Genomic DNA, 144,179 nt, shown 5'->3' with positions numbered 1-144,179 from the left:
ACCATACTTACGCGTTTAGACATGCTGCATGACGAACACTTTGTAAAGATCCATTTTGAGGGTTATATTAGCTGTGTAAACTTTGTTTATGCTGTTTAAGGCAAGTGCGAGCTCTGTGGGTGGGGAGCGTGAGCATTTAAAGGGGCTGCAGCCTAAATCGGCATATATTTTAATGATGCCCCAAAATAGGCAGTTAAAAAAAGTAATAAAAAAAAATCTATGGGGTATTTTGAGCTGAAACTTCACAGACACATTCAGGGGACACCTTAGACTTATATTACATATTTTAAAAAGACGTTCTACGGCCAGAGGTGGGTAGTAACGAAGTACATTTACTTCGTTACATGAGTAGTTTTTTGGAAAATTTGTACTTTTTAGAGTAGATTAAAATGTGGGTACTTTTACTTTAACTTGAGTACATTTGTAATGAAAAATCTGTAGTTTTACTTCGCTACAATGGGCAACGTTCCTCACGTTACTTTATTTTAATTCAATACTGTAAATGTTAAGAAATGCGTAGTTTATTCCATGCGCGCTGTCTCTTTTTTCATGAACGATGCCCCATTCACAAATGAATCACTCTTTTGAGTCGATTCTGTTCAAAAACTTGATCAAACAAGTTTGTAAAGCTGTCTAAATTGATTCGCGAATCAGTTTGAATGATTTGTTCAGTTCCTGCACGCGCTGAATCGTCTGAAGCGGTTTCTCACTCGGAGCGGATGAAGTGGCAGTGGACCTACAGTCAATTAAAAGCAAATCTGCAAATGCATACAGTTGTCTGCCAGCGATGAAGACCTTTATTAGTTGAGCTGCGTATGCTGTCTGTGAACAATTCCACAGGTAACGTTAGGCCTATCGATTTCATTTGATTTTACTTCATGATACAGCCAATAGCCGACATTTTACAACCAAACAGATTATTACGTCACTATAACAAAAGTATATTTCTTTACCGTTTTTATGGGCATATATCTTAATTTATACATTAATTTATACATAAACTATTGCGCAATGGCAGCGCCAGCGACCTGTTCGTCTTGAAAATGAATGCTTTGCGTTGACACAGTTAAGCAGTTTACACGCGCCTGCTGATATATACATTTGATTACATTTTGGAGAACAGACCGAAGAAGATCCGTCAATGTGTATTTGATCATTGTTTGTGTCAAGTTCAGATATGAGCGCGAGCACATGTAAAGAGTTTTCTCTCTTCTTTAAAATGTAACGTCAGCTGTATACGTTAGTAATATAGTAATGATACATTCGGGTTACAGATGCTAGAAATAATGCTTGTCTCTTCTATGTTTGTTTGTTGCAAAGATATCTTATTATAATAATACATTAAATATCTATTTAAATAATAAACATTAAATAATAACATGCTATTGTGTGTGTGTGTGTATATATATATATATATATATATATATATATATATATATATATATATATAACACAAGTAACTAGTAACGAGCTACTTGAGTAAGATTTTTATTGGATACTTTTTTACTCTTACTCAAGTAACTATTAGGATTATTACTTTCACTTTTACTTTGAGTAAATATTTCTATAAGTACTTGTACTTTTACTTGAGTACAGTTTTTGGATACTCTACCCACCTCTGTCTACGGCACCTTTAACCTTTAAATAATTGGGTAGCATTTGCTGTGGCAGTGCACTTTCATAAAGCCTCCACCTTCCCCAGCTCCACCTGTATAGATCTGCTATGGGTAATTCACGTACAGCAGCAGCATGTCTTACTTGCTCACAGCAGCATGTCGTGTATGTATTGGCAGTAGCAAGTCCTGTCCTGATCTATTCTGCCAAGACCAAACATTTCAAATCATATCCATTACATGCCAAACACTCCAAGAGTTGTCACGACAGAAATGGCTTTGTAATCTATAGCTCAGTGAAAGTGCAAACTCTTAACTTTGACTCTCTCTTTTATTTCTGCATAGGCTGTTGAACTCAAACACATTCTCTCTGATTTCTGATGATGCTTTTGCTGGTCTTGGACACCTGCAGTACCTGTAAGTATGCTTGATGGATGGATGGATGGATGGATGGATGGATGGATGAATGGATGACTTAATTGATGGTTGACTCTGAAGATAGATGAGTGGGTTGGGTGGATTGATCACTTGTCCAAAAGATGGACAGATTAGATGTTTCAGGAAATTTTCTGCTGTGTTTAAGTGTGATTTATTCTGATATTTTCACTGGCTTTTGCTCACATAAATGCAAGAAAGAGCTAAACTTATGGTTTCCGTTAAAAAGTAGAATTCATTTCCTCTTAAGATCCTTAAGATCATCTTCCAGAGCGTCTTCCTCAGGGTTTTGAAAGGTTTTGCTCATTATAAGCCAGACATTGAAATGTAATGTTCACACAAAACGTTTCTCATATGGCGCAATAGCTTTCCCAACAACAAAAAGCTATATGGAATAAAACACTTCTCTGGAACTGTGATAAGTACCTTTTGTTTTCTTCCAGTCATCATTTCTATCTGGCTCTCTTTCTTTCTCCACAATTTAATAACCTTTTTTGTTTTGCATTTCACAATGCTGAATCAACAGATAAGGCTCCTGTTGGAGGGTGTGCCAAGTTCATATCGATTCACCAAAGATTGTGTGGTCATTTCTATAAATGAAAAAGCTGAAAAGTCCTTTACAGGTCATTTGGTAGATGCCAAAAAGTACTTTTCTTCCTTAACGGCCATTCAAATGTACAAGTGAATATATATATTTTTTTAAAGCAACATATAAATAAAACAAAAACGGAGTGTTTACCTGTGACACCTTTTAAAAGACGGAAACTTTATATAACATACTTCTTGACAACCACTGAGATAAATGGGAAATGTTTGTGTACATGTCTCCATCTCTCATCTTCATGCAAGTTGTGCTGTTTCCTGTGAATCCTTCTTAAGATTCAGGTAGCGTTGTCTTTCAGACGAAAGCTCTGGCAGCTCAATGACTGCAGAAAGAGAGTGAATGAGATAAAAGAGAGAGAGAGAGAGAGAAGGAAGAACTTGCTATTGCAGAAAGCTTTTAGCATTAATGAAAACGCCCACAACCTCGGTGTCATTACGCTAAAAGCTTTAAACAAAGCAAATGCGGCAAGGTTTGCAGAGGGAGGCAGGCGTCTTCTTCCTGAACGCTGTGACTCTTGAATCCATCAGGGAACAGGCAGCATGCATCCTTACTGTTTATTACAATAAATTGGGAGCGAGAGACGCTGCCATTTGATTAATATCCCTGTCCTGATCTTTTATCTTTCTATCCTAAATGGCACACAGCACCTAAATCTTTTTAACGACTTTACCTGCAGATATCTTATCTGCAAATATGGCTGTCTGACAAATGAGTTCATTTACGTGCTTTAAATGCTTAATTTAATTCCTATATTCTTTTCTCACGCTACTTGCTTACAGATTTATTGAGAACAACGACATCCAAGCCCTGTCAAAGCACACATTCAGAGGACTGAAGTCTTTGACACATCTGTATGTATTGCTTCTATGAGTCAATTATCAGTGTATTCATTAAAAAATACATTTATAAATAAATTGAATATTCAAAGAGCAATTGTAATTCATACACTGCTTCTTCTATGATGAGCCCAATGTGTACCTTCTAGATTAGATTGAATAGAGGTATGAATCTGCAGTCCAACAATAACTAGGTCATGTTGTTTCTCTGATTTGAATCTAACGTCTCTCCTGCTTTTGCTGTGTCAGGTCTCTATCCAACAACAACCTGCAGGTTCTTCCCAGAGAGCTCTTCAAACACCTGGATATCCTCACAGACCTGTATGTACCATATATCCAAATATGATAATTCCCCTGCGAGGGTCTTACTAATACACACTTTCATGGGCCTTTTATACTGTGTGTGAAAAATAGTAAGCGTCATATTATAAAGACAAAATGTTTCCAAAATAAAACGAGTAGCTTTTAATTGCCATTGATTGTACAAAATCTAAAACTACTTATTTTGAAATAAACATATATGCATGCATATTCTCTCAAACTTTCTAAAGTTTGAAAACCCATTACAATACCTCACACATCAGAGTTATTCTTTAAACAGGTAAATATATGTATATCTTTTTATTCTTCTCTCCACTCTCGGCAGAGACCTGCGAGGGAACTCGTTCCGTTGTGACTGTAAGATCAAGTGGTTGGTTGACTGGATGGAGAAGACCAACACCTCCGTTCCAGCCATATACTGCGCCAGCCCTTTTGAGTTCCAGGGTCGACGGATACATGACCTCACACCACGTGACTTCAATTGTATAAGTGCAGGTAAGGCCACTCAGCCACTCTTAGCACATGGTATTTGAGATCTGCAACTGATATATGCAATTCTGTAAAATATATGTACTCTACATGGTCAAAAGTATGTGGACACCCCCTTCAAATTCCAGGCTCCTTAATTGAACTGAAAACACCATATATTTATACAACAGAGTACCGCAGGGATGGTGTAGGCCAATATAGAGCCAATATAGCCAATATAGAATTTTTCCATTGGCTTTTAGATTATTGCAGAAAGTAAGCAACAAAACCAACAAAAATGTATGACCAGGTGTGAATGCTACTGCTCCGGTCAGGCCAGTGGTTTAAACTTTTACATGCCCTACCAAAATTTTCAATGGCCCCACCACAAAAAAGTAAGAAATAAATTAAAAAAGTTGTTGTTTCCATTGTCAAAGTCAAATTTCACAATTCTCGATTCCAATTTTGATACCACAACAAAAACTACTAGACTAATTAATATAAATTTCAAATAAATTAATATAGATTAATCTTTATTAAAGTTACAAAAGTTTTTCAGTCAAGAGAAAAGAGTGATTTTTTCCTTGTCTTTTGTTGTTTAACATAACACAGAAAGCAGCAGGAATATTAGGCTGCTGTCACTTTAAGAGCTAATGCACGGATCCAATATACTGATACACATGCGTTTTCTTTCTCAATTGTTTACATTCACTTAAGCCATGACTGACTATGTTTACTAGGATACTCACCAAGACACGCATTTTGACATAATTTTGTGTGAATTTGACTGTTCAAGTGCAAGATGTAAACTTGATGCAATATTTGCACGCTGTCTGAGACGCGGCTTTCTGAGCGTACTTAGTACAGAGGTGTAAAGATTACCTAAAAACCATATCTGAGTAAAAGTACTGATACCTTACATTGAAAATGACTCCACTACAAGTTACAAGTCACCAATTTCAATACGACTTGAGTAAAAGTCTTAAAGTGTCTGATTTTAACAGTACTTAAGTATTTTACTCATGCTGAATGTAGGCTCAGAGATGCACTAGTCCTGAGAGACATGCCAGTGAAAATAAGAAACAATTGATTTGTAAGATGAGAAATCAAGTTTATTTTCTAAAATCAAAATAAAACACCTCAATAGTGCAATAAATCAAGGTCGACACAACAACCTTTTAAACATCTACAAACTCTCAAGTCTCAGTTAAGCTCAAGTGCACAAAAAAGGTCATAAGTAAATCAATATCCTTCAAAAAGGTCTTGTCAATAGCGGATAAATAATACAATGTTAAGTAAAATTAAATAGTCAAAGTCTACTGTATGTGCTGGTTTGAGCCTCATCACCAGCTGCAGTCTTTTCCTCACCTGCGATCAGCAATTACCTTCTAATGCACTCACATTCACGTAAAATAACCTTGTTGACAAGTTTGGGTGAGTAAAAGCAAAATGCACAAGACATAGTACCTTCAATGCCCTTAGATGGCGATATCACTTCTTTATATGAAAAACAGACTGCTGCAGAAAAAGTTGGGTGCCATGCAAAATGTAATTTGTAATTGCATTACTCATCACAAATGTAGTGGAGTAAAAAGTACATTTACTTGTTCAAAAATGTAGTCAAGTAGAGAGTAAAAGTTGCCAATATCTTTGATACTCAGTACAACTACAAAGTAGCCAAAAAGATACTTAAGTACAGTAACTAATTACATTTACTCAAATACAGTACTTTACACCTCTGGCTTAGGATGTGCGCACACATAAAAAACTTCTGAGTTCTCGTTTGCGTCTCCTTGCACTTGAACTGTCAAGACTTAAAAACATGTGTAAATGATAGACTTTCGTGATGATGCAGCACTGGCCCGAGTGTCATTCTTGCTGGTCCCGAGCCATCGAGCAGTCCTTATTGTTGAGCCCTGATAACTCTAACATGTTTTGTTCATCAGGATATTCTTTTTGAATTTGAAACTTCTATGAATTTTTCAACTTTCTCGCAACATGGATGCAGACCCTCCTGCATTCATGTTTCAACATCTTGAAGGTCTTGATTTTGAAAATAAATGTCCAAATTCCTTTGGCCATGTAGTGTATCTGGGTGGTTGACATGAAATTTCAAACAGTTTCTGCATTGTTCTGTGTTGTGACATGCTAAAATACACCTAAAATTATTTAACAAAACGTTTCCAATTTTTATATAATTATTATACATTATCATATGAAAAAAATACATAGTAATTGAAAGACTACATGGAATTTTTGAAGAAAAAAAAAATTTCACACCTCAGGACCATTTAAAATAAGGTGGATTAAATGGGTTAAAATGGTGAAAAATGTACTAGAAATGGCAGTTACAATATACACTGACTAATATGAAATGTTCTTCTAATCCAGATTTTGCAGTATATGAGATATACTCATTCCAGTCTCTGTCTGTGGAGTCATACGAGTTTAACAATGACCAGTACATAGTTTTCGCTCAGCCCAACACTGGAATCTGCACCGTGTTCATTTGGGATCATGTGAACATGCTTTTCAAGACACATTACAACATCACATGTAAGTCAAAAGTCAGCTGTACTTAGTTTGTTATTTGTAATTTGATTTAATAGATAGAACCAATTCAAAAAATAAGAAAAACACAAAATCTTGTTTCACGAGAGTGACATCTCAATGTAATCTTTTCAGTCTTTATGGTAAACTAAAATATTCTTTAATGTCATTTGTTTTGAAACTTGAATGTCATGTGTTTAAATATATTTGTAATTGCACATTTGTAATGATTAAATTGCAATTTAGTACACATAAAATATATTAACTTTAAACGTAATATCGCACACTATGGTTAAAATCATAATTAAAAAGTACTTTACATGTTCTTTAGTATGCAAGTCAACACATCAAAATAAGTGTACTTCTTCAAAGAATGACAAGATTATCAAAACATGATGATTTAAATGTACTTTATGTGCATTCCAGCTCGTTCTGCGGTCTACTGTAAGCCTGTGGTTATCAACAACACTCTCTACATGGTTGTGGCTCAGCTCTTTGGAGGATCCCACATCTACAAGTATGTCTATGTGCATGTTTTTTTATGGACTCTATTGTAGTGATGGGCAACACTGAAACACTGCTTCATGAATCGTATCTTTTGTTTGGAATCAGTGGTTCAGACATCTCTCAGACAGAAACCATCTAAGACCGCGCGCAAATAGCTAAATGAGTTCTCTTTAGCTGCTTATTGCGCTTCAATTTTTAAAAATCACTTGTTTTTAAACCACAATGCTTTAAAACGCATGCAAACTATAAGCTTTTGTGACCGTTCAGCATAGCAACATCACATAAGCGTAACTGCGATAGAGATGATAGTCCAAAATCTCTACTGGTAGACAAATTTCCACCTGTCCATCGTGTTTACCGGTATATCGGCCACCCCTACGCTTACACCTTTTTGACCAGCAGGTGCTGCCAGCCTGAAGTGTTTTGAGCGCATTGAAATCTTCATCTCCCATCACTACTCCATTGTGGACACTCAAATATTGTCTGAATATACTTTGTCTGTTATCAGATTTTACCCTAAAGAAATAACATTGCAATTTTCTTTCTTTTTTTTTTTTTTTACTAACTATAAAGGTGCAATCAGTAGTTCTTTAGCTAGTGTCACCATCACTGTTCTTCAATACTTTAAGTACCGATACCACAGTGGTTCATTCTCCTACCTATCCAACAAAAAGTATATTCCGTTGTCTAATTTTTGCTCTTTACATCACTACACTCTACAGAGGTGGCAGACAAACAATGAATTCAACTGCATACTACTCTTACTATTTCCGTCATAGAAATATATGGTAAAAGTAGCAAGACTAGTATGCTAGTATGTGGTTCCAAATTCAGCCGATGAGTGTGAGGATTCTCTCCGACGTTTATTGAAACACACAGGTCGCTTCATTTTCAACATGTGACCCACACTTTTTTTTAGGGCTGCAACTAACCATTATTTTGATAATCGATTAATCTGTTGATTTTTTTCTTTTTTTTTTCTTTTTTCTCGATTAATCGGATGGAAAAATAAAAAAATTACTATACATTAAAAAAAAAATTATTATCTATTATTTCAAACAATGTTATTCCACATCCTGTTTGACACGCATGTGCCCACCGCCACATGTTTATTGACTCGACGATTGTTGTCAGAATATGATAAATGGAAATACTCGTGGGACTTTCTAACATTTACAAATAAGGATATAACCATAATATGTAAGTTATGCGCTGAGAAAACATGTGTCAGGGGCATTAAACAGCCGTTTGAAGCGCAGCAAGTGTTGTTTTTGGACAACTTGGATCATGTACCTTTCCCGGAGCAGCTCGACTAATCAATAATCAAATTTGTTGTCGGTTATTTCCATTGTTGATAATAATCAATTTTATCGATTAGTTGTTGCAGCCCTACTTTTTTTTAATAGAAAACTTTTAAATACAGACTTCATCTCATGTGAGTTCACACCATTTAGATGACTTTTTACAAAATCACAATCACTGCATCTGAAATCACATACTTCCCTACTATATAGTATGTAAAAAACAGTACGCCAGAAGAGTAGTATGTCCAAATACACAGTACTCGTAAAACAGTAGCGCATCTGAGCAGTAGCCCCTCACTACAGAACACTCGAGATCCAGGGGGAGGAGTTGGGTATGTTTAGGGATATGTAAAGTGGGAGGAGTTGGATCCAGATCCAGGGGCTGGAGATGGGTAGGTTTAGATCCAGGGGGGCGGAGTCGGGTAGGTTTAGGGATATGTAAAGTGGGAGGAGTTGGATCCAGATCTAGGGGGTGGAGATGGATAGGTTTAGATCCAGGGGGCGGAGTCGGGTAGGTTTAGGGATATGTAAAGTGGGAGGAGTTGGATCCAGATCTAGGGGGTGGAGATGGATAGGTTTAGATCCAGGGGGCGGAGTCGGGTAGGTTTAGGGATATGTAAAGTGGGAGGAGTTGGATCCAGATCCAGGGGGTGGAGATGGATAGGTTTAGATCCAGGGGGCGGAGTTGGGTAGGTTTAGGGATATGTAAAGTGGGAGGAGTTAGATCCAGATCTAGGGGGTGGAGATGGATAGGTTTAGATCCAGGGGCGGAGTCGGGTAGGTTTAGGGATATGTAAAATGGGAGGAGTTGGATCCAGATCCAGGGGCTGGAGATGGGTAGGTTTAGATCCAGGGGGGCGGAGTTGGGTAGGTTTAGGGATATGTAAAGTGGGAGGAGTTGGATCCAGATCTAGGGGGTGGAGATGGATAGGTTTAGATCCAGGGGCGGAGTCGGGTAGGTTTAGGGATATGTAAAGTGGGAGGAGTTGGATCCAGATCCAGGGGGTGGAGATGGATAGGTTTAGATCCAGGGGGCGGAGTTGGGTAGGTTTAGGGATATGTAAAGTGGGAGGAGTTGGATCCAGATCCAGGGGGTGGAGATGGATAGGTTTAGATCCAGGGGGCGGAGTCGGGTAGGTTTAGGGATATGTAAAGTGGGAGGAGTTGGATCCAACCCCCCTGGATCTTGTGTTCTGCAGTGAGGACCATCTCACTGTAGGTCAGATGACAATGAAAACATGGCGGATGTAGTATGTACGAATTTCATTCATACTATACAGAACATACTTTTTTAACAGTCATGAAGTAAGCTTTGCGATTTCGGATGCAGCAAATTTATTTATTAATGCATAAAACATTTTAAACTACTGAATGCACCTTTAATTAGTAAATTATTTTAATGAGTTAGATGTATATAATAAATTCATGTAAATATTTCATCATCGTCGATTACTGTAACATCCTGTTGTTGTTGTCAGATGGGAGGAAGGACCATTGCGTTTCGTCAAAATCCAGGACATCGACACCACTCGTGTCCGTAAACCCAACTTCATAGAGACTTTCCAGATTGAAGGGGACTGGTACTTTGCTGTAGTCGACAGCTCCAAAGCCGGATCCACCAGCCTGTACCGCTGGAACAGTAACGGCTTTTACTCGCACCAGTCTCTCCATCCCTGGCACAGAGACACTCACATCGACTTCCTCGAGGTGGACGGCAAACCTCGTCTCATACTCTCAAGCAACTCGCAGCCCCCGGTGGTGTATCAGTGGAACCGCAGCCAACGCCAATTCGTCTACCACTCGCAGATCACTGATTCAGGCGATGTACAGATGGTGAAGCACTTCTGGATACGAAAAGTGCTGTATCTCTGCCTCACGCGCTTCATAGGAGACTCGAAGATCCTGCGCTGGGACAACCAGCGCTTTGTGGAGATTCAAACGCTGCCGTCACGTGGCTCAATGGCCGTGTATCCGTTCAGCGTTGGAGTGAGGCAGTACCTTCTGCTGGGGAGTGATTATTCGTTCTCTCGGATTTATCTGTGGGACGACCTCACTCAAAGGTTCCAGCCCTTTCAGGAACTGAACATGCTTGCGCCTCGAGGATTCAGCCTGGTCTCCGTTGACAATAAGGATATTCTGTTAGCGGCCAGTTTTAAAGGAAAGACCATGGCGTACCAACATCTCGTGGTGGACCTCAGTGCCAAATAGGCTCCTGGAGACGTTTTACTGGGGATTGCAAGTGCTTAAAGTGCCCCTATTATGCAATTTGAAAGGTTCCTAATGATGTTTTAGAGGTCTCCTACAACAGGTTTGCATGCATCAAAGGTCAAAAAACACTAATTTTCTCATAATACACATGGCACATCACCACATTTTTCAATGTCTCTAAATCCTTCCAAATGCCCTTTACAGAACTGACTCAGCTCCGAAAGCTTCCTAAAATTCAGCGATTGTACACACTGTAAAGACAGTAACGATGGGGTCGATTTTACCATACCAATCCAAGCACGAGTCCAATGATGAAACATTGGAAGAACTAGTTATTCAACCCGAACCTCCATCACAAGAACGACTTGAGCAGGGGTGCGTTTCCCAAACAACGATGTAACTCGCTGCTAAACTACCATAGTATGATGCATAGTTGAACAAATCAACTAGCTAGTCACGACCGTTTCCCGAAACCGAATTGTCGCAAACCTGTCGTTCAACCACGTTGGTGAATGACGTCATGCAGGTGGTGAGTAATAACTTCTTTAATAGAATCCGTTTAAGATCGAATTAATGCTAGAATTTCTGCTATAAATTATGGACATGGCATTAGAGGACTAATTCTCATTTTCCTCAGTTATTTTACTTTATTTCCAGATTAAATCAAATGCTTGTTCTGACTTACTAAAGCATGTACGCACATACACACTCATCAAAAACGGTGCTTTAAATCTCTTGACAAACTAAAATATATAAATGACATTTGTATAGACCACTTTGGAGCAGACGTCACAATTACGTCACTTGCAGCTGCGCGCGCATAGTGGTTGCAGAAAAATAGCGGTAGCAATTGGAGGAAAATGTGCAAAATCCACAGAATAAGAGAAAAACGTTTTGTTGTGCCTCTGGATGTTGGAATCCGAATGCAAAAAAAATATAGTCTTCATTTTTAAAGAAAACCATCTTTTAAAACGTCCTTTGAAGCTAAACGGAGACGTTTCACAGACTGGACTGATGATACCTGCAAGGATTAGTCTACTATTAAAGTTGGAATTTGATGCAAACAGTAAGTCTACATAATATTCACATATGCAGTTCAGAGGACATATATACATAGCAGTTACAGCATGAAATAATATTTAAACCTATAACATTTTACAAAGATAACTTTTAAACATAGTCTATCAAATTTTTATTTCACAATTCTGACTTTTTTCCTGCATTTGTGTGTTTATTACTCCCAGTTCGGACTTTATAACTCGCAATTGTGAGTTTATTTCACAATTCTGAGGGGAAAAAAGTCAGAATTGCGGGATAAATTGCAATTCAGAAAAGACAGAATAACGAGTATATCTCACACTTCTGTTTTTCTTTGTAAGAAATGTGAGATATAAACTCAGATTTGTGAGAAATAAAAGTCAGAATTGTGAGATATAAACTCGAAATGAACTTTTTTTATTCTTTTATTTCGTGGCTTCCATAGACTGCCACTGCTCAACTGTCATTTTCTGCAACCAGGTAGGCTCCGCCCATAAAAACGTCATCGCTGTTTGCAAACACCAAATTGGTCTATATATTCTAAATAAAAGATATACATTGTACTTAATGCCAGCTTGCTTATTTTGCTCAAGGTAAGGATTTATTAAGTCAGGAAACAGGAAACTGTGCTTCTAACTACAGCTCTAGAGCTGTCTTCCAACCACGCAAGTTTGTGATGCAGTTTGCGAATGTTCGTTTGAACGATGGTTTCGGGAAACACCAAATCGTTGAACTATGTAAGTAACGACGGATGTTAGTTGGCTAACGATGTTTTTGGGAAACTCACCCCGGGAAATTTCTCAGTGATACACTACTCAGTATGACATATGAGATGTTGCAACTGTAATTCCTCACCTTCAGCATTAACAAGTGTATGTCCATCAACAAACCAATGTGTATATTTCTAATTTATTGCGGTACATATAAGGGGTTGCACCGACTAATCGACTAGTCGGCTTTAACGCTCTGCCGTGACGCTTTAAGCATGATGTCGACTAGTTGCTGGTCATGGCCTATAGAGGGCGCAACAGGATAAAAAATCTTTGATGTCCACCTTTACGCTCAGATAATGACAAATAAATGCATACTCCGAGAGCGCTCCACAACGTATGTTTGATTATAACGTATTGTACAGGTGCATTAATCGCCGTTCTAAACTGCGCTGCTGCTACACACGCACACATCATGTGCAGAAAAATCGCAAGCATACAGAATCATTCATTTGCACAGAAATGTATTGTCAACACTGTTCTGTGTTTGTTTATCAATAAAACAGCTTAGAAACTGAAACGTTCTAGCATATATTTCTTAGTAACTAAAACACACAGCTTCGTTATTAGTAGAGAGATGCTGCCAGGTAGAATAGTATAAATGTAATATTTATTGTGCTACTTTTATCTGTATCTGCTTTAGAACAAGCAGTGTGGGAAATATAACGACCCAAAGACAAAAGAACTGATGAAAAATAAACTTATGTAGAAGCAATGGGCTTGTGGGCAGCGCTGTGTCATATGCCATAGCTGTACACAAGGCAACCCGGACTCGTTCACACAAAACACATTTTTTGGATTCAAGTTTTCGGGGGATGTCCATGCAGAATATAGGTGGGCATTATGCAAATTCGTTAACTTGTGATGTGTGAACTTCACGGAAATGGATTTCGAATTACAAACGACTCGTTTACGTGGTTCAGAGTCGACTCTTTCTTTTGAGAGACAATTACTTTATTTATGATTCACAACTTTGCAGACTGTTTACATTCACATACAGCTACATTACACACTGCATGAAAGGTAATTTTCAAAAAATCCATAATAGGGGCACTTTAAATGTCAAGAACTGCAACATTTCCACATTTTTTCTACATCTGCTTTCACACATGAATTGATTCTGTCATTGCTAAATACACTCACACATCAGTTACTGTAAGTGTAAGCCGTCATCAACTCAATAAACATGTTAAGACTGATGACCTATTTAGGTCTTCAAAGCTAAATAAACATTTACCATCTGCATTGCAATGATTACATGTTGTATGTTACTCTAATAGGATGTACATTGTTCAGCAGTTTCATATAAAATTATATTTTTAGACAGATGTTACTCCCTGATCCATATATCATCATAACATGAAAATGTCTGTAGCTACTTTTAAAATATTATGTGTTAGTATGTACGTTTTCATTACTCAGTTGAGCTTGACTGTTAAGGCTTTGCCTTTCTATGCAGATTATTATTCTCTGAAAATATTGAATTATTGTACTTGGGAACAATATACCGAATTACTAATTATAAAACATCTGCTGTCATCAGCATGTATTGCAATAAATGAGTGTGTTAGAAATTATTTATGATGTGTCAAAATAAAGTTGAAATATCTGTTTGTCTTGCACATGAATTACTTCTTTTTCAGCTTGCAGTGATTAATATACAGTCCAGTCCAAAAGTTTGGAACCACTAAGATTTTTAATGTTTTTAAAAGAAGTTTCGTCTGCTCACCAAGGCTACATTTATTTAATTAAAAATACAGTAAAAAACAGTAATATTGTGAAATATTATTACAATTTAAAATAACTGTTTTCTATTTGAATATATTTCACAAAGTAATTTATTCCTGTGATGCAAAGCTGAATTTTCAGCATCATTACTCCAGTCTTCAGTGTCACATGATCCTTCAGAAATCATTCTAATATGCTGATCTGCTGCTCAAGAAACATTTAATGTGTACAATTGTACAAAATATTTGTGTACAATATTTTTTTTCAGGATTATTTGATGAATAGAAAGTTCAAAAGAACAGTGTTTATCTGAAATCTAATCTTTTGTAACATTATAAATGTCTTTACTGCCACTTTTGATTGATTTAATGCATCCTTGCTGAATAAAAGTATTCATTTCTTTCATTTCTTTTCAAAAAAATAAAAATAAACATTCTTACTGACCCCAAACTTTTGAACGGTAGTGTATAATGCTACAGAAGCTTTGTATTTCAGATAAATGCTGTTCTTTTGAACTTTCTATTCATCAAGGAATCCTGAAAAAAAAAGTGCACAACTGTTTTCAACATTGAAAATAATCATAAATGTTTCTTGAGCAGCAGATCAGCATATTAGAATGATTTCTGAAGGATCATGTGACACTGAAGACTGGAGTAACGATGCTGAAAATTCAGCTTTGCATCACAGGAATAAATTACTTTGTCAAATATATTCAAATAGTACACAGTTATTTTAAATTGTAATAATATTTCACAATATTACTGTTTTTTACTGTATTTTTAATTAAATAAATGTAGTCTTGGTGAGCAGACGAAACTTCTTTTAAAAACATAAAAAATCTTAGTGGTCCCAAACTTTTGGACTGTACTGTAATTATTATTAAAAGCAGACTCTCTGGTTGGGGTGGTGTAGCCTTTACGAGGCAGCAGAACCACACTGACTGTCTGATTATAAGTGTGCTGTGATGCGGTAAATAAATGTGTTAATATACACTCGAAAAACAATCAAAATGAAATGTAATAGCGAAAAATACAAACTTCAAATAACAGCAAATCTCTGACTCTGACCTTGTTTCCATCCTTTCACACTCTCTCAGTCTTTTTCTGTCCACATAGCCTCCACGTCCTCCGCCCTCACGCCAAAGATGAAGAATATGGCAAGCCGTTTTGACTTTTATTCATTCACAGGATGAATTCTTGATATTAACAATTCAGTTTTTACTAGTTAAAATGCTAATTCTTGATATCAGAAATTGGATTCTACTAGTAACAATGGGGATTTCTGATATCAGGAATTTAATTTCCACTAGTAAAAATGTGAATTCTTGATATCAACAATGACGTAATCACTCGCAGAAATACAAGTTCCTGATATCAAGAATTGAATTTCAACTAGTAAAAATTAGCATTTCAACTAGTGACAGTTGAATTCTTGATATCAGGAATTTATATTTTTACTAGTAACCATGTAATTACTGATATCAAAAATAAAGGTTTTTACTAGTAAGAATTGTATTTTTTGATATGTGAAATTGAAATTTCCACTAGCAAGAAATCAGTTCTTGATATCAACAATTCAACAATTGAATTTGAATGGCAGCCTATGGTGACATTTCACTAGTGAAAATACAATTACAGATATCAAGAATTACAGTTTTTACTAGTCGAAATGTAATTCTTGATATCAAAAACTAAAAAAAAAAGGTTCTATATAGTACTAAAAGTGGTTCTTTGGCTCGTAATCATAGGGGAACCATTTTAGGTTCTGTATAGCATCAAATCCTGGTGCTTCAGTGGTTCTTCAGCGGTTTTCCACAGGCTCTTTGGGATGACTGAGGTAGCACCACTATACAGAACCTGTTAAGCCCCTGTATGTTCTTCAGTGGTTCTTCACTGGTTCTTTGGGGGGTTAGGGTGCTATATAGTGCCACTGCCATACAAAGAACCTGTTACACCCCTTTAAAGTTATTTACGAGCCAAAGAACCACTGTTGGTGCTGTTTAGCACCATTTGTGTTGAAGAAATAAAATGCGATATGGCACCTCTTATGGGCTCATAGCACCATTTGACAAAGGTGCTGTAAAGATATGGTACTACATAGCACCAAAAGTGGTTTCCCTATGATTACGAGCCAAGAACCACTTTTAGTGCTACATAGCACTTTTTTTAGAGCGTACTATTAGAAATCTAATTCTGATATCCAGAATTAGCATTTTAACTAGTGAAACTGAATCGCTGATATCAAGAATTCATATCCTGCGAATGAATAAAAGTCAAAACGAGGTTTTCCATTCCTGCTTCCTCATCTATCTCTATAGCACCATCCATGGTGCCAACAGAGACTGATCATCTTCGCCGTGATAGTCAGCTGACGCCTGCAGGGGGCAGTGTGGGATTTAAATATAAATATAATAATTGAGTAAACTCTTAACTCTGTTCAAAAGTCCAAATCTGATGACAGTCAGCTATCATACCAGTAGCCTATTTATTCGGAAAGTCTTTCTTGATAGAAAGATAAGCATATATTAGTACAGATTGTATAAATTGTTGAAAATTGTTGAAAATACTCCTAAATTAAACAAAAAAGAAACCATGCGTCAGTGATTTTGTACCGCGATTCTATCAAACTGACAGAGTTCTAAAATGTCCATACTTAAATATGCATGAATTTGTGTGAATGGAGCTTCATTGTCTCTGTATGAAGTATAGGCATATTGTAGCCTAACTAATTGTTTATGATTATATTTGCATCTAACGATTTTGTTACATTAAAAAAAAAAAAAAAAAAAATTTCCAATTGTGTAGCCTATATAAGTGAAGACAAACCTTTTTGTGGTTTCTGTTTATTGGCCTTTTTGGACAACAGACAATCAAAAAACTGGCTATTTGTATAGGCTGATTGATTGGTATAGGTTCCTTGATACATGCACTTATAGGCCTTTAAACCTAATTACAACATATTGCAAAACAGCCTATTACAAAAGAGACTATTAGGAACTGTTTCGTTTATTATCATTATCATCATCAAATTTTAAATGTTTCTGACAACAACAACAACAACAACAACAACAACCTAATTATAGCTAGGCTACTAACCTACTACTAATAATAGTAATAGTGAGGATAATAATAATAATAATAATAATAATAGTTTTAGCGAGCTTATTTGACATTTTCTGAGAATGCCGATTTGGTCCGATATTCCGTTTTTTTTTTGTTTTTTTTTTTGCGTTTCAAAACATTAACCTTATAGCGCTCCATTCAACGTTATGTATCAAACCATTTTAGTAATGTGTGTTCAAAAGTATAATTTTGTCCTAGACGTGTTGTTTACTTTTAAAGATTAGCTACAATGTCGGTTTGTTTGTTTTTTAACAAGCGCGCGCTCGGAATGTTTGACGTCTGATGCGATGACGCCATAACAGCACACGGTTGTGTATAATCTAGCCATTCATGGCAGACTTTAGATCGTGATTGTTCGCTTGCTGTTTCTTCGCGGACTTTGCTCGCGATTCGCGATGACACTTACCAAACTGCGGGACATAAATAAGAGGTCCGATGTCAGAAAGCAGCGGATACGCCCGCACAAAATAACCTGGCCCGTTGCTCCTGACGGCTATATCCCCAACTCTGTCGTCAGGAGTTTGGCCCCGTATCCAAAGTTCAGTAGGTCTCATTCTTGTGCCAGCAAGGGGCTCCAAGTAAAGACACAAGTAGAGGAAGACAAAACTCTCATCTTGACAGAAAAGTTTAACTATTTGCTTAGGAAGCATTTTCGTTCCACGGAAGGGCAACAGAACAAAAGTGATGACAAAGGCGGTTTGGAAGTTGGCATACAAAGTGTGCCTGAGGAGACTAACATAAGAACGAGCCCAAAACCATTTCAAAGTGATGTGTCTGGGGAGAAAAAGACTGGGGCCAAGTTTACACCACTTCGAAGAGGTGTACCCCAGAGACAATACTTGCTTCAGACTAAGTTCCTACAGCAAAACGCTAATTCTGTAGAGGATCTCCAGACAAATACTTCTTCAACAGAGGAACTCCAGACAAATGCTGCTTCAGTAGAGGATGTCCAGACAAATGCTGCTTCTGTAGAGGAGCTAAAGAACAAGGAAGATGGTGAAAAAGACTTTATTCATCCTCCAAAAATTGTGCCTCAGAGCCTCAGTGAGAAGAGCAATGAATATCCCACAAAGCAGGCAGAGAACGTGAAGAAAGGTCAGAAGGCCAGCTTTAAAATCCCAGAAGGTGTGTCTGTGAGCCCCAGGATGCTGCAGAAAGATGAGCTGCTGCAGAAGAAAGATGAGTTGCAGCAGGAGATAGAAAAAGAAAAGCAAAAGAAAAGCTTTCAAGACAGTATAAACAAAAATGGACATGTGCCAAAAATTGGGGATCCGAACCAGAACATGCGGAAGAAGACTAATTTCTCCTTGAAGAAACTGAAATCATTTGTGCCACCCGTTCTTCCAATGGGTGACAGAAGGCCTAATTCTGTCCTCATGTACCTTTATAAAAGATCAAAAGCAGAATCCTCATCTTCTGATGTGGTGAAGTGGGCTCCAAAAGAGGCTTGGACCACAATTAGATACTACAAAAACTGAAATAAATGAATGCATAAAAAAATATAATTATTATTATTTATTATATTTATGTAATTCATGCTGATGAGAGCATGGTTAATGAACTCAGAATTCAGTGTATTTTTCTCCAAATACAATAATTCAACATTTCCAGAGAATGGTTTCAGTCAGTTTATTTTATTGGTTTCAGTTAGTTCTAATTTTGTTTTCAGAAAGAGAATAAACATGTTTCATTTAACTCAAAATAATTTTAGATTCGAAACAAGCCAGATTTCTGCTTCAAATAAACAAATAAATAAAAATAGTTTTAAAACAAATCTGTAACAACCCAGCATTTTTTAGAGTGTGTGTGTATATATATACACTGTATGATTTAATATAATTTAATTTTGTATTTAATCATTTATAAGTGATATATAATTGTTCATGAAGATTGGAAATGAAAAACACCTTATATTTAGGTGTGCATAATTATTAGGCAGCTTTTCTTTTACAGGCAAAATGAGCCAAAAAAGATATTTAACTATTTAGACTCAAAAATTATTAAATGCACTCGAGAAGGATGCAATTCTAATGCAATACTAGAAATTGCAAAGTTAAGTCATGACCAATGGACAGTGAAACGCTCATTGGGTCAGCAGAGTCAGACAAAAACAGGTGGAAAACAAAAGACGTTAGATTGAGAGTGAGTCTTGAAGGACCAGCACCACATCCTCTTGTACCACTGCTTGAAGAATTCATCTTCCAGAATCTGGCCGTAAGGTGTGGGAGTTCATTTTCATTCCATCTCTGAAAAACAGACTTTTCAGGATAGGAGATGAACTAAAAATGATCTTCCAAAACTTACTGCCATATTCTGGAAGATGAATTCTTCAAGCAGTGGTACAAGAGGATGTGGTGCTGGTCCTTCAAGAGTCACTCTCAATCGTCTATAAAGCCTATAAAAAAAATACAGTATTCGTGTATTTTATGACACTTCAGCTTGTGATTCTTATTAAGTGGGGGTCATTTTTTCAGGATTCTGTACCATAGCAATGTCTCTGAGATCCTGACACCTTACACTTCTGGAGACTCCAGGTAGGTTGCGGTTCTGGAAAATGGTGGCCTTGGAGACTAAAGGGTTCCTGATGGTTTCACGCTTAATTCTTCACCTTAAATCTTAATTCTTTTGCAGTTAACATGTCTTTTCTTCTCCACCTGTTTTTGGCTGACCCAATGAACTCTGCAGAAAGACTGTCCATTGGCCATGCTTTAACTTTCTCAATTTCTGTTATTGCATTATTGCATCCTTCTCATGAGCATTTAATAGTTTTTGACTTTTTTTGAGTTAAATCTCTTCTTTTTTTTTTTTTGCCCATTTTGTATCTAAAAGAAAACCTGCCTAATAATTATGCACACCTGAATATAAGGCATTTTTCACCTCCAGCCTTCATAAACAATTATATATCACTTATGAATGATTAAATACAAAATTAATAGTTAAGACTGATGTGGTTTGGAGTTGGTAAAATGTGCCTGAAAAAAAATATCATCTTGCGTAATATGCATGCACTGTATAGGCTACATTATTAAAGCCTATTACATTACAGCACTGTCGGCATCACATGGGGACCACCTCGCAATATGTAGAAAATGAACGTGTCTTTATAATAATGAACAATAATTTATTAATATCTAATCTTTCTTGAAACACTTCTGACTCACTGTATTAAGAATGACCGAGAGTGTTACTTTTAACTTAATTTAAATCTAAGAAACGTAATTTACACGTTTTAACTCAGTTTATGATCACAAGAAGGTGAATATTCAGATAAAGAATTGGAGAAAACAAACTTTAGGAAATCGTTGCAATTTAACATATTAATTGTGCATATTATATTCCTAACGAATACGCATTAATACAGAGACAAAAACACCATATAACCCATCAAATGAATGAATAAACCGAAAAAAAGACAGAACATTTTGTCCGTTTCCGGTTCATTTGGTTCCGAAAAGACATGGTGGCCTAGTTTGATAGTTTATGATGTACGTTTTTTGAGTTCTATTCTTTACCACGTGTAGGCTAAATGTTAGGCCGAGCCTATGTTTAAAATAGCGATGGCATGCTATTTTATTCCATACAATAGCTACAGACAAATAGCCTATATTTGAAACTGTTTTGTGAGACTGCATATTTTAAGCACCATCGCGACACCATCACGTTTTCAAAAGATGACTTTTAAGAACGGATTGTTTTTATTGTGCTATTATTATTAGTATTATTATTATTATTATTAAGCTATATTAGATTTCAATGTTGTAATTTGGTGTAACGTCTGTTACCTTTGTAAATATTAGGCTATTTTAAGACTGTCGCATCACAGTTGCTTTTGACACAAGAATTTTAATGTTACGCCCAAACTCGCGCGTTCAAAAGTGTAGTAACGTGACGTGTTGTTTACTTTTAAAGATTATGCTAGCAGATGCTCGGACTAATGCCGTCACAACAGTACATTTTGAATGTTTGACTGCTCGCTGTCCCTTGCCGACTTTATCGTGATTCATGGTCTTAGCTCGATTCGCGATGGTGACAGGAATACACGCTCCTCGTCTACCAAACTGCCGAAAATGAACAAAAAGGGTTTCGACGACAGAAAGCAGTGGACCCCTCTAGGCAAACTCTTCAATCCCGCTGCTTCTTGCGGTCCCGGCGAAGTCAGGGGTTTTGCGTCGTGTCTTTGGTCCACTGATTCCTGTGGCAGCAGGGTTAAAGAAGACAGTAAGAACGAGCTTGCCAAAAAGGGTACAAATGTAAGAGCCAACTTGCCAACACGAGTAGGTGGTGTGCCTCAGAAGTTCCCTCAGAAGAGTGCTTCTTCTGTAAAAGTGCTCCAGAAAAACAATGTAGAGAAACTCCAGACGAGTGAATCTTCAGAGCTTCAGAAAAATGCTTCTTCCATAAGGGAGCTCCAGATGAATGCTTGTTCTTTAAGGGAACTAAAGAACAAGGAAGATTATGAAAAGGCCTTAGTGCATCTTCCACAAATCGTGCCACAGAGCCAACAGTTGCAGCAGAAAAATGCTCTTTCCACAGAGAAGGCAAAGAAAATGGAGAAAGCAGTGTGGAACCCGCTGACCGACTATGGGCCATGGTCTCTGACTCCATGGGTGGAGAATGTCAGCGAGGATGAGTGGTTTGATGAGTGGTTTGAGGAGCTCACTTCTCAAGTAGAACAAAAGAAAAATGAGACAAAGAAAGATAACAGCTTTCAAGTCAGTACAAGACAAAACGTAAGTCTTCCAAGGACTGGGCCTCCCAAACAGAACACACTGCCAAAGACTGAGTACTCCATAAAGCAACTAAATTCATCTGTTCTACCGTTTCCTCTGTGTAACAGAAGGCCTGGTTCTGATAAAACATCGAAAGAGGAATCACCATCACAGAGAGCTCCCCAAAAGTCAAACTTGAAAGCTTTTAAGCCCATGTGTGCAGTGCTAGAATGATTAAGGACACTAAAGTCCCCTGATTTATTAAATGCAATAAATAAAGCGAAATACTTGCTGTTTTTGTTGGGGTCACCTTTCTTATAACTGCTGAACAATGTCAGGTAACATAATGCATGTGGTAAATGTTTATTTAGCTGTTATTATCTTGGGCTGGGTTATTGGAATCAGAGCCCATCATCATCATAAGTTAAAACAAAAATGTTATCATTAGAGCAACAAGTGACAGATGCAGAAGGCATGCACAGACATTTTAAAGGGGCAGTGGCTCAAACCAAGATGTTTTGTTTTTCCTTAAAGGGATAGTTCACCCTAAAATGAAAATTAATTCATCATTTTCTCACCCTGGTGTTGTTCTAATCTAATGCATTATGTTGTTCTTTGTTTTTTGGACCACAAAAGGGAAATAAATTAAAAAAAAATGACCCACTTGCGCCCGTTCATATAACTAATGGCAGTGAATAGCGACCAGCATCATGCTTTCTAACCCCTTAACTGTCACTGACCTGCTATAGTGGAACGTTTGCCCTTATATACAAAAATATCTTAGTCTAAACCTAATATTGACAAACTATATATAATTTGAAAGCTTACAAGTTGTAGTTTTCATATTTGAAGTTTTCTGATTTTCAAAAGAAATGACAGAGGAACAGTAATTTATTAATTCACATTAACAATATTTTCAGACTCATAAGGCATGTTCAGACGTTTATTTTGAAATAGCAATGAAAATGTATTTCATGTGTTTTATGTCTAAACCAAATACTGCCATTCTGCCCATACTACTTCTGAATAAGATGTCAGTTTCATAAATTGTATGAACATTATGGAAATTAATGGTTCGGGTCATTCAAACCATAGGCTATATGGAAATGGAAGAGTCCTTATGTGGTCCATTGGTGTGGTCACCAATGGAGCCTGGATGGCATCTAGTGGAAAAGTTTGGTACTGCACAAACAAAATCTTACTGAAAGCTCAATTTTTGAGATATCAACCTAAAATTTGAAATACAACTTGATTAGATTTTAGATTTTGGCTTTGATTTCTTGCAGTTTTGTAAAACAGTTTTGTGAAATATGTACTTTATATAAATGATAAGAAATCATATTTTTACAATTTACATTTTCCTAAATGTTCAATAACTATTTTTTTATTTCACTTTCATATTTTTTATTTCACTTCTAAAATAATCTGCCAAGTGTCCCCTTTGTAAAGAGACCAAACTTAAGTCAGTGCTCAAAAGTATGTGTTCTGGGGACTCTTTAAGATTAAAAAAAAAAAATTAAGTTGGGGCCTGTTCCCCAAAAATTGGAGTGACAGTTAAGGGGTTAAAAAAGACACAAAACTATCACAGAATGAACACATGTGGCACATGCCTTATATCCCAAGTGTTCTGGGGGTATATTGTAGGGTTTGGTGAAAAACAAACCAAAATTTTATGTATTAACAAAAATGCTGGATTGGATTCTATTCAATCAAGATACAACATGAAATTCAACGCCTAATCCCAAAGAAGTATCCGTGTACTTTCTAGTTAAATATCTCCAGAACTCCATTTGTCTGATGACAGAGAGAATAATAGTTGACAGATGTGAACACAATAAACGAACACAGCAGATATATTCAGCTCAGAAAAGAAAGTATGTGGATTGTATTTCATGTCACATTTTTGTTAATCTTGATTTCTCAGGATTTGTGTGCTTTTCTGGGTAAGTCGGAGTGAACTGCGGCACTAATAGAGTCGAATGTGAGAGAATGTGTAGCCATGCACAGAAGACCAAAGGCCAAGGATTTTTTTTAAATAATACATTCAATTTCGGTTTGTTTTTCACCAAACCCTACCATATACCCCCAGAACACTTGGCATATACGACATGTGCCACATGTGTTCAATCTGTGATACTTTTCCAAAAAAGACAGAAGGGCATATGGCATTAGAACAACACCAGGGTGAGTAAATGTTCACTTAATTTTTATTTTAGGAAGAACTATCCCTTTAAGACTCATCCTTAGAGAAAAGAAGATATTTTGAAGAATGTTGGAAACCAAACAGTTGATAGCCATTGACTTCCATAGTATTTTTTTCAGTCAATGGCTTCCGTCAACTGTCTGGTTACCAACATTCTTCAAAAAAACAGAAGAAAGAAACTCATACAGGTTTGGTACAACATGAGGGTAAGTAGCCTAAACGATGACAATATTTTAATTTTTTGGATGAGCTATCCCTTTAAACACTCGATTTGACTGGGATATGCAGCTTCAAAGGGGCATTCATGTATGGTGATAATTTTACATTTGCCGATATTAAGTTTTAAACTTGAAAATGTGGAAAAATAATCATTTCAGTTACTTTAGGAATCTGATCAACAGCTTTTAAAAATAATGTTGTGTCGTCCCCCTGTTTACTAATCACAATTTGCTGTCTAAACACAGTCTACTCTTTCAAGAAGCATTTTTAATAAGGATGGCCAACATGTTGTTTAACCCCTCTTGATGTCAAAGCAAAGCTAGGTAGGCTAAGTAACTACTTCTTGGCAAGGCCTCTGAGCTTAAAGGGTTAGTTCACCTAAAAATGAAAATACTGTCATTTATTACTCACCCTCATGCCGTTCCACACCCGTAAGTCCTTCGTTCATCTTCAGAACACAAATTAAGATATTTTAAAATAAGTCGTTATTTTATTTTTTGGCGCACCAAGAATATTCTCGTCGCTTTATAATATTAATATTGAACCACTGTACTCACATGAACCGATTTAAATATGTTTTTAGTACATTAATGGATCTTGAGAGAGGAAATGTCATTGCTCCCTATGGAGGCCTCACGGAGCCATCAGATTTCAACAAAAATATCTGAATTTGTGTTCCGAAGATTAACGAAAGTTTTACGGGTGTGGAACAGCATGAGGGTAAGTAATAAATGACAGAATTTTCATTTTTGGGTGAACTAACCCTTTATATTCATTTGCAGCGATGTCCATGTTTTCTCTCAGTGGGTTTGACCGCGAGGTGGCAGTAAGTTGCCGTCGGTGGTCTGATCGTGACGAGGAGAGGGAAAAGAGCAGCGTTGTTGTCTTCCGGGTGAGGTGTTGTTGTCATCTATCTTTAGCATTCAGTGAAACGGTGAAGACGGAGCTCTTCGCTTGCCTCTCTCTGTCCCCGCCGATACTTTAAGCAGTATGTGGATTCCTGCCGATGGATGTCACGACAAACACTGAGGAGATTTTAGCTGAGAACTGTGTCCAGCTGCTTCAACTCGAGGTCTGAGATTGAATCTTAAAGCACATCTAAGATTGGAGAATCACTTCTCGGCGGTGTCTCGAAACCTAGACAGCATTTATATAGAGGCATCATAGGCGTGCAGCTCACTAGATTTTAACAAACAGCGCAATATATGGCGGATGAAACGTTGTCAGAGTTATTTGGTTTTGATCTTTCGATCTTTGCACTTGACTTTGCCAGCAAACCTGAGCGTGATCTGTTGTGTGTCAATGTGAAATGCTGTGCTGAGCACCTGAAAATACGAGCTACAGCTTGACATGAAGTGACATCAATGTCTTACAATGCTATTCTTCATCTGAACCGATTCTTGTACCATTCTTGAATTTTAAAATGAACTAAAATAATAATATGCTTGCTAATTTGTATGTTTATGTTATCTGAGAGGAATTGAATTTTGTACTGTTAAATTTGGCACACCATAGAACCATTTGAAACAAAAAAAAGGGTGACCAGTGACCTAATATATATGTACCTTATACATTCATTTAAATTAACCAAACATCTTGATATTAAAAAAGCCACCCATCATGCACTTCCTTATGATACATGTCACCCTTCTGTCAAAAAACAGTGTGCTTAAAGCAGAACTAAGTAACTTTTTTACCTTCATAAATCGCTTTCTAAGTCCTTACGATGGTTAATTGACTTATAGTGGTGTGTTTGAGGCGAGCACTAACCCCCTCTGGCACGTCTACGCCAGAAAACAGCACTTGCAAGTTGAGCTGCGCCGACCCGACACAATCTCGCCTCATGTTCACGTTCACGCGAGAGTGACAAAATGCTTTACGGTAATTCAAAAACATTATGACTTTATAGGACAATTGCGAAAATTACCCATCTCCATCGAGATTTCTTGTACTGTATTTGCAAAACTACTGCGCTGGTGAGCGTTGTAGTCGTTGTAGTCCAGAGCTGTGCTTGGAGTATTTACGACAGTGTGATTCACTGAAGGAACCTGTAGAGGGAGCTTCGCAAATCTTAACAGATTCATAAACAGCCTACGTGATCCCAGACGATAAATAAGAGACTTATCTAGAGAAACCATCACTCATTTTCTAAAAAAAAAGAGTCATAAACAGAGAGAAGTAGTTCCGGCTACAATGTTCTTCCACCAGATGCATGCACTTTCTGTTTATTAAAGGGTTAGTTCACCCAAAAATGAAAATTCAGTCATTAATTACTCGCCCTCATGTCGTTCCACACCCGTAAGACCTTCGTTTATCTTCAGAACACAAATTAAGATATTTTTGATAAATTTAAACTTGTTAATAACATGCAATTAAGTGTCTGAAAATGTTACATTGACACTGACGAATAAGTGTGCTTCTTTTCCCCTTGTGCAGTAATCATTCAAACTCTTTCATTCGCAGCACAATGTCGGTTTCAGCGCAGAAGAGGGATGCGTTCTTCCCTCCGGACTGGGAGGATGACGAGCGGATGGCTTTCTTGTTCTCTGCCTTTAAAGAGAACCGAGACGTTGACTGTACAGACTGGGATGGGAAGATAGACTTCTGGAGCCCTCTGATCATTGATCACTGCCGGCGGTGCGGATCGGTGTGTGTGAGTCTGCAGGACCTGAATGAGAGTTTCAGAAGGAAGGGCATTGTTCCTCTGGGCTTGAGTACTGTACTTCAGAGCATGATTAGGTACGTCAAGTACAGGAGCTGCAGCCGCAAGCTATAAAATCTGAAATCCTGTTGGCGTATTGAATGTTAAAATGCCTTTCAAATGTAATGTTAAGTGTGTATCATTACCCATTTTACTTTTAGTAATTTAATACATTTAATAATTTAAGAGCTCAGTTTAGGGTATCAGTATCGTATCGAAACCAAAATAAGCGGTATCGCTCATCCCTACTCTGAAGGCAGCCTTTTTAAGCTTTTGGACGCAGCCAGTGTCTCATAGATCATGTTTAATCATTACATGTGATTCGGATTTGTTTTATTGCCTTTCTAGAAGTGGGAAGGTGCAGAAAGAATCCGACTTTGCGGCAAACGTAGACTCGGGCTGGCTGTCGTGGGGTGTTGGGCTCTTGTTAGTCCGGCCTCTGAAATGGACTCTGTCGGCTCTGCTGGGCAGCGGGAGGGTCCCGCTGGAGGAGTCCTTCGTTGTGATAGAACTGGTAAAGGTAAGTGTGTCTAATGGTGTTACCTAACAGAATACATCCTTTACCCGTTAGTATGCCTTTGCATTTATATGCTGCCTTTAAAAATTTGAAAGAAATTAATACTTTTATTTAGAAAGGATGCATTAAATTGATCAAAAGTGACAGTAAAAACTTTTACATTGTTACAAACAATTTCTGTTTCAAATAAATGCTGTTCTTTTGAACTTTCTGTTCATCAAAGAATCCTAAACATCACGTTTCTCGTAAAAATACTAAGCAGCAAAACGTTTTTTAACATAATAATCAGAAATGTTTCTTGAGCATCAAATCATCTTATCAGAATGATTTCTGAAGGATCATGTGACACTGACTGAAGACTGGAGTAATGATGCTGAATAAATTATATTAAAAAAAATGTAAATATAATTTTTTCACCACAATTATTTAAAGGATTAGTTCACTTTCAAATTAAAATGTTCTGATAATTTATTCACCCCCATGTCATCCAAGATGTCCATGTCCTTCTTTCTTCAGTCAAAAAGAAATGAAGGTTTTTGATGAAAACATTCCAGGATTATTCTCCTTATAGTGGACTTCAATGGTCTCCAGACGGTTGAAGGTCAAAATGACAATTTCAGTGCAGCTTCAAAGCGTTCTACGCGATCCCAGACGAGGAATAAGAGTCTTATCTAGAGAAACCATCACTCATTTTCTAAAAAAAATAAATAAAACATTTATATGTTTTGACCATAAATGCTCATCTTGAACTAGCTCTCTCCTTCTTCTCTATTTGAATTCCATCCAGTGTAGACACTGCTAAGTGTATTACTGCCCTCAACAGGTAAAAGTTTGAACTAAACTGTCATATACAATATTCTAGTGCAAGTATTTAACAATTAGTTCAAACTTTGACCTGTGGAGGGCAGTAATACACTTAGCAGTGTCTACACTGCTGGAATTCTAATAGAGAAGAAGAAGAGAGCTAGTTCAAGATAAGCATTTATGGTTAAAATGTATATATTTATTCATTTATATTTTTTAAGACCCTTATTCCTCGTCTGGGATCGTGTATAACGCTTTGAAGCTGCACTGAAACTGACATTTAAACCTTCAACCGTTTGGAGTCCATTGAAGTCCACTATAAGGAGAATAATCCTGGAATGTTTTCATTAAAAACCTTAATTTCTTTTTGACTGAGGAAAGAAAGTCATGAACATCTTGGATGAAAATGGGGGTGAGTAAATTATCAGGAAATTTTAATTTGAAAGTGAACTAATTCTTTAAGTCAAACTTTATGTGGTGTGAAATGACCACATTTGTAAATTTCCCTGTTCCTGTGAAGTCATGTATCAATGTATCAATAGCCCTGTTTCCTTCCACTTATTTTCATACAAATTTTAGGATATCACATAAAAAATGCCAAGATGAGCATAAAATCTAAAAATGTACATAAAAAAAATGAATTGAGGCAGATAGCATAAACTACGATGGAAACACATTTAATAAATTCCCTGATGCACAACAAAAAACTCACTTGACTGCCTCAACAGTGGATGTGATTGGATAACTGGACTAACCAGTGGACCAGTCGCATCACAGCATCTCATTTTGAAATGCTGATCCAAAGTCTATCTTCAGAATGATTTGGTTTAATTCCCTCCCAGAAGCGTCTCACATGATTGAGTTCCCAAATACCAGCATCCGAATGCGAGAACATGACAGTGTTTTTTGCGTTTCGTCTGCCGCTCTGAGACACAAGTCATTTATGATAAAGGAAAAAAGAGCCACAGTTTCTTCAGCAACTTCCATTTTTATTACAAATACTTTGCACCAATTTCCCAGGAAGTGATAATTTTGTTCTCTTGAACACATGGGATGGAAACTGTGATTTATTCGCAAATGTTTTATCCGGTATTCCAATTTTGCGGCTTTGGATGCAAACATAAGTGCTGTAGTGTGATTTGCAGTGCCCTTTTGACTTATACGTTCATATACTGCAATATGCTGCTCAAGTGCTGCTGTCCAGATTGGGGAACAAAATGAATACTAAGACATTTATTCCTATTTTTAACTTCAGTTTTTATGATGATATAATTTGTAATGATCAAAACAAAAAAGGTATGCACACCCAAAACCCAAATTGGGCTCAGATGCAGGACAAAAAATGTTACATCTCACTCCTCAAGGTTATTGTGCCCGATGAAGACCTGACTGGTTGAAGTATTGCTGTAATCTCAGTGTGCAGATATTATATTTCTTTGTTTATTTATAATTTGCATTAAAAAAACACACTTTTGGATGCCACTGTGTATTATTTGTATGGCATACAGGTAGTTTTTGATCAGAGCTGAGCGTAAGCCATTTTTCTGTTGCAGGAAAAGGCTGCGGCGCTTTTGGCGGCATATCGAGGTTCCCCTTTAGCAGCGCGCTCTCTGCTGTCTTTCCAAGAGCTGCGTGCTCTCTCCTCTCACATCTGTCCAGATGAAAGCACACTCTGCATGGCTCTGCTACAGCTACAGAGAGAAAAACACGTCACCGTCTCACTCCATGAAGGCGAGAAGGTGGGTTTGTGTACAAGAGCGAAACACGTGATGTAGCCACAAAGACTTTAGGATAGAAAGTTAATGTATTTTGAAAGTTCTGTAGATAATAATGCAGGTCAACCATTTTCAGCAAGTCCTCAATACACTGCCATTCAAATGTTTGTACTCGGTACGATTTCTCTTGTTTTTGAAAGAAATTAATACTTTTATTCAGCAAAAACACGTGATAGTAAAGACAACGGATTACAAAAGATTTCTGTTTAAAAAAAAAAATTATGTTCTTTTAAAATTGCTATTCATCAAAGAATCCTGAAAAAAAAAAATTAGTGTTTCTGTGCTGATTTCGATCTTATGATTACGATTTCTGAAGGATCATGTGACACTGAAGACTGGAGTAATGATGCTGAACATTCAGCTTTGATCACAGGAATAAATTACAATTTAAAATGTATTCAAAAAGAAAACAGTTATTTTAAATTGTAATAATATTTCACAATATTACTGTTTTACTGTATATTTGATCAATTAAATGCAGTCTTGGTGAGCAGAAGAGACTTCTTTCAGAAACATTAAAAAAAACGTACCCTCCCTGAACTTTTGAACTCTTATGCATAGATATACAGTAATAACGTTCCAAGATTTCTCTCAAATCGGTGTCGCTGAAATCACAGAGCTCTGATTATTTGATAAGCGTGTTTGGGTTCGGATTGCTCAGTTCTCATTGAACTTTTGACCTTGTCTATGTTTAGCTGGTGAAATTTAGTCAGGCAGGACAGGGCCGTGTGTCTCCTGTCAGCGAGGTGGACCTGGGCATCTATCAGCTCCAGCGCAGCGAGAAGCTTCTGGAGGAGAGGGTGGAGGTGCTGGGACAGGAAGCAGAAAAGTGAGCCAATTCATCCAAACTGTATAGACATTGGCTGCGTCCGAAAGCTAAAAAATGCTGCCTACACAGGCAGCATACAGAGGTAGGAAGGCAACAAGGGACGTTCCGAATCCTATGATCGTGATCTACCGAGATACCTTCATTTGATCGATTTTTGAAGGCGGCATAGATGTATCCTTTACTGCATGTGATATCCCACAATCCTCTGCATTTGAATCTGTGACAGTTGAGCTAAACGAAAACATGGCGTCTGAACGTTGCGGTAGTGGTTGGTTTGTGTGTAAATGTAAGTTTATGTGGAAATCCACTGATGTCATTTCTAGCAAGAAACTGGTATTGTAGTAATTAAAGGATTAGTTCACTTTCAAATAAACTTTTCCTGATAATTTACTCACCCCCATGTCATCCAAGATGTTCATGTCTTTCTTTCTTCAGTCGAAAATAAATTAAGGTTTTTGATGAAAACATTCCAGGATTATTCTCCTTATAATGGACTTCAATGGCCTCCAAATGGTTGAAGGTCAAAATTACAGTTTCAGTGCAGCTTCAAAGTGCTCTAAATGATACCAGATGAGGAATAAGAGTCTTATCTAGAGAAACGATCTGTCATTTTCTGAAGAAAAAAAAGAGAAAAAAAAGTATATGCTTTATAAACACAAAAGATCGCCTCGCAAGGGCTTCCGCCAGACCGCCTTCCGTATTCTTCAAAAAGCTTACGCTGAATGTCCTACGCCTTCCCTATTCTACTTACAGAAAAAAAAACGGAACTGGCGACATAAAATTGAAAAGTTAAAATTTTAAAGTAATCAATACAACTCTGAATGGTTAAGAAAGTCCTTCTGAAGTGAAACAATGGGTTTTTGTAAGAAAAATATCCATATTTAAAATTTTATAGGGCTGTGCCAGACCAAAGATTTTTCTAGTCGATTATTTTTGTCTTTCATAAGCCATTCCTCAACTAATCGCACGTATATATTAATTTAATTACTTAAATATATACTGTGGAAAATACTAAACCATAATGAGCATTTAATATACTGTATAGGCGTAATATATCACCTCTTCCGCTCACAAGCGCACACATATAGCTTGCTGCAAAGCACCAGCAAAAGTAATGATTATGAATGCATTTGTAAAAAAACAGCAAAGAGACATTTTAATTATTTATTAATAAACTAGTTTTTACTGAGTCAGTGTCGACTACAAAGATGAAGTTGATGATGCTGACTCGCCATCGCCACAGTGTAGTGAACGCATCTATAGCGAGAAACACACCTTTCATATGGATTACATAAACAGAGAGTATTTCTTTTTGATTTGAATTGGTTTAACAGTAGACATTCCAAGCTTTCTATAGCTATATTTCTCATGTCTGTGAGGCAAGTAGCCTATACACTGAGTTTTGCTTCATTTTTGTGACGCGCTCCAGTTTGGGGAGACAGAGACAGCAGAAAGCGCATCCTGTTTGTTTTCATTATTTTACAAAGACACAGCGTTTTCTTGTTATTGTGAGTGTACACAAATAAAAGTAGAATGAGTTTTGAATGAGATATTACTCTTACCTGTATGACCAAAAATGAAGTTGTTAGGAAAGCGATCGCAAGTGATCGCGCCTCCATGTCATGCGGTAAACGCACTGTACTTCAGCTTGGATATGCATCTAATAATAGCGCACATTTATCTAGGTTAATGTTAGAGTTAGCGCCCATGTAAAGTTGCTACTATTTACATGTTTCAAATGATAAGCCATATTTAAGGTCGATGGATGAAAGGCGAACGTTTGGATTTCTTGCCTGATGTAATATAATTACCACAAGGACCCGCCATTATCGATCTGTCCCTCATGGACTGATGGACCCTCATTAGTCGACTATTGGAGGACAGCCCTAGTAAACTGTATAAACTATAATCACTGGCTTCCGGCAACTGCCGTACGCACATTCACGAGAGAGCCGAGTTCCGGCGGAAGGGTGACCTCTGACCCGACATATGATGTAGGTGTAGTGTAAGCTCAGGTCAGGTCGTCAGAATTGACGAACGCAGAAGCGCAGAGGATGGAGCAAAACAAAATGCCGTTCACATGAGCCTAAAATGAGAATTTTTAAAGAAAATGACACAGGATTTTGATATGAGAAGATGAGCTACATTATAAGCCAGGTCATAAAGTTTTAAATATGGATATTTTTCTTACAAAAACCCATCGCTTCACATCAGAAGGCATTTATAAACCCACTGGATTCGTATGGATTAATTTTATGATGGATGGATACGCTTTTTGGACAATATTCAATGCCATTACAAAGCTGGGAAGAGCCAGGATATTATTTAATATAACTCCGATTGTGTTCGGATGAAAGAATATAGTCATATACACATAGGATAGCTTGAAGGTGAGTAAATTATGGGATCATTTTCATTTTTGGGTGAACTATTCCTTTAAACCATTACGCTGCCTCAGGAGTCTGTGTTTCGTGAGGTGCCTTCATGCGCAAAAGCTGTCTGCAAAGTCATTGCCTGATAGGCAAAAAGTCAGCAGCCTAAGCTTTCGGACGCAGCTGTTATTTCAGTCAGGTGCCATTTCTGTGACATGATGGGTAATTACAGTGGAGCTGCAGCTAAATAATGTGTTGTCTAATGTGCAGGTGTAAGCAGCAGGCAAAATCACTGCTTAAAGAGGGGAAGAAATCACAGGTATAAGCACATTTTGTTTTACCCTTTTTATGTTTTATATCAATAGACAAGAAAAGTGTTTTTAATGATTCCCACTTTTTCCTGCCACAGGCCCTGAGGTGTTTACGTGGGAGCAAGCGGGTGGAGAAGAAAGCGGATCGTCTGTTTGCTCAGCTCGAGACAGTGAAGGGGATCCTGGACAGAATAGCAAACTCTCAAACCGACCGCCTGGTGAGACGCACAAACTCACAGATGCACAGACAGTCTGGTGTGAGTGACAACACAAGCTGTTGGCCGACACCAGTGAACGTCACTCACACTCGTACCAGACAGCACTGTGTTGTACTTTATTTTTATTTTGCAAATGCCATATTTTTCTCGAATATAAGTTTGAATTTTTAATCTTCTGAAGTGTGCTGTGACTTGTATTCCAAAGCGATACAGTTTGCATAATCCACGCAAAACATGTTAAGAGCGCACACGTTTCGATTTGTGTCGAATGAGAGTTACACAAGTCCAAGTGTAGTTGTATTGTCTATTTCTCACACAGCTCACATGTTATATGGACTTCGGGCAAGACGGGTGGCACGATATATGAACTATCATTGTATGAAAAAGAGCTGCGTGTACTTTCTTTAAAATATCTTCTTTTGCCTCCATTCACACTTTTTTAGATAAATTTGTAGATAAATTCAACTTGTTCACCAGAACCTAACATGTTGTTTCTTTAAGGAAAATATAAATAGTTTTGTTGTTGATGCACACCACAAGTGTCACATACATATTCATTATGCTTGTCTTAATGAAGTGTTTTGGTATGTGTGCAGGTGATGCAGGCGTACCAGGCAGGTGTGGCGGCTCTGAGGATCTCTCTGAAGGGTGTGACTGTGGAGCGAGCGGAGAATCTGGTTGATCAGATACAGGAGGTGATATATGAGAAATTTGCCTTGTATAGCTATACGTGGTTTATGCTATAATAATTTGAATATAGTGCTAACAATTTTGAATGAAGTTCTTTATTTTGCATTTATGCTTTTTGCGTAGTTATGTGACACTCAGGATGAAGTCAACCAGACTCTTGCCAGTGGGGCGCTCGATTCTGGTATGCAAGTTTCACTTAATGTTTTTCAGTGTGCTAATTGATGCATTTATACGGAAGAGGATTAGGGCCAAGCAAAAATAAAAAAAAATAAAACCATCTCGAGATTAAAGTTGTTAAATTTCGAGAAAAAACTCGTTAAATTACGAGAAAAAAGTCATTCAATTACGAGAACAAATTCGTTAAATTATGAGAAAAATGACGTTAAATTTCGAGAAAATGTCGAGATAAAATGTTGAGAATAAAGTCATTAAATTATGAGAATAAAGTCATTAAATTACGAGAAAAAAGTCGTTAATAATTTAACGACTTTTTTCTCGTAATTTAATGACTTTATTCTCAACATTTTATCTCGACTTTTTTTTTCTCTAAATTTAATGACTTTTTTCCTCATAATTTAAAGAATTTGTTCTCGTAATTTAACGACTTTAATCTCGAGATGGTTTTATTTTTCTATTATTGCTTGGCCCTAATCCTCTTCTGTACATTTAAATGTAAAAAGGGCATTTCCCTTTTCCCTTCCTGTATATCGGCCATATCTGCAGACAATGAGAGCGGTGCATGGGTGTGGATTGTGGGTTTTTGCTATGATTGGCATTTCTGCCTTACAGGCGTCTACTGTTCATTCATTCATTAATAACAGTACAACCGTCACCAGGGCCCAGTTGTTCAAAAGTAATCTGATTGGATTTTGGCTTTCAGATTGGATCAAATCTTGAAAACTTGTTGTTCTAAAGAGAAAAAGGGTTCTGAAATTGGATTAGATCAGAAAATCCAATCTTAGTTTTGATCTAGAGATTAAACTGTCAGTATGTGTTTTTCAAAACTTTTTGGTAAGATTGGGATAGTTTTGATCCAAAAAACAAACAAACAAAAAACAGGATTATCCTGATGGGTGGATTTCAGGAGCAAAAATGTAATAAAACTTTAAAATTGGTTAAAAATAAAAAGAAAAGAGAAGAAAGTACATTTGTATCTTGTGAAAAATACAAACATTTATATTTTTTATTTTGCTTTTGATTAGTTTAATCACTAAAGTAAAAAAAGTAGAAGTAGACATTAGGCTTTCTATTAAGCCTTTCAAAACAGTAAAAAAGAGATTTTGGCACCATAAAATAATCAATAAATTAATAAATATTAAAAATTAATAAATATTAAATGATATTAAATATTAAACTGTTTTTTTTAATCACAGTATATAAACTACAGGCACAAACATCAGAGATGAACCAATCAAAAGTAGTTTTTAACAACTGCAATCCCTTATTGCATAAATATTTGTTTGTTCTTATTGCGTCACATAAGGAGTTATGGAGCCCCTAAAGGGACATATATGAGATGGGAGGGAAAAAAAATTCTGTTCCCCTCAATAAACTTTGCTTTCATTCAAAACTTTTGAGTTCTTTGTGAATGAACACAGTTTCTTGGAGGATGGCAAAACTTTTGCAAGAGAGCTCAAAAGTATTGAAATATATCATTTTTCTCCATCACCATGTCCCTTTAGTGCCTCCATAGAGTAGGGATGTCACAGTGAGGAAATGTTCACACCTGTATATAAACAGACTGGACGTTTTATAAGATACAGTCAAACCAAAAATTATTCAGACATTTTTGATATATTTTGACTAGTGTGTGCAGGACACTATAGTTCATTTATGTAAGTGAGGATAGCAAAATAAAGTATACTGTGACATATTATACCCAAAGATTCTTCATACAGTGCACTACCAGTAAAATTAATACAAATTTGGAACCAAAAATTATTCAGACACTTTGACCTGACCATGTTCTGCTTAAGTGTTATCTGACATAATTAAGATTATTTTTCGGACACAGTTTAACTCTGAGATCTTGTCATATTTTATTACCATCAACTATAGTGAATAAACTGTAATAATGAATGAAATGTTCAAGGTGTCTGAATAAATTTTGGTTTGACTGTATTTGTCAATGATGCTCAGGATCTTGTCAGTCATCTCTCCTTACTCTTGTCATGTGATAAGTGAAATCTGTCTCCTGCTGCACTGTGCTGTGACTCTGCAGCTTTCCAAATCTAGATAATCCAGATAAAACTTTTTGAACAACTGGGCCCAGGCCTTCACCACTGAGCTGGATTGAGTCTGTACCATAAAGCTGCCTTAAAAAGAAAGTAACGCTTCATGTTCTCATAGGTGAAGATTCAGAGGAGTTGGAGGAGGAGCTGAAGTCATTATTGGAGAAAACCATCCCAGATAACGACGTGCTCCCAGTGGTCCCCAATCACCCTCTTTCTCCTCCCTGGAAAACGGGTTTCTCAGATGCCGATTTTATCCAGTCTCTGCCCTCCGTGCCTGTTTCCAGCCTAGGTATCACAGATGAGGAGCTGGACAGAGAACTAAGTCGACTTACAGTCTCTGACACAGGTTTTCTATTTTCAAAATGTCACTAGTTTGTGGTGTTTTCTAAGGCAAGCATCATTATTACTGTTACTCATACTTGGAGTAGTGTTGTCAAAAATAAAAAAATTGTTTTAATACTTTTTCACTTGTGCATAATTTTTAACATTTTTGTGGGCAGATGATTACAGCTTTTCACTAGATTTGTATTGAGTAGCGTGCGTTTGTAAACCTTTTGACACAGAAACTTAAATGGCTTCCCTGCAGTTTTCTGCCAAAATAAAAGCTTGAGTTTTTAACTCCTGCAAGTGAAGATGTTTAGACCTAATTATTGTAATTTCACTAATGCTGTGTACAATAATGAATATACTTCAATAATGAAATATTCACTTTTTATTTTACAATGCAATTGTATTACAATAGTAATGCATATATATATATATACACACACTACCAGTCAAAAGTTTGGACACGGTTAGGTTTTTTTTTAATGTTTTTAAAAGAAGTTTCATCTGCTCACCAGGACTGCATTTATTTAATTAAAAATACAGTAAAAAACAATAATATTGTGAAATATTATTACAATTTAAAATAACTGTTTCCTATGTGAATATATTTTAAAATGTAATTTATTCCTGTGATCAAATCTGAATTTTCAGCATCATTACTCCAGTCTTCAGTGTCACATGATCCTTCAGAAATCATTCTAATATGCTGATTTGCTGCTCAAGAAACATTTATCGTGTACAATATTTCTTTTCAGGACTCTTTGATGAATAGAAAGTTCAAAAGAACAGCATTTATTTGAAATATAATCTTTTGTAACATTATAAATGTCTTTACTGTTAGTTTTGATCGATTTAATGCATCCTTGCTGAATAGAAGTATTAATTTCTTTTCAAAAAAATAAAAATAAAAATTCTTACTGACCCCAAACTTTTGAACGGTAGTGTATAATGCTACAGAAGCTTTGTATTTCAGATAAATGCTGTTCTTTTGAACTTTCTATTCATCAAGGAACCCTGAAAAAAAAAGTACACAACTGTTTTCAACATTGAAAATAATCATAAATGTTTATTGAGCAGCAGATCAGCATATTAGAATGATTTCTGAAGGATCATGTGACACTGAAGACTGGAGTAACGATGCTGAAAATTCAGCTTTGATCACAGAAATAAATGACATTTTAAAATATATTCACATAGAAAACAGTTATTTTAAATTGTAATAATATTTCACAATATTACTGTTTTTTCTGTATTTTTAAATTAAATAAATGCAGTCTTGGTGAGCAGAAGAGACTTCTTTTAAAAACATTACAAATCTTACCGTGTCCAAACTTTTGACTGGTAGTGTATATATACATTTTTGCGTTAGGGATTTAAACAAACCTTAAATATTAAACTATTGTTTAATAAATATTAAAATGTTTCACAGAGACAGAAGCACCACAATTTACTGTAACCACCGTGCTACATGTGGTTTACTATTATTTTGCTGTTGATGTACCAGATTTATGTGTAACGTGTTGAAACTGGTTGGTTGTTTTACATGTCTGTCAGACCCTCCATCATTAATGAATTTCATTACATACATCCATTGATTGAGTAATTCTGTAAAGAGTTTTTCTTGATGTTTTCTTTTCTCTGCTCCCAGATGCGCTCAGAGGAAGCGTTTCAGCTCCGAGGAGGATGGAGTCGGCACAGTGACCGTTTCAGCACAAGCAGCCACTAATGGGTTAATCGCTGTCCACTAAAGAAAGCCATCAGATACAGTACAGTATGTGTGTGTCCTGGCGTTGAAATAAGCCCTACCAAGTCTTTATGAAAAGCCCTTATTCATGTTTGTAATAGCATGTTTATTTTTGTTTTTTAAAGAGAGTTTTAAGAGTGGCCTTCTTGAGTTTGTAAAGTCTGTACAATGTATTATTCTAATAAAACTACAAATTATGATGCCAAATAAACAATATTCTGGGTGTATTTTTCTTGAGAAGTGAGATGCTCACTCAGATGACTACATTATATATTTTTTTGAAGAATATAGTATATTTAAATCTGTAGTTTTTGTAAGTGCATGTAGTAATAGTGTGTACAAGAGAAATATTGTGAATATTGTAAATATTATTTAAGATAATTTTTTTTTTTGATGGCAAATGTGAATCTGATCCTTCAGAAATCGTTGTAATATGCTGATTTGCTGCTCAAGAAACATTTTTATTGTCAATGTGGAAAACAGCTGTGCTTAATATTTTATTTTATTTTACTTTAGGTGAATTGTCCATTGTTGCTTTCAGTATGATTATAAAAGACACAAAATGATATTCACACTCACATTAGATGCATTTTTCATTAAATAAAGCACTTAACTGTTAGAGTCGCGTCTGGTTAGGACAAATACACATCCTTGCTGAATAAAAGTTTTATTTATTTAATATATAAATGTTACTGATTCCAAACTTAACAGGTCATTTTTTATTTTGTCCAAAGGCCTTAATAATAAAAAACAAAGATATGACAAAGTAAAACTACGCTACATCTCTTTTACTGAATCCAAAATGTTTTAATTATATTTTGCTACATATAAAGGCATTTTAAAGATTTTGAAGTGTCAAAAGGTCATTCGGTTTAACCGTCCAAAGGCCAATACAGCCATTTCATTTGTGATTAAAATATCTTAAAATGTAATAAATGTATATATTTTTTATTCTGGCATGATTTTATAACATCATATATCAATATAGTGCAAAATGGTATTAAAATTATGTGTAGAATTCGGAGTAACCAATATAAAGGGAACATTTTGGATCAAGTCATGTGGTCAATATCATGTGACAGGATGTGACATCATTCAGACACCTGCAAAAGACCACATGCTCATGAAGCAAACTAACTAACTCTTTTAACTAAAAAATTCACGTTTTCACTTGATCATACGCATGTCCCGAAACATCAGGTCATTCGGTACAACCGCTATAAAACATGGAAAATGTTGTAATATTTTAAAAACTTGTACTAAATATAAAATGTTTGATTGTCCTTTTGCTAGCTAGCTGGATATCAGCCTGTGGCATTGTTTGAAAATATCGTCATTCGGTATAACCAATAGTGTCATTCGAAATTTTAGTTAAACCAAATTACTTTTTTGGTGACAAATTTTGTGCATCTTGTAAAAAATGACAAAAGTAGTGTTAATTGATTATAAAAACCACATAATCTCATTGTTAACACTTAATAAATCTTCAAATTTAATTATATCTTCATTATGTTTTTTTATGCTTTTAAAAAAAAAATATATATTATATACAAGATATATTATTATTTATAAATTATAAATAATTATATGATCATTATAAATTATTTATAAATGTGTGTATATATATATACACACACACACACACAAATTTAAACATACAGAGGCAATGGGTTAAGTTACATTCAGAAGTTCATCATACAATTTTTTTACAATTAAGTGCCATAATTAGGTAAAGTAATGAATTGTTGTTAAATTTGTGTATTGAAGAGGAGAATTGATATTTAAGAATAAAATATTTTGCCAAATCTCAATGTCTAGTGACGAAGTGGAAAGGCAAAGTGACGTCAGAGCAGTAGTGTACACGCAGACACAAGCTTCCGGCATCGACGCGCATGCGCACTAACCGTCTTTACTACTGAACTGAACTGTTGCTCGGTAACTACCGGGAATTAGAGGCTTTTCTCGGCCAAATTTCAACTATCATCACTCACCACCAGAAGAATTAAAGTGCCATATTTATGTGTTCACCGAGAGGATTTCAATTCTTGGACTGTTGAATCCATTAATCTCAGAGGATGCCTCTATTATTGACGCATCCGCAGCAGATGTAGCCGAACGGTGAGAACATTTTCATACAGATTTATCTGATCGGAGGACACGCACTTCTGACAGCTTTTACTGACCCATTCTGCCTCTCCACAACCTCGCTGACCTACTCTTAGGTATCAAATAGAGATCTCTTTATCATTGAAGCTGTTCTCGGCCTGAGAAGCGCACAGCTTGTGATTAGACGGTATCTGTGGTTGTGTTTCACAATCTAGTGAGCTCCCTACCTAGACAGCATTAAGGTTGTGTTCGAATCGTACATTATGGGGCTCATAGGCGCCTTCGGACGAGCTGCTGAATGATGTCAATGTAGGCAACTAACTAGATAGAAGCCAAAGACATTAATTGTGATCTCGAGCTAGACATGTGCACTTCTGTCGACAAGTGAACTTGTGCTTATTTCACTTCCTGCTGTCAGGACATGCCACGTCTCCTCAGCACACCTGCACATGTGTGAGAGCCCCTGATGATGATGATGATGACTTGAAACATGACGTCATGGAGGAATACACCTGTATAGAGAAGAAGCTGCCAGTAAAGGTTTGATTCGTCCACTTCACCTGTTCATCCACTCCAGCGATGGGAAGGCAAGTACAAACTGAAGTATTTTGAGGGAAGGGATTTTTTTTTTGGTTAAATCTGATGTATGTAATGGCAAATACATGATTACCTTATTGTTGTCAATGATGTTTCTTCAGCTTGACAAACCCTTAAAGTCAACATTAAATAAGAATAGATGCTTTTTACTTTCTAAATGCACAAAATACTGATCTTATTGTGAATGATTCATTATTCATGAAAAATATAAGTGAGATTTTTTTTTTTTTTTAAGTTTTTATACTAAGTACACTTTACACATGGAATGAAGTAAAATCCACTTAAAGGGTTAGTTCATCCAAAAATGAAAATTCTGTCATTTATTACTCACCCTCATGCCGTTCCACACCCGTAAGACCTTCATTAATCTTCAGAACACAAATTAAGATATTTTTGATGAAATCCGATGGCTCCGTGAGGCCTGCATAGCCAGCAATGACATTTCCTCTCTCAGGATCCATAAAGGTACTAAAAACATATTTAAATTGGTTCATGTGAGTACAGTGGTTCAATATTAATATTATAAAGTGATGAGAATATTTTTATTGCGCCAAAAAAAACAAAAAGACTTATAAAGTGATGACCAATTTCAAAACACTGCTTCAGGAAGCTTCGGAGTCGAATCTGTGGTTCGGAGCGCCAAAGTCACATGATTTCAGCCGTTGACAGTTTGGCACACGATCCGAATCATAATTCGATACACTGATTCATTACGCTCCGAAGCTTCACGAAGCAGTGTTTAGAAATCGATAATTCGCCATCACTAAATAAGTCGTTATTTTGTTTTGTTTTTGGCGCACCAAAAATATTCTCGTCGCTTTATAATATTAATATTGATCCACTGTACTCACATGAACTGATTTAAATATGTTTTTAGTACATTAATGGATCTTTAGAGAGGAAATATCATTGCTGGCTATGCAGGCCTCACTGAGCCATCGGATTTCATCAAAAATATCTTAATTTGCGTTCTGAAGATTAACAAAGGTCTTGCGGGTGTGGAACGACATGAGGGTGAGTAATAAATGACAGAATTTACATTTTTGGGTGAACTAACCTTTTAAGCACATTTGCTGTTGTTCGGCAAAATCCGGTCATTTAAATTGGAATCAGGATCGCATGAGGGTGAAAGAATTCGCCAAGCAGATTTCACAACGAGTTCAAGTTGGTCACTCGAATTCACTGGATTGACCATTAGAAAGCTGATTGGTTTGAAAGCAACTTCTGTGTGAGCTGAGCTTCATATATCGCTATACTATTGACTATAGACAATGGACCTTTTTTGCCTGTGGAATTTTGAAATTTTGGCCTCACACCGTAAAGGATTAGTCCATTTTCAAATAAAATTGTCCTGATAATTTACTCACCCCCATGTCATCCAAGATGTTCATGTCTTTCTTTCTTTAGTCGAAAAGAAATTAAGGTTTTTGATGAAAATATTCCAGGATTATTCTCCTTATAATGGACTTCAATGGCCTCCAGACGGTTGAAGGTCAAAATTACAGTTTCAGTGCAGCTTCAAAGAGCTTTAAATGATACCAGACGAGGAATAAGGGTCTTATCTAGAGAAACGATCGGTCATTTTCGAAAAAAATACAATTGTATATGTTTTATAAACACAAATGATCGCCTTGCACGTGCTTCCGCTTTCCGTATTCTTCAAAACGCTTACGCTGTAGGTCCTACACCTTCCCTATTCAACTTACGGAAAAAAATCGGAACTGCCGTCGCGTTCGTTCAGTAAGTTGAATATGGAAGGCGTAGGACATACAGTGTAAGCTTTTGAAGAATATGGAAAGCGGAAGCACGTGATGCGATCATTTGTGATTTTAAAGCATATACAGTTGTATTTTTTTAGAAAATGACCAATCGTTTCTCTAGATTAGACTCTTATTCCTCGTCTGGTATCATTTAAAGCCCTTTGAAGCTGCACTAAAACTGTAATTTAGACCTTCAACCGTTTGGAGTACATTGAAGTCCAATAAGGAGAATAATCCTGGAATGTTTTCATCAAAAACCTTAATTTCTTTTCGACTGAAGAAAGAAGGACATGAACATCTTGGATGACATGGGGGTGAGTAAATTATCAGGGAATGTTAATTTGAAAGTGAACTAATCCTTTAAAATCGGAGTGAAACGTTGGTTGCGGTTGTCTTTACTTATCTATTGTGACGTATATCTGAGTGAAACTGCTTCTTGAGCAAGAAAAAAAAAGTAGGGTGTGGCTTGATTTTTATCCATCAGGCATTGATTGGATGGTTGTGGGTTGCTATTGGTGGATCTCATGTGAGTGACAGGTTGCCCCACCCTCATGCCAGTAAACACATCATCAGAGAAGTTAAGAGATTATTACGAGGCACATGAATTGAAAAAAATGATGTGCAAGGATAAATCATTTATAATAAATACTGCAATACTGTCAATAAAAAAACCCAAGAATTTGATTTCATGGTGACTTTAATGTGCATAAAATAACACTTAGTTTCAGCATTTACTCTCCCAGTTCAGTCCTATGCAAAGCATGCTTGGAACTGTAAATGCATCCATGCAGTTTCAGTTAATGCAACAAAAATGATTCATGTCATCCAAACACAAATGGATTAATGGGCCATTTACACAACACTGTTTTCAACTAAAAATGGACAACTTTTTATGCATTTTGGCCGTTCATTTACATGACAACTGCATTTTAGGGGCCTGAAAATGCAAACTTTTGAAAACAGATTTCAAAGTGCAAGTTTTTTAAAACAATACCATTATTGTCTCCGTATAAACCTCAAAAACGTAAATTCAGTCTATAGACCGTAGTGTTTCTTTACAAAGTGACATCGCCATCTACTGGCCTGACAACAGAATACAGCGATTTTTATTGTTTTTGTGGATCTGTGTGAACAGGATCGTTTTGACAACATTGTCGTCTGTCCATTTTTAGTACATCGTTGTCGTGTAAACATACCCTAAATCAGCTTTAATTTTACACATTTAAAGGTCCCGTTTTTCGTGGTTTTTCGAAGCTTTGATTGTGTTTATAGTGTGCAATATAACATGTGTTCATGTTTCGCGTGTAAAAAAACACAGTATTTTTCACATAATTTACTTATCTGTATACCGCTGTTTCCACTGTCACAAAAACGGGCTGATGACTTCCTTGTTCTATGAAGTCCCTCCTTCAGAAATACGTAACGAGTTCTGATTGTGCCAGCGGTTCCTGTGTTGTGATTCGACAGCAGTTTAGCGCTCCTTGCCCGGAAAGGTCACGCCTCTTACCATAACGTGGAGATGCACGCGCTCAGTGTTATTGTAAACGTCTTTAATTTTACCCTATCAATTTGAGCCGGAATCAGACCCGGTGATTGGACTGCGGGATGAAAATAACAGCGTTTCGACGACATGGCGACAAACACACTCTACAAACGCAACTCTTGTGTATTCCTGTGGGCGGAGGTTAGTCAAAAAACTGTTTTAGTGACGTCATTAAAGAAGGAAGTAGAGGGATGTAGTCCAAACTGGCCGTTCGATGTAGGCGACTTCTGTTAAATAAAATATCGCGCTTGGCATTGAACTTTGAGCTTTAAAATTTTACAGATTTTATTTATACTCTAACAACAACATTACACACTAACTAAAGTTTGAAACATGGGATCACGAAGAACGGGACCTTTAAGTGGACTGAACACAATGAAATTAAGATGTAATAAAGTGTTCAGCAATTGTTGTCTAAGCTCATTTTAATTAAAAGGTTAGTTCACCCAAAAATGAAAACTCTCATCATTTACTCACCCGCACGTCTTTCCAAACCTGTAAGACTTTTGTTCATCTTCTGAACACACATGAAGATATTTTTAGTGAAATCTGAGAGCGATTTCTGTCAGTCCATTGAATGTCTGTTTACCCAAAACTCATAAAGAGATCTTAAAGAAATCCATATGAATCAAGCGGTTTAATTCAAGTCTTCTAAATTAAATCAGTTCATCATATTGAGGGAATGAGTCTCTTCAGAAGACTTGGATTAAACCGCTGCATTCATATGGAATTATTTTACGTTTCAAACCGTCGGAATTTTGGGTGAATGGAAAGACCGAAATATCTCAGATTTCTATTTATATTAATATAAATAGAATTTAAATATTTAATTAAAATATCTCCATTTATATTTCAAAGATGAACAAAAGTCTTATGGTTTTGGAATGACATGAGAGTGAGTAATTGACGACGAATTTTCATGTTTGGATGTAAACACAAGCAACACAAATCTTTTTTTTCCAGTGCATGTCTTTCCCAATTTTAGCCGAGCTAAGAGGATCCAGTAACCATAGTGATGCACTGCTCATCATTTCTTTTTTCCCTACAGGATTAGCATTTCCTGTCTGTTTCCAGCGTCCTGGCACTTCAGCCTGTCTCCGGTGGTGCTGCCCCGGTTCCTGCTGCCCTCCTTCAGGCAGTTGCTGCTGCTGGGTCTGCTGGCTGGTGTGATGGGGCTGCTGTACCTGCTGCTGCTCACGGGGAAAGGCCAGTACAGCTGGATGAGAGAGGACAGGCACCTCCACACGTAAAATCACTTCTGATCACTACTCTTATTTCTGTTACGCATCTCTGCAAACCTAATCTTCGTGACCATTGTGTCTCCTCTAGACGTTTGGGTCGGGTGCCGGACATGGAGGCCACGGACACCAATAACCCCAACCTGAATTACGGGCTGGTGGTGGACTGTGGAAGTAGTGGCTCCCGCGTGTTCGTATACACATGGCCCCGGCACAACGGCAACCTGCACGAGCTCCTAGACATCAAGCAGATGCGAGACAAGCACAGGAAGCCTGTAGTGATGAAGATCAAGCCAGGTCAGTATGGGATTGAATGAGCAGAATCATGACCTGAAATGGTTAAATAGTTAGTGGTCAAGCAACAATTAGTTGGCCAATTATTTATTTGATTAATCATATAAAAAGTGTTTTTTTTTTATTGACAAAACGCACTATTTCACATCCTGTGCAATGCTGTCCTTCAAACAAAGTTCCAACTGAATGCTGTGAAAACATATATAGTGAATATATCTATATTGTATGCAAAAGAGCTATTAAGTTAAAAAAAAAAGTTACATTACATTAAAAATGAAGATGATAATAAAGATGATAAATAAAAACACAAACTCAGTGTTATCAGATAAGACGACTGTTCTGCAGGAACACACACGTTCACTCTGTACACAATAACCTCTTTCTGTCATTTCTTTTTCCTGTAAATATAAGAAATGTCTTACATTTATATTCAATTACACACTGTTATCCCTTTACAGTTACTACTCATAAAACACTTGAATGACATGTTGACTTTTAAAACCAAATTTAACATCCAACAACAGATGAATATTGAAAATCAAAATGAATATTTTTGCGCTGAATTTTAATTGTCTCCCTCTCTAATGCGTCCTGTCTGTTTGACTTCAGTAAAGCTAAAAGTTTAACACAGACTATCAGAACGATGCAAAATGGAAATACCTGCGTGAATTATAAGGATATAACCGTAAAATTAAAGTTTTACACGGTGGAAACGTATCACACATTAAACAGCAAATGCATCTGTCAAAGCGCCTGACGGGGCAAACCATGTTAAAAATTATGCTAATGCATTAGCTTGAAGCTTAAAATAAATAATTCTCATGTTTTGGGCAGCGTGGTTTCCTCCACTATTTTTAGATGCATTTTATCCATAGAAATGCATTATTCAGTCAGTGGTAGTGCTGCAATTTGATGCAACTAATGGATAATGACATTTGTTGTCGACTGTTTTCATTATTATTATCGATTTTATCGATTAGTTGTACTTGGGCTGTTTCACCAAGTGTTTAATTTAAATGCAGATATTGGATATGGGTCACTTTTAAAAGATGTAAGCTGGTCATCAAAAAAATCAGATAAAGTCAACAAATCAGAATTGGGCATCAAAATCTGCAGTTTAAATGCAGCTTTAGAAAGCAGGGTGGCCAGGGAGCAGGCATTGCCATTCTTCTTTCAAACTTCAACACTGTCAAAATAAACGTCCTGCTTCCACATATCAGCCAAACAGAAAAACAGCCTATGCCAATAATTAAAAAATGCCAAATATCAACCACTCGAAATGATCAGGGTTGGGTTGACAATATTGATTTTGATTTTAATCTATTCTCAATTTAATGAACCAGTATCATTTCTTAAATCGCAATAATTTATCACTTAATCTCTGCTGTTTACTGTGTGAATAAAACTTCTCTAAATATTACTTGAACCGTGCCTATAGTCCAATAATACGCTTTACTTTTGATATAAAACAAAATCTCAGCTTTCAAATTCTATCAGTTTTATCACAAAATAATAAATTGGTCTCTTTAATGTGATGTGATGGAAGTGATCATCTCTTTCCTATTAAACATGAATGAACGTCAGTAAGTATATGCTAAAAGAAACCCTACAACTGAAATCATACCGGTGAGACATCAATAATAACAACTTGTAAACAATAAGTCAGCAGGTATGCACTGTATTACATATACAGTCAAACCAAAAATTATTCAGACATTTTTGATATTTTTGATATATTTTTACTAGTGGTTACAGGACACTATAGTTCATTTATATAAGTGAGGATAGCAAAATAAAGTAAACTGTGACATATTATACCCAGAGATTCTTCATACAGTGGACTACCAGTAAAACTGATAAAAATTTGGGACCAAAAATTATTTAGTCACTTTGACCTGACCATGTTCTGCTTAAGTGTTATCTGACATAATTAAGATTAATATTTTCTGACACAGTTTAACTCTGAGATCTTGTCATATTTTATTACCATTTTTTTAAACTATAGTGAATAAACTGAATTAATGAATGAAATGTTCAAGGTGTCTGAATAAATGTGGGTTTGACTGTGTATGTGTGTGTATGTATGTATATATATATATATATATATATATATATATATATATATATATATATATATATATATATATATATATATATATTAAATGCACTATATTATATCATATCTTTGTTTGAATAAAATCTGTCATGAAAACGGGTATTATTATAAAAAAAACTGGCTTCTGCGCAATTTGAGTTTTAATTATTAAAAATTAAAATGGCAATTGGTCTCTGTTGTTAATTTTAACCTTTAATATTATAGTACTGAACCAACTGACAGGGTTCCCTATATAGTTTACAGCTTTAGTTGAGAGAGATTTTACCTAAACTACTAGATAGATACTTTACCTAAAATATATCCAAATTAATCAGTAGTGAATCGAAACTAATCAAGAGCTTGTGAATCATAATTGAATTATGAAGTTTGTGTCAATACCCAGCCCTACAAATAATACTATTTGCATTCTGTTCAGGTATCTCAGAGTATGCATCCACTCCAGACAAGGCCAGCGACTACATCAGCCCTCTGCTGAGCTTTGCTGCTCAGCACATCCCTAAAAACAAGCACCAGGAAACGCCTCTCTACATCCTCTGCACTGCGGGAATGAGAGTCCTGCCTGAAAGGTGTTCAATCACACACTCATATTAGATGCATGCTGTGGGAAAGCCGCCACCTGTGCTAAGAGATTGTGTTTGTTTGCAGCCAGCAGGAGGCCCTGCTGGAGGATTTGCGGACTGACATTCCTGTGAATTTCAACTTCCTGTTCTCCGACTCCCATGTGGAAGTTATCTCAGGCAAACAGGAAGGTAAGAACCACGTTCTAGACCATCTCTGGAGTCATCAGTTTGTAAATGCAAGGGTTAATTCAAATGTTGCACGAAACTACACTACAGTTCAAAAGTTTGGGATCGGGAAGATTTTTTTAATGTTCTGAAAAAAGTCTTGTGCTCACTAAGGCTGTATTTATTAGATCAAAAATACAGTAAAACAGTAATATTGTGAAATATTATTACAATGTAAAATAACTGTTTTCTATGTGAATATATGTTAAAATATAATTTATTCCTGTGATCAAAGCTGAATTTTCAGCATCATTACTCCAGTCTTCAGTGTCACATGATCCTTCAGAAATCATTCTAATATGATGATTTGATGCTCAAGAAACATTTCTGATTATTATCAATGTTGAAAACGGTTGTTTAATATTTTTATGGAATCTTTGATACTTTTGAATAAGAATGAATAGAAAGTTCAAAAGAACAGCATTCATTTGATATAAGAATCTTTTGTAACATTAAATGTCTTTAATGTCACTTTTGATTTTTCGCTTTTTTTTTTTTTTTTTTTTTTTTTGTGCTGATTTTGAGTGAAAATCTGAATTCTGTTGAATTGTGTTTATTTATTTTCTATTTTTGCAGGAGTATATGCATGGATAGGTATCAACTTTGTTCTGGGCCGATTCAATCATGTTGAGGATGGTAAGAGATACTGTCATTTTCTTCTTTCTTAACATTTTAAATGCCCTACAAAAGTTTTTTTTTTTTTAGGCACACTTTTCTCCTTTCTCTCTTTTTTAATATTTTCTTGACTTGTGTCTCAGAACATGAGGCAGTGGTGGAGGTGCAGGTTCCTGGCAGTGACCAGCAGGAGACGCTGGTGCGCAAGCGTACGGCTGGCGTATTGGACATGGGCGGCGTCTCCACTCAGATCGCATACGAAGTGCCCAAAACTGTAAGCTTTGCTTCTCCACAACAGGTTATTATCCATGACAATTTCCCGTATATTTGAAAGCTGCAAGGCTTTGTCATTCTCATTCTCTCATTCTTGTTCTCCTGGTACTCTGTGGTCCTTGGCCCAGTGCAGTACAAGGCCATGGTGAATTTGCTGAACTGATGCCTTGGACTGAGATAAGCCTGATGCATGCTCATATAGCAGCATGGTGCTTCAGCTCTGAGACGATACTAACCGCTCCTCAGCAGTCATTTTTTAAAGGGGACCATATTCAACACTTTTGTTATACATTTGATTTTTTCCCCTCTTTAAGTCCACTTTTAATATTAGTCAAGTTTTCTCATGCCAAACATTTTGTTTAATAATTAATTAATAAAATAAAATAAATAATTTTGTTCAACATGAAATTTTGCAACTCTTTTACAATTTTGATGAATTGGTGGCTAATTCATACGAATTCGTACAACCTAATTTGAAGTCATTTGTACAATCTCATTCAGAGTAATTTGTATGATCACATTTGCTCATCTGCTTACAGCCCACTGAAGGTTAGGTTTAGTGGTGGACCTTCATGCTTAGTTTTTTTTTTTTTTTTTTTCTAAAAATTGTGAATTGGTGGCCAATTCATCTCATTGGTAGTAATTCTTACAATCTCATTCGGTGTAATTCATAGGATCGCATTCGGAGTAATTCGTAGGATCGCATTCGGAGAAATTCGTAGGATCGCATTTGGAGAAATTAGTAGGATCGCATTCGGAGTAATTCGTAGGATCGCATTCGGAGTAATTCGTAGGATCGCATTCGGAGTAATTCGTAGGATCGCATTCGGAGTAATTCGTAGGATCGCATTCGGAGTAATTCGTAGTATCGAATTCAGTGTTATTCGTAGGATCGCATTCGGAGTTATTCGTAGGATCGCACTCGGAGTAATTCGTAGGATCGCACTCGGAGTAATTCGTAGGATCGCATTCGGTGTAATTCGTAGGATCGCATTCGGTGTAATTCGTAGGATCGCATTCGGAGTAATTCGTAGGATCGCATTCGGAGTAATTCGTAGGATCGCATTCGGAGTAATTCTTAGCATCGCATTCGGAGTAATTCGTAGGATCGCATTCGGAGTAATTCGTAGGATCGCATTCGGAGTAATTCGTAGGATCGCATTCGGAGTAATTCGTAGGATCGCATTCGGAGTAATTCGTAGGATCGCATTCGGTGTAATTCGTAGGATCGCATTCGGTGTAATTCGTAGGATCGCATTCGGAGTAATTTGTAGGATCGCATTCGGAGTAATTCGTAGGATCGCATTTGTGTAATTCGTAGGATCGCATTCGGTGTAATTCGTAGGATCGCATTCGGAGTAATTCGTAGGATCGCATTCGGAGTAATTCGTAGGATCGCATTCGGAGTAATTCGTAGGATCGCATTCGGAGTAATTCGTAGGATCGCATTCGGAGTAATTCGTAGGATCGCATTCGGAGTAATTTGTACAATCTGCTTGCGGCCCACTGAGGTTTAGGTTTAGGGGTGGACCTTCATGCTTAGTTTTTTCTAAAAATCTGTTTTGTGAAAAACAAATCATACCAAAAAACTTAATATTTACATTTCCTCTCAAGATCAGATTGTTTTGTTTCAGATGACCATTTCTTACCTCTCTCTGACTCTCATAATTAATCAGGCTGTTTTTCCTGCTGTACCTTTTAAGGTTTCTATGTGTAAATTAGATAACCATGTTTATCTACTTTTATTCATGATATGACCCCTTTAAAACAATATTGGAACATTTAATTGAATCCCAGTAATTTGGGGAGAGTTTTATAGTCTAATATCAGACTTAAATTGTGTGTGTGTGTATGTGTGCTATTTGGGTCTTTCTCTTAATATAATATTTGACATAATTATGTTTAGTAGTTTTAGAGGAAACCTCAGCACAAATCCTGATGGCCTCTAATCTGATATAACAGGATGCCGCTGGAATCAAATGCAATCAGAATGAAGTGTTCAGTGTTTTTGTCATGTTCTTTAGTATTTTTCTGCATCCGTATTAGAGCTTGTGAGCTATTAAAGGAATGTTCTTAGATCAGAAGTCTTGACGCTCCATGGACAGCACCTGTGCTGACGATTACCACTAAATAATTCTCATCATAATCTCTCATATTGTAAAAACAACAACAGATGTTTACAGTTAATGCACTTACAATGGAAGTCTATGGGTCAAGACACAAGTTTGGGGTAAGATTTAAAAAAAAAAAAAAAAATACAGTAAAAACAGTCATTTACAATAGTTTTCTATGTGAATATATTTTAAAACGTAAATTATTCCTGTGATCAAAGCTGAATTTTCAGCATCATTACTCCAGTTTTCAGTGTCACATGATCCTAATATGATGATTTGATACTCGAGAAACTTTTCTTTTCAATGTTGAAAACAGTTGTGCTGTTTATTTTTGTAGAAACCGTAACACATATTTCACTGTTCTTTAAATAAAAAGGAAAAATTAAAAATAGAATTTGTTTGTATCAATGTAAAAGTCTTAACTGTCACTTTTGATCAATTTAATGTGTCCTTGCTGGATAAGGACAAAGTATTGACTTACAAATTACTGACCCCATAAACACAGGACTGAAACATTGTGTTAACATGACACTAGTGTTATAAAATGACATATTGGCTTGGTCTATGCAAAGCTATAGCCAGTCTTTGAACTCCTGGATACCAGAAATATGGTGCAAGAAAAATCAATCCACAGAAGCTCCATAGACCTCCATTGTAAGTGCATTAATGTAAATTTAAATTTTTCCTGAAGGATGAGTCAGTTATTTTCTGTGGTAATCAACAGCGTGCCACAGATGCTTTTGACAGAGCTCAACTTGGACCCCGAACATTCTTTTAAATGTCACCGTACAAATATGATGCTGCTTCTCGCTCTGCTTTGCTGCCTTTGTGTTTAGAGAATGCAATTCATTGAGCCATTCTTCAGAGCAGATTTTTAGATGTTTCTCAGAAGAAACCTCTGTTAACATCTGTTTTCCACAGCTGTCTTATATTTCTCTCTGTGCTACCAGGAAGAGATAGCCAAGAATTTGCTGGCGGAGTTTAACCTGGGCTGCGACGCTCACAGAACGGAACACGTGTACCGTGTTTATGTTTCAACATTTTTGGGTTTCGGAGGAAATGCGGCCCGTCAGAGATATGAGGAAAACCTCATCAGCACCACACAAATCCAAAACAAGTATGATCAATATTTTTGTAATTCGAGCTAGACGATGTACACTATTGCTCAAAAGTTTAGGGTCAGTAAGATTTTTATTTACTTATTTTTTTAATTTTTTTTTAAATGTGTGAAGAGTGTTCTTTCAAAAACCTTACCAGCCCCAAAATTTAAATGATATTAATGTTAAGTTTTTTTTTTTTTTTTTTTTTTTTGTTCAATATCTGACTAGTTACATAGCTAGCTGGGCATGTTTTTTTCACTCTGAACTTTCCACCAAATGAACACAAGGAACAGCATTTCATATTTTTATATGCACTATATATATATCAATAAACAGCAATATTATCTACTTAATTTTTTTCTTAAAACATTTAATTTATTAAAAATACCCTGTGCCAGTGTCGCATAACCTGATATTGCTTAGTTCAACATGTTCCTGGGTCAACATTCAAATCAACAGATTTGAGGGACAAGTATACAGATTATGTCAAGTTTAGGCTTAAAATCTGTGTTATTAGAATTTGTGTTATTCATCTATCATTTCCCTCTGATTTTTGGGATAACTTATGGGTAGGGGTAGGAATAGGGTTAATTAGACTAGAATCTTGTTCCAGGATCAACAAAATATGTTGATATCTAACTCAGCAATATCAGGACGTGCGCCAGTGTCAATGAACATTAATTGATAACAAAAACAAACATCAGTTTGGAATCAATTGATTGAAAGTGACTGTTTGAACTGATTCACAGCAATGAATAAAAGTTTAAATGACAACCATTAACATAAAAGATTAAAATATCTTGGTTTTAACAAGTCTAACCAGTCATAAGAAACTTGACAGTATTCATGATGATGGCCGATTTTGTGTGAATATATAGTGAAGATTTGATCAGTCACTCAACATTTCTTGGCATTTTTTCATTGCTCTCTGTCTCTAGGCTCCTGGGTCAGCATCAAGGAGAGAGCGCAGACTCGCCCATCCTCGACCCCTGCCTCCCAGCTGACCTCCAGGATGAGGTGGGTCCCCAGGACCAGAGAGTGCACCTGCGCGGCACTGGAGACTTCGACCGCTGCCGTCTGCTGCTCCAGCCGTTCCTCAACCGCACCAATGACACCAACACCTCGCTAAACGGAGTCTACCAGCCGCCCATCGACTTCCCGAATAGCCAGTTCTACGGCTTCTCTGAGTTTTACTACTGTACTGAAGATGTTCTGCGCATGGGAGGAGACTACAACTCCACCAAATATTCCAATGCTGCTAAGGTACACTGGAACGCTAAATGAAGAATTTTATAGAATGTTCACAATGCTCTTTTTTTCCATAGAATTAAAGGGCATAGTTCACCCAAAAATGTAAAATCATAATTTACTCACCCTCAAGTTGTTCTAAACCTCTATGAGTTTCTTTCTTCTGATGAACACAAAAGAAGATTGTTTCAGTTTCTGCTCCCCATTGACTTCCATAGTATATATTTTTTGGAAGTCAATAGGGAACAGCAACTGTTTGATTACCAACATTCTTCAAAATGTCTTCTTTTGTGTTCATCCCTTTACTATACAACTATCCCTTTAAAGCACAATGTGGCTGTTAAGCTCCAAAAAGGACAGTATGCTTCTGTTTATGGAAAAAGAGCAGTGTGAACATTTTTGTGTTGCATGAAAGAAATTTAGAAGAAAGATACATTTTTTATCACAGCAAGCTAGAGCTGCACGATTAATTGTTAAAAGATCGCATTCTCAATTCAAACAACCATGCAATTGATTCAAAGTGTACAGGAACAAAGTGTAACTGACATGACGTCAGTTTCGTAAGTTGAATACGGAAGGCGTTCTGGTGGAAGCTAGTAAATTACATGTTTTTCTTTGGTTGTTCAGAATCGTGGGAGAATCTTGATCTCTTTTAAAACCAAAAAATCATGAATCTCCATATATCCAGAATCGTACAGCTCTACAGCAAGCGTTTCCATGATCCAGTGGATAAAATTAAGTCCCATATAAGATTATATTCTTGCTATGAAACAGTTGCAACAGTCTTTTCTTTCTTTTTGTGATGTATATGCGAGTTTAACAGCTTCTCAAGCAAGAAAAAATGTAGGGTGGGACTTGATTTTGTCCATCAGGAACTCGGGGAGTAAAACGAGTTGCATATGCTGTTTCACATTTGTTTTTGAAGTTATTATTGACCTGATCCATTTAATTTCAGAGTTACTGTGCCACCCAGTGGAAAACTTTGAAAGAGCGCTTCGATCGAGGTCTTTACGCCTCACATGCTGACCAGCATCGATTGAAGTAAGTTAAGAATACAAAACCTTCATCCAGACAGCATTTAATTGTTTTCTACCATACACTTTTATACTGCAGAGAACACATCAGTACTTTGTACATAATTTCAGTGATCAGTTTGGAAAAGGGTATAAATGGGCCGCTCCTCTCCTCCTGCAGGTATCAGTGCTTCAAGTCTGCGTGGATGTATGAGGTGCTCCACTCAGGTTTCGCGTTTCCAGCGGCGTACGAGAATCTCAGGACGGCCCTGCTGGTGTATGACAAAGAAGTGCAGTGGACACTAGGAGCCATTTTGTACCGCACACGTTTTCTACCTCTAAGGTACGATATTTTTGCTTGATTTGACTTTATATTTCGTTGATTCTCTCTTGTTTTTGCACGTGTTCATAATTTCTTTGTATGGCAGTCTGGCCAAAAATGATGTCCACACAATTTGGCATTTTTCATTGCATCACACAAATAAAACGGCTGACTACAAGCACAACTGTGCAATATGCTTACAAAATCTTTAACAGATATTTAATAGGCCGGACATCACTTTTGGCCACTACTGTATACACTCACTTGTTTTAAGTCTTTTCTTTTAAAACCAACAAAATGTTTTTTTTTTTTTTTTTTTTTTTTTCGTCAATAATTTACAGTACTTTAGCTACTAAACTTTCAGATACCTACTGTTCAAAACAGCCTTTGTTTTATTCAGCAAGGATGCATTAAAAGTAAAAGACTTTTAAATTGTTACAAAAAGATCTATTTCAAATAAATGCTGTTCTTTTGAACTTTCTATTCATTAAAGGAGCCGTAGAACGTCTTTTTAAAAGATGTAATATAAGTCTAAGGTGTCCCCTGAATGTGTCTGTGAAGTTTCAGCTCAAAATACCCCATAGATTTTTTTTTATTAATTTTTTTAACTGCCTATTTTGGGGCATCATTAAATATGCACCGATTTAGGCTGCGGCCCCTTTAAATGCTCACGCTCCCCGCCCACGGAGCTCGCGCTTGCCTTGAACAGCATAAACAAATTTCACACAGCTAATATAACCCTCAAAATGGATCTTTACAAAGTGTTCGTCATGCAACATGTCTAATCGCGTAAGTATGGTATTTATTTGGATGTTTACATTTGATTCTGAATGAGTTTGATGGTTCTCCGTGGCTAAAGCTAACATTACACACTGTTGGAGAGATTTATAAAGAATGAAGTTGTGTTTATGAATTATACAGACTGCAAGTGTTTAAAAAATGAAAATAACGACAGTCTTGTCTCCGTGAGTACAGTAATAAACCAGTGTTTCTCAACTCCAGTCCTCGGGACCCACTGCTCTGCACATTTTGTATGTATCCCTTATTTAACGCACCTGATTCAGATCATCAGCTCATTTGGAGAGACTCCATGACCTGAACTGAGTGTGTCAGGTAAGAGAGACATACAAAATGTGCAGAGCAGTGGGTCCCGAGGACTGGAGTTGAGAACCACTGTAATAAACGATGGTAACTTTAACCACATTTAACAGTACATTAGCAACATGCTAACGAAACATTTAGAAAGACAGTTTACAAATATCACTAAAAATATCATGTAATCATGGCTCATGTCAGTTATTATTGCTCCATCTGCCATTTTTCACTATTGTTCTTGCTTGCTTACCTAGTCTGATGATTCAGCTGTGCACAGATCCAGACGTCCTGCCCTTGTGTAATGCCTTGAACATGAGCTGGCATATGCAAATATTGGGGGCGTACATATTAATGATCCCGGCTGTTACGTAATAGTCGGTGTTATGTTGAAATTTGCCTGTTCTTCGGAGGTCTTTTAAACAAATGAGATTTATATAAGAAGGAGGAAACAATGGAGTTTGAGACTCACTGTATGTCATTTCCATGTACTGAACTCTTGTTATTTAACTATGCTGAGATAAATTCAATTTTTAATTCTAGGGCACCTTTAAAGAATGCTGGAAAAATGGGTATCGCTGTTTCCACAAAAATATGAAGCAGCACAACTGTTTTCAGCATTGATAATAATCATAAATGTTTCTTGAGCATCAAATCAGCATATCAGAATGATTTATGAAGGATCATGTGACACTGAAGACTGGAGTAATGAGGCTGAAAATTCAGCTTTGATCACTTTAGTGAATAAATTACATTTTAATATACATTCAAATAGAAAAGTTATTTTAAACTGTAATAATATTTTACAATTGTACTGTTTTTATTATATTATTTAAATGCAAACTTAAAAGTCTGCTAGTTCACTTGCTTTGGTCCGGACCAAATACAATGTTGAATTTTTTTTTATTTTTTTTTGGTGTGGTTCGCTTTCACACTGCCCTTTTTTTTTTAAGTGATCCAAAATTTGTAAACACAACCACACAGACAGAAATTCTCAAGCGGAGAACCGTACCAGAGTTCGTTTGGAGCCGGACCGAGACCACCTCTTCAGCTGGGTCTCGGTACGGTTGTTTGGTCTGCACCCGAGTGTGATTGCTGTATTCACACCTGCCAAAAAGATCCGCACTTGAGTTTGATTCAGTCGAACCAAACAAGACAGGTGTGAATACACCCTTAATTGTAGTGACCCCAAACTTTTGAACAGTAGTGTACACTCACTTGTTTTGAGTTTAATATACAAAGTCCAAAAAATTTTACATTTGTACGTACTTTTTTACTTTTCAACATTTTTTGCAACTTCAGCTACTAAAATTTCAGCTAATATATTGAAATAAAAGCCAACAGAATTTCTAAAAATGTAATTTTTATGAGTTTATAACACCTTTGCCCTGTAAATTATCATCTTCCAACTGTCTTTTTCCTGAAGTAGCATTTAGCTAATACGAGTGTCTCAGAGACAGACATGTAACGTTAGGTTTTTGCCACTTAATAATATTGCACACAGGATTTTAAAATCCTTTCTTCTTTTGATTTTATTGCACATTTTATAGAGACCTAGAATATTTGGTTAACTTTTTTTTTATTATTACAAAAGTGTCATATTACTACTAACCATATTTACACACACAAAAATCACATTAAAACTAAAAGTAATTTTTGTGTGTGTAGATTTCATGAAATGATGCATAGATATTATATTAAATGTAAAATTGTGTACATGGCAGAGTTTCAATGATTTTTTTTTTTTTTTTTTGTCTTTTGGTTGATCAGGGACATCCAGCAGGAGAGTCTGAAGGGCTCTCACTCTCGCTGGCATCACAGCTTCTCCTTCATGAATAACCACTATCTCTTCCTGGCCTGTTTTTTGGTGGTGGTTTTGTCCATCCTCCTTTACCTGCTTCGTCTGAGACGCATTCACAGCCGCTCCACACTCCACCGCGGTGCCTCCGCTTCCGTCCAGTGGCTGGAAGAGGGCCTGGGTTCACCAGACCTCCCTGTTACCCTATAGGGCCTGGAGCCTGTCAGTCAAACAACTGGCCAATCACTGGAGGAGAGCCTTCTTGACACACCTCTCCAATGAAGGCGCTTTGCTTTTTTAAAATGAGTCCCACTCCTACAATCGTCATGTCGGCCCTCTACTGGCCAGTTTTGCATTTTCCTAAAATTCTGTATGACGTTTTCAGCCAAGAGCAGTGAACGTTCACTGTAATGTGAAGACTGCAGCTCCAGTTTTTGCCCAGACTGGACCGTATGACTGCCTCTGATCAGCTGTGATGTTTCGTTGTTTATTTATTGTGAGGAACGCTGAGGCTGCCTTTGGATTTTCAATGTCACTATCAATGTGAAAGAGGTCAGGAGGATTGAGTATGGTTTATATACTGTATGTGTCCCCAATCTGGATTTATATACATCACAGTTTAGACGAGGTTCTGCCGGCTGCTGCCTCAACTCAAGACTACACATAATTGAACATTTATTAAATGACTTGGTTGTGCCAAAGAGAAACAGATTGAGATCCATTTTAAAGGATGAATGTGAAATGTTTTTAACACCAAAAACATTATTTTTTGTCTGTTCAAAACTCTTTTTCTTGGGGTTTTTAGACACTGAAGTTGGACTGCTTGGATATCATGATAGAAAGCTAATCTGTTTTAAAATCCCCTTAGCATGTTAAAAAAAAGCAGGCACATTTAGAAAGTTCTAATAGGATTCAGAAGTTTTGGTCACCTTTTTTCTACCTAAACACTTTTCCATGAAATGTAAACAACATTAAATATCCATCTGTCTTATTTTAAAAAGCACTATGTACATTCTGAAGGAATGTTGAGGGAGACAGAGAAATAACTTCTGATTTTTTTTCATTCAAGGTTGTGCAAGATGGTTCAGTGGTAAATATTACAGTGTTACAGTGTCAGAATTACTGCTTTATCATGGGAAATGCTTATTGCTTGTCTGTGAGTGTATATGATTGTGAGCATGTGTATGAATGCGCACCTTGATTTTTTTTTTTATTTTTATTTTTTTTTAAGCCATCACCCATCAGACTTCTATGGAAGCTTGTTTCCACCACAGAATAAAAAAAAAGATACTTTCGACTTTTTAATCTCACAGTTCTATTTTTCTTGCAATTGTGAGTTTATATCTCGCAATTTTTACTTTTCTCAGAATTGTGAGATATAAACTCACAATTGCAAGTTATAAAGTCCTGAAGTATAAAATTCTGAAGTAAAAAGGCTGACTTTGTCTCGCAATTCTGACTTTAAAGCGCGCAATTGCAACTTTACATCATGCAATTCTGAGGGAAAAAGTCTGAATTGTGAGATGTAAACTCGCAATTACAAGTTATAAATTCCAATTCTGAAGTAAAGACCGACTTTTTTTCTCAGAATTTCAGATTTATATCTCACAATTCATACTTCATAACACTCGATTGCGGTTTTATATCATGCAATTGCGAGAAAAAGTCAGTTGTAAGACGTAAATTCGCAGCTGTGAGAAAAAAGTCAGAATCGTGAGATGTAAACTCGCAATTGCGTGAAAAAAGTCTGAATCGTGAGATGTAAACTCGCAATTGCGTGAAAAAAGTCTGAATCGTGAGATGTAAACTCGCAATTGCGTGAAAAAAGTCTGAATCGTGAGATGTAAACGCGCAATTGCGTGAAAAAAGTCTGAATCGTGAGATGTAAACTCGCAATTGCGTGAAAAAAGTCTGAATCGTGAGATGTAAACGCGTAATTGCGTGAAAAAAGTCTGAATCGTGAGATGTAAACTCGCAATTGCGTGAAAAGTCTGAATCGTGAGATGTAAACTCGCAATTGCGTGAAAAAAGTCTGAATCGTGAGATGTAAACTCGCAATTGCGTGAAAAAAGTCTGAATCGTGAGATGTAAACGCGCAATTGCGAGAAAAAAGTCTGAATCGTGAGATGTAAACGCGCAATTGCGAGAAAAAAGTCTGAATCGTGAGATGTAAACGCGCAATTGCGTGAAAAGTCTGAATCGTGAGATGTAAACTCGCAATTGCGAGAAAAAAGTCTGAATCGTGAGATGTAAACGCGCAATTGCGTGAAAAAAGTCTGAATCGTGAGATGTAAACGCGCAATTGCGAGAAAAAATTCTGAATCGTGAGATGTAAACTCGCAATTGCGAGAAAAAAAGTCTGAATCGTGAGATGTAAACTCGCAATTGCGTGACAAAAAGTCTGAATCATGAGATGTAAACTCGCAATTGCAAGTTATAAAGTCCAATTCTGAAGTAAAAAGGCTGACTTTTTTTCTCAGAATTGCAAAATTATGTTTCGCAATTCATACTGAGAATTGTAAGATGTAAATTTGCAATTGCGGGAAAAAGTCAGAATTGTGAGATGAAGAAGTCACAATTACCTTTTTTATTTTTATTTTTTCAGTGGCGGAAACAAGCTACCATAGACTTCACATGGGGGTGAAGCTAGATAATATTTAAACATATAGAGCTCTATCATGAGAATCAGTGCAATATATTTCACGTTTTCTTGTCTTAGGATTTAGATCACATTTCAGCATACAATTTATAGAAAGGGTTCACCCAAAAATACATTGTCACGTTCTCATCCTCATGTTCCTCCAAAACCATGTGACCACCTTCTGGTGGCAACAGAAATAAATTCTCACACTTTTGCACACAATGACAATGAATTGGCTTTAAAATTTAAAATGGATGATCATTGGACTTTACTCAAAGTATGAAGTGTTCCTTAAGTCAAACAATTGTTTTGTGTGAGAAACACTAAAATTCAATTTGTTTCGGTCTGTTTCTCACATGAGCTGTCATATGACTTCAGAATATACTATAGAGCACGAGTCGTATGGGCCACTTTAGAGACATTTCTCGTTTGACAGCCACGGTCCTCTTCACTTTCATTACAACGAAAATAATGACCGACATTCACAAATTCACCCACTGTGTTCCTTAGAGGTCCAACAGGTTTAGCACAACATGAGGATAAGAATTTATTTTTGAGTGAGCTGTCTTTTTTAAAAGAAAATGAATTTTGTACAATTTTTCAAGGTACCATTGCAAGGCTTTTGTGGTCTAGCTAGGATGTATTTATGACATGATTCCAATGACAAAACTTCCATCTAAATGCCATTTGGGAATTGTTTGAACGATATACAGTGTCCTGAATGAATGTGTAGGTCCATTCATTTCAGTGCAAATTCTCCCTTTTCTTTGGCCTCTGTTGTCCATGACTTGTTTTTCTTTAAGAAATCCTCTAACATGGACGATGCTTCTCTTTGGACAGTCAGTCACTGCTGTATATTGTTGGTATTTGTGAAAACACAAGTATCATATTCACACAAGCTGTTAAAGAAGCATCAGTTCCTTCAATATTGCTGTTGTCAAAGATAAAAAGATTAAGAATTAAAAAGGTGTTTTGTGTTTTTTTTCCTCTTAATGGTGCTTGCTTAAGTGAAAACCCCATAGTCTTGAACTGAAAGAGGGACCCTTGACTAGAAGACAAGTGTTGAGTTCTTCACGATCAAGACGACTTTGTTCCAGTCGTTTATTTACGATGTGCTCTGGACAGAGGTTAACCCCTTCTCGTTTTCACCTCTCTCAGAGCTGTAAAGAGTGACTGACCCCTGTTTTCTCATTCTTATGTTACAAAACAAACCTGAGAACATGTTAAATGACCAAACATGTGGTCTTCAGCTGTCCGAAGTGACTCCACTTATGAAAACATTAGCTTTGTTAGTGCCTGGTGATTAAAAAAAAAAAAAAAGACAATCTCATGGCAATTCTTAACCATTTTGCATTTCAGAGAATTGGTCCCTATTTTTTGTGTGAATTCGTTTTTGATCTCATTGATACGATGTTGTATGATCTGCTGACACCAGTGAAAAGTAAAAATCTTACGTTTTCAAATTTTACAAATTTGTACGAATGGCAAACCATTTGATGTAAAAATTGTTTGAGAGATTGTTTGGTTTCACAGTCATTTTACTTTGTTTTCCTGAAGAAAGATATCTTGATTTCAGTGTTGTTGTTGGTAACTAAACATCCCCCTGGTTTCACAGAAAGGCTTAAGCTAGTCCTAGACTAAAATGCATGTTTGAGCCGTTTTAATTGAAAGCATCTTGCACTGGCATATCTTGAAATATGTCAGTGTCATTGTTTTGTCTCAAGATGTACACCAGTAATGTTTTTTTCTAGTAAACACTTATAAAAGCTACTTAAATATCCTAAATGAACTACTGTAAGGCCTAATCCTGGCTTAGGCTAAGAACTGTCTGTGAAACCAAGCCTAAAACTATTAAAAAACAATATTTGTTAATTGAATTAAGGCTGAAATAAAACATAGCTGAAATATTAGAAAAACTTTATCTTAAAGGTGCAGTGTGTAATATTTAGGAGCAGTGACAGAAATGCAATATAATATACATAACTATGGCCACGTTCACACTGTCAGTTTTTGGGATTGACAACCGCATTTACTTACAGGTGTGAGTCTCGAAAATGTCCCGTTCACACAGCAACTTACAGTAGCGTCAAAGATCGTAGAACAGTAGTAATTCATAACGCTCCGAAGCTTCATGAAGCAGTGTTTTGAAATCGACGCACTAAAAATATTCTCGTCGCTTTATAATATTAATATTGAACCACTGTACTCACATGAACTGATTTAAATATGATTTTAGTACATTAATGGATCTTGAGAGAGGAAATGTCATTGCTGGCTATGTAGGCCTCACTGAGCCATGGGATTTCAACAAAAATATCTTCATTTGTGTTCTGAAGATGAACGAAGGTCTTACGGGTGTGGAACGACATGAGGGTGAGTAAATGACATTATTTTCATTTTTGGACCTTTAAAAAACTCAAGTGAAAAACAGAATAGTTGCCTTGCCAACAAACTGAAATAAAATGATAAGTTTCTGATGAACATAATCAGAGTTATATTAATAAATATCCTGACGCATCCGAGCTTTATAATGGCAGTGAGAGGGATCAATGAGTATGAAGCTGAAGAAAGTACATCCATCCATCATAAACATACTCCACACGGCTCCGGGGGGTTAATAAAGGCCTTCTGAAACGAAGTATTGTGTTTGTGTAAAAAAAATAAATCTATATTTAACAAGTTATGAAGTAAAATATCTAGCTTCCGCCAGACCACCTTCCGTATTCAGCCATTTTAAACTAAAATGCATGTTTGAGCTGTTTTAACTGAAAGCAACTTGTACTGACATATAGTAAAATATGTCAGAGTCATTGTTTTGTCTCAAGATGCACACCAGTTATGTTTTTTACGTCTAGTGAAAATTTAGAAAAGCTACTTAAATGTCCTAATTGAACTAAGGCCTAATCCTGGCTTAGTCTAAGCCCTGTCTGTGAAACCAGGCCATAAAGTACTTGATTATAATTGTAATTGTTATTTAATATTTAAAATGAATTGCAACTTAATCAACAAATGTGTAATTTCAAATATATTTAAATACACAATATAAGTTTGAGTAGAAATAACATTAAAGTATATTTTAGTTTATAAATGTTTGTTGGTACATTCAGCAGTATCCTTTAATTTCAAAGACAATAGATGTAATTGAAATTTTTAAGATGTAATTAAGCCCTACATAAGTGTGTCAGAAAAGCACACTAAAGTTCAGCTAATTACATTTAATATAAATTTAAACTGTAATATATTTTAATTTAATTGTAATTAACATGCAGTTAATTACTGCATGTTAAAGTCTGAAAACATTAGTTTGCACTTAAAGGTGCCCTAGAATGAAAAATTGAATTTTCCTCGGCATAGTTGAATAACAAGAGTTCAGTACATGGAAATGACATACAGTGAGTCTCAAACTCCATTGCTTCCTCCTTCTTATGTAAATCTCATTTGTTTAAAAGACCTCCGAAGAACAGGCGAATCTCAACATAACATCGACTGTTACGTAACAGTCGGGCTCATTAATATGTACGCCCCCAATATTTGCATATGCCAGCTCATGTTCAAGGCATTAGACAAGGGCAGCCAGTATTAACGTCTGGATCTGTGCACAGCTGAATCATCAGACTAGGTAAGCAAGCAAGAACAACAGTGAAAAATGGCAGATGGAGCAATAATAACTGACATGATCCATGATAACATGATATTTTTAGTGATATTTGTAAATTGTCTTTCTAAATGTTTCATTAGCATGTTGCTAATGTAATGTTAAATGTGGTTAAAGTTACCATCGTTTATTACTGTATTCACGGAGACAAGAGCCGTCGCTATTTTCATTTTTAAGTATAATGCATAAACACAACTTCATTCTTTATAAATCTCTCCAACAGTGTGTAATGTTAGCTTTAGCCACGGAGCACCATCAAACTCATTCAGAATCAAATGTAAACATCCGAATAAATACTATACTCACATGATCCGACGCATGCATGCTGCATGCATGACGAACATCTTGTAAAGATCCATTTGAGGGTTATATTAGCTGTGTGAACTTTGTTTATGCACTGTTTTATAGTTGAGAGCTCGGGGGGCAGGGAGCGAGAGATTTAAAGGGGCCGCAGCCTGAATCGGTGCATAGTTAATGATGCCCCAAAATAGGCAGTTAAAAAAATGAATAAAAAGAAAATCTATGGGGTATTTTGAGCTGAAATTTCACAGACACATTCAGGGGACACCTTAGACTTATATTACATCTTGTGAAAGAACATTCTAGGGCACCTTTAAGTACAATCTTTATTTCTGTAATTAGTATTCTTGTTAAAAGTATGTGTACTTCTTTTTCACAAATGAAAAGATACACATGCACTACATATTTTGTTTGTTTAATTTCTGTAAATGGTGGTAGAGTTATGAAATTAACCCTTCTTTAAAATTGAATTATCCCCAGTTCTCTATAATCATGAGTGAGTCTTGATGTAAAACATTTCTTTACAAGGAATTTCCGTCAAAACCAACGGTCATCATCAAAAAACATTTTTCCTCAACTTAAAAAGTTTTGCTAACTGAACTTTGCACTTCCTTAATGTTAAGCATAGTGATGACACTTCACAAGTAATTGTGAACAAAGAGAGCGTGTCTGAAACGAACGTTATTATAATCATATGAAAGCATCTGAGACGCAGGCGTTTCCCGGTGCCGCCCTCTCATTCCTCATTACAGAGATGTTCTTCAAAGTCATTAATCTTGGCACCAAAATGCCTGTTGGCCACTAAAATATCTCTAACTGAAATTCAAACATCTTGGTAGATACAATGAAATGCTACAGAGCCTTGAAAAATTATTCAACGAGTCTATTCAAAAACAGAAGTGATGTACTATGTATACACAAGACACTAACACACTAGTTTGTTCTCAGTTGGAGGGGTGTCTGTGAAACCGGTTGGATACACTATGTACCAGCGTTTAAATGCTCTGCTTGTTTGCTTCATGTTTTCTCTTCCAGGCAGAGGCTGAATCATATGATCTGCTCACATGGGCTGTGATAGGAACTGATGAGGCTCATTGCCATGGTAGAGGTTATGTGTGTGGGTTTGTGACTGCTCAAAAGCCAACCATGTTATTTAACTAATACTGTAAAGTTGTTGATAATTTAATACGTCACTGGGGTAATGAAGCATTAGGCCTTGCAACTAAGTATTCTGACTACCCTTGCAAAAAAGAAGTGTGCTTAATAGTATTGAATGTGCACTTGTAGTGCACTTCAAATCTTAAAAGTAATTTAATTTTTTAAAAACTGTACTTGCAGATAATAAAATACTCATTAAATAAAAGGCCCCTTAAAGGGATAATTCACCTAAAAATGAAAATTATCCCATGATTTACTCACTCTAAATCCATAGGTGTATATGACTTTCTTCTTTCAGACGAACACAATCTGAGATATATCCTTGCTTTTCCAAGCTTTATAATGGTAGTGAACAGGGGGCGTGTTTTGAAGCCCAAAAATATGCATCCATCCATCATAAAAGTAATCCATACAGCTCCAGGGGGTTAATAAAGGCCTTCTGAAGTGAAGCGATGGGTTTTTGTACTAAAAAATATCCATATTTAAAACTTTATCCACCTTATTCCAGACAAGCCTACTGTATTTCGGATTATGGGTTGCACTTCCAGTTTGGGGAACTTCCATTTAAAAAGACTGAAACGAATCGTTTCAAATCATAAGTCTGCCCGACGAATAAAGCTTATCCGTCATTTAACTGAATGAGCTCTCAATATTTCTTTCTTGTTTTATTTTTTAGACATCATGAGAATAACATAACGCTTGGTATTTTAACGTAAAGTTATAACAAGAATATCTATGGCAAGAGCTCTTTTCAGTCGCTGCTTTGGGTGAACTATCCCTGTAAGTATACTTAAAGAGACTTTCATGATTATGTTTCTCGACACACTTAAGTACTCTTTTAAAAAGGGCACTTTGTATTAATATCAAATTAAAAGTTTTACTTTAAAGTACATTTTAAACCATTATGTTTTAATAGTACTTTAAAAGTAGCACTTATTTTGATGTGTTGATATACTAAAGTACTGATTATGATTTTAACTGTATACTGAGTTATTTGAAATTACAATAAAAGTATTTTAAGGGTGCTAAATTACAACATTACAAATGTGCAATTTCAAATATATTTAAATACCTGACATACAAGTTTCAATGGAAAGATATTAAAGTATATTTTATTTTTCCATACATGCTTGTCAAGACATACAGCAGTACACGTTTACCATATTTCAAAGACAGAAGTAATTATGAAATTACATATAAATATGTAAGTGTAAGTCCTACTTAAGTGGGTCAAAAAAGCACTTTTGGTTCAAATGATTTTAATATACATTTAATCTATAATACATTTTCTTTTAATTGTAAATAACATGCAATTAAGTGTTTAATTTAGTTTGCACTTAAGAATATTCTTTTAAAGTATATTATTTCTGTAATAAGTACTCTTTTTAAAAGTATGCTAAAGTGTATATTTTCACAAGTGTGATTCTTTCATCCCTGAACTCATTCGTAACTGCTAAGGAGCACAAATAGGCCTGCCATTTTAAAATGTTTAGTGTGTGTGCGTGAAAGCGTTAGGAGAACATCTGGTGAAGCCCAGATTCTCTATATCATAGTCACAAAGCGAGCAGATATAGTGATAAAGTGAACACTGTGAATTGGTCTTTAGATCCATTCTGAGAAAAGACACGCCTAAACTATCATACTCTCACAGATGGATCCATCTGGCCAATAATATCTACAGATATCATGTGCGAAATGACAATACAAGAGCTGCAATTAACATCAGCAAAATGCTGAATAATACAGACATAATTACAGTCTTTCATTTCAGCTTTGTTTAGGAAAGAAAAGATCTGAATCTCAATTGGTTCCGTTGAATCGGTTCTTTTGAATGGATCTCTTAAGATGATTCACAAATAGTTTATTATATTTCATAACAAATGTTATGTGAGTACTTGTGAGTGAACTTATGAGTAATGACTCAAATTAATCAATGAATCATTTTCAAACGATCCGTCCGAATGAACCATATTTCTAAATTCACTGAGATTTGCCAAAATAAGAAGAAATTGATTAGGCTATTTTAAAGGAACACTCCACTTTTTTTGAAAATAGGCTCATTTTCCAACTCATTTTCCAGTTAAACAGTTGAGTTTTACCATTTTAGAATCCATTCAGCCGATCTCCGGGTCTGGCGGTACCACTTTTAGCATAGCTTAGCATAGTTCATTGAATCTGATTAGACCGTTAGCATCTCGCTCAAAAATGACCAAAGAGTTTCAATATTTTTCCTATTTAAAACTTGATTCTTCTGTAGTTACATCGTGTACTAAGAAAAGTTGTGATTTTCTAGGCCGAAATGGCTAGGAACCATACTCTCATTTCGGCGTAATAATCAAGGAACTTTGCTGCTGTACCATGAGTGCAGCAGGCACAATGATATTACGCAGCGCCTGTGACCCCCTACTTGCATGGGGAGCGTGCCTTGCAACTATGGAGACATTTGTGAGAGGCACTGTGTAACATCATTGCGCCTGCTGCACCCATGGTACGGCAGCAAAGTTCACGATGTAACCTACAGAAGAGTCAAGTTTTAAATAGGAAAAATATCGAAACTCTTTGGTCATTTTTTGGAGCGAGATGCTAACGGTCTAATCCGATTCAATGAACTATGCTAAGCTATGCTAAAAGTGGTACTGCCAGACCCGGAGATCGGCTGAATGGATTCGAAAATGGTAAAACTCAACTGTTTAACTCTAGGGGAGCTGGACAATGAGCCTATTTTTTTTTTTTTTTTTTTTTTTTTTTTTTTAAAGTGGAGTGTTCCTTTAAAGGGATAGTTCACAAAAAAAATTTAAATTCTGTCATCATTTACTCACCCTCAAGTTGTTCCAAACCTGTATGAGTTTCTTTATTCTGCTGAACACAAAAGAAGATATTTTGAAGAATGTTGGTAACCAGACAGTTGATGGACCTCATTGACTTAAAAAAAATACTATGGAAGTCAATGGGGTCCATCAACTGTTTGGTTAACCATATTCTTTAAAATATCTTCTTTTGTGTTCAACACAAGAAATAAACTCCTTCAGGTTTGGAACAACTTGAGGGTGAGTAAATGATGACAGAATTTTCATTTTTGGGTGAACTGTCTCTTTAATTCATTCACCTAATCTATGCAAACAGGATGTGTAGTAGCTAGTAGAAATCACTCCTGAAAAGAACAATCGCCAAAAACAAACAAAAACTTTCCCAGACCTTTTAATTTTTTATTGGTAACATCAGCTTTGAGCCCCACCTTCTCTTCACACTTTACCGCTCTCATCATGCGGCGCGGGACCGCTGCGTCACGGTGACATCACAGCGTCGCTGAGATGACGATGTCGTGTTGGTAGTAATGTGCGCGCTCGTGTTGCTGTTTCACATCTCTGCGGATCAGCCGTGGGTTTAAACCTTTCCAGCGCCGCCCTTCACGCATGGAGTTGCGCACCCAGACGGTCCTGGCGAGTCTGGAGATGTCGGAGGTGAAAAGCGACGGCGGATCGTCGGAGGGCGACGAGGATTACGAGAGTTTGCCCGCTCATGCGTCCCTGGGCACGCACATGACAGCAGGCGCCGTGGCCGGAGTGCTGGAGCACACAGTCATGTACCCCGTGGACTCAGTCAAGGTAACTCCACACAGCAGAGCATGAAAACATTCACTAACATGTGGCAAATGTGATGTACAGTTTACGCAACGTAGCCTTCAAGCTTACTTTTCAAACAAAAGTTAAGCTAGAGCGGCATTGCAAATCACTTGATGACTCAAACCTTCTCAAATTGGTCAAAAACAACAAACCAAGTTAGACCAGCACAGTCGGCCATGCTTTTTGCTGTTAAAACACGCGAGAATTACCACTTTACAACATTACATCGCTCCTCCAGACAGCAGTTTAAAGCATGCTCCAGTCGAGGCGTCACTGACAGCTGCTCAAGTGACCTTCACTGCTAAACAAGTCTGATATTTCTCTCTAGACTCTGTTATTACAAGTACCATGTGTTACAATAGTGTCTTAACTCTCACTGTAATTGCTGCAATAGTCAAAAACAAACCCATGCTTTGTATGCATTAATTCATGCATAAGCCATCTTGGTTGTGTATTATATCAACCTAGTAGAGACATTCATTGTGAAAAATAAGTGTGCTTAATGGAATTGACTGCATTTGTAGTTCACTTCAAATCTTAAAAGTAAGTTTAAAAAAAAAAAAAAAAAAACTATATAATTTTATTGAAATAAATGGACAATTAAAGAGAGTACTACTGATGCGGCGATTCAATTACCTGTAATTCTTCATATTTGAAACCCGATATATTGGCCGATAAATCTAAATCAATTTTTTTTTTAATTTTTGAGAGCCCGATTACAAAAACAAAAGTCTCAGCATTAAAAGCCATGTCCCAAGCACACAATTATAATGTTCTCATTATAATATTATGTAGCTTTTATGACAGACTAGCGCTGTACACTTAACACTTAACTGTGTTTTCAAAAGTGATTTCAATCATATTTCAAGCAATTCAAAACTATATCGGCGAACAGTGCACATCTGAAGTGTCTCAGCTGAAGAAAATAATCCATTATTTATCGGCTTTAATATATCGGCCAAATTTTCTTATCGGGCCGATAACGATAACATTAAAAATGAGCATATATTGGCTGATACCGATATGCTGGCCGATATTGTGCATCCCTAGAGAGTACACGTTCATGACCAATTTTAAGTATATTTTTATAAAGGGCACTTTGTAATAATGTCAAATTAAAAGTTTGTTGTTCTTTAATGAAGTAATTGATTGTAATTTTAGTGATTTTAATTGATTGTAGTATGTTATTCGATATTACAATTAAAAGTTAATATATTTTAAATATACTAAATTGCAAATTTGTCATTTTTCTTTTCAAATACGTTTAATAGAAATGACACTAAAGTGTATTTTAGTTTAATATAAATGCTTGTCACTTGTCAACTCTATATTAACAATAGAAGAAATTATGAAATTACATTTACAGATGTACTTAAGTCATACTTAAGCGTGTCAAAAACACTCAAGTTCAACTAATTGCGTTTGATATAAATTTAAACTACAATACTTTTTAATTTAATTGCATGTATGTAAGTGCAATTAGGTGTCTGAAAACATTACATTCAGTTCTCACTTAAGTATTTTAAGTATTTAAGTCCTAAAAGTATTCTTAAGTGTACTTCACAAAAGCTTATGTCCTTATTACAGAGGCAGTTTACGCTGGACTAATCTGGGTGTAAGTGTGTCAAGAGCATAATGGTGGTAGTTTATGGATCACCCTTTGCTGGGGTGTGAACAACCTTCTAGTTAGCACACTAGATCTTTGACCACTAGGCCACAGTGTCCTTGAAAAGAGGAAATTGATGAGTTTTAACTTAAAGGGATAGTTCACGGGAAAAAAAAAAAGTTGTCATAATTTCCTCACCCTTAAGTTTATTTCTTCTGTTAAACACAAAGGAATGTTGGTAATCAAACATGCTGGTCCCCATTGACGTCTCTAGTATGAATAAAAAAAAAAAAAAAGAAATATAGAAGTCAATGGGGACCTGACACTGTTTGGTTACCGACATTCTTCAAAATATCTTCCTTTGTGTTCAGCAGAACAAAGAAACTCATACAGGTTTAGGGTGAGTAAATGATGACAGAATTTTCATTTATCAAGTCAGCATGACGTATTAATTTTCTCAGGAACAAAAGGTTATTTCTGTTTCTGCCTTGTTGTGCATATGTTATCGGAGGTCAAAGTGTCGTCTCATGATGTTGAGTTGAAATGCCAGGGTGTTTTTGTGTGCGAGTGCAGCGCTAATCTTCGGACTAGCCTCGCTCCGGCTTTAAAACAACACTTCATTCAAACGCAAGCCTGCCAGCTAGTTCACTGAACAAAACAGTCCTTTGCTTCCAGTTCCTTATTGTAGGTATTCTAGCTTTATCTCTTCACAAACTGGTGCTCTTGTTATGGCGACACAAAAGTGTCCTAACTTTGTCTTTTTTGGGAAACTTGCGAGTGAAAGTGATCTGTCACTGTGCCAGATTGCTCTCTGCATCTATTCTGTGGGACTTGCGTAGGCTATTGTCATTGTTTCCTTAGTGGCTGCCAGATTTCACTCACTCGCTGCTACGCGTTTGAGAGCCGCATACTACGTGTCTGGAGAGCACATAGCCACAGAGACGCTTCTGATGCCTAACGAACCAGAGGCCCGGGACTTTACCTGGAAGGAACTGGGCTGTAATTGGTTTGTGTGTTCATGGGTGTGTGTTAGCCAACGGCAGACACTGAGAAAGAAACTTGGTCAGAGATCACAGAGGGATATGCCGTTAGTAGTACAAAGGGTGAATCTTTCTCATGATGATGTATTAAACAAATCTGGGCTAGAGTTGTACAAATGAGTGAACTTTCTAACCTCTTCGCACAGTCTCTCGTCTATGTAGGCCTTCATTGTCGCTGTAGCTTGCACCTGTTCCGGTCTGTTCTGTTTATGCAGTTTTTCTTTGACTACCTTGTGAATCGACGCCGCCAGGGCACGGTTGCCACCTTGTGGATAAAATAATTACTACAAAAAAATTAAATGCGCATGTACGTGCAGGTTGTACATGCGCATTTAATTTTGTTTGTAGTAATTAGTTTATGTAGTATGTATGTACGGTTACAAAAATCCGGCGGTGCGTGTGCAGTACGCGCTTACTCTTCTGATGTCGAAAACCGTGTCACGTGCACTGTACGCTGACCCTCGCGTGCGCGGAAAAAGTGCAGTATACTTTGGGCTTAAGAAGAAATCATTTGTGACATATAGGCATATTTTGACTTGTAATTTGAAATTCAAGACATGAAATCAAAACCGACCCAGCTTTCATTAACAATTGCCATTGTTGTCAATGCAAAAATGCAAAAAACAAAAAAAAACAAAAATCTTACATCAAAATGTAATTGTCTCTGCATCTGAAATAACCCCTCTCTTCATTTAATGTAACCGTCCTAAACCATGTGTGCAAAGAAAAATGTGCTGTTTTTAAGAATAGTAAAAAAATGACCAATACGTTTTCAAAGAAATTACTATTTAACTATTATATCTACCAATGAATTTTTTTGCCAAAGTATTTAAATATGCATTCCATACATGCAATAATGCACCTCTTCTATGGTAGCATGATTTTAATTTCTAAATTAAAATCAATTTTGATATTCATATATGGTTAATTAAGTTTATAAAATGTCATGTGGTGCAACTCCCCTAAAACCTATGACATTTCTAAATTAAAAATCATGATATTTGAAAATTCATGACTTTGGAAGCAATATTTAAAACACTGTAAATAATGATTATGATGTGTGCATTCACGTGTATTCGAGGTAGGGCTGTGGGATTTGGAAAAAAATACTATCATGATTTTATTTGATTTTAATCATGATTTTGAAATTATTTCCTTGCACGCTTTAGCTGCCAATGTCGATTCAAGCACCCACCGATCTTATTCCTAAAAGAAAATGATTCACCTGTGTCTATTAAACCTTTGACAAAATCACAGTGAATATTCAAATTTGCATTGATGCTGTCGCTGACCCAGAAAAAACAGTGTTGCCAGGTCAGGGGGTTTCCTGTGGAATTGGGCTACACTGTCGCCACGGGTTGTTTGTTTTTGTAGTCCAGGGGTTGCAGCGATATTCATATGATCACAGAGGTACTGGGATAAAAGTTTATAGTTGGGGTATAAACACTGATGTCAATGGAAGTGATCAAAATAGAATAAATCGCCTTTTGAAAGTAACTTGGCACCTCAAATAAGGATTGTATCAATTACATTGTTATGCCAGTAGGTGGCAACAAGTGACTGTTAAAATGTATGTGTCATTGAATCATTCATTCAAGAGATTATTTTAAAAAACGCTGAGTCATCCAGCAATGAAACAAGTGAAGTCTTTATGAGCAAGTCTTTGAATCATTCATTCAAACTGTTTTTTTGTTTGTTTGTTTTTTCCAAACAATTCATGTAGATTAATTAAACATTTTAAAATAGACTGCAGCAATTAACATTTTGTCAGAACCTCTAGTAAATTTCATGTAATTTTGTTTAGTTGTCTATTCAGAATCGTGGGAGAATTTTGAAACCAAAATCTGTATCATTTTTTGGCTTCAGTTTATTTTTGCATAAATTATATGTGATGGCGTCGGTTAGTTCTTTATGCTTTGGTGAACTGTTTTCTTATGTTGTGCAGTTCTCAAATGCCTGTATTATTGATTTTTGTTCACTTGCTTCGGAATGTGCCATTGTTTTTCTGCGTAAACGCGCTAGACGGACATCTTTAACCATTGGCAGCATCTCGCACATGACACGGCATGCTCAAGATAAAAGTTTTCTGTGTGAATGGCCCCTACTCTGTTTTGCCACAATGATAGTTTGACGGGTCTTGCAAATTACCTGGCTCTATGATACATCATCTCTCCTGTGTCCAAAATATTCCCAAGCCATGGATGTTGATTATTTTTAAGTACCGTTTTTCGTGGTCATTTAGGACTGTATTTAGATTTACAGTAGGCTAATATTTTCCCAGAATGCATTGAAAATCTACAGTAACATACTGTAATAATACTGTGACAACAGCATGTTCACATCGTGATTTTTATTACAATTTCGATTCATCAACGGCCCTAATTCGAGGTGCAAATATGTTAATGCCTTTAACTTGATGGTTATACCACATGACATCTTTAGAGTAATTCAATTGAAACTTTCCTTTTAAAATGGCATAAAAGTTTTTCAAAACCAATTTGAATACAAAGAGTGCATTTCAAGGAAATTGGCATGTTTTAAAATAAATCTCTCCTTCCTTCCTTTAGTCTTCCTTTACTTTACCGTATACACTTTAATGTGTCAGTGACCCCAGTACTATCATAACATAGACTATTTATTGAGTCAATCAAATCCAGCTTTACATTATCTACTGTTTAATTTTGCTCAAGAATACAGCACATGAGTTAAATCTTGCAAAACACATTCAATGTCTTATTTTTGTAAAGATGAATTAAATTAAATTTGAGATCAGAATTATAAAAGTAGATATCATCATCCCTCTAACACTCTAACAGAAGATAAGGTGTAAAGCTTTTAATGATTTGTGGCCTGCGACAGGCCTGTAAATCATTTGTCAGACATCCAGAAAGAGATTAGCTTAAAATACTTCCTCCTAAGCTTTTGTCTGCTGGAAAAAAATGTGTCTTCAGAAACAAGGGAAACTGAGATTTGTGTTAGCGATGGATATGTTGATTAGTGACTGCTTATTTTTATTAGCTACTTTAAAGCTGACACACATGTGTTGAACACAAAATCAAATGTAATGTTGAAACATCTAACCATACAAGATGTTGCAATTCAGTTACCGGAGCACATGTGTTTGTAGTAAGTCAGGCTGTAGTGTTGTAATGATTCAGGCTGTTCAGTAAAACAGGAATTTCCAGTGTGTGAGAAATTCTGGGGGACTTGCCAGCTGTAACAAGGTTTGTCACTTCCTTGAAGCACCTATGAGGAGCATTTCAGGACACTAGGCTGACGCAGTCTTGCTTTTCCATACATGACCTTTACTCACACACACACTCCCTGTGTCTATCTGATCATTCACGCTCTTAGAAAATGAGAATGGTGCACATGGTGTTAGTGTTGTCACGATACCATAAAAATGTCTTGCAATACTATACCACGATACCAAGTAGTGTCACGATACCATGCAGTACTGTTCATTTATAATTCAAATCTACAAAATGAATCAAATTAACATTGTAAATAGTGTACCTGCCGCACATACAACATTCCTTACGGTACTGTCGTACTGACGATACTACCGTTTAAAAAATACAATGGCATCACCAGTATTTTGAAGCTTCAGCAGGGCTCAACGCTAAGGATTTTTTTCTAATTTGGTTCAAATTTTTACTTGCCCAGCCAAAATTTTCACTTGCCCCACAATAAAGTAACAGAAAAGAAAATGGGCCTATAAAATAAGCCAAGTTATTGTTTTCATTGTTTTTGATACATGTAACTTTAATAAATAAGGTTATGACACCAAAAGCTACTACATTAACTCACTTAAATTTTAAATATTTGTTAGATAAATAAACAGCAAGTAATAAAATAGTAATAAATAATCAAATTACGAGTACTAGCACAAATGAATACAACAGAACAAACACATAAATGAAATAAACAATGCTTTTCAAGTTTTTCATGTAGGTTTAAACAGGAGATTTTCAGGTACAGAAATTGTAATATCTATAACTATATAACTATAGATTAAAGTTTATTAATCTGTTACAGATGCATAAATAATGTTTTGAAATGTTGAAAATATAAAAGTCAAATACTCTTATTTGAAATTATTTTATAAAAGAAAAAACACTTTAAACCTGAAATTAAACCCGCCAGTAAGTGGCAGCAAGTCCCTGTTAGTGAGTGAGTCATTGAGATTCAACCGATTCATTCAAACAGCTGATTCATTCAGGAAGTGTTGCTCAGAGACGCAAAACAATTCTGTGGACTTTGTTTGGAATTATTTTCGCTGGCGAAACAGAGTGAAACAGGCGTTTTGGTGTCTCAAATGTAAGTCACTTGATATTAAGTTCTTGTTCATTAAACTGTACGCTGTATACAATCAATATCACATTTGTAATTGCTGATATTTGGAGAAAAATGGCGCTGTGTAATATTGGTTAACTATATTAAATTATATAAATATAAAAGATATACAGGGGCATTTTTGCCACTTAAATTCTGGGGCACTCTAAAGGCATTTTAATAGACTAAATCACGCAGTGAAAGCGTACTCTAAATTTGCACACGCACTAGCCTAACCTTCTAGACTACGTCACGTATTGCATGTGTGCACTCACTGGGTGTGTTTTGTTTGGTTTTTGTAAAGTGAGGGACGTACTCGATAATTTCAGATCGTTAAATCAACAATTACGATAACATAGACATAGACGATATATATCGCACACCCTACAGCACTGGCAAGTGACTGTTCCGTCTACTGTCCCGAGCGTCGTTCATACTGGCCCCGGGCCATCGGGCGGTCCTTATTGTCGAGCCCTGTTCAGTATCGTGATACTACCGTTGTACCGGTATACCGTGCAACCCTACATGGTGCTTCTTTTTCACAATTAAAATGAGGCGTATATCCATATGGGCTTTTATTCAACGTTACATTTTTCAATAATATTTACTAGGGCTGTATGATATATCGTTTTAGCATCAGTATTGCGTTCTGCGCATCTGTGATAGTCACATCACCGGATATATGATGTCAAGAATAGGGATCATAGTTGATCTGTACGGACCAGGCACCACGGTTCGAAACGCATGGGATTCTCGGATTAATTGCAAAGTTTAACCATCATAGAGTGAACATTTTCATTCATTTGCACGTGTTTTAGGCCTTATCAGTTTAAACATTCAAGTGATTTAGACCATTCAAGCATAAGAAGACACGAAAGAGAACTCAATTCAGTACTCGCACACTGTTTCCTGTGCGTGCACAGAGCCGTGCAGACATTGTGCTAATATCTCTGTAGCATATATTTGTGCTTAAATGGACACATACACGCACAATTATGTCAAAATGCCTGTCTTGTTGAGTATTCTCATAAACACTTATGGCTTACGTAAACGTAAACAGTTCCGAAAGAAAATGCATATTGGATCCGTGCATTTGGTCTTAAAGTGACAGCAGCCTAATAAACCTGCTGCTTTCTGTGTCTTCAATGTTAAATAACAAAATACAAAGATAAAATCACTTTTGTCACTTTAACAAAAATTAATTATATTTCATTTATATAGTGAAGACTATGTAGTGTTATTTTACATTTGACTATTCAATTTCTTCCCCTGTATACTGTTAGACTTACCTAAAAAAAAAAAAGCACTGTTTTTAATTTATCTTTGTTTTATTGTATTTATCTATGCTTGTAATTAGTTTATTGTCTTCCATGCAGATTCACTCCCCTACAAAATCACCCCAATCATTCTAGAATGATTCATTATTTCCAAATAGAGTGATTCAAGTCATCTGGTGGAATTGTTTTCATGTCGCAATATAATATTTACTTTGTTTTAGCAAATATATCACACCTTTTTTCCTGTTTCAGTCAGTGTCATGTTCTGCCCAACATTTTTTTTTTCCCACAGAATATTTTATTTTAGTCTAAATTAAAATGTCAGATTAATGTATTGTGAATATCATTTAATGTAGTCTTTAACACCCACTTAAATGTGTTCGTAATCTGTAGTTTTTCCACATTTAATTATTGAATGAAACTCAAGAATAGCCTAAATCTCATGCCTCTGGAAGACCTTTCCGGATATTTCCCTTATGGATGTGTCTTTGTTTGTCACTGTGTGACTGAAAGTTTTTTAAGGGATCACATGTTTCTGTATGCCAGCATTTGCTAATATTGTGAATGAGATGCATGTACAGTAAGAGGCAGAGTGTGATTCAGAGATGCAGCAATACTAGAAGAACCAGAATAAAGAAACAAGAGGAATGACAGTGTTTTTCCTCTCCATACACTGACCCAAAATAAACACATTACAACAACGCAAATGAACCACTTCTTTGTCCATCTTATGCACAACACAAGCTTTGTGCTCTTTCTTTGTGCATTGCATAAAGTAAAGATTGAAATTGTTAATGTTTACATTGATGTTTGAGTTTAACTGCCAGACTAATGTTTAATAGAAGTGGCATTGGTGCCACAAACTTATATAGATCTTAATATTTATTTTATTACTATTATTTTTATAATTGTATTGCATAAATACATGTAATTAGCTATAATATCGTATAATTTATACTATATGTGATCCCAAACTTAATATTTTGATTTAGAGTTCACTATCAGAATTTATAGGCATATGTTGGAATGTTTTAAGGCAAATTATAACGGCATTCATTTTATTTTATTTTTTCTAATATCACTAGAACCAAAGAAATTTTACTTTTAATATCTCGGCCCATAACTCTGACTTTAAAGCTCTTCTTGATTCTAGTTTCTAATTTTGAAAATTTTCCACAGTTATTGCTTATTAACCATAGTTTTTGAAAAGTAGTATTGTAAACATATAGAAACATGATAAACATTTATTTTTGGTGATAAAAATTGATTTGTATCCCCTTGCTCCACATGAATATTATATATCATTATATATTATATATCAGCACTGCTGTTCAAAAGTTTAGGGTCAGTAAAATTAAAAAAAATATTTTTTTAAATAGTCCCTTATACTCACCAAGGCTGCATTTGTTTGATCAAAAATACAGTAAACAATATTATTGTAATATTACTGGTTATGTAAGTATGTATGTGTATTTAGCCCACAAGCTTATCCATTTTTTTTAAATGGTATATGGCCGATTTGCATATTAAATTATTTATATTGTCTGTATTTAGATCATTATCTCTTGACAGCTATTATATATGAATATGTATGCTATAAACTATAGTTTTAGTTTTAGTGGCAGGTGAAAGTTTAGCTGACCGAAATGTTCAGGCTGACGGCGGTAACTCCAGTAATCAGTGTAGAATGGGTGGGCCGGGGCAGAGGTCGTAATCTCACACATCCAGAAGGGTGTGAATGTGCAAGAGTGTCTCTTGCATTTGGGACGGGTTGATTAACAGGCAGTTATGTACACACACACACACGCATAAGGTACATACTCACATTCCTGTCGGCTGTCACCTCCCACCTGCCACCACAGACGTTTGATAATGACCAGTTCAGTTTAAGCATTCATATAATGTCACCTTATCTACTGCATAAAGCCAGTAGAAGGAAACTTCAAATGATGCGAGAGAAACATTTCTGTATCCAGTGCCATGTTTAAGACCCCTTTTCAAGGAAGGCACTACCCTCTGTTCTCTTTCTCTGGCTCATGGTGTCTTCACTGGTATTTGAAATCTGTTCATTATTCTTAACTATATTTACTTATCCCCAGGGCAAACTTTGATTCATTTGAACTGAGCATATGAATTTTAAACTCTTACATTACGTTATTTTTCCATCCATGCAATAAATTCGTGCCTGAATGAGAGGGTTTTCTTGCATATTCACTTCAGCTGCTCTGGTAAAGTCAGTGGTATACTCATTTCAGCTGCGAACAAAATTACAATTTAAAAATCAGCATATGAGCATAGCTAATTTACATTCACTTAAAATATCGAAATGCTACAGTGATACCAATACTGACTGCATCCAAAAACTGGAAAATGCTGCCTTCGGAGGATGCATTCCAAAGTAGGAAGGCATCAAGGCACGTCCAAATCCAATGTTAGCTTCACTTCCTGTCTCCTGAGATACCGTCATCTGATCAATTTTTGAAGGCAGCATAGATGTATCCTTCACTGCCTTTGATATCCCACAAACCTGTGCTTTCCATTCTGTGATAGTTGAGCTAAAAAATAAAGTTACCATCTGAAAGTTTGTGTAAATGTACATTTTGACGAACATTTTACACTCCAGATGTAATTACAATTAACTAAATGTTTGCATAATTATCACCAAAGCTTTCTCTATTTTGCTGTAGATCATTAAACGTTACGCTGCCTCAAGTCTGTCTGAAATAAGGTCATGTGAGCAAACGCTACCTGCAGAATCGTTGCTTGATAAGGCAGAAAGGCAAGTTTTCGGACTCGGCTCTTGTTAAGCAACAGTGAGCGCTTTAACTATTTATTGTAGGCCGATCGGCAGTTCGCATCACTCTGGTTCCCTCAAGAAAACCCAATAGGAGTTTCCCATAGTTTTTTGGATTATCCAAAAAATAAGTTCTTTGATCAACAGAAGTTTGATACTTGCATGTCATCAAGATAATTTTCACAGATGAACACAACTTTTATGAATTTCGAAGCCTAAATGCAGTCGCCAGAAACAAAAAGCTAAAAGGTAGGCTATAAACGAACTACACCACGGTCGCACGGTTTCAACGTCACCAACACTAAGCTTCCGACAACTCTTTCAGTCTTTATCTAAAGACGTTTTCCCTTAAAGTTTGAATTTGAATAATTTTTAAGGATGGAGTTATAAGTATAACATAAAAGTAGACTAAGCTTACCTGTTTGGTGTGATGACGTTTAATGTCACCAACAGCGACCGATTAAGCCACTTGTCATTTTTCATTAACATGTAACGGGTTAAAAAAAATCACGGGTAGGTTAATTCTGATGTATTCTATGTCATAGAATAAAAGGTGAAAATATCTTGAGCTTGTTACCACAGACCTTATTTCAGCCATTTAACCAAAAACCCATTGACTTTTAGATGAAGGAACTAGAAGTGCTAAAATGCTAAATCGCTTCTGGGTTTTCAAATTAATTAAATTTCACTTTATTGTTGGAATTTCTTCCAAAAATTGCATCCAACAAGCTTTTACTGTCTCACATTAATTCACATCAAATAATAAGACACTTGAATAGACAAAAACAAAAAACATCCAGCTCCAGTGCATCACATATAAATCCCATCCATTCAGACTGATGAACAAACGAGTTCCTTTAATCTATTCATAGCATATGGTACTCTTAGTCTTCTGTTTGATGGCAAAAGTTGATATTCCTCATATAAAATATGAGAAGAGTCCGACATAATTTTACCTGTCAGGAACAACATTTTTTTTTGGGCTACACAAATGTGTCATAGTTCCACCGCTCTGTTGCCTAAAGTGCTGGGGCATCGCTCCTGTAGTTTGGAAAGTGCTGTTCAAATGGCGGCTTTTTTTTAATAAAATGTAGCGCCCCATTCGTTGACAACCATGTAAACATCGACCACACTAGATAGCTTGCTGATGTTTCTGGAATTTCAGGCAAAAACATGCTATTTTTGTGGTATATAAAACATTCAATATACTTCAAATGGTTATTCATATATGTAAATATGCACTACTTTAGCAACAAGACAAGGCGATGTAGCTGTTGTGGAAAAAAGCTAATAAAGTATAGCAGTCACAGCTGCAATCGTTCTCCCCTCCGCCATGTTTAAGGTTTATGGCATGTCCAACTGGGAAACTCTGGTATTTAAATTATCTCGGAGTTTCCCAGTAGTAGATACTTGAGAGTGCATTCGTGTCCAATTTCCGACTCCTATTTACGATAATTCCAATGGCATGTGAAGGCAGTGTAAGTCCCTATTTGAGTCTCAGAGGAAGTGTAACTTATTGAGGTTTGGAGTTTCTAACATATATTTTTGTGGCATTGTGTCTTTCTTAACTCAATTTGAGGAAACTACACGGGCTCAGTGTTTTCTGTGGCATATTTACCCGTTCTTCTGCTTTTCATTTGCTAAAGCCCTTCAGAATGCACTTAAAAATATTCATAAAACAGATTAGTAATTAAGACATTGCTTTTATTGTTGTTATAATCAAGCATGTGCTCAGATTTCTTTTACAGAAGTGTTTGAAATGGATCAGAATTTTCCACACAACTCATCTACCCTGCTGTTTTCTGGGAGATCTCTGTTATCTGGCTAGCTGCTGCGGTTTGATGACGGGTTTAATATTGAATAGTTTTAAAACTTATCTGGGTGTTTGTCTAGTTTTCTTGTTAAAGAAGTGCTAATTAAACCCTTTTGATTTGCTGTAATAATATCTTGTTCAAAGTAAGCTGTAACCGGTCACACTGGTGTGTCTAGGATTTGGGTTTAAGTGGCAGAATTAGAAGGATAATGGGGGGGAGAATGGTTGAAAAAGATTGTTTTGGGTTATTTACAAGATTAAACTTGTTTCGCATGGACTATATTCTTAAGTGACTCTTTCATTTCATCATCATGCATCATATGTGTGTTGCAATTGCAATCTAGATCTCCTTTTTTGTTATAAAATGGTTTAAAATATTTCAAAGGTTACATATTGAAGTTGTACAGAGAAAATATGCTCAAGCCATATAATGTGATTTGTGAAAGTGAATTGTTCAGTTAAGCGAGCTCTTTTCAGTGGTTCACAAATGATGTTCTGAATCATTCATTAGCCAATTGTTCTGAATCAAAATGATTTTTGAAATGCTTGCATCAAAAATGTGGGAGGCCAGTACTCCCTTCAGTAGTATTGACTGCTAAAAACTAGGTGGTAATTTTTTACTTTGTTGCTCAGACCGTCTCGTCATGTCTGAGCAGGCGTTTTTCGGCCAGAATAAGCTGCAGTGTGTGAATCAGGCTGAGAGTCAGAAGTCTGGCTCAGCTAAACCAAGCCCTGTGCCACTCAGTCTGTGTGTGTTATGATGATTCGTGCCAAATCATTCACATTAAACAAAGCATGTTTTTATAACTGAGCTGAATGTTGGGTAAGCAGAAAGATGGGCGCTTCTATCTCTGCCTACATATTGTTGGGATTTCCTTCCCTTTTTTGTTAACAATTTAACTATCCTTTTTGTTTCTGTCACAAAATATCTATTTTTAGGGGTCTCTGTAAATTATCTATTTTTTGTGGAATTTGTTAAAACATTATGATATCAGAATACAAGAAACTAGAACTGATCTTCATGATTTGGTCTTGTTCCTGTTTGTAAATATATATTTTGTTTCTTTGCATATCGGATATTATTATTTTTTATGTTTGATATCCCTAAATGCTGCTCTCTTTCTGTTCTTAGACACGTATGCAGAGTTTACAGCCGGACCCAAAGGCTCAGTACCGTAGCGTGTACGGAGCGCTCAAGAGGATTGTGCGGACCGAGGGCGTCCTTCGGCCCTTGAGGGGCCTCAATATCACTGTGCTGGGGGCCGGCCCCGCCCACGCACTCTATTTCGCCTGCTACGAGCGAATCAAGCGCAGCCTTAGTGACATCATACAGAATGGTGGCAACAGCCACATTGCTAACGGTAGGAGAAGGGGTTAATTTCCTGATATCTTAATGAATGTCCATGGATTTCTGATTTTAGAACCCAAGAGCAAGGGATCGAGGGTTTACAATTTGAAATTTTTCCAGAACGAGGCTGATACAGATACTTTTTTGGTATTTTCCGATACCTGTATTTTCACTGCATTTGTAATTTTTAAATATGTTAGGTAGAGAAACCAAAAGAATATGAATCATATTCGTTGATTTAATTTGTTTAACAAATATATATATTTCCATCAGTTATTTTCATGCTTAAAGGTGCTAAAGAGGATGTTTTGTTTTATACATTTTTGCAATATTACTTGAAACTGTCTTTACTAACTGACAAAAGACGATTTATTAGGTGCACTGAAAGTAATAATATTAATATACATCATCTGTGCACGAGGTAGGGCCTTAAAAACATCAGCCAATCGTTTACGCGATCATCGCGTAAACGATTGGCCCTCTGCCTTGTAAATCACTGCCATGACGTTCCTTGTGAGAGACTTGCGCGGCTGCACGCTCCAGTAACTTTCCACACTCCACAGGCGCCGCATGCAATCTTTTTATCAGGAGTAACAACTGCAGATTATGAGTTACCTGCGGTGAGTCCGACATAATGAATCCACTAACACGACACAGCGAATGCCGGTGGTAAACACTCGTGTTCCAATACTCGTGCACGAGTTTTGGGAGGCGTTCCCTCGAAATGAGCTGTGAAGGAGGGGGTTTGTTCTTCAGGGTTTCCGCGGGGTCTTAAAAAGTCTTAAAAAGTCTAAAATTCTGAACTTTAAATTTAAGGCCTTAAAAAGTCTTAAAAACGGCCAGATTTTCATCCGAGGTCTTAAATTTCATTTAGTCAGGTCTTAAATTTTTTTACCCATTTCCAGAAACGCTACCTGCTGAAAGTTATTACAAAGTAGCAAAAAAGTAGCGAGTCGTAGTTCTTTCTGGTGTATATTGGTGTTGGTATACGCGGTGATACAACTACAAATCCCGTGATAAATGCAATACCTGCCCGCGAAATACGTCTGCGTCTCCTCAGAGTTTGTTAAAGTTCGGCTACGTGTGGAAAATGGGAAAGTGTACTTTCAACGAGACATGGCTAGATCACAGCGATTTCTGCTGTTGGTTACAAGCGGTACCCAGCTCCAGGTACGAGGCTCACTGCAAACTTTGCAAAAACAAAAAAAAAATCAGTTAGAGAGTCTGGGTGTGAAGCGGTGTAAAGGCGCTGGAGTCACACGCCAGAGCGGAGAAACACAAGCTAGCCGCAAAATCCCTTCAGCGGACTCGGCCAATTAGCCTCACCACTGCCGTCGTCCTCCTCAATGCCTGGTTCCTCCGGTCTCCAGCGCAATATCATCACAGCTCCGTCGAACAACCTTCGGGGTACTTTTGGAGCGACTGACACATCAAAAGCCGAGGTGATTTGTATACTACACACGGTGACTAAACAAACACTAACGTTACTCATTTAATAGCAACAGTGAGATTAGCGATCTCTTCCAAGTGATGTTCCCTGATTCAGTAATCGCGAAGCCGTTCTCTTGCGGGCCCAACAAGATCGCTTATGGCGAGATTTGGATTGGGGGAGTTTATAAAGAGGGAATTGATTCGTACTCTTACCGGGCCGTATGTCGTAACGTTCAATGAAAGCCAAAATCAGACCACCAGGACCATTGTTCTGGAACAATGGAATTGTTAAGTCGAGGTACCTGGGCTCACAGTTCATGGGACAGTGCGGGACACACACACACACACACACACACACACACACACACACACATACATATATCAGATAATCCATGTTAGATAGATACTCTAATTATCCCGAGGTAAGTATCTATCTATGTAAAATGGATTATCTGGTGTGAGTGTGTGTGTGTGTGTGTGTGTGTGTGTGTGTGCGCTACATTGGTTGTTACATGGGTTGGAGTAGCCTGTTCAATCTTTATTAGGCTATTAATATGCTGTTTTGTAATGTAAATAAATATGAGATGAAATCTATTCTATTTGAGGGCAAGTTTGTTTTAGCCTATTTTCATTTTGGGCCTAAGGTTTTGGGCATTTGGCACATTGATGTGTGTGGAAGGTTACTAATGTGATTGCTTTATCTGTAAATTAAATTAATGCTTTTTCAATGACTGAATTCATTGAAATAAAATGATTTTTTCAGAATTTCTTTGATTTGAATATTTTTTGGTAATGCGTCGTGTAGGTCTTAAATTTCAATCTTTATGGTCTTAAAATGTCTTAAAAAGGTCTTAAATTTGACTTACTGAAACCTGCATAAACCCTGTTCTTACTCATGCACTCATTTCAAAAACTCACTAACAGTCTTTGGATTCTCAGTCGTCGAAAACATCCTCTGTATCACCTTTAATTATGCGTGTGAAAATGTATTGTACAAGCCTGTTATTTTCACTGTTCATTCTATTGCTCTGTCATATTTTATCTTTGATTTAAAGGAGGCCTATTATGCCCCTTTTCACAAGATGTAATATAAGTCTCTGGTGTCCCCAGAGTGTGTCTGTGAAGTAACATTTTAATTACATTTTGTTAAAATGTACAAGCACGAAAACATCATGTTTTTCCTTCCACTCAAAAATGGGCATTTACAACATTGTGTAATAAATGATCTGATCAGCTCAAAATACCCCACAGATCATTTATTACACAATGTTGTAAATGCCCACTTTTGAGTGGAAGGAAAAACATGATGTTTTCGTGCTTGTATCTTTAAATGCAAATGAGTTGCTGCTCACCTCCCACGCTTTCCAGAAGAGGGCGGAGCCTACGGCTCGTGCCTCAGATAGTGATGGGAAGTTCGGATCATTTTACCGACTCGGACTTTTGAGTCTCGTTCTGCAAAATAAACAAATCTTTTTTTGAGTCATTTCGTTTATTTTAGCAAAATGTAATTAAAATGTTACGTGTTACTTCCCCAACACATCTTCTACTAACGCAAACGTTGATCACACTACAAACAATACAAAACTACAATGCTATAAGATACAGAAAAGATTAATTCATTCTTTACCTGGGTCTTCAGTTTATGATATGCTCACCTCACCTCTTGTCTGTCAAGTCTTCGGGTTTAAGTCATTCCTTAATCACATGACAGACCCATACGCTAAACCAATGCAGTCTGAGCCAGAAAGAGAATTGATTAGTTCTTTTCATGAGTCTTGCGGGTTTTTGAGCCATTCCTTAATCACGTGACAGACCCATACGCTATTTCTGACATTTCTGTCACTATGTTTTTGTTACTGTTTCTTGAGGATCTGTGGTGTGTTATTATTTTTAGGGCTGGGCGATACATCGCATGCGATTGTCACGCGCATTTCGTCAGTAAAGCCGGTTCCCTGATTACCGCTAAATCGCCATCACCTGCTTTCAAATGGAGCGGCATTTAATAGACAGAGCCGTAGTTCACTGACAAGCCTCGCAATATCGCGTTCATTATCGCAGATGAATCGCCTTCGATAATGAACGTGATATTGCGAGGCTTGTCAGTGAACTACGGCTCTGTCTATTAAATGCCGCTCCATTTGAAAGCAGGTGATGGCGATTTAGCGGTAATCAGGGAACCGGCTTTACTGACGAAATGCGCGTGACAATCGCATGCGATATATCGCCCAGCCCTAATTATTTTATAAATAAATAAAACCCTGTTATAAATAAAATATTGATTAATTTGTCTTTTTGACTGTCTCTGTACATAAACACTAGGCTATATTATAATATAATAATCCAAGACTACAATACAAAGTATTTATAGCCTAGTTTGTTCATTTTTACTCCAATTTTGAGTTTGCTGGTATAATAATTGCTTTTCCTAGGCAGACTTGACATATTGGTCTGATATATGTATAAGAAGAAGGACATAATGACATAAATTAAATTACATTGGTTTAGCGTATGGGTCCGTCACGTGATTTAGGAACAACTCTGAAAGACTCAAAAGACTCATGAAATGAACTAATCAATTCTCTTTCCGGCTCAGACTGCATTGACTAAAACAGGTGAACTACTACTAGCAGTACAGAACCTATAGAATATTGCGCATGCGCGACTGAACGAATCACCCCCCCGAGACGACTCGTTCTTCCCAAGTCACATTAAAGATTCATTCAAAGTGAACAAATCGTTCAAGAACGACACATCACTAGCCTCAGATGCTCTGCCAAAAACTAAAACATCTGTTTGGTTTTGATTATCTCTACCGCGGCCATGCTCTCGTGACATTGCAGTTCTTTATCATTATGAAAGTTATTATCTGCATGCGTATAAAAGCCATATCAGTCTAAACTTCTGATATATGGTTTTCTAAGCGCACACACCTGAAGCACAGAAAGCTGTCAGAAAGCTGTTAAAGTGACAGCAGCATAATATACAGTACCTACTGCTATATATGCTGTAAATATGAATCAAACAACAAAAGAAAAACATAAAATCACTCACTGCTCTTGATTGAATAACTTTATGCTTTAATAAGAATACATTTCTTACGTGAATGCTGCTGTTAAATGCTCTGGCGAGGAGATAAACCTAGCGGACAGTTCACTCAGGGTGGGGTCTGTCGGCAGTTGTGTGCGGGGCCTAAGCTTTTATGCCGCCACAAATGCTACAATCTGTAAACGGCTTGTTCTGAGACACTGCTTATGATTTATGGGGATTAAAATAAGAGGAGTGGGTGAATTTTTACCATTATAGGGTGGTTGTGTACACACTACCGACACACATTTATGTTTTTAAACACCATGTAAAAGTGAATTTTGCATAATAGGTCCCCTTTAATAGCACATCACATATTTAGAGCGGCTTCTGCAGGGCTCAGTGCTAAGGATGTTTTTACTACTGGTCCAGTTGGGTCAGTGGTTCAGATGTTTAGATACCAGTGAAATATCATAATTCTCTATTACAATTTTGATACTACAACAGAAACTACTAGCCTAATTAATGTAAATTTAAAACATTATTAAAGGTGCCCTAGAATTAAAAATTGAATTTATTATGATAAACAGGCGAATCTCAACATAACACCGGCTGTTATGTAACAGTCGGGATCATTAATATGTACGCCCCCAATATTTGCATATGCCAGCCCATGTTCAAGCATTAGACAAGGGCAGCCAGTATTAACGTCTGGATCTGTGCACAGCTGAATCATCAGACTAGGTAAGCCAGCAAGGACAACAGCAAAAAATGGCAGATGGAGCAATAATAACTGACATGATCCATGATATCATGATATTTTTAGTGATATTTGTAAATTGTCTTTCTAAATGTTTCGTTAGCATGTTGCTAATGTACTGTTAAATGTGGTTAAAGTTACCATCGTTTCTTTCTGTATTCACGGAGACAAGAGCCGGCGCTATTTTCATTATTAAACACTTGCAGTCTGTATAATTCACGAACACAACTTCATTCTTTATAAATCTCTTCAACAGTGTGTAATGTTAGCTTTAGCCACGTAGCACTATCAAACTCATTCAGAATCAAATGTAAACATCCAAATAAATACTATACTAAATGATCTGATGTATGCATGCAGCATGCATGACGAACATTTTGAGGGTTATATTAGCTGTGTGAACTTTGTTTATGCAATGATAGAGTCGAGAGCTCTGGGGGGGCGGAGAGCGTGAGCAATTAAAGGGGCCGCAGCCTGAATCTGCGCATTTCTAATTATGCCTCAAAATAGGCAGTTAAAACAATTAATTAAAAAAAAATCTATGGGGTATTTTGAGCTGAAACTTCAGACACATTCAGGGGACACCTTAGACTTATATTACATCTTGTGAAAAAAAAAAAAAAAAAAAAACGTTTGATGGCACCTTTTAAAGATAAGTAATCAGTCAGTAATAAAATAAGAAAAAAATAATCCGATTACAAATGGCACAAATAAATACAATAGAACAAAGATACAAATGAAATAAACAGTGCTTTTCAGGTTTCCAGGTAGGTCTAGCAGTAGTTTTCAGGTACAGTATGTGAATAAAGTAATCAAATAACACTGCATAGTCTTCGTTGTATAAATTAAATATAGATGAATCTTTATTAAAGTTACAAACGTCATTCAGTCAAGAGCAGTGAGTGAATTCTTTGTTCTTTGATTAACATTAAAAACAGACAGCAGCAGCAGGAATATTAGGCTGCTGTCACTTTAAGACCAAATACACGGATCCAATATACTGTTACAAATGCCTATTATTTCTCAACTGTTTGTTCACTCAAGACATAACCAACTATTTTTACTAGGATACTCGCAAAGACGAGTATCTCTGTTTGCTCTGTTTTTGGTGTTTCTTTGTCACAAGCACTGTACTGTACACGCTGCGTGGTATCGGTTGTTGGTATCGGAGCATTTTAATGAGTTGGAGTATGAGTACACGAGCACAGGATCGGTGCATCCCTATTGAAAGGTTCAGGGTTGTTTTTGGGAAATGGAAGGGAAAGTGGAGTGCCCTCTTGTCTGGAAAACAGGACATTGTAAATGTAGCTTATGAGTTTCTGTTCCTCTGTTTTTTTTTTCTCATGTTGTCACTGGATATGGTGATGTACATAGTGTTTTTTCTTTTCTCCACTTCAGGTGTGGCAGGAAGTGTTGCCACTGTCCTCCATGATGCAGTCATGAACCCAGCAGAAGGTATTCTTCTTCCACTGTCAATACTATTAATAATAAATCTTTATACTGTTATGAGTATACTGTAATATGTTGGGGGGGGTCATTCAAGAAAACTTGTTGCAAACTATTCCCAAGAAATTCCACTTTCATCAATAATAATTTTAGTTTTTATCCAGAGATTCCCAAACACTTATTCCAGGGATTCCCAAAAAGAATTGACCAGAAGAACTTAAGTTAATATTTAAATAATTTAATGATGCATTCCATGTTCACGATCCTCTGACGTCTATTAATTTTTTTATTTTATTTTTTATTTTCACAAACCCCCTGCAGTTCAGTTCCCTAATGAACCCCAGTTTGGGAAACCCTGGTCTAGACAATAGAAACAAAAATATGCAATTAAAATATTTTTCTTATTTTTTTTATTATTTATTATTATAATTGTTGTATACATAATTAATAATACAGTTCATTTGCATTTTAATGAGCATGGAAAAGTCAAACGTTTGTAGTAAGTTGAAAATTTAACTACAATAATTACATTTAAACAGTTTGGCTATGTGTGGTCTTTGTGAAGAAACTCTTTTAATGATGGTGTGTTACTGCCTTTCAATAGATCACTGCAGTCATGATGTATTTTTGTAGACCAATCTGGAATCTCTGTAGTCCCATTTAGACACTTGTTAGCAACCGCTTTTTTCAAGACGAGTAAAAGCTTAAAAAATCATGAATGGGTACTACTGATGTATTTTATGTCATAAAAAAACCCCCATGAAAAACAGGAAGTGTCGGGTTTTGGCCTACAGATTATGTAATCCCTGCAGCACTCTATGGTCGACTAATGTGAGTTTTTAATGGCTGATTTCAGTATAATACTAGTAGATATGATAAAAAAAATAATTCAGAATTTCACAAAATATTTACACAAAACATAAAATGTGCATCCTAATATATATTATATCCCAATAAGGCTGTCAGTAGAGGCCACTTCTGTGAACCAGCCAACCAGAACGGTTCATATAATATAACAATACCCAAGCACTAGTGTCTGTGCTGTTACAAGCAAAATTATTTAATTTATTTGAATACAAAATGTACACTTTTTTTATTTTTCTGCTACAAACTGTATTTATTTAAAAATTATGGAATATGTTTATAATATATTATGTATACTCTAAACATTGAATCAAATGACTGGTAAAGATTATTTTGCAACCAATAATAACCAGACAAAAATATGCATAATAAAGGACTTTTAATTATAAACAAGCCCAAAATACATAGGGACTCTTATTTTGAACTGTTATTTTGCAATTTATTTTTGACATGAATGTAAATGAGGCTGTGAGAGACAGAAGTACAGTGTGATCAATGCATTTTACTGCTTTTTAACAATCCAGTTGTTTAGCTGATGAAACGTCTTCCTGAAAATAAAAAACATTCAGTTGACAAAAACACAATTTTTATATTTTTAAAATCCATAATTTACTCACCCTCAAGCCATCCTTTGTGTATATGACTTCCTTTTTCAGCTGAACACAATCAGAGTTATATCACATAATATCCTTGCCCCTTCCAGCTTTGTAATGGGATTGAATGGCGCCCAAGTTTTTGAAGCTCCATCTCCAAATGCGCATCCATCCATCATAAAAGTAATCCACATATGACTCCAGTGGGTTAAAGGGTTAGTTCACTCAAAAATGAAAATTACCCCATAATTTACTCCTCCTTAAGTCATCATAGGTGTATATGACTTTCTTCTTTCAGCCAGACACAATCAGAGTTATATTAAAAATATTCTGGCTCACCCAAGCTTTATAATGGGAGTTTTTGAAGTCCAAAAAAGTGCATCCATCAATCATCAAACTTACCTTCTGAAACAAATCAATGCATTTGTGTAAGACAAAAATCCTTATTTAAAACTTGTATACTATAAAGTAAAATAACGAGCTTCCGGAACAACAGCCATAACCATAAGTTAACTTCCATGACGTTACGGCATGTCCTACGTTATAACACGTAGTACGTCATGACATTGTGTACTATGTCGTGGAAGTTAACTCTTTTTGGACATACGTCGAATGCGTATGGCTGTCGCTTTACTTTATATTACTTTATAAAGTTTTAAATAAGGATTTCCCTTTAATAAAGGCCTTCTGAAGTGAAGCGATGCATTTTTGTAAGAAAAATATCCATATTTAAAACTTTATAATCACTGGCTTCAGGCAACCCGCCTTACGCATATTCAAGAGAGAGTCGAGTTTCACTGGACGGGTGACCTCTGACCCAGTGTATGATGTAGGCGTAGCGTAAGCTCACATGAGAATAGACGCCTCTAGCGAAAACCACATAACTCTCCTGTGAATGTGCGTATGTTCCAGAAGCCAGTGTTTACAGTTTGTAAAGTTTTAAAGGTGCCCTCGAATGAAAAATTGAATATTCCTCGGCATAGTTGAATAACAAGAGTTCAGTACATGGAAATGACATACAGTGAGTCTCAAACTCCATTGTTTCCTCCTTCTTATATAAATCTCATTTGTTTAAAAGACCTCAGAAGAACAGGCGAATCTCAACATAACACCGACTGTTACGTAACAGTCGGTATCATTAATATGTACGCCCCCAATATTTGCATATGCCAGCCCATGTTCAAGGCATTACACAAGGGCAGCCAGTATTAACGTCTGGATCTGTGCACAGCTGAATCATCAGACTAGGTAAGCAAGCAAGAACAACAGCGAAAAATGGCAGATGGAGCAATAATAACTGACATGATCCATGATAACATGATATTTTTAGTGATATTTGTAAATTGTCTTTCTAAATGTTTCGTTAGCATGTTGCTAATGTACTGTTAAATGTGGTTAAAGTTACCATCGTTTCTTTCTGTATTCACGGAGACAAGAGCCGGCGCTATTTTCATTTTTAAACACTTGCAGTCTGTATAATGCATAAACACAACTTCATTCTTTATAAATCTCTCCAACAGTGTGTAATGTTAGCTTTAGCCACAGAGCATAGCCTCAAACTCATTCAGAATCAATGTAAACAATATAACAGTATACAATACTCACATAATCCGACGCATGCATGACAAACACTTTGTAAAGATCCATTTTGAGGGTTATATTAGCTGTGTGAACTTAAGGCACTGTTTAAGGCAAGCGCGAGCTCTGTGGGCGGAGAGCACGGGATTTAAAGGGACCGCAGCATAAATCGGCGCGTTTATAATGATGCCCCAAAATAGGCAGTTAAAAAAATTAATAATAAAAAATCTATCGGGTATTTTGAGCTGAAACTTCACAGACACATTTAGGGGACACCTTAGACTTATATTACATCTTTTAAAAACATAATCTAGGGCACCTTTAAATATGGATATTTTTCTTACAAAAACCAATCGCTTCGCTTCAGAAGGCCTTTATTAACCCCCTGGAGTTGTATGGATTACTTTTATGATGGATGGATGTGCTTTTTGAAGCTTCAATGCACTATTCAATGACATTACAAAGCAGGGAAAAGCAGGATATTATTAATAAGCATACAGTCAGCGGTCAGCATAGACACATTTGCATTCTTCAGAGAGTTATTCAAACAATGAGTGTTTTAAGTTATAACATTTATATACAGTCTTTTTCTTTTCTGTCAGTGGTGAAGCAGAGGATGCAGATGTATAACTCTCCATACCGCAGCCTGTACGACTGCGTACTGACGGTCAGTCGCAAGGAAGGGCTGGCCGCCTTCTACCGCAGCTACAGCACTCAGCTGACCATGAACATCCCCTTCCAGGCCGTTCACTTCATCACTTACGAATTCATGCAGGAACATTTTAACCCAGAGCGCCAGTACCGGCCTGAAACGCACATCCTGTCCGGAGCGGCGGCCGGAGCCGTGTCCGCTGCCATCACCACTCCGTTAGACGTGTGCAAGACCTTGTTAAACACGCAGGAGAACGTGGCGCTCAGCTCCGCGCACGTCAGCGGACATCTCTCCGGCATGGTCAACGCTTTCAGGACGGTTTACCGGCTGGGCGGCGTGCCGGCGTTCTTTAAAGGCATCCGAGCTCGGGTCATTTATCAGATGCCGTCTACGGCCATCGCCTGGTCCGTCTATGAGTTCTTCAAGTACTTTTTGACCCAACACGAGCCGCACATCCAGGAACTGGGGAGGGACGCTCACAAGGCCAGTTCCACATGAGGCCCGTTCAACCGATCCAAAGAGTGAGTGTGAAGATCAGCGGATGTTGGAAGAGGCCTTTGGCTCCAAGGGGAATGTAGATACTCGTTTCATATGCAGTAGACACTCCAGCAGCTTCTTTGTTTGTCGCTAACCTATTAATTTATTGGAAGGGTTTAATGTTGTTACAAGAATGTATGGACGCTGCACACTACAGAACGTTTCTTGTAAACATGACGGAAATGGAAAGGTAAAGATGTGTAGATGTTTTGTTTGTATTCTCACCCATGTAACATATTTATGATTGAGCGTGATGGTGTATGGATTCGCATTTATATTTATATATGCACTCACGCCGTCTTCTCAATATGGAAGGTTGTTTCCACCACTGAATAAAAATAAAAAAAGATAATTGCTACTTTTTATCTCAATTCTCATTTCATAATTTGCAATTCTGACGTTATGACTTGCAATTGTGCATTATAAAGGCAGAATTTATAGTTTATGTCTCGCAAATCTGACTTTATAACACGCAATTGCGACTTTATATCACGCAATTCTGACGTCAGAATTGTGAGATGGAAAAAGTAGCAATTACCGTTTTTATTTTTTATTCAGTGGCGGAAACAAGCTTCCAGATCTCAATGATAAAACAATCTCATGAGGCCTTTTTTTATTTTATTGGCTTTTCTGGACTTTCCCATTTTTCAGGGGTTCAGGAGAGTTTGTTTTTATTGTAATTATTTTTAATAATTCAAGGCATTGCTGAATTCTGTTGTGTAATAATCAGACCAGTTTTTATTGCTGGTCTTATTATTGCCTAATCATCTATGAAAGCTGCCTGGGTTTCTAACTATTTTAAATCGGGCACACTGCTTTTTTAAAAAACCTTGATGCGTTTTATCAAGAACATCGTTTTCTTAGTCAGGGAAGACGCTATATTTAATTTGACTCAAATAAAACGAGGCTGTTAGCAATGGAATTACAGTAGGTAATTTTCACAGCCCAAGTTTTTGGCCGCTACAATTTTTACGACATAATGAACAAACGTTATTTTCATTCACATTCATTTAAATGTCATATACCCTGAAAAAAGTCAGTTTTCATGCATTTAGCTTTACCAAATGTGATTTTACACTTTACATTTTAAGATTTGATTTCCAAAGAATAATTTGGATACTAATTGAATCAAATTGCCTGATTTCATCACACTAAAGCACTTCTGAAACATGGTGTATGGATTCCTTTGCTAATGTATTCGAAATTACGTCAGCAGTGGTATTTGAAAGTTGAAATGAATGAGTTTTTTCGTGCGATAACATATTTCTTTTATTGTTTTAGGGCATGACCGCCATCAGCGTATTTATATATAATATATATTTGTATATAATTATGAGATGTGACTATGCAGTGGGTTTTGCGGCTTTGGAAGTTTATCTGCTCGTAAGACCATGCACTAAAGCTGCAGTTGAAATCCCAAACCCAGAATGGAATCTTTAATGAATTACATAGGAGGTTTTACAGCTGACAATCTATTTCAGTCTGGGAACAGGTTTATTCTGTTTCTGAGCTGTTTGTGAATATCTTTTGTGTTCTGCCTCTTTATGACTCTCCAGATTCAGTCACCCGTTCAGAATGGAGCTCGCCTTGTTTGCCAGAAATAGACCTTACTCAGAGTAGATGGCATATATTTTATTTGTTACGAATGAAAACAAGGTTGATGTCAAGACATTGAAGGTGTAGTTTCAGTATATCGGGCCGAAATTAAAGCTTTATTTAAAGGGATAGTTTATTCAATAATGTACTCATTTACTCAACCTCATGTCATGTCTTCGAAACACAAATGAAGATATTTTTAACATTCTCGCGTCCTTTTTGTCCATCCATTAAAAGTCCACACAAGCAACATTTTCAAAACTTTGTGAGTAAATTATGAGGAAAATTTTATTTGAAAGTGAACTAATCCTTTAATAAACGCATCATATAAGTAATCCATAGAGGTTTAATCCAAGATAGGCTTTTATTTTTTAACACTGAACACGTCAAACATGGTCAACGGAAGCTCAAACGTGATTGCTTGACGTGCGAGAACCAATGAGGTTTGTTCCGTTTACCATATTTGATTAGAAGGTTTGGATCAAAATGCATAATTCATGTGGATGACTTTAACAATGTCTTTGTGAAATTTTGGTTGAGTGGACTTTAAATGGATGGACAAAAAAATGACGTGGGTGAGGTAAATTGACTTTCAGTCTGGAATTGGTTGAATTTCTTGAATGAAGCCCGATATGTCGGTTTTATAGTTCTCGTTCCCAGCAAACGACATGCTCTTAAGGTCTGTGAGGGATTTGCACTGGAATCACGCACAATAGTCAAGCGAGTGGAGGAATAGATTTGTAAATAGTGTATAGTATTTGTAAGAGTTGTTTGTTTTGACAACTCTGATTTGAATTTGAATATATTTTATTTGACTTTTAGCTCTTGATTGAGATGATGCGTGTATGCAGGACGTCCTGTTATTGGAGCCACAGATGAAACGCACACCAAAAGCATCCTGCAGCCTTAGATATCACAGCGCCAGTGTTTTATTTGCCTCTTCATGCTAGCATTCATCAGCTAGCGTTCATAAGGGGATTCGCCGCATCTCTGTAACCTGTGCAGATTCCCATCAGCGCATGGGACGGTGTGTGAGAGGGTTTCTGGTTTTACTATGAGCTGACTGGTTCAGCTAGCTGTGTTCTGTGTGGTCCGTGCCTTTCCTGTGTCCTCTCTCACTTCCTGTTCCCTTGGACTTTTGTCCTCGGCCTTCTGTTTGTTTCAGCTCTGAAGGGTTGGACATTCCGTAACGTCGGTCCAATGAGATTTTTGTTTGTTTGCCTTTGATTAAATGCTTATTGGTTTAGTGCTTCAGTTGCTTGTTTGTTTCCAGACCACTTTTTCAACTAGCATCTAGAAACCAAAGAAATTGACTCGTTCACTCACTACATTACCATTACAGTATAGCTTTATATATATATATAACTAACTTAGACATTTCATTAGTCACCCTTTTAAAATGTCGCATTGGGGAACAATGATGTTAGCGTTTGAGGTGTTGAGATTTATATAGAGATGTGTTTAAGTTTGACTTTTTTAGGATGCGTATCTGTTCATTACGACTGAGATGATGGATGTGGTGATATTAGTCATAATGGGCCACACAAAGCCTTTTGTTTGATTGACCAAGGACGAATTTCCGTTAACCTTTGGCTCCATGTTGTACGGTGGAAACCCCATGGGTTTGTTTCCTCTGGGACCAGCATTTTTGAATGCTTTGTATCTGTAATTGCTCTGCAAAACTAGTTTTAAAATACACATTGTATTTGACTCAGTTTTGAATCGTATTTCATTTTTGCATTTGGGTCGAATATTAACAACATTCCGTTCGGTCTGTGTATGTTGATCTTGCCTGTCTTGCTGATGATCATCACTATGTACCATGCTTTGAGAAAACAGATGTATCGATGTCTTATCCTGACATCTGCCGCATTAATTGCAGTAAAGAAGTGCTGCAGTATTGCCACTCTCAATATGCAACATGAACACATTCATGTCTTGGCCGCTTTATGCGCACATTGTAGAAGAAGTGGGAGGATTTTAATAAAGATAGTGCCATCTAGTGTACGCAAATGTTTTTTTTTTTTTGTTTGTTTTTTACTGCAATGAAAATGAAAGATGTAGACTCAAAAACTGATTGGTGGAAATGCTGCTACAGTTTGGAACACTGGAGCTGAAATAAAATGCACAATGATTAAAGGACATGTGTCTTTATTCAGTAAAATGAAGTTTGTACCATTGTATGAATGTATTATGAAAGCATATTCTGCTGTTGAGTTGATTGTAAAAATTTAAATATACATGTTATTAATATCTAGTTTTTTCTATTTTAATGAATTTCTTTGGCTGATGTTTTAAAATGCAATATCATAACCCGTGGCCCCTTATGACATGATTTAGTAGGTGATGCTGTCATGTTTGGGGGTAATTGCTGCAGTGGGAACCTATTTTGAAATATGAAATATTAAAGTCCCCCTGTAGTCAAACATTTTATCCCTTAAAACTCCACTTTGATCACCAAAAAGACATTTAAATGATTTTCCTGTGAAAAAAATGTCTTCATGCCTTAACCCTAAATGTAGCCAAACATATCCTGGAGGATACAAACATTTACGAGGCTGTGGGGAGAGGCAGGGAAAGTTTGGGTCTCATTTCTTGGTTTCATATTGAAAGGGTTTTTGTTGTGAATATTTAGATCTGGTTACTTTGTTGATCAATTTTTTGTTTAGCTCACAGCCAGCATTTAAAACCAACATGACCACCTGTAGTTGGAAATCTACTCACCTTATTTCACATATTTACAATATTTGAAATTTTATGAATTTAATTTTTACAATTTTCATAATTTGTCTGTAAATGCATCGCTCTTTTGGGGGTTTAAATCTATTGGAAACAGAATGCTTGTTTGCCAATTCGTATTTCAACATTATAGCCAGATTTTTAAATTTATTCTCTCATAACTTAAAGCAAACATTCTTTGTAAAATTTTGTTGATCAAGAAGTATAATGCCTATTTATGAATATATTGTATAATACTGTATAATATTTAATATGCAAATTTTTAGGCCCTATAAATTATCAATATGACCTAAACGTTGCTGAAAAACTTGCTTTACACAATCTACTTCATGCCTTCTGTCCTCTGATTGATAGTTTATACTTTTATTTATTAAGTCTTTTTATGAAGTAAATTTAAGATAAACATTTACTGGACTGAAGCATCATTTTGTTTATGTTAAAAATTAAAAATTCATGCAAATGTCAAATATAGCACAACAGACTTTTGGGGAACATTTTCCATCTCTCAATTATCATTGATTTGCAATGAATTGCATATATGAGCCATAAAAGTCTTTTTGTGTTTGTGTGTGTGTGTGTGTGTGTGTGTGTGTAATATGATACTCAAACACATGCAAACTTGTGTATATACTGTATGCATGCATATGTGTTTTTTGTTGAGTATCATATTTATACATCAGGCTTTTATGGCTCATATATGCAATTCATTGCAAATGAAGAATAATTGGGAGATGGCCAAATAAATGTTGAAAAAAATATGCATGAATAATCAAGTAAACCCAAGTTGATTCAGAACAATAAATGTTTATTTTACATTTACTTTATAAAAATCATTAAAGATTTCTGAGCAAAAAAGACTTTACTTAAGTATGAACTATCAATCAGAGGACAAAAGGCATGAAGTAGATTGTGTACAACAGTTTTTTCAGCCAAGTTTTGGTCATATTGATAATTTATAGGCCCTAGAAATTTGTGTATTAAATATTATACAGTGATATACAATATATTCATAAATATATTCATTATACCTTTGCCAATCAAGCATTCTGTTTTCACTTAATTTATACCCCCAAACGGGCAACGTATCCTGGGAGATACAAACATTAAAATAAAAAATAAAAGTCATGTTTAAAAAAAAAAAAAAAAATCATGAAATTGTATTGTGTGTCCTAAAAAGATGAAAAATAATGAATTAATTTTCTGATGTCTCTTTATGGTCTTGCCACAACTTTCTATTCATCGAAGAATTTTGAAAAAAAATTGTACACAACTGTTTTCAACATTGATAATAATCATAAATGTTTCTTGAGCAGCAAATCAGCATATTAGAATGATTTCTGAAGGATCATGTGACACTGAAGACTGGAGTAATGATGCTGAAAATTCAGCTTTGATCACAGGAATAAATTACACTTTACTGTATATTGACATAGAAAACAGCTGTTTTAAATTGGAATAATATTTCACAATATTACTGTTTTTGTTTGTATTTTTAATCAAATAAATGCAGGCTTGGTGAGCAGACGAAACTTCTTTTAAAGGTCCCGTTCTTCGTGATCCCATGTTTCAAACTTTAGTTAGTGTGTAATGTTGTTGTTAGAGTATAAATAAAATCTGTAAAATTTTAAAGCTCAAAGTTCAATGCCAAGCGAGATATTTTATTTAACAGAAGTCGCCTACATCGAACGGCCAGTTTGGACTACATCCCTCTACTTCCTTCTTTAATGACGTCACTAAAACAGTTTTTTGACTAACCTCCGCCCACAGGAATACACAAGAGTTGCGTTTGTAGAGTGTGTTTGTCGCCATGTCGTCGAAACGCTGTTATTTTCATCCCGCAGTCCAATCACCGGGTCTGATTCCGGCTCAAATTGATAGGGTAAAATTAAAGACATGTTTACAATAACACTGAGCGCGTGCATCTCCACGTTATGGTAAGAGGCGTGACCTTTCAGGGCAAGGAGCGCTAAACTGCTGTCGAATCACAACACAGGAACCGCTGGCACAATCAGAACTCGTTACGTATTTCTGAAGGAGGGACTTCATAGAACAAGGAAGTCATCAGCCCGTTTTTATGACAGTGGAAACAGCGGTATACAGATAAGTAAATTATGTGAAAAATACTGTGTTTTTTTACACGCGAAACATGAACACATGTTATATTGCACACTGTAAACACAATCAAAGCTTCGAAAAACGGGAGCTTTAAAACATAAAAAAAAATCTTACTGACCCCAAACTTTTGAACGGTAGTGTAATACTCCAAGAACAGTTAAAAATCAGTTATATTCTGTTGACTTTTTCAGAATGTTTGTCAGTGTGGATTTATTGTGTTCACTTCATCCAAAAGCTGTTACATGATGATAATGAAATTATTGTTTGGAGACATAAATATAGTGAAAATTATTCTAGTTTAAATTTCCAATGAAAATTATTATAATTTAAAAGTGGTTTGATTAGAACTTGAATCCACTTGCTGCTATAAAAAAAAATGCACATTTGTATAATAGGTCTTTAGAGGTATATTTATTGGCCCATGTGACAACTACAACCCCTAACAAAAAATTATGGAATCAACACACATGGAGGAAATTCACTCAGATTTTTACATTATAGCAAACAAAAAAGATTTTGTTCAATATTGTTCAACATTATGGCTTCATACATACATATATATATATATATATATATATATATATAATCTGTATTTTTATGTGAAAGTAAACTTTATACAGATGCTGAGGTAGCCACGATCAAAATGAGTAGACGACCTTTGAAACTAAGCTTTAAATAAGCATTGTATCTGTTATATTGTTATGCCAGTAGGTGGCGACCAGTGACTGTTAAAATTTATTTTTAACATTAACTATTTTATTGATTCATTTCATTTTTTTTTTACATGATGAATTCTTTAAATTAATAATAAAAAATATTAGACTCATCTATAACACTTTAGACATTTATTTATTTTATTTTGTTTGATTGTGTAATTTGCTTTTTGAATCATGGAAAAACAGTGATCTCTATTCTAAAAAAATACAGATTATTCAGAGTCATAAAAACCCCACGCCATTTTGATTACTCTGATGCTGATATTGTACTATTTTATTATCTGTAGTGGTTTGCTAAATATAATAATTCAATAGAGTAACTCAGGGATGATGCATTTTTGTAGGCAAAACCCGGAAGCGAGTTAGCATTTTAGGGCTTCCGGTTCCAACGCCGTAAAGTCTATGGGTTTTTTGAATGTGTTTTTGCTAAATCGCCTGAAGTAAGGTCTGTGGTTAACAAAGCCTCTAAATACTTTCACGTTTTGATCTATGACATAAAACACACCAGTTATAACCCACTTGTGATTTTTTAAACTTTTACTGTGTCTTAAAAACAGCAGTTGCTAACAAATTGCTAAAAGGGACTACTTCCTTTGGCGGGGACTTTAGACGTCATCATTAAAAACGGGACATTTGGACAGCATTTCTCATGAAAAAGTGGATAAGTATTCATACACAGCGCAGATCATAATCAGTGAGCATGTTTTTAAATAAAGTTGTTTTTTAAATAAAGTTTGAGGAAGCTTGGTGGTGACGACGTTGATCCGCGACCATGGTGTGCTGTAGTCCGTTTATAGCCTACTGTTAGCCTTTTATATCTGACGACTTTATTTAGGCTTCAAAATCTATAAATGTTGTGTTAACTTGTAAAGATTATCTTGATAGACAAAATGTGTAAGTGTCATAACCGTTTGTTAAACACAGAGCTTATTTTCTGCGATTTTCCAAAAGTCTATGGGAAAAATGCATAGGCTTTCAACTGAGGGAACCCGTGCGCCGCTAACTTCCGGGTTGGCCTACAAAAACGCGTCATCCCTGAGGTACTCTATAAGCATCTATTTAGGCTACAATAAGCATTTCACCTTAAATATATAACTTTAAAAATATATATTAAATATATTAATATATGCCTCGGGTGCCGCTTCACATTGCCACTCACCGCATAATAACGAACTCTCACGCGCAAAGATATAACAGCAGAGGCTACCCGCAACATGTGAAATAATCAAACCAGTAAGTCTAAAAACAGCTGTTGCATTTTACCATGCATTGTAACATATCAATGTGAAAATAACAAATCTGGAAATCTGGCTACGCCACTGCGCCAGAGCCGGAGATCGGCTGAATGGATTCGAAAACTGTAAAACTCAACTGTTTAACTCTAGGGGAGTTTCAAAAAAAGTGGAGTGTTCCTTTAAAGCATTTCCTCAGGAAAGGCACATCAACTCAAAGACATGGCCAGCAAACAGTCTGGATCTCAAATCCATGCCTCAAAATAAAAATCAGGCAGTCATAAAAGCCAGGATGGGACTGGAAGAAATAAAAGCTTGAATAAGCTTCTCCGTATCATTAAAAATAAAAATAATAATTAAAAAAAAAACCTAACCTAGTAAATATTTGATTGGTTGAATTGGTATCAAAATAAAAACCCAAATATACTACCTGCTTAATGTTCGGAAAAATTAAGAGCAAGCTCAATCTGATTTTTACTCAAGCTCTGACCATCACAAGTTTTTTCAGTATTTAAAAAGTTAAAGGCCATCCAATTTTTCATCCAAAATCCAGACTATTCAGATCCTTAGAACTCAGTGATAAGTATAACTGTAGATCAGTAACATGTAAGTAACAGGATAAAAGTAGTTTTGTCACATGTCGAGCCATTTCTGCGACAGCTCCTGTACAGATGGCATTCCCCTCAGGGGAATCCCTGCCACCATTTTTAAGTGCCTTCCACTTCGTGAAGTGGACAAGGTAAGTTTATATGGACAGACCCTCGCCTGCTCGATTTTGACAGAGGGAGCGAGTCTACTCTGATGTACGCTTCAAGCAGCTCTATATCCCACAATTCAGCTTGATTGTGACGTCACAGTAGATCACGCTTAACTGAAGTGTATGATACATTGATTATTTTGGGAATTAATCGCATAATAGCGTATAATATATTATGTTGAGATTTAATCACATAATAATTGTAGCTACTTTATATTCAAAGTCAAAGTTTATACTATTGACATTTTGTTTCATTAGAGTAATTTTATTTTTCTTTAACAGCTCATATACTTATTTTATATACTTATAAGCATATGAATTTGTTTTATGCAACATTCTATAAGTACAAAAGGGGTTTAAATAATAAATCAACTCCATAGTGAATTCCAAGTGATCAAGGGCTTAGTGCGTTTCATTTAAACCTTATATGCATGAGTTCCGCCAGTAGTGGTGCACTCGTGCAACGTAAGCAATGACGTACATCCGAGTCCACAAGCCACAAATCCACTTGCACAAGTTAGCAAGTGAAGGGCATAAAAATTTGGAGTGGAACGCAGCCAGTAAGCCAAATGAAACCCATCTACCCGGAATGCTCCAAATCTTCAACAAGGATGTGCTCATGTTTTTTAAGACTTTGGTAAAGTTCCTCTTTCAGTCTAGCTACGGTCAAAAAGTCCAGAAGCTTTCTCATTTGTGCATGAGTTGTTTCTGATTTTAAGATGATTTGGTATTTTGCATCACCAATCAGAGGTTTCATGTCATCTGCAATGGGCTCCACCAGTGAGACCCCACTGATCAACTTTGTCCTGTGCTTGTCCACAAACTCAGCACCTACATGGACACAGTAAAACAGTTATGAATAGCCACTGGAAACTAGGAGAAATGTGTAGTATTACATTGAACAAAAACACACAATTTTATAAATTTTTGAATGTCATAAATATCTCTCACTACCAAGTAGGGGTTGCACCGACAAATCGACTAGTCGACTTTAATGCTCTGCCATGATGCTTTAAGCATGACTTTGACTACTTACTGGTCATGGCCTATAGAGGGCGCAACAGGAAAATAAATCTTTGAAGTCCACCTTTATGCTCAGTATCCAACAGTTAATGACAAATAAATGCATACTCTGAGAGTGCTCCACAGCATATGTTTGATTATACCATCTGGATACTCATGAATGCACGTTTTAAACAGCTTATTGTTGTGGCTACATTTCACGCACACATACCGACAGTCGCACGCAGATCAGGTGCAGATAGATTGCACGGATACAGAATCACTATTGTCAACACTGTTCTGTGATTTATCAGTATAACAGCTTAGAAACTGAAAAGTTCTAGCATATATTTCTTAATAACTCAAAATGGACAATATTCATATTCATGCATTTTATTCATATTTCATGTTAATCATTTATGGCTTATGATTTATCAATATTACTGTACTCCTTTATGGTTATTCGTCTTGTGTCTTTAAGAGTATGTATGCTTATTATATTCAATTGTTCTTCAAAGTGTTCCGGTGTGACAGGTCATGTTGACACGTTTGTGGTTAGATATTGGACGCCTGCCAAGTACTGCATTTTCATCTATCTTTGACATTTGACCAGTCACTCTGACCTAGTGGTTACACCAACTATGACATAATGGATAAGTCTGTTTGACCTTTTCTTATTAGACCAAAAAATAAGTTTGAGTGGGATGTAAGTTTTCCTAGGCTTATGGTACAAAATGGACTGGGTCTTTGATCGTTTTTCTTTGCTTTTCTTTACTTCTTCTTTGCACTTTTTGCTTCTTGCATCTCTTCTGCTTCTTCTCTTCTATCTCTCATTTCATTCTGCAAATGTCTTAATGTTGTTTCTTCTTTCTGTATATTCTGATCTTCATCTTCATCTATTAGATACAATACTCTGTATTTTATTATCAACTATTAATTACTTAATTTGTCTCTATAATTTTTAATTAATAAATTTGTTATTCCTTATACAAATTTGATCTCTGACAATCATTGCTGGACTGCCTGGATCTCATGTTTTTGCATCAAAAACTAAAACCCACAGCTTCACTATATTAGTAGATAGACGCTGCCAGGTAGAATTAATTCACACACAATCGCTCTCTCACTAATGCATTCATTAATCCTTTCTGTTTTAATTTATCTGTATCTGATTTAGAACAAGTAGAGACCTGTGAGAAATATAAACTTATGTATGGGTAGCGCTGTGTCATATGCCATAGCTGTGCACAAGGCGTCCTGCGTTTCAGTCTCAGCTCAGGGTCTTCTCAGCTCTCAGGCAGTGGAATAGAAAAAAAAACACATGGTCTCAAGACGCGTTTTTTAAAAGTTGAACTGATTTGAACTCGACCGCCGCGTTTTTAGAACGCCGTGTCTTGAGCAAGACGTGGGCGAAACGGTCATATCTAGTGCGTATTTACATAAAAAGAACAATGGAAAAGGAGCACATTGGAATGGAAAACGGCCCCTTATTTGTTCATTAATGACGTCAACAACTAGTCGACATCGACTCGACTTTAATCACATAAATGTCGACTTTAAAAAAATCTGAAGCCGTTCAACTCCTACTACCAAGCACAATCACAGATCACACACACACACTTTTTCTTTCTTTCCTTGTTTCTTTCTTTCTTTCCTTGTTTCTTTCTTTCTTTCTTTCTTTGATAGTATTTATTTATTTATTTTTACCTGATTTGCATCTCTCTTGTTTCTGTGATGTTCCAGCTTCAGTATTATGTTTGGACTGCAGGGTGAGGAAACACAAAGGCCAAATTACCTTAATCATTCATCACAATGAGTAAAACCAAAGAATATAGGTCTGATGTACAGCAAAAGATTGTTGAGCTTCACAAAATAGAAAGTGGCTGTAAGAAAATAGCTAAAGCATTGAAAATCTCCATTTATACTATCAGGGCAATAATTAAGAAGTTCCAATCAACTAAAGATGTTACAAATCTGCCTGGAAGAGGATGTGTGTCTAAATCATCCTAATGCGCTGTGAGGAGGAAAGTTTGAGTGGCCAAAGACTCTCCAAGGATCACAGCTGGAGAAATGTAGAGATTAGTTGAGTCTTGGGTCAGAAAGCTTGATCAAAATGATCAAACAGCACCTACATCCCCACAAGTTGTTCAGGAGGGTTTCAAGACAAATCTTCTGCTCTCATCCAGAAACAATCTCCAGTATATTCAGTTGTCAGACACGACTGGAACTTCAAACAGGACGAGCTTCTACGGTCAGATGAAACTAAAAAAAGAGTCTATTGGCAGCAAACCCACCAGATGGGTTTGGTGCACACATGGATAAAAACTACCCCATGTCCACGGTTAAATATACTGCTGGATCTTTAATGTTGTGGGCCTATTTTTCTGCTGGAGGTCCTGGACATCTTGTTCAGATACATGGCATCATGGATTCTATCAAATACTAACAGATAAAAAAAAAAAATCAAAACTTGACCGCTTCTGTTAGAAATCCAATAATGGGCCGTGATTGGATCTTCCATCAGAACATCAAAATGAACACAAAAATGTGTCACTGAGCACAAAATGAAGCTTCTGCCATAGCCAGTCCTCTGACCTAAACCCTATAGAAAATGAGTGGGGTGAACTGAAGAGAAGAAGCACCACCAACATGGAGCAGGAATCTGAAGGATCTGGAGAGATTCTGTAAGAAGGAATGATCTCTGATCTCTCCTCAGGTGTTCTCCAAACTCATCAGGCATTTTAGAAGAAGACTTAGAGCTGTTATCTTGGGAAAAGGAGGTTGCAAAAAGTATTGAATAAAAGGGTGCCAATAATTGTGGCCAACGTATATTAGAGAAAAACATTATTTCATAATGAGATTTACCTCCCATTTTAAATGTAAATGACCTTGCATTGAGGACACTTCAATCTATCAATAACATGTGGCTTTTTTTAAAAAAAAGGGTGTCACAAAACAAGCAAACAAACAAAAAAAAACAAAAAACAAAAACAAAACAATTGAAAACCACTGTACTAAAGTCACTGAAATATAGGGTGACCACCTGTTTATTACTCTGTTGCAGGACATAGATGTGAGTTTGCAGGACAATGCAGGACACATGTGAGAGAGATATATTTACTAACTATTATAATATGTAAATATTGATTTACATTTGTTGGAAAGCCTGTTTGCCATTATGTTGGATGATAGGCTAATGTGTTTTAAATAGCCAATACGCTTTGTTAATTTTAACCAGCCTGCACTCAATTTGCCCAGGTTCAAGTGACACATTCCTATTCAGGACCTATTCAATATAATGAACTGAGTAAAACACATTTTATGCTAAAATAAATTCTTGAGTAGCGACTATTTTTTTGTTTGACTATATGCAAACATTAAATGCATTTTACCGGATTCAGTGCATCTTGAACTTATTTTGTTGGATCTGGCATGTCTGATCAGGATATTCTTATCCAGTATGTGTCTAGATGACGTCCTAGCTGGTGTAGCTATATTTAATGAATTTTGATGAGGTCTTCAGTGATTCCTTTGTGCTGCCCAGTCGTGATCAGCAAAAAGTTTCCCCACTCTAGCTAGAACATGGCAGCTGCGCAAATGGATTTGTAAATGCCAATATAATTTTTTTTTTTTTTTTTTTTTTTTCACACTGTGGTATTGTAATTTCAGTGAAGAAAAGAAAATACAGACATAATTGAAATGCAGGACACTGCTTACGTCTAGCGGGGCAAAGCTGCCAATTTTGGGACTGTCCTACAAATGCAGGACAGGTGGTCACCCAACTGAAATATCTCTCTGTGATATCCACTCCACTTTGGAATAAATACTTTTAAAAAAAAAGAAAAAAAAGAAAAGAGAAAAAAGAAAAACTTTGTACCTTTATGTCCTGTAGCCTGTCAGCGCAGTCTTGAACAGAAGGCGTCTGCTCCAATGGGGGGTAAACTGCCTTCTCCTGCTTATCCAGATCATTAGCTACCTTTACATGGACCTTAATAATCCGATCATAATTGGAACAGAAGAATAATCAGAATAAAGAAGTCACATGTAACCACATCAATCTGAATGAATTAAATTAAATAAGATTAAAATTTAGATTGGATTGTAGGTGGTGGTTTATTCCTTTTGTAATCCGAGAGAGGACATGTAAACACTTGATCGGACTGAAAACCAAAAACTGGAAAGTACTGCGCATGTGATGTATGACGCACGGAATGAGCTGTTCTTCCTGTTAATATGTGTACTTGTCTGTACTTGTGTTCTTGTGGACTTGTGAAACGTCATCAGTCACTGTCCAGGTCCAAGTACTGTTGTCTAAGAAATCCTGACGCCAGAATAGTCAGGATCCTGAGGGTGGTCCCCTCCAGAGGCAAACGGGGTTTACCTCTATCTATGGTGCCCGTTTGTCTTCGGTGCCCTCAGGAGGGCGCTCTGCCAACCCACCGCAATGCCGGGCGCAGTAGTTCCCCGCGTCACCCGAGGGTGGCACGCTCTCTCTGCAGCCATGCCAGTCGTTCCCTGCCGGGGCTCCGCTTCAGGGCACTGTGCTGGCTGCCCATATTCCACCAGAGGCCAGCCTCGAGAGGCTGGTTCCCTTAGTAGATTTTTTGTCAGAGTGGAAAAATCTGTCTAAAGTATCTCAATGGGTCCTGCACACAGTAGAAAAGGGGTGTGTGATTTAGTTCAGATCACGCCCACCCCGATTCAATGGGGTCTTGACCACTGTGTTAGACCCCGAGCAGGCTCTGGTGTTGGCACAAGAAGTAGAGACACTCTTGCGAAAGGAGGCTATAGAGAGGGTTCCACCTCCCATCAGGGAGTCCGGGTTTTATAGCCGTTATTTCATTGTGCCAAAGAAAGACGGGGGATTGCGTCCGATTTTAGATCTGCATCAGTTGAATCGAACGGTAGCAAGGCTCAAGTTCAAAATGCTGACAATAAAGCATATTGTGTCACAAATCAGGTCCGAGGACTGGTTTGTGACAATAGATCTGAAAGACGCATACTTCCATGTATCAATCCTCCCGCATCACAGGAAGTTCCTAAGGTTTGCTTTTGGGGGCGAAGCATTCCAATATCGGGTTCTTCCCTTCCGCCTAGCATTGTCACCCCGCACCTTCACCAAATGTGTAGACGCGGCTCTGACGCCCTTGCATATGCAGGGTATCCGCATTCTAAACTACATAGACGATTGGTTGATTCTGGCTCAAATAGAACAGACGGCGGTTCAACATCGAGATGTTGTTCTCGCTCACATGAAAAGGTTGGGGTTGAGACTAAACGCAAAGAAAAGTGTGCTTTCTAGGCGTGGTATGGGATTCGGTGACTATGCGCACCCGTTTATCTCCGGCTCGTATATCATCAATCCTCACTACCATCTCAAACATAAAGCTAGGCCAGTCACTCACTGTCAAACAGTTTCAGAGACTGTTAGGTCTTATGGCAGCAGCGTCCAACGTGATACCTTTTGGCCTGCTGAACATGAGACCACTTCAGTGGTGGCTCAAAACCAAGGGGTTCTCACCGAGGGGGAATCCGTTTCATATGATCAGAGTCACGCGGCGTTGCTTACGTGCTCTAGTCATATGGAAGCAGCCTTGGTTTCTGTCCCAGGGACCTGTGCTGGGGTCTCTCAGTCGTTGCGTCACACTAACAACAGATGTATCCCTCACAGGCTGGGGGGCGATCATGAGTGGTCACTCAACTCGAGGTCTGTGGCAGGACCATCATCTTTCGTGGCACATAAATTGCCTGGAGATGATGGCGGTATTTCTAGCACTGAAATATTTCCTTCCAGATCTCAGGGACCATCATGTGTTAGTCCGTTCAGACAACACATCGGTGGTCTCATATATAAATCATCAGGGGGGTCTGAGATCACGCCCGCTCTACAAACTGGTGAATCAGATCCTCCTGTGGTCCCAAGGGAAACTGCTTTCCCTCAGAGGAGTTTACATCCCGGGGTACCTGCATGTGGGGGCAGACATCCTGTCGAGGCAGGGGCCGAGGCCAGGGGAATGGAGACTTCACCCCGAGGTGGTGAAGCTCTTATGGGAGAACTACGGCGTAGCCCAAGTGGATCTGTTTGCGTCTCAAGAGACGACTCACTGTCCACTGTGGTTCTCAATGTCAAACCCAGCACCTCTTGGGCTGGATGCTATGGTACAGCCATGGCCGAAACTACCGCTGTATGCATTTCCCCCGATTGCTCTGCTCCCGGGAGTTCTGGAGAGAGTTCGCCGGGACGGGGCCCGTCTACTGTTAGTGGCCCCATTTTGGCCGGCCCGAGTGTGGTTCTCGGACCTGGTATGTCTCCTCGACGGGTCTCCGATGGAGATTCAGATCAGGAAGGACCTTCTCTCTCAGGCGGGCGGTCTAATATTGCACCCCCGCCCGGAGTTATGGAAGCTGTGGGCGTGGCCTCTGAGGGGGCACGGCTCATAGATTCCGGTCTCTCAACCGAGGTTGTTGAGACCATACTCCAGTCCAGAGCTCCCTCCATGAGGAAACTCTACGCTTTGAAGTGGAGATTATTCACTTCTTGGTGTGAAAATCACCAGTGGGATCCAGTCAACTGCCTGGTTAGCGCAGTACTGGAGTTCCTGCAGGACAGATTTTCTTCAGGGTTATCCCCCTCCACGCTAAAGGTGTACATGGCGGCCTTAGCTGCTTACCACGCTCCTTTCAGTGGGGTATCTTTGGGGAGACACCCGCTTATCCTCCTTTCAGTGGGGTATCTTTGGGGAGACACCCGCTTATCACTCGTTTCCTCCGTGGCACTTTGAGGCTTAGACCTGCAGTACGCACAAGAGTTCCGACTTGGGATTTGGCCGTTGTCTTACAAGGCCTTTCTATGGCTCCCTTCGAACCCATCGAAGAGGTGTCAGAGAAGTTAACACTAAAGACAGTGTTTCTTCTTACTATTTCGTCTCTCAAGAGAATTGGAGACATTCAGGCCCTGTCGGTATCTCCATCATGCATTGAATTTGTGCCTGGTAACGTTAAGGCTTTCCTTCATCCCAGACCAGGATATATACCCAAGGTTCTCACTAATCCTGCGAGACCTATTGTGCTGCAGGCCTTCTGTCCTCCTCCTTTTACGTCATTGGACCAGGAAAAGCTTAACCTGCTGTGTCCGGTTAGGGCACTGGATGCTTATGTCCACAGAGCTGCCATGTGGAGAAAAGCTGAACAGCTATTTATATGTTTCGGAGCAACTAGGAAAGGTCTCCCGGCATCCAAGCAGAGAATGAGCAAGTGGGTGGTCGAGGCCATCTCACTTGCTTATGAGTCGGTTGGACAGCCTTCACCATTGGCTGTCAGGGCTCATTCGACCCGGAGTATGGCTGCCTCCAAGGCTTTGATTTCAGGGGTATCCCTAAGTGACATTTGTGATGCGGCAGGCTGGTCCTCACCGCATACATTTGTGAGGTTTTATGAACTTGACCTCGGCTCCACTCCAGGGGCACAGGTGTTACTGTGAGTTGTGAGCTTCGGCTTCACACGAATGGTCACTTGCTTATATGGCGACGTTGGGATTATCGTTCCCATAGCAACTACGCAGCGCCAAAAATGCATTCAGGAGTAAGTTCAGCCAACCCAGAGTATGCTCCCGGATAACACACAAGACTATTCTCAACAGAGCGACGAATCAATGATTCATCATGGAAACAGATGCTAAGAAAAAGCGTGCCATTCTACTTCCTTCTTCTTTTGTTTAATGGCGATTTACATAACCTACATAGTGCACATCGCTAATATATATATTTATTGCAGGTTATGTTCAGAGTTGCTATTGCTACTCACATACCCTGAAAGTTACCTCCGTTTTTGAAACCGAAAGTTGAGGTTATCCGCTTGCTTACTCTTAAACATACCCAGGTATGTCACATAACCTGCTTTCTGGAATACCCCCCTGCTTGCAGTTATCTCGGTTGCCCTTGCTTCATTCACCTACAGAACTCCCCAGAGACCAAAATAATAAGAGTGTGTTTTGATTTTATTATGGACGTCTTCCTCATACCATTATCCCAACAGGGGATGTAATGTTTTGGGACAATGGAACCGGAAGTGCTAAAATGCTAACTTGTTTCCGTGATGTCACGGATGTCACAAAGTGATGTCATACCAGCACCACTATATAATGTCATAAATGAGTGTCCTGTCATTCCAAAATTCAATGTCTGTGAAGTGGAGCAGCACTTCATGTGCTGGTTGTCGCCTAATTACGACCTGAAGTAGATAAACATTTGTAGATACAAATATAAAAGTAGATAAAAGTCTGCTTTTAAGGAGGATTGTTAGTATGCAACAACTGCGGAAAACTCAGTAAAATTATGCTTAAGATAAAATTTGATTAAATCCGATCAGATTGTGACCCATTCGTTTTATTTAGTGTTCATGTAAAGCACTACTTCGGATTCATCAATCAGAATGAATTCATTCTAATAAAAGCAAAAAGTGTTCATGTAAATATAGATACTGACCACTTTATCCAACCCAGCCATCAGTTGACGACATTGCTGCTCTTGTTTATCTGAGGTAGGTGAAAAGTATGAATTAAGTATTTTACTCTCTTTAGAAAAGCTCTGTATGTATTTTATTTTTACAACATAAGAGATAAATCTTGACCTCCTGTACTCTCCTTCTTTAGCTCTGCCAGTCGAGCCTGTAGTGCAGGTTTGCTGCTGGTTACTTTCTGTTTGATACCTTTGTGCAGGTTTATTAGACTGCAAAGATGTTTTTATATTAGACACATTTGTAAATGTATAAATTACAAATTACATATACAGATATAAAGGAATACCTACTTATCAGCAATGGCCACAGCCTCAGGGTCGATTGGTGGGATTATGAAGCACACTCCTGGAGCACTCATGGTGTGGCCATTTGCATCCTTTACATCCCATTTGTGCCCATTGTTTCTGAGCAAGGTGTAGCGCTCTCCTCGCAAAATTGAACCCTATGTTACACAAAATAAGGAAAGTATGCTCTGTTTCAAGTTGATATTTCAGCTAAAAAAATACGAATTCTTAAATATGAAAACCATAAAAAAAAATCCCCTGCACATGTCTCCAGAGGTTTATATGAGATTAATCATTTGGATGAAGACTGTCTTAATCTAAATACCTAAATAATAATTAGATGGGGGAATCAAAAACCTAGCAGAGACAGAGTGTAATGCTTTTCTGTGCTTACTCATGATAATAGCTGATGTTTCAAACCCTTGTATTATTGGAGCTCTGAGCCGCGTGCATAAAGTGAACAAGAGCTCAAACTTCATACCTCAGTAGTCTCGTATTCACACAGAGCTTCGAGAGGGAGCAGTTTCTGAGGAGTCTCCCTGCGGTACTTCAGAGGGAGCACCTGCAAGCTGCGCTTCTGTAAAGCTTTCAGTCGCTCGTCAAAATGCTCCATGGCCTTTTCCTGATCCTGTCAATACAATCACATCCTTAGATAGCGAAGATAACTTTTAAATCAATAATCATTTAATCAAGAAAAAAAAGCAGAATGTGAGAAATGCAACAGGTTCCAAACTAGAACAATATATTTACATCCAGCTCAGCGATCAGGACCTCCACCTGGTACATGTCTTTAAACTCAGGATTATACTTTTGGTTGATCTCGGTTTGCAGACGCTTCAGCAAATTACTGGAGTCTATTGCATCCTTGTGGAACTGGAAAAATTAAAAGAAAGCAACTAATCGAGACTGACAGTAAACATGAGGAAATATGGAACATGAAATGATGCATAATGCAAACTGACTTTGTGATAATCATCCATGTTCTTAAGGTTGTTCTCTTCACAGATGAGCAGGTTGAGGAATTCCTTCCAATCCGCATGCAAGGCATCCATGTGCGCCTAAAAGCAAGACTTGTTTTAGAATAAGCATATAGCAATGCCACATGATATTGAATGTATATGCATCATCTTATAATTTATATATAAAGGGGCATTTTGAAAATTCCTTGATTGACCCATCACATTTGATTATATTTGTCTTTCTATTTTCTCTATTTTTTGTTCTTGCATTTAAAATTATATTTAACAAATTAGGGCTGGGTATTGACAAAAGTTTCACGATTCGATTCGATTACTATTCACATGCTTTCGATTCGATAACGATTATTTTGGATGTAGTATTTCAGTTACAGTATGCCAAATTTTCTAGAGGAAATGCTGTAAACTACACATGTAAGTCAGTTGGTACTACAATAATAATACTGAAGGTTAAATTAACTTATTTACATACACACACTTAAATTACACTCGATGATGTTTTTATTATAAATAAAGTTTAGAATTACATAATCATATTTCTACTCCAATTCGTTTTTTGAAATATAAACATTTAAATTGTGGCTGTCATAACTGATTTATTCAAACATGCATTAAATATTGAAGAACATTATAATGAATATGTAATGATGCATAGCTATATTTATCAGAATGTTTCTTTCTAGGGTTTACTTTTCTAGCTGACTAACATGTTTATGGTCACTGAATGTTTTTCTGAGGTACATGTGACGTTATGTGACATTGTTTACAAGCTGTTTTATTGAAAATCTTTCCGAGGTTGAAACACTGCGATTACACGAGACATGATACGGATTTCAGTAAGTTGTACTGTATCTTTTAACATACATTCAGATGTTCATGCATGTTTATTTTGTGCTGTAACTGGTATTAAAGTGGAGGAGAGGATGTTCACATCCGCTCGTGCTGCCGCTTCTCTTTAACTGAGGCGCTGAAGCGATCCTCACATCACATTAAACAGCACCAAAAACAGTGTTTATTTTTTGAATCTCATAATAAGATGAACGTCATTTGAAATCTGAGACTTAGTAACAAAGTAACAAAGCACAAAGATTATTGCGATTTATTGGATAGGAGATGCTACATATTCTGCTCATTCATCAACTGAAAACAGACTAAACTAATCGATTCTTGGGATTTAAGAATCGATATCAGTTCGTGAAAATGAGAATCGATTAAAATCGAGAAAAAAAAAAAATATTAGATTTTTCTACATGCCAGAGTTACATTTCTGCAAGATTACCCCAATTAACGGATTAACAATTAACAGAACACTAACTAATTACATACAATAAAACAGTAATAAAACATCCAGCAATAACAGACTTATAGCCTACATAAAACCCAAACACATTTAAAAATAAATAATTGAATAAATAATAAAATAAACTGGAAAAAACTCTTCAGAGTCAGTCAGTACATTATCCACAAGGGATGCCATACCTAAAGCCGGGCACACATTTAACGACTAGCTAAAACATTCTAAGACTATGCTCAACACACAGCGATTGTTTCCTGTGACTGAAGCAGATTTATATACTTACACACGGAATTTGAACACTGACTGTAATCGCAGACTGAACGCAACTGGCTCTGACTGGACGCGTTTGAGCACGATCAGTCATAAGTATCAATTTACATTCATAATCGGCCTTTTACAGTCGTTAAGTGTGTGCACGGCTTTATCAAATATCTTTAAGAAGCCTGGTAGAAAATCTAAATTTTTTTGAGATTTATACAAGTAAAATCCTCCACATATCAATTATGGTGGATATTTTAAAGTATGAAGTGCTTTAATTATATGACATGATATATGCTGTTTAGCTCAAAGAAAATGTGAAAACTGATATCAATTCAAAGTTTTTAGGAGTTATAATGCAGTACAGTTATGCACTGTAAAATATTCAGTAACAATAAAAGACATCCCATTATGCCTGAAACAGCATCATTGTATTTTAATGGTGATGTTGTGGCAACCACCACAGGCAGTTTTTGATTGCAACTTTAATGTGACAAAAAAAAAAAGAAAAAATCAATCTTATAGTGACTTGTACTATTACCCCAATTGCATTTTTTGCCGGATGGTTCTGCTCAATAAGTTCCTCTCCATCTTTATTCAGCTGGTCAATGGTTTTCTCTTTAGACTCCAGACACTTAGAAATGAAGTCCTGTTGTCAAGTACAGAGCAGCATGTTATTAATATATTTAGAGCCCATCCACACAGAGACACATTTAGCTGTATACGTACAAATTTTGTATCGAGCGGCCTGAAACCGCTATTTTGAAACTGGGTCCCAAAGTGGATAAATCTGAAAACGACACCCTTGCATTTTCGTGTGTACAGCCAATCCGTATATTTTGTGAAATAATGATGTCATCACCCCATGTCTCGACCCTAGTCAGATACCGCTACGTCACCTAACAGCAACAACAACAACAATAGCGGACTACATGCTTGTGTTTGTGCCGCAGAAACTACTGAGCCTATTAGCTTTACTAAAATAAAGCTTTATTTCTAAGCTTTACTAAAGTTTGAATACAGCACGCAAGGTTTATGCGCATGCTCCAAGTCTTATTCTCCATTTTTAGTGTATCTCTGTGGCAAAATTACAGCACCACATACTGATCTGGCATGTATAGCTACTACATTTTGAGTCGTTTCAGTGGTTTCCTGTGTAAGCAGATATTTCTTGAGATGAGTAAAAAAAAGAAGAAGAAAGCTCTGGCTTCGTGTGGATGTGGCCTTATTTAATGTTTATGTTGCAAATCAGTAATATAATCATAATTTATTGGTAGTTTGAATCAGAAAAGCATATTTAAAATGTAAAACCTCAATACAATATAATCTGCAGTTTCAGTGTCATCTAGAATTACAGTTCATTTATGGATTACCTATCATTTAAGAGCAGTTCACTTCTAAGCCTTACCTCGTACTGCTTCTTTCGGGCAGGGTAGTCAAGGTTGTTGTTGCTCCAGTCATATGCGATTCGCTCTTCAGCTTGCTGGTCCATCCAGTAGAGCTCATTGGTACAGCGCTGCATGTATTCAAACAGACTGAGCAGGTTCTTCTGACGTGCAGTGGAGCTTGCCTGAGACAGATATGGTAAAATACATAGTGTTTCGAGATACAGGAATTGACAACTACCCGTCAGTCTTTTACTATTACAACTTCAGTGCATAACTATGTTGCAAATTAAAGGGAGAAAAGTCTCACCAGTAGTTTATTGTACAGCCGGCCATCCACACCATCCTGTTATGCAAGTAAGCAGAAGAGTCACTTATCTTATTTTTTTCACCACTGCATTTTAAAACGGTCAGTAAAAATGTACCCAGTCTGCAGTGATGTGTGGAGCCAATGCCTCTACTTCACTGTGGAAAATATTGTGCTCCTTCAATTCATTCTCGACGGTGGCCAGATCTTGTCCGAATCCTTTATTGTTCACACTTGTCTGCATCAGAACACATTCAGACATGAATCGTTTACATTTAAAACTATATTCAAATGAAAGAAAGAAATAAAGGTATGTTTAGATACACACTAGTTTCTCATCAATCATCTTTCCCAAGCTGGTGGTGGGAACCTGCTCCGATCGTGTAATATGGTAAATGCGATCATGATCCTCGCAAAGCTTCATCACACGCACTCGTAGCCGTTTCATACTTTTCCATTGAGGAAAAAAATATTAGTCATCCACAATCCCATATTCACAGCATATAATTCTGCTAGCATGGCATAACGCATGAGATGCAATTGGATATTTCAGTTTAAAGGTCCATATATAGACAGTTTTTTGAGGTTTGTACTTACTCATCCTCAATCATCTTAGATTGAGGGTGATTCAAACGAGAGGCTGTGACTGCTTCTTCATCCAGAATATTCAGTATCTCCAGTGAGTTCAAGAGCATATTGTTGGTGTCCTCCTGGTACAAGGGCTGCTTCCCTTCATTAATTTTCTTGATATCCTAGAAATATCAAAGAGGAATGCAACTTTCATTTTAGAGATAAAAACACAGTCTAAATCACGGGTGGGCAAACTAGGTCCTGGAGGGCCACTGTCCTGCAGAGTTTAGCTGCAACCCTGATAAAACTCACCTGTGTGTAATCCTGAAGACCTTGCTGGTTCAGGTGTGTTTGATTAGGGTTGGAGCAAAACTCTGCAGGGACAGCGGCCCTCCAGGACCGAGTTTGCCCACCCCTGGTCTAAATATTCTTCAAAATATCTTATTTTGTGTTACACAGAAGAAAAATAAAATATTTGATGAAAAACTTAGAGAACACTTACAAAAAAGAGAAAACTTACAAAAAATAAAAATGTTGCTTTGGCAACTAACTGAAACAAAATAAAATATAACAAAATTACAAGAGCACATAACAAAATGTTGAAAGTGTAAAAAGTGTAAAAACTGAAAGGGTTATTTCACCCAAAAATGAAAATTCTGTCATTAATTACTCACCCTCATGTCGTTGCTCCCTAAGCAGGCCTCACTGAGCCATCGGATTTCAACTAAAATATCTTAATTTGTGTTCCGAAGATTAACGAAGGTCTTACGGGTGTGGAACGACATGAGGGTGAGTAATAAATGACAGAATTTTCATTTTTGGGTGAACTAACCCTTGAAAGTGTAAAAATAAAGGTTTATTCAAAATGCTATATGTAGTATATAAAAAACTAAAGTAACACTGACATACGTTTTCTGCTATTGTATCCCAAATAACCCCAAACTGACATATTTCAGGGGCATGCTTAATGGTGGAAAGGCAGCAGTGAAAAACTCTCTGGCTTTGATTTGTAATCTACAGAAGCAGTTGTTCTATACTTACCCTGTTATAATTCTTTTCTGTTTCAATGATGTTCTGCTCCACCTTGTCTGCATTCTTCTGCAACTTATCAATCAGGTTCGCTAAACCAATGCCAGTTGGGCTTAAGTAAAATAACAAAAAGTAAGTGTTTGAGGGAGTAGTTTGATATAGTTTCAGTGAGCCAATGATAAGTTTCAGACTGCATTTTCCTAAAGTACTGCTGCAAATGTAGTAGGTTTGTTATGTAGGATCTCTGCATCTTGGACAGAACACATCACTTTAATGATTTGTCATGGTGAGATGCTCTGAAAATAAATACAGGGCTTGAAACACATTCATTCACGGGAATACATTACAGCAGCTTAGAATAGTTTTTTGTACATTCTGCAAATTCTAGAGAAATGCTGTTTGACAGTGCATGATAGACATGAATTCATCAGAAACAAGTAACAGCCATATTTGCCTCAAGGACAAGGCATGTTATTTTAACATGCAATAGTACTAATTACGGAGCCCCAGACGTGACATGCAGGGGGAAAAAAATAAATTGTACGCACGATTTACTATTTCGTTCCCTCGATTTACTAAATTGTGCGCACAATTTATTTATTTTTTCTTGCATGTCATGTGCGTTTAAAATTACATTTAATTACATTGCGTACATTTAAAATTATTTTTAAAAAGGTTAGGGCTGGGTATTGACAATTTTCACGATTCAATTTGATTACTATTCATCACATGCTTTCGATTCGATATCGATTATTTTTGATGTAGTAGGGTAGACCTGGTACAGTTGGTACACTTTTTGCTTTCACCGTTACCACACCAAAATTATGGGACTGAAAAGAAGTGAAAAGAAGTGATTTTTCATATGACATTTCTTTTACTTGTCTACTAAAATATTATTAATAATTAACATCCATAAGTAGGTCATATTTTTCACAATTAGCTCATAAACACAAGAAGCTTTTTTGTTCCAACTGTACCCATGTCGAAAACAGTCAGGTACAGTTGAAACAGTACCCTAGTACAGTTGAGACACCCATCCGGAATGCTGTAAAGCTGCCTAACCAATTCACTACAAATGTAAAATACCTTTAAAAATGAGAATTTAACAGTTTTTATTTCCATTTAGTATTTTATTTTATTATTTTGTTTAGTTAAAAGTAGTCCATTTGTAAAACATTGTGCAGTAATGGCAAACAGTGATACAATATTTAATTTTAGGCCATAAATTTAATATTAACAGTTGAAAAGCTGAGTAACAGTAAAAAACATTGAACAATTGCAAACAGCAATAATAAAACAGATGAAATCTATTCATTTTAATAGATTAATAGATCTTAATAGAACTTACATCGTGCAACTAAACTGCATGGGCCGCAATAGGATTCTATGGTGTGGGTATGTGTCTGAACTGTACCCCGCTGACCACCTCGAACATTTCTCTAGATTTTACGATGACCTTGTATGACACAAAGTCATGCAATATGTCAGTGTTTAGAGCACAAAATAAGGTTTACGAAAATGTAAGTTAACTTTAACAGTCATGTAAGGATGAGAAGCTATTCAATGTGGAAGCGACGTGGTGAAGTGAAAAAATTACCTTAGAAAAAACTTTTGCCGATATCTTCGGACTGGAGAAGCGCACGTACTTCAAATTTCACACGATTGAAGAGGGCGCTAATATGCATGTGCTAAGAAAATTTCACAGATCAGACTTGTTGCGAACGCAAGTTATTTAAAGGATTAGTCCACTTTTAAATACACTTTTCCTGATAAATTTACTCACCCCCATGTCATCCAAGATGTTCAGGAAAAGTGTATTTAAAAGTGGACTAATCCTTTAAGGTGTTTCAACTGTACCCTATAACCAACTGTACCTGGTCTACCCTATTTCAGTTACAGTACATGGCATCTCCTCATCAATATATTTTTTGGCCATTTTTTTGTATATTTAAAAAAAAAAAACATATTTTCAAAATATATTTTTCAAAAGCATTTAAAAATATATTTTGCCCTACATATATTTCAACCCAAGAAAATACTTTACTGTCCAAAAATATGCCCATTAAATATCTTTAAAATCCAGTATAGCCTACCTGTAATTGTTTTAGTTCCAGTGTAAACAAAAATATCAGGAAATCCAAAACTAGTCAGAAGACAAAGTGCATGCCCTCTATTCCTGTACAGATGTTCAGTTATTGTGATTTGTCTTTTGTAGGAGCAAAGAGCAAAACTGACAGTGGTGGAGAGAGAAGAAGTGCCCTTGACGAGGAAACCATGGCAGCCATATATACGGCAAGTCAATACTTGGTGAAAGGAAAATTTACTAGAAACATTTAGTTAACTAAAAAAATAACTGATTTTTGTCTCGCAGTCAAGATGAGATTTCCAATGTCAAGTCAAGTCAAGTCACCTTCATTTATATAGTGCTTTTTACAATGCAGATTGTGTCAAAGCAGCTTTACATTGATAATTGGTATATAATTTTCCTTTTAAAGAATAGTGTCAATGCAGGCAGATCAAAAGCACTGTTGAATAAATGTCAAGGATACTGTTGAATATCAAATGTCAAGTCAAATTAAATTAAATTAGGGCTGCACGATTAATCGTATTTTAATCACGATAACGATATCTGCTTCTCCCGATTGATTATAAATAATCGTCACGATATTGGCCCGCTCTATGAAAATGAACATAATTTGGAAATATTGGAAGTAATATTAGGAATTTCGCTGTTTTATCTTTTGAAGTTCCTAAAGGTTTTACCAGTTTTCAATGTGTCCAAAGAGGCTTTCAGGATTTTAACTAGGGAAACTGAGACTTCTTGAAAGCAAAAAAGTTATATTTGTTTGAATATATTGTACTAATGTATATTTTTTGAACATTGTTTAGTATGTTCCTTGCTGATTTGCATTCACATGTTCACGTGTTATAGACAACAAATAAAAGTTTTTCAAATGTGAATGTATTTTCTTGGGTTGAAATATATGTAGGGCAAAATATATTTTTAAATGCTTTTGAAAATATATTTTTTTTAAATTTACAAAAAAAATGGCCAAAAAATATATTTTTAGAAAATATATTTATGTAAATATATTTGAAAATATATGTTACCGAATATATTTTTTGGCCGTTTTTTGTATATTTTGAAATATATTTGGAAAAAAAAATAAAATAATAATTATATATATATATATATATATATATATATATATATATATATATATATATATATATATATTATATTTTACAATATGAATGCCCATGTGCATATTACTTTCACTTTTGAAGTAGCAGCAATTCGGAGGTGGCAATTGAATGGTGGGTGGGTTAATTATTATTCTCAATGAAAAACACAACAACAAAGCGTAAAATGACAAACTCGCTTAAATATGCGCTTTTACATTTCGCTTGTCGTCTTGTCATTCAGAAAAGTGAGGCAAAGTGAGGTGAAATCTGACTCCTGCTGCTGATCTCTGCTGCGACACTCGTTCGGCTCACTGAATTCAGCAGACGCGTTCAGTTTTTAACTGTAGTGTCTATTTTCTAACTAAACTAAATGACGAAACGACGGTGGCGGTGGAGCCAGTGCCGCGGTCATGACTCATGGTGGGTAAGTGATGTAACTGGTGTTGCGCCTGAACACCGGTAACACACGCGATCTCAGCTAACCTAATATGTTTAAGTTAAGTACTATCACACGAGTATACTTCTGTTTCTCCGAGTATTGACATGATTGCAAATGTGATACTTACTGATCTGATTGAAGTCCAATAAACAAGCTAATATTAAAATTTTAGCCACAATACTGTCTGTTTTTGCTCGATTTCGTGAAAATAGTTTCAAATAAAGCCACACCAGAACTGTTGCGCGTCTCCAAGCAACGGTGATTCCTGAATGAATCTGAATGACACATTAAGATTTACTGCCACCTACTGGTGGTTTTATTTTCAAATTTACACTTTACATAGATTGTTTACTTAAAGTATTAAACGGTTTATTGTCCCCAATGCAATTTTTAGTAAACTGGGAGGAATACATTTTTTTTTTTTTACGTTATGGAAATCTGTTACTGTATAGATAATTTTGTGAGAAATTCCAACTGCAGTGTTTTGTTAATATTTACGATAGAATGATTAGAGCTATTCCAATTGTTGTAAGATTAAAGGTGCTCTAAGCGAATTCACGCGTTTTTAGGCCAAAACATTTTTTTGTCACATACAGCAAACATCTCCTCACTATCCGCTAGCTGCCTGTCCCCTGAACACACTGTAAAAAAACGCGGTCTCTGTAGTCGCCACAAGCTCCGAAAACGGCATCAAAAACAAACTGATGCAGCCTGGACCACTTAACATAATAAACATGCTCCAGCCAATAACCGACAAGCAGCGTCAATACGCAAGCTACTTACATTTTAAATGCGCGTGTTTTGTTTGACAACACTTCGAACGTCAACAGGAAGTAACTCCGCTCAGAATCGCTTAGAGAGCCTTTAATGGTTAGAGAAGACATTTTGTACTCCAAAGTCTCCCCAGAATTGAGGCAGCTCTCCTTAGAAGGTTGTGATTTTTGTGGCAAAAAATGCACAGAGTCATTAGAAAATTAATTTTACATGCATCCAAACCCTGTTAAACAGGATGCTTAAGGATTTTGATACCTGCAAAATTAAAAAAAAAAAAAAAAAATTATCTGTCTTTTCCCCTCCCTCCTAAAGCTGAGATGAACTTAAAAAAAAGATTTTTGTTAAACAAATATTGAAAATTTAGAGCTTGTGTTCTTTTGTTGTGATATGGTGCAACCTTTTTGGAGAGATATGCAGGGTAACACTTTAGAATAATGGTCCGTCATTAATAAGTAACTATGCAGGAAGTAATGCAGGACTAATGAGTAGTACTACATTAACACTTCAGCTACTACTATTAACTATTGTAGAAACAAGCTTAACTAATCAGTAAGTAATATAAAATTAAGGACTAAGTTAGTTCCTTATTAGCTAATCAATAATTACTGAATGAGATTACCATCATTAATAACTATTAACTAAAGGACAAATTGTAAAGAACATTTTCGTATGTCTGAGACGTAATCAGTCATCATTTTTACTCTGAATATAATCATAAAATGCATCATTAATTACTCAAGTGTTACCTAGTCACTATGCACTAGGACCATTATTTTAAAGTGAAAAACATCTTTTTCACTTTAAAATAATGCTCCAGATCACTAGTAGTTCTTTTAAAGTTTTTTTTTTTTTTTAATACATATTTCTAAATTAAAAAAAATATATATATTTAAAAACATTCATACAACATTATTTACCCATGAGCTTCATTAAGCAGTGTATGTAAATGTCTAAGTACCACTTCAGATGGAGCTTCTGTGCCACTTCTGCAGTACAAAGATGAATCTTTTGATGATTTCTTTTGATTGGCAACAGTCTGATTGGGTCTTACTGTTGTAATTGAATTTATTGTTTAACATTTGAAAACATTTTTTTTTATTTTAATTTAAGAAATTGATTAAATATGATGCATACATTTAATGAGATTAGAAAAATTGCTCTTATAATGGTACAAACGCCCCAGGAAATTAATTTAAAGGGGCAAATATCGCCCTGTAATGGGAAAGTTAATGTCTGTTATTGATCAGAAAGTGCTCCTAAATTTTTGACTGTGCTCCTAATTTTTTTTTAATGTTACCATAGAGCCCTGAGGTATGTCATGCCCTTCTGTCAAAAGCAGACAGACAAGTCACAAAACTTGTTTCCTTTTCTATATATATATATATAGAGAGAGAGAGAGAGAGAGAGAGAGAGAGAGAGAGAGAAGGAACCGGCCCCCGGATGTGTCCACGACATCGAATCTGGCCCCCTTTTAAAAAAGTTTGGACACCCCTGGTCTAGATATAGTCCAGAACATAGGCTATTTGTGTAATCATTCAACACTACCTACACTCCTCGACTATGAACATGTTCCCTAATTAGCCTACAGCTGAAACCATACAATTGACGCAATTAAAAGACCTCAGCACAAGAAAACTTTCAGAGAAAGTATCCGGTTGCCACCGACCTTATTGCTTTGGCGGTCTTTCTTTTGAACATGATGACAGTTGCAGAGTTTCTCCAACACCCGTCTGCTAAGATGATCCCACTCTGGTGTCTGTCGTTCAACTAGTACTACCTGTCACGTCTTCCAGGAGAGGTAGGCTACACACCTCACATAACGCCCACAATGCACGAAAGAGCAACTTTCCTCCCACGAACATGAGCTCTCGCTGTCCGTCAAGATTAGCTCTGCATGTAACATTAAGCCCTATTTAAAAATTACGGAGCCCCACATATGACATGCACGAAAAAAAAGAAAAAAAGAAAATCGTGCGCATGATTTACTATTTCGTTCCCTCGATTTATTAAATCGTGCGCACGATTTACTAATTTTTTCCCTCGATTTATAAATCATGTGCACGATTTAGCCTACTATTTTTACCTGCATCATGTCATGTCCGGAGTTTCGTAAAAAATATATCAAGAGAAAGAGAGCATCTTTTCAGGGTGTCCAAAGGCTAAAATAACAAACAAAATAAATCTAGAAAGAAAAAGACAGAAAAGATTAAATAACCCAAGTAAATATCAAAATAAAATACATTTAACTTCCTAAACTCCCTAACAAAAAACAAAGCAAAAACCAAGTTACCAAAATAAATGGGCAGGACACCCCTATGCTCCACATTCTTAGAACTATTCTGTCCCTGCTTCAAGTAGGTTGCACCTATAGATATAGGTAGTTACCTATAGACAGATAGTTAAACAGGATGAGGGCTAAAGAAAGAGTTGAAACCAAAGGAGTTCTCTTTCAGTGTTTTACTTGAAATCTTCAGTTGCACAACATAGTTTTTTTGTGAAAAGACGATGGCCTCTTTGGCATGAAATGACAAGAATATAGCTTTTATCAAAGAGACATCTGCTGCTTCATCACTGCTATTGTGGCCCTGTCCCAAATGGCACCCTAAACACTCACGGCCTTCCTACGAGTCTGCACTTTCGTGATGTAACGTCCCTTTGACTGTCGGGAAGAAGTCTGCCGTGGAGCTCGCACCAGTGCAGGCTCAGTAAAAGTGCGCATTGAGGGTGCATATCGGCCGCAAAGGGGGTGCTCGCGAGCACCCTTCTGAAGCCTAAAATTGACAAATGGGACACCCTACGGTCGTGGACTTAACGGACACGAGGCAGCCATTGTAAGTCCACAAGACCGAAAGTGCATAGAAGCGTGCCATTTGGGACAGGTGAAGTGAAAACTATGGGTGTGTCTCAATCAGTTCCCTAGCTCCCGAGCTCGTGAATCAGTATATGGTGTACACGAATTCGGGCACTGATAAGGACAGTAAAAGATGCTGGTTCACTACACATTGGGACACTTATGACTCTATTTCCGGCAACGTGACAACGTCCTTATTGTACAACATCACTACTGGTATTTATGAACAACAGCAGAGCTGATATCTTTATGACATTACTTGTAATGTTATTTAAAGTACATTATGATAAATTATGTGCTCGGTACATATACGTGCAACATTTCAGCCGTGAATAAATTATAAATGTTAGCTAGATTATGTTCATTACCTGTCTAGCAATGTATGTTTATGCTGAAATATAATAAAATAACGGTTTGTATTTGTAAAAACATCTATCGCGTATCGTTATGTGTAGTGAGTTGGCTCACGTGATTCAAGTTTCGCGCTTCAGAACTTCCGTTAAGGGAGCATAGTGAGCATCGATGCTCCCTGGTTTTCACGGTGCATTGTGGGACTTTTCAGGGAGCGAACGTTTCAGTGCCCTGGAAGGATTCTGCGATTGAGACAGCCCTTAAAATGGCCGACTCCCTGGTCAGTGCCCTGACTACTGAACTAGGGAGCTGATTGAGACACAGGGTAAGATAGCTGCCGTGACCTCTAACGTAAGTCACATGATGTATCTTAGCCAATGAAATAAATCCAAAATTAAATGACTGCTTAAATGATCAGAACAAGCGACCTTATAAAGACCACACCTCGTCTGAACCGCCAATGAGGAGCGTACACCCCATCATTGGACAACCTATCAAAAAGCCGACAGAGAGGGAGAGGAAAGCAAACAAACAAACACATAGCAAATACAAGAAATGCAGGTCATAACAGATGAACTGTGATTTAAGCTTGTGTAATGCATAATTTTTACTCTTTCCAATAATGTATTGTTTGATTTATATAACTACCTTACATTTTCTCAATTCTATTAAATAAATGGTCAAAAACATTATACATTTTCAAATAGCCTATTTATATGTTGCAGTTGCTACATGAGTCAACAGAAACATCCAATCTGACAAAAAACCAAAACCAAAAGCATGCAAGCATGACAAATGCAGTACTTCAATAAACTGTTTCTCCTGACAAATGTAAATGATCCCTCCTCTCCCTAAATATACAAATGCAAAAACAAACTAAGAAAAGAGACATGAGAATAGCCTACAGTGTTGTTCTTTTAGCTCACTGCAAACAAACAGTATGTTTGTTATGCCTTTCTGTCAAAAGCAGACAGACAAGTCACAAAACTTGGCACATTTGACACTGAATGCATAGTGCAGTCAAACAACACCCAAATATGACCTAAACAGAAAACTATGTGTTTAGAGGTTTTTTTTTTTCCTTTTTTTTTTTTTTTTTTTTTTTTTACATCTCTAACCAATAAAATAATTTTGACACAAACTGAAGCCATATTACTAGAGTAAAATCTCCTCCATAGTTTCAGTGAACAACCCTTTCCTATTTTCACAATATTAGTGACCAATATTGAATTCTGCTGGAAAAAAGTAGCTACTTATCTCTCAAACCATCAGAAGTTTATGTTTGTTTAAACTTGAACTTGTCACTGCAATTGCACTTCTACCATTAACCATTCAGCTTTCTTTAACACTCCCTACACATTTTGACTGCAGCCTGTTCTGATACAGATATAACTTACTATACAGTAAGTGTCAGGAGGGACAGAGGACCCAAGAGCAATGGCAGGTAACAGAAACAGTTTATTAATAATGATAGAAAATATGCAGTCTGCTGAGCACCGGCTTCCAGGGTGAACGCAGAAGAAATGGGTCCCAAGCTTGACAGCGGGCATACAGCGAAGAAGATGCACAGTCCCCAGCCAGCAGACACAGTACCACCGACAGCAGATGGTATTGTAAGACTAATGCCGGACTGTCTGGACCGAGAAAGGGCTACACTTTGAGAAAACAAAGAGCAAAATTAGCATCCCCATCTGAGATGCAATCACCCTGAGTCAATCACACCTCAAAATTGCCTTAATCTACATTTCCCTTCCTTCACCACCTCTTCCCCCATCTCTTCTCTCTACATGCAGAGATGACCTGAAATTCACCCAAAATCTATATGATTTAATGTGAACAGTTATCATGCAACATTATACATGTTTGGTATCATTTGAAATGTCTCAGTGCGACTGGTACAAAGGTCTCATTCCCATAGAAGTAAACCAGAAGGTAATAAAGGTTTAAAGATTTTAGAGATATTTTGCTCTCTGTAATGGGTGTGTCCACCTTCACAGGGTCTTTCATGCAAATGGACTTCTGTCCCCAAAAGGTGTAAACTATTCAGTCTGGGACCCTGATTAATGCAAATTCCAATTGTGAACTCATGTTTCCATTTGAAAGAAGTTTCTGTCTTGGTCTGAGTATTTAAAGAGATGTTGCAAGAGGCTCAGGGCTGGATCCTGTAATCAGATCAGATCAGCCCACATTGCTGGGTGTCCTTCAGACACTCAGCAATGTGTATTTTTCTAATGTCAGGTATGCATCTTTTACTCTATTTCTGAGCATTTGATGTTTTGTATTAATCATCTTTAAATTGATTATGTAATTGGCATGATACATTTACCTGACTAATAAATTTTTACATTTGGCTTTATTCTGACTTACTCTGAAATTATTGACTTCAGTAGATTACGATGTATCCGTTGTTACCGCAAATCTACGACCAGGGTTAAGTACATACTAGATCTCGGACTGTATGGAGCATGGGGCACATCTGGCGAGATACTAGGTTTCTGACTAACTGCTTGACTTTAACTAAGTTGTTATGCAATTGCATTCACTATATGGGGCTAGACAAAGGTGTACTGGTCATAACCTCTGGTCATTGCCTCTGCTTTAATTAAGTTGTTATATAGTTATTTTATTAACTATATGGGGCCAGATAAATTACTATCGAGGGGCGACATTACCTCAAAGTACTGGTCATAACCCCTGATTATTGTCAGAGCTTTAACTAAGTTGTTATATAGGCGATTGTATGGGGATACATGGGTACCTTTTAACAATAGCAAGCATTGGCAGCATTGTTAAATTGCTTTAGCCATAACCTCTGGTTATTGATCAGACTGGTGAGTTTGTGATCGTGGGCCCGCATAACAGCTGGTGCGAGGACCCTGTGCGACTGAGAACCGAATGAACGAGTACAATGAGAGTAAAGAGTTAAATAGAATAATCAAATGTCTAGATAAATTATCGTATAAATTGTCAATTATCAATTGGCATTCAAACTTAAATTCGAGGTCACAATAAAATGGAGTCAGATAAACGTTTAATTGGAATTAAACTATTTTGCCACACTGAAAAGACCGAAAGTGCAAGAAACCTTCCCCGCCCGGTGGGAAACCGCCGTTGGGCCGATTGGGCGGGCCTTACAGTATCATGGAAAGGTGACCTCAGGCAGCAGGATAAACATAATAAAGCTTAACTGGCATGAAAAGCAGCATGCTAGAAGATCCACAATAAACTGGCAAAGAGCTCAGAGAACAGCAAAGTAAAGTAGCAGAGAGAATTAGAGTAAAGCAAGAACGGGTGTGGAGATGATCAGCTCAAGTGCTGATTGCGATAGCGAACAGCTGTAATAATAGGAGAAAGAGAAATGGAGAAAATCAAACCCGACTTATGACAATAAGAACAATGAAATGTTGATTACTGTAAAATAATAATAATAAATTATAAATCAATTATAGGAAATAATACATTTAAATTACTGCAGTATATTAATTTAATATGCATTTCCCAGTTACATTAATATACTCTGTTCAGAACAGAATAACTAGAAACCTACTTGAAAATAGTTTTCTTAATCCTGTCAGTGTCTTACCTGCATTCCTCACATGGAGTGTTTCAGAAATAACAGATATGTTCAAAGATTATCTAGTTATTTATCACAAAGAGATGCGGGTCTAGAAATAGTCTAGAAAATATTTACGCTTAGTGTAATCATTCAACACATCTACACTCCTCGACTATGAACATATTCCCTAAGTAGTAGCCTACAGCTGAAACCAGGCAAGGTATTAAAGACATAGGGTGGGTCTCAGTCAGCTCACTGGTTATGTAGTCAGGGCACTGACCAGGGAGTCAGCCATTTTAAAGGCTGTCTCAAATGCAGAATCCTTCCAGGACACTGAAACGTTCACTACCTAAAAAGTCCCACAATGCACCGTGAAAACCAGGGAGCATCGATGCTCACTATGCTCCCTTAACGGAAGTTCTGAAGCGCAAAACTTGAATCAGGTGAGCCAACTCACTACACATAACGATGCGCAATAGATGCTTTTTAAAAAATACAAACCATTTTTTTTAAATTATATTTCAGCATAAACATACATCGCTAGACAGGTAATGAACATAATCTAGCTAACATTTATAATTTATTTACGGCTGAAATGTTGCACGTATATGTACCGAGCACATAATTTATCATAATGTACTTTAAATAACATTACAAGTAATGTCATAAAGATATCAGCTCTGCTGTTGTTCATAAATACCAGTAGTGATGTTGTACAACGAGGACATTGTCACTTCGCCGGAAATAGAGTCATAAGTGTCCCAATGTGTAGTGAACCAGCATCCTTTACTGTCCTTACCAGTGCCCGAATTCGTGTACACGATATACTGATTCATGAGCTCGGGAGGTAGGGAGCTGATTGAGACACACCCATAGTTAAAATAGTAAATGTGACTGCAGTGGTTCAACGGTAATGTTATGAAGTGAACAGAATCAACATTATGCAGATATCATTAATGTCAATAATTCAACATGTACACATATTTCAAGAATTAGTTTGATTCAGGGGAATCATAAGGCCAATCCTGACTGAAGAGAGGAGGAGCTGGGGATGGAGGAGGGTAATTAGCTCCTGAGAAATGTGATAGCTGCTGAAAATGCTGAAGGAGCTTATATATGGATGCTGTGATAGGCATCGTATTCCTATAGGTAGACGTAAGTCACCTGGGAGTCAGCTGATGCGTGCTTGACTGACGTAGTTTATATAACTACCCTACATTTTCTCAATTCTATTAAATAAATGGTCAAAAACATTACATTTTCAAACTTTTATTGTTGCAGTTGCTCCATGAGTCAAAAGAAACATCCAATCTGACAAAAAAACAAAAACAAAACAAAAAGCATTTAAGCATTTAAGCATGCAAGCATGACATAATGCAGTACTTAAACAAACTCATGTTTGACTTTTTAGTTTCAAACCTGTGTGCAGTGAACAGGGACCAACAAAGAACCATATTTCAACATCAGACATTATTTTCACATTTTTATGGTAACAGTTATTTCATTGCATATTTTGGTAAACAATTTTTGCTTTCTCCTGATATACACTGAAAATTATGAATGCAACACGTTTGTTTTTGCCCCCATTTTTCATGAGCTGAACTCAAATATCTAAGACTTTTTCTATGTACACAAAAGGCCTATTTCTCTCAAATATTGTTCACAAATCTGTCTAATTCTGTGTTAGTGAGCACTTCTCCTTTGCCGAGATAATCCATCCACCTCACAGGTGTGGCATATCAAGATGCTGATTAGACAGCATGATTATTGCACAGGTGTGCCTTAGGCTGGCCACAATAAAAGGCCACTCTAAAATGTGCAGTTTTATCACACAGCACAATGCCACAGATGTTGCAAGTTTTGAGGGAGCGTGCAATTGGCATGCTGACTGCGGGAATGTCCACCAGAGATGTTGCCTGTGAATTGAATGTTCATTTCTCTACCATAAGCCTTCTCCAAAGGTGTTTCAGAGAATTTGGCAGTACATCCAACTGGCCTCACAACCGCAGACCACGTGTAACCACACCAGTCCAGGGCCTCCACATCTTCACCTCCAAGATCGTCTGAGATCAGCCACCCGGACAGCTGCTGCAACAACCGGTTTACATAACCAAAGAATTTCTGCACAATCTGTCAGAAACCGTCTCAGGGAAGCTCATCTGCATGCTTGTCATCCTCATCGGGGTCTCGAACTGACTGCAGTTCGTCGTCGTAACCGACTTGAGTGGGCAAATGCTCACATTCGATGCCGTCTGGCACTTTGGAGAGGTGTTCTCTTCACGGATGAATCCCGGTTTTCACTGTACAGCGCAGATGGCAGACAGCGTGTATGGCGTCGTTTGGGTGAGCGGTTTGCTGATGTCAACGTTGTGGATCGAGTGGCCCGTGGTGGCGGCGGGGTTATGGTATGGGCAGGCGTATGTTTTGGACAACGAACACAGGTGCATTTTATTGATGGCATTTTGATTGCACAGAGATACTGTGATGAGATACTGAGGCCCATTGTTGTGCCATTCATCCACGACCATCACCTCATGTTGCAGCATGATAATGCACGGATCTGTACACAATTCCTGGAAGCTGGACATACCCACTGGACATGTCACCCATTGAGCATGTTTGGGATGCTCTGGATCGGCGTATACGACATCATGTTCCAGTTCCTGCCAATATCCAGCATCTTCGCACAGCTATTGAAGAGGAGTGGACCAACATTCCACAATCAACAACCTGATCAACTCTATGTGAAGGAGATGTGTTGCACTGCTTGAGGCAAATGGTGGTCACACCAGATACTGACTGACTTGGCCTTTTATGTGTCCAGCCTAAGGCACACCTGTGCAATAATCATGCTGTCTAATCAGCATCTTGATATGCCACACCTGTGAGGTGGATGGATTATCTCTGTATGAAAGGTAGTGCAGATGATGCAATAATCATGTATGCGCATCTCTGACGCATATTGATGTGCTCCAACTCTCCCTGAGCACACGCGACGACCACGAGCAGCGCTTTGTTGCGCACAGATTCAATAAAGACGGAGAAGCAAGTGCATAACATGGGACTGCGCTGCTGAGAGAATTCACCGCGTTCAGAGAGTTTTATACTTATATTGTGTGCGTCAATGCTGAATAGTAAGTGTTTCTATCTTCATCTGTTAGTTAATAATTAAGAAGTTCATTTTGGTGTGTTATATTTACATATTAATCGTTAATGTCTGACTGCCGCAATGCTAGAGTTTCTGTGGCAATCCCCTTGTTTATCTTCATTAATATCTGTGTATGCCTCTAATGCTATATTATTTATATGGGGATTATATATTGTTTGATACTTGGAATCTTCTGAGCAGTTAAATTCAGTATAATCTGTTGCACGTGTATTACTGCCAGTCACGTTTATGTACACGTGACACCCCCTAGCGGCAGTTTGTATGCTTCTGACTATGTTAATAGTGTGAATTTTATCTGTTACTGTTCAGTTATCAGAATGAATGTATCTGGATATTTATTTAATAATGCTGTTATTCATAATTGTTATTTGTTTGTTTCAGAACCACACACATGTATATAAGTATATACATATTGAAAGACTATATGCCCATGCCTACTGCAACAGTTTATTAAACACCCTAAATTCAGTTAATGGTCTGGTTCCAGTGTTCTGACCGACACCCGGGAGCGATTGCCACACCACATTAGATCCAGCAACAGAACTCAAATACAGTCCTTTTAAGTCTCCCCAACAATTATGGTCCTTTGAGCCGGATCTGTGGCAGTTTCTTTTAAAAGATGGATGATAAAGCTTCAACCAGACCTAAACGTCAGACTTATCCACCACGTCATTATGATGAGTATGAGATGGGGTATGTGCTTCCACCACGATATTCATCTAAATCAAGGATCAGTAGGCATGGGCAAGAAGAGGAGCTATATTCTCCTGAGGAGGGAGCAGCCAAGATGACACCCTCCCCTTTGAGTGACCATGAGACACTGAGAGATACTGGTTAATACTCCCTTACAGAGGAAGACCCATATGCTGAAACGAGACACCGCAGATACAGACCTGGTCCCGAGAGTCAGCTAGCTGATCAGTACCAAAAGAAAACACATGCTGAGAAAAGTAGAGAATTTACTCCACACGTTTGGTCTACAACACAGTGAAGTCTGCCTCAAGCCCCCCCAAACGGATCCTTTGTATAGTAGAGAAGAGCAGTTGAGTGCCACCTTAGCAGAGATCCGAGAGACCAGATCAGAGTTAAAGTTACTCGCTGAGACGGTGCGCAGTCTACAACAGACCCCTCAACCAGCTATAACATCAGTCCAGTACATCTGACCCACTTATGCCTGCTCAAACCCCATTATCCCCTCTAGACCATGGATTTGTGCCTCCTCCCTATGCAGAGCTGGTCAGCGGTGAAGAAATCAGCGAATGTGACAAAGTAGACTGGCCTGACCCTCCCTCCTGGCCTGAGCCAGAGGAGCCACATCCTATTAGTGATGCACCTATCGTTGACCTTCTGGAGAAGATGATGAGTGAGCTTCAAGTATTAAAGCAAGCTGCTGTTCATCCAAGTAGACCTCTTACAGCCCCAACAGTGAGCTTTCCTGTCAGAGACTTCAGCCCTTCAGTCCCCCAGAAAAGCAGGATGCTTTCGGGCCATTCAAGTCAACGACAAAGCCTTCATCCTCAGCCACCTCCCAGAGCCAGTTCAGCTTATACATCAGAGCAGTACGAGAGTTACCTTCAGGGTGAGCATGGAGCAACCTCACAGCCATACCTGCCGAGGAGGGCCCAGCAATCGATCTTCAGCACTATACCGTCCCACACTCTGAGCCGACATACCGAGGTCCAATGCCAACGATCCCCTATTTCAGTCACAGAGACCCCAGCGAGTTTGCTAGATTAAAGATTGTGTTGGAGAATCTACAGCCCCCAGATGGGACGGAGCTGTTTAAATTCCAAATCCTAGTGGATCACTTGAAGTTGGAAGAGGCAAGGCTAATAGCAGATTCGTATCTGAACTCACCCACACCTTACAGAGATACCATGGCAGCTCTAAATCCGAAGTTTGGCCAGCCCCATCAGATGGCATTGAACAAAATAGCCAGTGTTATGGACTCTCCTGATATTCGACGGGGTGATCAAGCTGCTTTTGAGAGGTTCGCCCTACAGATCCAAGCACTCGTAGGCATGCTTAAATCCCTTGGTCCCCCCGGAGAGATAGAGCTACAATGTGGATCTCACGTAGCATGCCTGTTGAGAAAGTTACCGACTGAGATGAGAGCTGAATTCAGGTGCAGCAAGTTCCATCATTCAGGAACAACATATACCCTGACTGATCTCTCTGAGTGGCTGCAATATGAGTCCTGGTGCCAGGAATATGACGGTTTGTCACCAGTGAAGACCACCAAGGAGAGACAAGTGCCTAAATGGGAGTCTCGCCAGAAGAAGTGGACCAGCACTGTATTGCATTGAGCCAAAGAGGTGATGGAGAGAGAAGTTTCACCAGTGCATGTGAATCCCCCTACCAAAAACAGAGTTAAGCCATACTGCCCATTCTGTAACAACTCTGATCACTTCTTGAGCCAATGCACAGAGGTTGTAAAACTGACTAGAGACCAGTTATCAGAGTGGATCCATACCAACAGAAGGTGCTGGCGATGTGCTAGATCCCACCAAGCTGCACAGTGCAATTTGCGGAAACCTTACAGCATTTGTAAAGGGAAACACTTACCAGTGCTGCATGAAGTTAATTCTAGGACATCCAAGACTGTGGTCAAGTCAACCAAAGAGGAGAGCTGTCTAGTGAATATGCCCTCTGAAGTGCTGTATGTGGACAGACCAGTGGATGGCAGTCGTGTGCTATTAAAAGTTATTAAAGTACTACTCCACCATGGCAAGCGCACCTTGAGCACCTATGCTGTGTTGGATGATGGCTCAGAATGGACTATGCTCTTACCGGCTGCAGCACATCACTTGGGCCTTCGAGGGGAGCCAGAAGACCTTGCCCTGCGGACAATACGACAGGACATTCAAGTCCTTCACGGGTCCATGGTGTCATTCCGTATTTCTCCTGCCGATAAGCCTCAGCACAGCTTCCTCATCACCGGTGCCTTCACCGCAGAACAGCTTGGTCTTGGACTCCATACTTAACCCATAGATAAACTGCAGAAGTACAAGCACCTTCTGGGCCTCCCTATACAGGCATTCGAGCAGGTGCAGCCCTTGCTGCTCATTGGAGCTGATCACCCTCACTTGATTACTCCCATTAAGCCAGTGAGGTTAGGACCCCCAGGAGGACCTGCAGCCCTGAAGACACGGTTAGGATGGACATTACAGGGTCCAACTAGATTTGTCGAGCAGTCCATACACCCGCAGCAGTGCTTATTGACCTCCACCGATCCCCAAATGTCAGAGCTCTTCAGGAATGTTGAGAAACTGTGGCAAGTTGATGTACTTCCCTTCAGGAATGAGAAAGATGTTACCAGGTCCCGACAAGACCAAGAGGCCCTTCATATGCTTGAATTAAAGACCATCCGAGTTGAAGTAGATGGAGTCTTGCGTTACGCCACCCCTCTGCTTAGACGCCAAGATATGCCACATTTCCAAGCCTCAAAGGAAATGGTAATGCCCAGCCTCCGGAACACTGAATGGTGTCTTGCTAAAGATCCAAAACGAGCCAAAGCGTACAGCGCTGAAATTCTTAAATTGACCCAGGCAGGCCTGGTCAAGAAGTTGAGCTCCAATGAGGTGACACAGTCAGGGGAATCATGGTATATCCCTCATCACATGGTGACCCACAACAATAAAAACCGGATTGTGTTCAACTGTTCTTATCAGTACCGAGGTCTGAACCTAAATGAGTGACTGTTACCTGGACCCACATCACTCCATCAGTATTTGAGTGGCAAGTCCTGCCTTTCGGTACCACGTGTAGCCCGTGCTGTGCCACTTATGCCATGCAGCACCACGTCATCAGTCACAGCCAGCCAGAGGACGAGGTGAGGTTTTCCATTGAGAGAAGCTTTTATGTTGATAATTGTCTGCAAAGCCTCTCCTCATCTGACCAAGTCAGAACACTGTTAGATAAGCTAAGGGAGACTCTAGCTTCTGGTGGATTTGAACTCCGCCAATGGACCAGCAATAAGCCAGAGGTTATCAGCCACCTACCCAAAGAAGATCGATCAGACAGTCTGGAACTCTGGCTTGCTCATGACCGAACAGATAATCCTGAGCCTGCTCTGGGCCTCCGCTGGCACTGTTCTACGGATACACTGAGGTACAAACATCGACCAGTGAATTATGATGCTCCTACCATGCGAAACATCTATAAGGTCTTAGCCAGCCAGTACGACCCTCTCGGGTTCATCCTGCCATACACCACCCGTGCCAAAATACTAGTGAGACAGCTTTGGGACAAACACAGAGACTGGGATGATCCCCTACTGCCCCATGATTTCCTACAAGCCTGGAGAGACTGGGAAGGAGAGTTACAAGTCCTGCCAAGAATCACCTTCCCCCGAGCATACCTCCTGCCATGGATGAGAGAAGCATTACTCGGGAAATACATGTGTTTTGCGATGCCTCAGAGCAAGCCTATGGAGCTGTCGCTTACCTGAGGACGGTAGACAGTCAAAGTCAGGTTTATCTCTCCTTTGTAGTAGCCTGTTCAAGAATTGCACCTAAACGACTGCACTCAATGCCCAGATTGGAACTATGTGCTGCCCTCACAGGAGCTGTTGATTCATATTCGGCCTATCGGGATCAAAATCCTGATAGCCCAAATCCGAGTAAAGTGTGTTCTGCTGACAGACCTCTATGCAGACCAACTGAACTTAGAATTGATATGAATGCTTTGATTCAACAAGGGATCCAACGACAACAGGCCAAGTTCTTCAAGAAGATGGAGAAAAAGATGCAAACGAAGAGCTACCCTTGGACCACATCCTATCAACCCTACAACCAAGGAAATAATTAGGTTGCTTAGAAAACAACAGAGAATTAATATGAAATTGATTTCGTTGATTAAAAAATCTTTTGCTTTGAATAATTTTCATGCTGATCTAACTTGCATCACAGGAGGACTTGCAACGCTTACAACTAGCAATGCGCCTGCAAATTCTCCTGTGTCTAACTGAATGAACAAATGTTTTCCTGTTGTGGTTTTGGAAAGTGGGGCCATGCTTATGTTGAAAAAGGTTATTAGTTTAGTAGAATAAAGGTTACTCGCTTTTGCTGTGCTATGCGTTGCACCTGTTGCAACCAGTATGTATTCCATGCTTTGAAGATTGAGAAGGTGTGAAACCCACTAACAGTTGAATGCAGAAGAAAGGTGTTATCTATACCTTCTTGCTTATGCTTAGTATAGGATTTTTTTCCTTTTCCTTTTACAATGTATGTTTTCTTTTCTCGTACCAAATAAGGAGACGATAAAGGTCCTCCTCTTTCTGACGATTATAAAGTGTGAAACCTGTATCAGACGTTTGCCGTTTGGTGAAGACGCCACTCCTCTGTTTTGTATGAAGATTTTTTATTCTGAACTTTTGTCATTAAAAGATACCAGTATAATTGGTAATTTGTAAACTCTTTTAAGCAAGTCTCAGAGTGAATTATTTTTATATAAACCTATTAACTGAAACCTGAATATAAATATAGATCGTACATAAGATATATATACAAATATACATATATATATATATATATTAATTCCTTACGAGCTCCAAGTATCGAATCCAATCCAAGTGTGGCTGGACCTTCCTTAGGCATTACCGATCAGCTGGTTTTATCATCTACCCCGGGACATTCAGCAGGTAAGGGCTGTTTATTGATCAGCTTTTATTGGGGATGTGTTATTACATAGTTGATTGTTAATCGAAGGAAGTAAAAATACAACAGAGCTCAACTCCCTAGATTGCTGGAGCAAGAGCTTACTCTGCCAATCAGCCAGACTACCCTCTGGACTGACTCAACCACAGTCTTATCCTGGCTACAATCTGAGTCGTGTCGATTTAAAGTCTTTGTTGGCACCCGAGTGGCAGAAATTCAGGAGCTCACCGATCGACTTTCATGGCGATATGTTGACTCTGCAAACAATCCTGCGGATGACTTCACCAGAGGTAAGGAGCTAGAAGAACTGGCTGAGCCAAACCGGTGGTGTCATGGACCACCCTTTCTCTTTGAAAGCCAAGACAAATGGCCTACCACGCCAGCAACAGTAGTAGACGAGTCTCATTCAGAAATTCCCAAGTCTGTATTCTGTGGAGTTGCAACTACCATACCTGATAAGAAGCCTCACCTACCAGATGTGCATAAATACACCACTTGGAAGGAACTTCTACAGGCCACAGTGCAGATGCTTCACGGGGCGGCAGGGCAGAGTAGAACCCCTAATGCTGACGACTACCAGAAAGCCGAGATTCTTATCCTGAGAGGGCCACAACAGGATAGTTTTGCAGAGGAGTTCAGACCATTGCGAAATGGGAAACCAGTCCCACGAAGTAGCTGTTTACTTACACTGTCTCCAGAGCTGGATGAGACTGAGGAACTCATTAAGGTCGGTGGAAGATTGCGCCGATCTGAAGACTTGGACCCAGCTGCTGTGCATCCCATCATCTTGGATCATCGCCACCCCACCACTAAGCTTCTGATTCAAGACTATGATTCCCGACTTTTCCACCCTGGCACAGAAAGTGTTTGCAGAGATCTGGCGCAAGTTTTGGATCTTACGAGGACGAGAAGCTGTTCACTGATATCAGCATACTTGTACAGAGTGTCGTCGATGGAAAGCAAGCCCTCAAGTCCCTAAGATGTCAGACCTACCTGTAGCTCGACTACGCCATTACAAGCCAGTATTCTACTCTACAGGGATGGACTGCTTCGGGCCCTTTATAGTAAGGGTGGGCAGGCGTACCGAAAAGAGGTGGGGAATTATCTTCAAGTGCCTTACAACAAGATGTGTACATCTTGAGATCCTCACCAATTTGGATACAGACTCCTTCTTGATGGCCTTGAGAAGGTTCATCGCCAGACGAGGGACACCAGCGGAGTTGTTCTCTGACCAAGGAACAAACTTCCGTGGAGGAGAAAGAGAGATTCGAGAGGCCCTTGCAGAATTGTCCCCAGAACTCCGACTTCAGCTCGCCAAACACAAGATAGAGTTTCATTTTAACCCACCTGGTGCACCCCACTTTGGCAGAGCGAGGGAAAGGGAAATTCGTTCGGTGAAAACTGCACTGTACAGGGTAGTAGGCAGTCAAGCTGTTACAGAGGAAGTTCTTCACACTGTTCTCCTGAAAGTGGAAGGCATGTTGAATGCTAAGCCATTGGGATATGTGTCCTCCAACCCTAAAGACCTTGACCCGGTGACACCCAATGTTCTCCTGATGGGGCGGCGGGACAGATCCCTCCCTCAGGTGGTCTATCCTAAATCTGAACTCCTGAGTAGGCGCCGCTGGAGACATTCCCAAATTCTAGCCGACCAGTTTTGGTCTAGTTTCATTAAGAACTATCTCCCAAATCTGCAGTCCCGCCAGAAATGGTATGCCAACCCTACAGATATTACCCCAGGATCAGTGGTACTGATGATGGACCCACAACTGCCCAGAGCGTGCTGGTCTGTTGGTCGTGTCACCAAAGTTTACCCCAGTGCTGACGGACACATAAGGACGGTGGATGTAAGGATCAATGATAGAACCTACACTAGACTTGTAGCCAGGTTGATTGTTCTACCAGAGGTTCCTGATGAAGAGGAGAACTAAGCCCTTATATCTGTCCCTGAGTACTGAACTGAACATCTATTCAAGAACAAATGTGCTACACACATTTGGGGGCGGCTGTATGAAAGGTAGTGCAGATGATGCAATAATCATGTATGCGCATCTCTGACGCATATTGATGCGCTCCAACTCTCCCTGAGCGCACGCGACGACCACGGGCAGCGCTCTGTTGCGCGCAGATTCAATAAAGATGGAGAAGCAAGTGCATAACATGGGACTGTGCTGCTGAGAGAATTCACCGCATTCAGACAGTTTTATACTTATATTGTGTGCGTCAATGATGAATAGTAAGTGTTTCTATCTTCATTTGTTAGTTAATAATCAAGAAGATCATTTTGGTGTGTTATATTTAAATTAACAAATATTAATCGTTAATGTCTGACTGCCGCAATGCTAGAGTTTCTGTGGCAATCCCCTTGTTTATCTTCATTAATATCTGTGTGTATTTACATGTTATGCCTCTAATGCTATATTATTTATATGGGGATTATATATTGTTTGATACTTGGAATCTTCTGAGCAGTTAAATTCAGTATAATCTGTTGCACGTGTATTACTGCCAGTCACGTTTATGTACACGTGACACCCCCTAGCAGCAGTTTGTATGCTTCTGATGTAGGGACTCGTTCGACAGACGTTACCAAATGGCTTTATCAGCCAGAGGCATGATTGAACAAAGCTTCATTTGGTCCAAAAGATCCATTTCCTGACAGGAAAAACCTAGCCTTAACAGAAGTGATGACACGACTTCTTTTAACAAAGGACTCTGTCTAAAGGACTTCTTAGCTCATCAGCAATAAACTAATCAGAACCTATCACAGGGTCTGATCACATTAAGTCTATTGACTCTCTCACAAAACCCTCTTGTATTATCGGACGGAACAGGAAAACACCCATCAACGGATTTAAAGACGAATCTGTCCTATCTATACCTCCCTTTGTGTGGAGGTATCCATTTTGACCCGGTCACTTGTGACTCCGGTCACTGTTCAATGACTTTATGCTTACAGACTCAATCTTGAATTTCAAATGGACCATCATTAAGAGATCATTTTAAACTATATACAGAATAATACATGCCATGATGTAATTACTAACATGTCTATTCAATGTATTCAATATGTGGGTTTTCTTCAAATGCATTATTGTAATCATTGTTTTAATTAGGTCAGTCTAGTAATATGTGTGTAAGAAGTGTGTCATGTTTGAGTTCTAAATGCAGAATTTATAATTCTGTGTAATTCTGTGTGAATGAAACATTGAAATTCAGTATCAGGAAAATATTAAGAAACTTTATAAAGTTGTTAATAAAACAGGAGAATGTTCTGCAGATATCATGCGATGTGATCAATAGACAATAGACGAGGCGTGTCTAATCTCCGTAGCAACGTCTCATTGGAGGATCGCTCCCTTAAAACTATGCTGTCCGAACAAGCTAATGTCAGAAGCTGGAAGTCAGAAATCAGTCAGAAGTCGGTCAGAAATCGCTCGAAATCGGTCAGAAGCCGGACTGAAGCACAGTCGTTGAAGCCCGTTAGCCGAAGCACCGCTACTTTGACCACGGCGGAAAAGTTGCATGGGTCATTGATAACTGATTGACCGGGGCTGATTTTCCATAACACCCGACTTCAACCCCGAGCTGCGCCGCTGATCATTCGACAGCCGTCACATCCAGACTCCGCAACCCTCTGTGAAATATCTGACCAAAGTCTCCCAAGAAGAGAGCCGCTCAAGCCAGACGCTCAGAACAGCGCGTTGCACCAGCCATCAGCATCCTTCAAAGCTTCCGCGCAACCCACAGGGCTTTCCCGAGAAGACGT

At 37.4% G+C, this 144,179-nt stretch overlaps 5 protein-coding genes across 12 annotated transcripts in view; 4 read left to right on the top strand and 1 right to left on the bottom strand.

Moving 5' to 3' along the window:
• lgi3 (leucine-rich repeat LGI family, member 3) overlaps window positions 1-11,503 on the top strand; it is a 17,135-nt gene extending 5,632 nt beyond the window's left edge. Inside the window, exons 3-9 of the mRNA XM_048210934.1 lie at window positions 1,959-2,030; window positions 3,432-3,503; window positions 3,738-3,809; window positions 4,135-4,304; window positions 6,669-6,833; window positions 7,254-7,344; window positions 10,117-11,503. Of these exons, the coding sequence (XP_048066891.1) occupies window positions 1,959-2,030; window positions 3,432-3,503; window positions 3,738-3,809; window positions 4,135-4,304; window positions 6,669-6,833; window positions 7,254-7,344; window positions 10,117-10,846 (1,372 nt within the window). The 3' untranslated portion in view covers window positions 10,847-11,503. The remainder of the gene's footprint in view (window positions 1-1,958; window positions 2,031-3,431; window positions 3,504-3,737; window positions 3,810-4,134; window positions 4,305-6,668; window positions 6,834-7,253; window positions 7,345-10,116) is intronic.
• A 13,935-nt stretch (window positions 11,504-25,438) lies between these two features.
• Window positions 25,439-39,371, top strand: chmp7 (charged multivesicular body protein 7). Of its 3 annotated transcripts, none has more exons than XM_048210933.1 (11): window positions 25,439-25,527; window positions 27,099-27,374; window positions 27,685-27,856; window positions 30,211-30,396; window positions 31,128-31,261; window positions 33,904-33,952; window positions 34,043-34,162; window positions 34,759-34,857; window positions 34,976-35,033; window positions 37,202-37,375; window positions 39,062-39,371. In XM_048210933.1, exons 2-11 carry the CDS (start codon window positions 27,103-27,105, stop codon window positions 39,112-39,114), a joined length of 1,317 nt encoding a protein of 438 aa, XP_048066890.1. In that variant the 5' UTR covers window positions 25,439-25,527; window positions 27,099-27,102; the 3' UTR covers window positions 39,115-39,371. The 3 variants fall into 3 exon arrangements, with proteins under 3 accessions (XP_048066890.1, XP_048066888.1, XP_048066889.1); XM_048210931.1 differs by having other exon boundaries at window positions 25,441-25,527; window positions 37,202-37,432; XM_048210932.1 differs by having other exon boundaries at window positions 25,524-25,707; window positions 37,202-37,432.
• A 1,639-nt stretch (window positions 39,372-41,010) lies between these two features.
• Window positions 41,011-62,778, top strand: entpd4 (ectonucleoside triphosphate diphosphohydrolase 4). Of its 4 annotated transcripts, none has more exons than XM_048210927.1 (14): window positions 41,011-41,275; window positions 41,682-41,850; window positions 46,212-46,409; window positions 46,493-46,698; window positions 49,227-49,377; window positions 49,457-49,560; window positions 50,173-50,232; window positions 50,355-50,509; window positions 50,618-50,629; window positions 53,549-53,715; window positions 54,637-54,961; window positions 55,902-55,987; window positions 56,141-56,302; window positions 59,144-62,778. In XM_048210927.1, exons 2-14 carry the CDS (start codon window positions 41,843-41,845, stop codon window positions 59,379-59,381), a joined length of 1,872 nt encoding a protein of 623 aa, XP_048066884.1. In that variant the 5' UTR covers window positions 41,011-41,275; window positions 41,682-41,842; the 3' UTR covers window positions 59,382-62,778. The 4 variants fall into 4 exon arrangements, with proteins under 4 accessions (XP_048066884.1, XP_048066886.1, XP_048066885.1 ...); XM_048210929.1 differs by having other exon boundaries at window positions 41,012-41,275; window positions 50,355-50,485; XM_048210928.1 differs by lacking the exon at window positions 50,618-50,629 and having other exon boundaries at window positions 41,013-41,275.
• A 7,397-nt stretch (window positions 62,779-70,175) lies between these two features.
• slc25a37 (solute carrier family 25 member 37) lies at window positions 70,176-99,381 on the top strand. Its single transcript, XM_048210922.1, has 4 exons — window positions 70,176-70,530; window positions 84,546-84,774; window positions 91,375-91,431; window positions 95,060-99,381. The coding sequence occupies exons 1-4, from the start codon at window positions 70,339-70,341 to the stop codon at window positions 95,605-95,607; spliced, it is 1,026 nt and encodes a 341-aa protein (XP_048066879.1). The 5' UTR covers window positions 70,176-70,338; the 3' UTR covers window positions 95,608-99,381.
• Window positions 99,382-103,742: 4,361 nt separating this feature from the next.
• LOC125280409 (periplakin-like) lies at window positions 103,743-126,663 on the bottom strand. 3 transcript variants are annotated; one of them, XM_048210919.1, is made up of 17 exons: window positions 126,493-126,663; window positions 120,440-120,539; window positions 119,426-119,580; window positions 119,157-119,277; window positions 118,947-119,066; window positions 118,832-118,867; window positions 118,545-118,706; window positions 117,678-117,785; window positions 115,567-115,662; window positions 115,355-115,477; window positions 115,086-115,232; window positions 114,611-114,762; window positions 114,432-114,529; window positions 114,287-114,336; window positions 109,681-109,791; window positions 107,511-107,565; window positions 103,743-105,632 (listed from the first exon to the last, which is right to left on the bottom strand). In XM_048210919.1, the coding sequence occupies exons 1-17, from the start codon at window positions 126,522-126,524 to the stop codon at window positions 105,382-105,384; spliced, it is 1,917 nt and encodes a 638-aa protein (XP_048066876.1). In that variant the 5' UTR covers window positions 126,525-126,663; the 3' UTR covers window positions 103,743-105,381. The 3 variants fall into 3 exon arrangements, with proteins under 3 accessions (XP_048066876.1, XP_048066877.1, XP_048066878.1); XM_048210920.1 differs by lacking the exon at window positions 126,493-126,663 and adding an exon at window positions 124,180-124,667; XM_048210921.1 differs by lacking the exon at window positions 120,440-120,539 and having other exon boundaries at window positions 126,493-126,649.
• Between the last annotated feature and the right edge of the window lie 17,516 nt (window positions 126,664-144,179).

The sequence above is a fragment of the Megalobrama amblycephala genome, linkage group LG12 (assembly GCF_018812025.1).
Source record: "Megalobrama amblycephala isolate DHTTF-2021 linkage group LG12, ASM1881202v1, whole genome shotgun sequence".
Lineage (NCBI taxonomy): Eukaryota > Metazoa > Chordata > Actinopteri > Cypriniformes > Xenocyprididae > Megalobrama > Megalobrama amblycephala.
This window is presented reverse-complemented; position numbering and strand designations above follow the sequence as displayed.

Coding starts and splice junctions, on each gene's coding strand:
- LOC125280409 (XM_048210919.1), bottom strand. CDS start 126,524: ATGTTCAAAAGAAAGACCGCCAAAGCAATAAG. Junction 118,868..118,946: donor CACACATCACTGCAGACTGG/GTACATTTTTAC, acceptor CTTGCATAACAG/GATGGTGTGGATGGCCGGCT. Junction 107,566..109,680: donor ACAGGCTACAGGACATAAAG/GTACAAAGTTTT, acceptor CTCACCCTGCAG/TCCAAACATAATACTGAAGC.
- chmp7 (XM_048210931.1), top strand. CDS start 27,103: ATGTCGGTTTCAGCGCAGAAGAGGGATGCGTTCTTCCCTCCGGACTGG. Junction 31,262..33,903: donor CTGGGACAGGAAGCAGAAAA/GTGAGCCAATTC, acceptor TCTAATGTGCAG/GTGTAAGCAGCAGGCAAAAT. Junction 35,034..37,201: donor CAGTGGGGCGCTCGATTCTG/GTATGCAAGTTT, acceptor ATGTTCTCATAG/GTGAAGATTCAGAGGAGTTG.
- slc25a37 (XM_048210922.1), top strand. CDS start 70,339: ATGGAGTTGCGCACCCAGACGGTCCTGGCGAGTCTGGAGATGTCGGAG. Junction 70,531..84,545: donor ACCCCGTGGACTCAGTCAAG/GTAACTCCACAC, acceptor TTCTGTTCTTAG/ACACGTATGCAGAGTTTACA. Junction 91,432..95,059: donor AGTCATGAACCCAGCAGAAG/GTATTCTTCTTC, acceptor CTTTTCTGTCAG/TGGTGAAGCAGAGGATGCAG.
- entpd4 (XM_048210927.1), top strand. Junction 46,699..49,226: donor AGTGATGAAGATCAAGCCAG/GTCAGTATGGGA, acceptor CATTCTGTTCAG/GTATCTCAGAGTATGCATCC. Junction 49,561..50,172: donor TATCTCAGGCAAACAGGAAG/GTAAGAACCACG, acceptor CTATTTTTGCAG/GAGTATATGCATGGATAGGT.